At 54.6% G+C, this 136797-nt stretch overlaps 12 protein-coding genes across 13 annotated transcripts in view; 11 read left to right on the top strand and 1 right to left on the bottom strand.

Moving 5' to 3' along the window:
- The window catches only part of LOC137456312 (fatty acid-binding protein, liver-like), a 4020-nt gene extending 3035 nt beyond the window's left edge, over window positions 1–985 (top strand). The window contains exons 3-4 of the mRNA XM_068167636.1: window positions 289–381; window positions 869–985. Coding sequence (XP_068023737.1) covers window positions 289–381; window positions 869–919 — 144 coding nt within the window. The 3' untranslated portion in view covers window positions 920–985. The remainder of the gene's footprint in view (window positions 1–288; window positions 382–868) is intronic.
- A 6949-nt stretch (window positions 986–7934) lies between these two features.
- Window positions 7935–8346, top strand: LOC137456300 (feather beta keratin-like). Its single transcript, XM_068167623.1, has one exon. The coding sequence runs from the start codon at window positions 7956–7958 to the stop codon at window positions 8271–8273; it is 318 nt and encodes a 105-aa protein (XP_068023724.1). The 5' UTR covers window positions 7935–7955; the 3' UTR covers window positions 8274–8346.
- Window positions 8347–11629: 3283 nt separating this feature from the next.
- LOC137456298 (feather beta keratin-like) lies at window positions 11630–12041 on the top strand. Its single transcript, XM_068167621.1, has one exon. The coding sequence runs from the start codon at window positions 11651–11653 to the stop codon at window positions 11966–11968; it is 318 nt and encodes a 105-aa protein (XP_068023722.1). The 5' UTR covers window positions 11630–11650; the 3' UTR covers window positions 11969–12041.
- A 3283-nt stretch (window positions 12042–15324) lies between these two features.
- Window positions 15325–15736, top strand: LOC137456297 (feather beta keratin-like). Its single transcript, XM_068167620.1, has one exon. It carries the CDS (start codon window positions 15346–15348, stop codon window positions 15661–15663), a length of 318 nt encoding a protein of 105 aa, XP_068023721.1. The 5' UTR covers window positions 15325–15345; the 3' UTR covers window positions 15664–15736.
- Window positions 15737–19019: 3283 nt separating this feature from the next.
- Window positions 19020–19431, top strand: LOC137456299 (feather beta keratin-like). The gene has a single exon (XM_068167622.1). The coding sequence runs from the start codon at window positions 19041–19043 to the stop codon at window positions 19356–19358; it is 318 nt and encodes a 105-aa protein (XP_068023723.1). The 5' UTR covers window positions 19020–19040; the 3' UTR covers window positions 19359–19431.
- Window positions 19432–22701: 3270 nt separating this feature from the next.
- On the top strand, window positions 22702–23113 carry LOC137456311 (feather beta keratin-like). The gene has a single exon (XM_068167635.1). The coding sequence runs from the start codon at window positions 22723–22725 to the stop codon at window positions 23038–23040; it is 318 nt and encodes a 105-aa protein (XP_068023736.1). The 5' UTR covers window positions 22702–22722; the 3' UTR covers window positions 23041–23113.
- A 3270-nt stretch (window positions 23114–26383) lies between these two features.
- LOC137456296 (feather beta keratin-like) lies at window positions 26384–26795 on the top strand. Its single transcript, XM_068167619.1, has one exon. The coding sequence runs from the start codon at window positions 26405–26407 to the stop codon at window positions 26720–26722; it is 318 nt and encodes a 105-aa protein (XP_068023720.1). The 5' UTR covers window positions 26384–26404; the 3' UTR covers window positions 26723–26795.
- Window positions 26796–30075: 3280 nt separating this feature from the next.
- Window positions 30076–30487, top strand: LOC137456295 (feather beta keratin-like). The gene has a single exon (XM_068167617.1). The coding sequence runs from the start codon at window positions 30097–30099 to the stop codon at window positions 30412–30414; it is 318 nt and encodes a 105-aa protein (XP_068023718.1). The 5' UTR covers window positions 30076–30096; the 3' UTR covers window positions 30415–30487.
- Window positions 30488–33778: 3291 nt separating this feature from the next.
- Window positions 33779–34096, top strand: LOC137456329 (feather beta keratin-like). The gene has a single exon (XM_068167662.1). It carries the CDS (start codon window positions 33779–33781, stop codon window positions 34094–34096), a length of 318 nt encoding a protein of 105 aa, XP_068023763.1.
- A 22351-nt stretch (window positions 34097–56447) lies between these two features.
- On the top strand, window positions 56448–60338 carry LOC137456324 (fatty acid-binding protein, liver-like). The gene is made up of 4 exons (XM_068167655.1): window positions 56448–56561; window positions 58697–58869; window positions 60021–60113; window positions 60222–60338. The coding sequence occupies exons 1-4, from the start codon at window positions 56495–56497 to the stop codon at window positions 60270–60272; spliced, it is 384 nt and encodes a 127-aa protein (XP_068023756.1). The 5' UTR covers window positions 56448–56494; the 3' UTR covers window positions 60273–60338.
- Window positions 60339–76179: 15841 nt separating this feature from the next.
- Window positions 76180–80994, top strand: LOC137456319 (fatty acid-binding protein, liver-like). The gene is made up of 4 exons (XM_068167647.1): window positions 76180–76288; window positions 78210–78382; window positions 79341–79433; window positions 80878–80994. Exons 1-4 carry the CDS (start codon window positions 76222–76224, stop codon window positions 80926–80928), a joined length of 384 nt encoding a protein of 127 aa, XP_068023748.1. The 5' UTR covers window positions 76180–76221; the 3' UTR covers window positions 80929–80994.
- A 2631-nt stretch (window positions 80995–83625) lies between these two features.
- On the bottom strand, window positions 83626–124264 carry SMYD1 (SET and MYND domain containing 1). 2 transcript variants are annotated; one of them, XM_068167629.1, is made up of 10 exons: window positions 123866–124264; window positions 115157–115333; window positions 113762–113975; window positions 109688–109818; window positions 107137–107175; window positions 101984–102176; window positions 95677–95769; window positions 95359–95522; window positions 93340–93508; window positions 83626–84008 (listed from the first exon to the last, which is right to left on the bottom strand). In XM_068167629.1, the coding sequence occupies exons 1-10, from the start codon at window positions 124000–124002 to the stop codon at window positions 83850–83852; spliced, it is 1476 nt and encodes a 491-aa protein (XP_068023730.1). In that variant the 5' UTR covers window positions 124003–124264; the 3' UTR covers window positions 83626–83849. The 2 variants fall into 2 exon arrangements, with proteins under 2 accessions (XP_068023730.1, XP_068023731.1); XM_068167630.1 differs by lacking the exon at window positions 107137–107175.
- Between the last annotated feature and the right edge of the window lie 12533 nt (window positions 124265–136797).

The raw sequence follows: 136797 nt of genomic DNA, 5'->3' as shown, positions 1-136797 counted from the left end.
GCCAGCATGCCCTGGGCCAACTGTGGGGGCCCTGCAGTCCTCTTGCAGCAGGCATGCAGCTGCTCTTGGTCTGGGTGCTGCATGAGGAGCTGCCCCAGAGAGCAGGAGGGCTGCACAGAGGGAGCAGCAGTGCCAGGGGAAGAGCCTTCCTTCTTCTCCTCCAAAATGTTCCAGACATCTTGCAGGGGGAGTGGCAACAACTCAGTACAGAAGAGGAAGGAAGGACACAATCTGGGGGGTGAGATGCTCTCCAGCAGTAACAGCAATGCCTCTGTCCTCTCCCACCAGGCTGTTTTTAATCTGGAAGGGGACAACAAACTGGTGGGAAACATTAAAGGGATGAAGTATGTCAACGAGCTCAATGGAAACATCATGACCAGTGTAAGTGTAGAAGGGAAGAGCATGGGGGAATGGTGCAGGCAGCTGCATCCAGGAGACTGGCCTTAGAAAGCCTGCAGAGGTGCTGTGGATCTTTGGGAGGTGTGGGAGATGAGGCCATGCCTTCAGACAGGCTCTCAGCCAAGGCTGGTCACTCAGCCAGGCTCTGAAAGCAGTTTTTCATTATAGTCAGGTCCCCAGAATGCACTTCCAAAGCCCAGCAGGCTTTACTGATCAGATCCTCAGGTAAGGAGGGCACATTCGCAGCCACCCAGAGCTGTAGCTGTGTGTCTGGGCCTGGCACTTGTAAAGAAGACATCAGCAGACTGCTCCTTCCTGCTTGCTTTGAGGTACTCATGAAGAAATCCAAAGCTTCACTGATTGAGTTCACAGGAGATAGGGTGGGGAGCAGTGCTGCTTTGGTTTGCATGTCAGACCCTGTCTGGAGCCAAGTATCATGAAAAGCTAATCCCCTCCATTTCTCATTCAGGTAGCCACCATGGGCGACATTACCTACAAGAGGGTCATGAAGAGAATCTAGAAGCTGTGCACACAGCAGCCACCTCTCTGTGTAAAATGTGTCCATTAAAGTCAACTTTGTACTAAAGGCCTCCTCCTTGCCATCCGCCTCTGTCCCCTTGCTCCAAGGAGATGCAGGGCTGGGCACATTCCTGCAAGCCCTGCCAGAGCCTGGGCAATGAGCTGAGCAAGGGCTGTGCTGCTGCTGGGGAATGGAACTGAGCTAGGCTGCAGCCTTGCAGCCATTGAGTCACCTTCTGGGATGTGCTCCATGCTGCTGAGCACTCTTCCAGAGCCTCCTTCCACCCTGGGGAGCGGTGCCAGCATCCTGCCAGGCACGTGCCAGTGGTCATGTAGCCACAGCTGACCTGGCTGGGTGGCTGCAGTGGGCAGGGCAAGGGCTCTGTTCCCTTTGCTTTCACACGTGGCCAACATGAGCACAGGGCAGGGCTCAAAGATTGCCACAGCAGATGGGCACCCCAAGGACAAACAGCAGGGCTTAGCTCAACAACACCTGCAAAGCAGATGCTGGGCTATAGTGGACTCAGATCTGCAGAAACATGGAAGCCAATCGAAGACCTGTCCACAGAGAAACCTTACCAAGGGAATTCCTTCCTTACTTGTTGATTCCAGAATCCTTTGAAAGTGAACCTAGCTGTTCTGCAGCCTTGTCATCTGCTACTAAAGCAGGAGTCCCTTACTGTGATTGAGAGATGGAACAAAGCTTGATACAAGCAAAGTGTCTAATTTATTGTACAAAGTCTTTTCTTTATGTATGCTAACCTAATCAAAGCAACTTGTGATTGGTTATTAGATATGTCCGTGCAACAGTTACAGACTCATGATTGGCTGCTGAGAAAATGCCAGGGAACACACATCCTTTGGCAAGGCTCAGACAGGTGTTAGACAAAAGACAAACACACACACATCTCCTATCTAGCTTCAGACAGAAGACAAAAGACTCTGTTGCAGTGTTTACCAGCTCCTATTTTCAGGTCCTTGTGTAACTTCCCTCAGTCACAGTGGCTGTTGGTAATCAGCTTTTTCCTCTCTACACAGCTGCAGTTTGTTCCCAGGGTTTGTGGCTGACAAGAGCTAAAACATTTCCTTCTATCAGCTGAGCATTGCTTGAGGTTCTACTCCCTAAATTCAGTTCTTCATTTCCCCCTTTCTGTTGCATGACAAGAACCTTCTTAAGAGAACAAGCAAGCAAGCATTGTAAGCATTGCAATATACAAGGTAACAGGCCAATGGCATCCTGGCCTGCATCAGGAACAGTGTGGCCAGCGGGAGCAGGGAGGTCATTCTGACCCTGTACACTGCACTGGTTAGGCCACACCTCGAGTACTGTGTCCAGTTCTGGGTCCCTCAGTTTAGGAAGGAGGTTGACTTGCTGGAAGGTGTCCAGAGAAGGGCAACAAAGCTGGGGAGGGGCTTGGAACACAGCCCTGTGAGGAGAGGCTGAGGGAGCTGGAGTTGCTTAGGCTGGAGAAGAGGAGGCTCAGGGGAGACCTCATTGCTCTCTACAACTCCCTGAAGGGAGGCTGTAGACAGGCAGAGGTTGGTTTCTTCTCCCAGGCAGGCAACCAGCACCAGAAAAAGAGGACACAGTCTCAAACTGCACCAGGGGAGGTTTAGGCTGGAGGTTAGGAAGAAGTTCTATACAGGGAGAGTGATTGCCCATTGGAATGGGCTGCCCAGGGAGGTGGTGGAGTCACCATCATTGGAAGTGTTCAGGAGGAGACTTGATGGGGTGCTTGGTTGCATGGTTTACTTGGTTGGGTGGTGTTGGATGATAGGTTGGACACGATGATCTTGAAGGTCTCTTTCAACCTGGTTTATTCTATTATTCTAAAATTAACAAAAAGAGTAAAGCAACAAAAGCATAAATGACTGTTTTGAGAAGGCTATGAAGGCAGCCAGAAAGCTCCCAGCTACCAAGCAATACATCTAACCAATCCCAACTTTTATCTTCACAATATGTTGAAACTCCTTCGTCAAGGATCTGGATACTATGATGGATAGACTTAGAGTGGTCAGGAAGACTCTTACAACACATACCATCAAAATCCTCCCAACCATCTCCTGGCGCTAAAAGCAAACAATCAATCGCTGCACTATTCTGTGGCGTGGTGTGACAAACACTGTCGCCATCTAATGAAAGACCTAGGAGTTGCATTATTCTGGTTTGGAAGCCAACAACCAATTTTATCTAAGGTTGATAAGGCCTTTGCAACAGCAACCCACAGTACCAAAGCAGAAGTTGTAAAACGCTGGCTAAAAGACCAAAAATCGATGTTACCATCCCATCAGGGGTAAGTGCATGGGTGCTTGTGAGAGACTAAAAGTTGGCTCTCCTGGTGTGACTCAACAAAGATAAAATCTCTTGCTGCTTGCCCAGACAATATGTGTTGGGCAGAGCCACTGGAAGGAAGGTGCAAAGATCATGTAGGAATCCTGTCTACCAATCCTGGATGCAAATCATTTTGTGATTGCATCATGATAACACTGGACTGCAGCTGGCCTACAACAATGGCCCAAGGACCCAGCCATCAGGCCTTCAGGACAAGATCATTTTCCAGCCATCAGATACCCCAGGAAGGGAGGATAGTGAGACAATGGATTCACCACCTGCTTCCTGATATGTAAGGAGTATGAGGGCAGGCAGATGGAGAAGGAGGAGGCAGAGGCCTCCCCCCTCCATTCAGACCCCCGCCCAAACACACAGCAATACACAGAAAGATTTCCTGGGGAACGATACCTGGATATTTACCTAAGGATGATTTCCTGGCCCCTGAATTCCTGAGGGACAATACTTGGATACATACCTAAGGACTAAAAACTGTATAAAAGACTTGAGCAACTACTGGCTTGACAGAAGAAAAAACGCAGGAGAAAAACAGAGATGAAGGAAAACACAGGAGAAGGAGCATGCCGCTGAGAAGGAAAAGCCTGGGACAATGCTGCTCCGGAGAAAAGAGGCCGTGGAGCCTGGAAGAAGCAGACTGAACTCTCTCCCCGTGTCCTAAGTTCCGCCTGCTGCAACTCATGGAGCTGAAGAGGCTGCCCAGAGGACCACCTCTCTTCTACAGCCAAAGCCTCAGCACCCTTTCTCTACAGATCCAACATCTCCTGCAGCACCTTTCCTCCACAGACTCAAACTGTCTTGTGGGGGGTGAGAGGTGTGGTAATATATTTCCTTTCCTCTTCTCTCCCTATTCTCTCTCTCCCTCTCTATTTTCTCCCTCTCCCCTTCTTATTTCCGCTTTATTTATGTAATAAATAGTCTAGCTGTTGATATTTTGGCCTCGTTTGTGCCTCTCATTTCACAACATGGGAATATTCAAAAGAACTGAGTCTCTTTCCCTCTCCGGACCAAGACAGGGCTCTGCTTCACCCTATGAGGACAGCGCTGTTGATGACAATCGGTGTTGCAGAATAGAAGATGTATTAGGGGTTAATACCGAAAGCCACCCAAGGCTACATGGGCTCCCTTTTATATGGCAGGGAACTGCAGCCCAGGCTCTGTCTCCACAGATAAAAAACATGCCTCCTGGTAGTTGTTAATGAATATTGCTTGACTTGGAAACATTAGGTGTTGTAGAGTTACACCACAAACTAGCATTAAAAAAAAAAAAATAATTATTAGGAGAAACATCCCAGGCCCTGGATTGATCTTTAGCCCTGCAATTAAAATAGAAACAGAAGTCTATTTTCACAGATCCTAAAAGTTGAAGCTCCTGCAGCTCTAAATTAGCGCCTGGGAGGTGGGGGGGTCCATAAATCCCACCTGTCTGTTAAATTTCTAGGATGCATAATGTAATGGGTTGGGGCAGACCCCCTCCCCACCATGGGCAGAAATAACGACTCAGACAAACTGATTGCAAAAACTGGTGGAGAGTTTCAATGAAAAAAAAACCAAAAAAAAACCCAACAATGAAAGGTTTACAGAGAACCACAAGCACCGTGACAAAGAGAGAGAGATTCCAAAACATACCCAAGAACGTCCCATCCCCAACTGGGGGTACACCCAAAACCCCCCCAGGGCTCTTTCTCCCCCCCAACCCAGCCTGGGGCCTGGGCAGGCCCAAGGGAGGCAGCTCAGCCATTTTACCTGGGCAGAAGCAGGGGACGAAAGAGGAAGTGAAGATCCCGTGCTGATGTTTTATAGGGGAGCAGGGCATTATGGGAAACAGAATACCTGGTTTCCTGTGACCACCCCCTGGGCTGGGCCCACCCCTTGGGACCTCCCAGGTGTGGTCTGTGCAGTGGCATCCAGGCCAGCACCCAGCCTAAACCACCACACATAATTATTTGAGAAAGAGCTGAGGGGCCTGGCCACTTACCCAGAGGTGGTCCTACTAGACAAGTAGATAAAGGGTTCTCAGGAGAAGCTGTAGCCAGGCACAAGGTGTCTCGGCCAGTTACATTAGCAAGTGTAACCCATGCATTAGTTTTTGGTCAGGGAGGGGGATACAAGGATTCTAAGCCCTACTCCAAGTGTCATGAAACAAACAAAACAGACAAACATTTTCAACATTTCCAGAGGATTGATCAGAAATCTGCAGCTCGCTGTCTCGCTGTGTCCATTACTCCTTTTCAGCTTCCTCATCTGGAGATGACAAAGGCGCTCAAAAAGGTCAAATGTTCTTGGCTGGAATCCACCAAGAGCCTCTTTCTGTGGAAACATAAGCATAGCCTCTGCCCCATGCTACTAAAGGGTATGGGCCTAAAATCTTACTTGTTTCAGGATCACAGATGTATCATAGTCATAGTATCAGTCAGGGTTGGAAGGGACCACAAGGATCATTTAGTTCCAACCCCCCTGCCATGGGCAGGGACACCCCACACTAGATCAGCCTGGCCACAGCCTCATCCAGCCTGGGCTTAAACACCTCCAGGGACAGGGCCCCAACCACCTCCCTGGACAACCCATTCCAGGCCTTCACCACTCTCATGGGGAAGAACTTCCTCCTCACCTCCAGCCTGAATCTCCCCACCTCCAGCTTCATTCCATTCCCCCTAGTCCTATCACTCCCTGAGATCCTGAGAAGCCCTTCCCCAGCCTTCCTGTAGGCCCCCTTCAGATACTGGAAGGCCACAATGAGGTCGCCTCGGAGCCTTCTCTTCTCCAGACTGAACAGCCCCAACTCCTTCACTCTGTCCTCACAGGAGAGGTGCTCCAGCCCTCTGTTCATCCTCCTGGCCCTTCTCTGGACACCTTCCAGCACCTCCACATCCCTCTTGTAATAGGGGCTCCAGAACTGGATGCTGTATTCCATCAGATCAGCACCAGATGAGCACCAGTGCTTTCTCATATACTTACAGAGATGAATTAGTACTAACATGTCTAACAATAGGAGGGTTATAATCTAATAAAGAACAATTAAAAAAATAAAAAGCATACAGAGCTTTCTGCAATCTTGCTTCCGGACTTGCATTCCCCATTCCCCTGCTTCAGCATTTGCTGAGAACACTCAGAAGGTGACTGACCAGGGGGGAATGAGGAATACCTGTGGTGTGAACAATTCCCCAAGAGTTAAAAACTTATTTAAATGCAGCACAAATGTATGCTGCAGCATTATATATTTTTATCTGAGCAGGAACGCCCAATGTGGCAAAGGACCATAAAAAGTGACTGCATGTGTCTAGTAACTTTTCTCCTCTATGACAAAAGTCACACAGGGCTCCAGAAAAGATATTCATAGAGGAGTGAATGTATTTAAGGTAACCAAATTCAGAAAAATATCTACCATCCATTAGCCAAAACTACAAACTCTGAAGTCCTCTTGGGTTAACTACACTGGAAACAAAAGGAAAGTAATGTACCTGACAATCAGGACGTACAGCTATAATGTAAGCAGCCCATCCACCCCACACCCATGGCCTGCTACGACCGCTGCCGCCCCGGCGGACCCTCCCCACTGGCCAACAGCTGCAACGAGCCCTGCGTCAGGCAGTGCCAGGACTCCCGCGTCTTCATCCAGCCTTCCCCCGTGCTGGTCACCCTGCCAGGACCCATCCTCACCTCCTTCCCCCAGAGCACCGCCGTCGGATCCTCCTCAGGGGCTGCCCTGGGCACCGAGCTCAATGCTGTGCAGAAGCAGGAGCAATCCTACTTGGCTTTGCCCTCTCTCATTTTCTCCCTTCAGGAGCTCATAAAGCCCTTGGAGTACTCCTGGGTTCCCTGCTTTGGCATCCACAGGTCAAGAACTCTTCCCTTGAGGAGTTCCAGCCCAAGCTCTCTGTGCAGCCAGCCTGCCCTATCCCAATGCCTTCTCATTCTCCAGGAAGTGGTCAAGAAGCCTGTGCACATGGCACTTTGGGATCTGCTTTAATGCCCGTGGTGGGGCTAGCTCAATGGTTGCACTTGATGCTCTTAGAGGTCCTTTCCAATCCAAACAATTCTCTGATTCTGGGACTCGATGACCTGCTGCTGAGCCACCCAGAGGTCCTGCTTGAAGAATGTCTGCTCATGCCTGCTCATCCTGGACTCCTGTGCCCTTCAGGACGGCCTCCCAAGATCCTTTGTCAAGCAGGTTACTAAACAAGGCCAAGTGTGTCCTCTGCAACTCCAGGGTGGCAGAGCTGCTGACCTCACTGCTTACTCCTCTCAGAACAGAAGGCTCCACCATTGAGGAACCGCTGTGCCCAAGACGGCCTCCAGGCGCCAGCTCACACCCAGCTCCTTCTTTGCCCACAAACAACAGGGCCAGAGGAGCCGTTGCAGGGCTGCCAGGAAATGAGACCCCCGGCCACAAGGCACCCACAAACCACAGCACCCCAGTGCCACGCCGTGACCTCACTGCTGACACCCCACCTCTGCTGGGCTGGGCTCACCTCTGCTGACAGCCCTGCCAGCATAAAGCCGGCCCAGCGCCTCTCTCCCTCACAGACGCCTCCTGACGCCTTCTCCTGCGCTCTGCTCCCTCCACCAGGTCAGCCTCCAGCCCCTCACCCTCCTTCTCCTGCCCCACTGGCCATCTCTCTCACACCCCCGAGCCCCTGCGCTCCCTCCACACCCTCTCTCTCTTCCAGGAACCCTCCACCCCACACCCATGGCCTGCTACGACCGCTGCCGCCCCTGCGGACCCACCCCGCTGGCCAACAGCTGCAACGAGCCCTGCGTCAGGCAGTGCCAGGACTCCCGCGTCTTCATCCAGCCTTCCCCCGTGCTGGTCACCCTGCCAGGACCCATCCTCACCTCCTTCCCCCAGAGCACCGCCGTCGGATCCTCCTCAGGGGCTGCCCTGGGCACCGAGCTCAACGCCCAGGGAGTGCCCATCTCCTCCGGCGCCTTCGGCAACGGCTACGGCTACGGCTTGGCTGGCCTGGGCTATGGCTGTGGCGCCGCAAGAGGCTCCTACCCCTGCTGAGGGCCCTGCACACCAACCCTGACACCACACGCAGCCTGCAACAGCTCCTGCAACACAAGCCCCTGGCCTCATGCTCGCCCTGCTTGCCCCTCACACCGCCTCCCTTCCTGTGCCTTGCTGCTCCTGCCTCTGCCCTCTGCTTTGCCCTCAATAAACTTCTCCTGCAGACCAGACCCACATGCCTCCTCTGAATTTCTTCTCAAGGCCATCCTCACCTGGCCTTTGCAGTCGGTCATAAAGGTCCACAAGAGCTCTCCTCACAAATATGCCACCAGCAACACCTCACAGCGGCACCTTGGGAGGGTTTGGATTGTGACGCAGCCCCAGCAGTGCTTCACACAAAGGCTCCAACACCACAACATTCCTCTGCGATGCCTCTGGCCAAGTCCCACCACAGGCTGCCCAGCTGACCACCAGCCTTGCTGTCGAACCCTCACTTGGTGTAGTGCTGGGTTCTTCTTGGACCATCTGCCTGGCCGCTGTCCCCATTCCACCCAGGTGGCTGTCCCCCGGCCATGCTCTTACCTTCCTATGGCATCCTCAACTCGTCCCCTGGAGAGCAGCCTCAGGACACCACCTCCTCTTCACTGCAGGCTCTGGACTAGCATCCCCCTAACTGCAAGGTCCCTAGACCACCTCTGAGGGGTCTGCAAGCAACCGTCTCTCTGATCTGAGGTCACACAGAAAGCTCCCTCTGGGAGGTCAGCTGCCTGCTGAGTGTGGGCTCCCTGAGGTCCTGAGGACCAGAAGCAAGAGCAGGCCCTTGGCCCTGCTTGGCTGGGCTGGTGAGGCTCCTGTGGGGCGGCGTGGCCAAGAAGGTGGCAGTTTGGGCACATTCCCCTCTGCTACCCTTTTACCTCTCTGCCTTCTCAGCCTGGCCACTTAAACCTTGACCTCTGGCCACTGAAGATCTTTGCTTGCCCCCCACTTGCTTCTCACCAAGGCAAAGGACCTAGAGATGTTGGTCAATATCCAGCAGGAGATCAGCCAGCTTGTGCCCAGGTTGCCAAGGCAGCCTCCAGCCTCCTGGCTTGGATCAGCAAGAGTGTGAGCAGCAGGACCAGGACAGTGACCATGCTCCCACACTGTGGGGCACTGTGGAGGCCACACCTCCCATCCTGTGTTCCCTTTTCAGGCCACTCACTCCCAGGACGACATTGAGGTGCTGCAGCAGGTTCAGAGAAGGGCAATGAAGCTGGTGAGGGGTTTGGAGCACAGGTCTGGAGAGGAGCAGCTGGGGGACCTGGGCTTCTTCAGCCTGGAAAACAGGAGGCTGAGGGAAGAAGACCTTTGGAGTGTGTGCAAATCTCAGAAAGGAGGTTGGAGACTGGTAGAGGTTGGTCTCTTCTCCCAAGGAACAAGGCATAGGGCAAGAGCAAATGGCCTCAATTTGCACCAGGGGAGCTTTCAGTTGGATATGAGGAAGAATTTCTTAATGGAAAGGCTTGGCGAGCCCTGGAGCAGGCTGTCCAGGGCTGGAGGGATGGAGAAGCTGTGCAGATGTGCTGCTAAGGGACTTGTTTTAGTGGTGGCCTTGGCACCACGAGGATGCTTCTTCTCAATGCTTCTCAGCAGCAAGCAACCATGCTGTTGGCCAGGTGAGTGGGAGAGACAGCTCTCCCTGGGCTTGCCTTTAAGGGCATGCCCATATCTCCATGCCACAGCAAGCCCTGGCTGCTCCCAGCACATCTCAACACACTTCAACACCATGTTTGACAAGGAGATGGCAGCACTCTTGCATCACAGGCTCACTTGAGATGGAAACCTCCATCAAAATAACCCAGCCCAGGCTTTAACCAACACTACCAATCCAACACCAAACCATGGCCCAAGGCACCACAGATAGAGCAGAGTTTTGGTGACCCTCATACCATTGCCATACCATTGTCATACCATTGCCATACCATTGCCAGCTTGGTCCCCAGGGCAGCGTCTGCAGCTCCCAGCTGTGAGCAGCCACTTTCTCCAGGAAGAGGCTACGGGGCACACTGGCCAAGAGCTTCCTAAAGCCCTGCTGAAAACCACCCAAAGCTTCTCCCTCATCCACCACGTGGGGCACTTGTTATGGAAGGAGATCTGCTCAGGCAGGCAGCACCTGCCTTTCAAAGCCCTTGCTGACTGGGCCTGATGGCCCAGTTCTCCACCATGTGCTGTGGGATGGCACTCAAGATCATCTGCTCCATCACCTTCCCTGGCACCAAACTCACACCAACAGCCCTGTAGCGTCCAACATTCTTGTTCTGGCTCTTTGGTACCAGGACTGCTGGGAAACAATGGAAGGAGTCTTGGAGAGCTCCTCCACCAGCTCACTCAGTAGCCTTGCCTGCCTCCATCCAGCCCCACAGACCTGGCTGTGTCTCACTGGTGCTCCTTACTGACCATTTCCCCTTGGAGAAGACAAAGGCACTTCTGCTGTGCAGAAGCAGGAGCAATCCTACTTGGCTTTGCCCTCTCTCATTTTCTCCCTTCAGGAGCTCATAAAGCCCTTGGAGTACTCCTGGGTTCCCTGCTTTGGCATCCACAGGTCAAGAACTCTTCCCTTGAGGAGTTCCAGCCCAAGCTCTCTGTGCAGCCAGCCTGCCCTATCCCAATGCCTTCTCATTCTCCAGGAAGTGGTCAAGAAGCCTGTGCACATGGCACTTTGGGATCTGCTTTAATGCCCGTGGTGGGGCTAGCTCAATGGTTGCACTTGATGCTCTTAGAGGTCCTTTCCAATCCAAACAATTCTCTGATTCTGGGACTCGATGACCTGCTGCTGAGCCACCCAGAGGTCCTGCTTGAAGAATGTCTGCTCATGCCTGCTCATCCTGGACTCCTGTGCCCTTCAGGACGGCCTCCCAAGATCCTTTGTCAAGCAGGTTACTAAACAAGGCCAAGTGTGTCCTCTGCAACTCCAGGGTGGCAGAGCTGCTGACCTCACTGCTTACTCCTCTCAGAACAGAAGGCTCCACCATTGAGGAACCGCTGTGCCCAAGACGGCCTCCAGGCGCCAGCTCACACCCAGCTCCTTCTTTGCCCACAAACAACAGGGCCAGAGGAGCCGTTGCAGGGCTGCCAGGAAATGAGACCCCCGGCCACAAGGCACCCACAAACCACAGCACCCCAGTGCCACGCCGTGACCTCACTGCTGACACCCCACCTCTGCTGGGCTGGGCTCACCTCTGCTGACAGCCCTGCCAGCATAAAGCCGGCCCAGCGCCTCTCTCCCTCACAGACGCCTCCTGACGCCTTCTCCTGCGCTCTGCTCCCTCCACCAGGTCAGCCTCCAGCCCCTCACCCTCCTTCTCCTGCCCCACTGGCCATCTCTCTCACACCCCCGAGCCCCTGCGCTCCCTCCACACCCTCTCTCTCTTCCAGGAACCCTCCACCCCACACCCATGGCCTGCTACGACCGCTGCCGCCCCTGCGGACCCACCCCGCTGGCCAACAGCTGCAACGAGCCCTGCGTCAGGCAGTGCCAGGACTCCCGCGTCTTCATCCAGCCTTCCCCCGTGCTGGTCACCCTGCCAGGACCCATCCTCACCTCCTTCCCCCAGAGCACCGCCGTCGGATCCTCCTCAGGGGCTGCCCTGGGCACCGAGCTCAACGCCCAGGGAGTGCCCATCTCCTCCGGCGCCTTCGGCAACGGCTACGGCTACGGCTTGGCTGGCCTGGGCTATGGCTGTGGCGCCGCAAGAGGCTCCTACCCCTGCTGAGGGCCCTGCACACCAACCCTGACACCACACGCAGCCTGCAACAGCTCCTGCAACACAAGCCCCTGGCCTCATGCTCGCCCTGCTTGCCCCTCACACCGCCTCCCTTCCTGTGCCTTGCTGCTCCTGCCTCTGCCCTCTGCTTTGCCCTCAATAAACTTCTCCTGCAGACCAGACCCACATGCCTCCTCTGAATTTCTTCTCAAGGCCATCCTCACCTGGCCTTTGCAGTCGGTCATAAAGGTCCACAAGAGCTCTCCTCACAAATATGCCACCAGCAACACCTCACAGCGGCACCTTGGGAGGGTTTGGATTGTGACGCAGCCCCAGCAGTGCTTCACACAAAGGCTCCAACACCACAACATTCCTCTGCGATGCCTCTGGCCAAGTCCCACCACAGGCTGCCCAGCTGACCACCAGCCTTGCTGTCGAACCCTCACTTGGTGTAGTGCTGGGTTCTTCTTGGACCATCTGCCTGGCCGCTGTCCCCATTCCACCCAGGTGGCTGTCCCCCGGCCATGCTCTTACCTTCCTATGGCATCCTCAACTCGTCCCCTGGAGAGCAGCCTCAGGACACCACCTCCTCTTCACTGCAGGCTCTGGACTAGCATCCCCCTAACTGCAAGGTCCCTAGACCACCTCTGAGGGGTCTGCAAGCAACCGTCTCTCTGATCTGAGGTCACACAGAAAGCTCCCTCTGGGAGGTCAGCTGCCTGCTGAGTGTGGGCTCCCTGAGGTCCTGAGGACCAGAAGCAAGAGCAGGCCCTTGGCCCTGCTTGGCTGGGCTGGTGAGGCTCCTGTGGGGCGGCGTGGCCAAGAAGGTGGCAGTTTGGGCACATTCCCCTCTGCTACCCTTTTACCTCTCTGCCTTCTCAGCCTGGCCACTTAAACCTTGACCTCTGGCCACTGAAGATCTTTGCTGGCCCCCCACTTGCTTCTCACCAAGGCAAAGGACCTAGAGATGTTGGTCAATATCCAGCAGGAGATCAGCCAGCTTGTGCCCAGGTTGCCAAGGCAGCCTCCAGCCTCCTGGCTTGGATCAGCAAGAGTGTGAGCAGCAGGACCAGGACAGTGACCATGCTCCCACACTGTGGGGCACTGTGGAGGCCACACCTCCCATCCTGTGTTCCCTTTTCAGGCCACTCACTCCCAGGACGACATTGAGGTGCTGCAGCAGGTTCAGAGAAGGGCAATGAAGCTGGTGAGGGGTTTGGAGCACAGGTCTGGAGAGGAGCAGCTGGGGGACCTGGGCTTCTTCAGCCTGGAAAACAGGAGGCTGAGGGAAGAAGACCTTTGGAGTGTGTGCAAATCTCAGAAAGGAGGTTGGAGACTGGTAGAGGTTGGTCTCTTCTCCCAAGGAACAAGGCATAGGGCAAGAGCAAATGGCCTCAATTTGCACCAGGGGAGCTTTCAGTTGGATATGAGGAAGAATTTCTTAATGGAAAGGCTTGGCGAGCCCTGGAGCAGGCTGTCCAGGGCTGGAGGGATGGAGAAGCTGTGCAGATGTGCTGCTAAGGGACTTGTTTTAGTGGTGGCCTTGGCACCACGAGGATGCTTCTTCTCAATGCTTCTCAGCAGCAAGCAACCATGCTGTTGGCCAGGTGAGTGGGAGAGACAGCTCTCCCTGGGCTTGCCTTTAAGGGCATGCCCATATCTCCATGCCACAGCAAGCCCTGGCTGCTCCCAGCACATCTCAACACACTTCAACACCATGTTTGACAAGGAGATGGCAGCACTCTTGCATCACAGGCTCACTTGAGATGGAAACCTCCATCAAAATAACCCAGCCCAGGCTTTAACCAACACTACCAATCCAACACCAAACCATGGCCCAAGGCACCACAGATAGAGCAGAGTTTTGGTGACCCTCATACCATTGCCATACCATTGTCATACCATTGCCATACCATTGCCAGCTTGGTCCCCAGGGCAGCGTCTGCAGCTCCCAGCTGTGAGCAGCCACTTTCTCCAGGAAGAGGCTACGGGGCACACTGGCCAAGAGCTTCCTAAAGCCCTGCTGAAAACCACCCAAAGCTTCTCCCTCATCCACCACGTGGGGCACTTGTTATGGAAGGAGATCTGCTCAGGCAGGCAGCACCTGCCTTTCAAAGCCCTTGCTGACTGGGCCTGATGGCCCAGTTCTCCACCATGTGCTGTGGGATGGCACTCAAGATCATCTGCTCCATCACCTTCCCTGGCACCAAACTCACACCAACAGCCCTGTAGCGTCCAACATTCTTGTTCTGGCTCTTTGGTACCAGGACTGCTGGGAAACAATGGAAGGAGTCTTGGAGAGCTCCTCCACCAGCTCCCTCAGTAGCCTTGCCTGCCTCCATCCAGCCCCACAGACCTGGCTGTGTCTCACTGGTGCTCCTTACTGACCATTTCCCCTTGGAGAAGACAAAGGCACTTCTGCTGTGCAGAAGCAGGAGCAATCCTACTTGGCTTTGCCCTCTCTCATTGTCTCCCTTCAGAAGCTCACAAAGCCCTTGGAGTACTCCTGGGTTCCCTGCTTTGGCATCCACAGGTCAAGAACTCTTCCCTTGAGGAGTTCCAGCCCAAGCTCTCTGTGCAGCCAGCCTGCCCTATCCCAATGCCTTCTCATTCTCCAGGAAGTGGTCAAGAAGCCTGTGCACATGGCACTTTGGGATCTGCTTTAATGCCCGTGGTGGGGCTAGCTCAATGGTTGCACTTGATGCTCTTAGAGGTCCTTTCCAATCCAAACAATTCTCTGATTCTGGGACTCGATGACCTGCTGCTGAGCCACCCAGAGGTCCTGCTTGAAGAATGTCTGCTCATGCCTGCTCATCCTGGACTCCTGTGCCCTTCAGGACGGCCTCCCAAGATCCTTTGTCAAGCAGGTTACTAAACAAGGCCAAGTGTGTCCTCTGCAACTCCAGGGTGGCAGAGCTGCTGACCTCACTGCTTACTCCTCTCAGAACAGAAGGCTCCACCATTGAGGAACCGCTGTGCCCAAGACGGCCTCCAGGCGCCAGCTCACACTCAGCTCCTTCTTTGCCCACAAACAACAGGGCCAGAGGAGCCGTTGCAGGGCTGCCAGGAAATGAGACCCCCGGCCACAAGGCACCCACAAACCACAGCACCCCAGTGCCACGCCGTGACCTCACTGCTGACACCCCACCTCTGCTGGGCTGGGCTCACCTCTGCTGACAGCCCTGCCAGCATAAAGCCGGCCCAGCGCCTCTCTCCCTCACAGACGCCTCCTGACGCCTTCTCCTGCGCTCTGCTCCCTCCACCAGGTCAGCCTCCAGCCCCTCACCCTCCTTCTCCTGCCCCACTGGCCATCTCTCTCACACCCCCGAGCCCCTGCGCTCCCTCCACACCCTCTCTCTCTTCCAGGAACCCTCCACCCCACACCCATGGCCTGCTACGACCGCTGCCGCCCCTGCGGACCCACCCCGCTGGCCAACAGCTGCAACGAGCCCTGCGTCAGGCAGTGCCAGGACTCCCGCGTCTTCATCCAGCCTTCCCCCGTGCTGGTCACCCTGCCAGGACCCATCCTCACCTCCTTCCCCCAGAGCACCGCCGTCGGATCCTCCTCAGGGGCTGCCCTGGGCACCGAGCTCAACGCCCAGGGAGTGCCCATCTCCTCCGGCGCCTTCGGCAACGGCTACGGCTACGGCTTGGCTGGCCTGGGCTATGGCTGTGGCGCCGCAAGAGGCTCCTACCCCTGCTGAGGGCCCTGCACACCAACCCTGACACCACACGCAGCCTGCAACAGCTCCTGCAACACAAGCCCCTGGCCTCATGCTCGCCCTGCTTGCCCCTCACACCGCCTCCCTTCCTGTGCCTTGCTGCTCCTGCCTCTGCCCTCTGCTTTGCCCTCAATAAACTTCTCCTGCAGACCAGACCCACATGCCTCCTCTGAATTTCTTCTCAAGGCCATCCTCACCTGGCCTTTGCAGTCGGTCATAAAGGTCCACAAGAGCTCTCCTCACAAATATGCCACCAGCAACACCTCACAGCGGCACCTTGGGAGGGTTTGGATTGTGACGCAGCCCCAGCAGTGCTTCACACAAAGGCTCCAACACCACAACATTCCTCTGCGATGCCTCTGGCCAAGTCCCACCACAGGCTGCCCAGCTGACCACCAGCCTTGCTGTCGAACCCTCACTTGGTGTAGTGCTGGGTTCTTCTTGGACCATCTGCCTGGCCGCTGTCCCCATTCCACCCAGGTGGCTGTCCCCCGGCCATGCTCTTACCTTCCTATGGCATCCTCAACTCGTCCCCTGGAGAGCAGCCTCAGGACACCACCTCCTCTTCACTGCAGGCTCTGGACTAGCATCCCCCTAACTGCAAGGTCCCTAGACCACCTCTGAGGGGTCTGCAAGCAACCGTCTCTCTGATCTGAGGTCACACAGAAAGCTCCCTCTGGGAGGTCAGCTGCCTGCTGAGTGTGGGCTCCCTGAGGTCCTGAGGACCAGAAGCAAGAGCAGGCCCTTGGCCCTGCTTGGCTGGGCTGGTGAGGCTCCTGTGGGGCGGCGTGGCCAAGAAGGTGGCAGTTTGGGCACATTCCCCTCTGCTACCCTTTTACCTCTCTGCCTTCTCAGCCTGGCCACTTAAACCTTGACCTCTGGCCACTGAAGATCTTTGCTTGCCCCCCACTTGCTTCTCACCAAGGCAAAGGACCTAGAGATGTTGGTCAATATCCAGCAGGAGATCAGCCAGCTTGTGCCCAGGTTGCCAAGGCAGCCTCCAGCCTCCTGGCTTGGATCAGCAAGAGTGTGAGCAGCAGGACCAGGACAGTGACCATGCTCCCACACTGTGGGGCACTGTGGAGGCCACACCTCCCATCCTGTGTTCCCTTTTCAGGCCACTCACTCCCAGGACGACATTGAGGTGCTGCAGCAGGTTCAGAGAAGGGCAATGAAGCTGGTGAGGGGTTTGGAGCACAGGTCTGGAGAGGAGCAGCTGGGGGACCTGGGCTTCTTCAGCCTGGAAAACAGGAGGCTGAGGGAAGAAGACCTTTGGAGTGTGTGCAAATCTCAGAAAGGAGGTTGGAGACTGGTAGAGGTTGGTCTCTTCTCCCAAGGAACAAGGCATAGGGCAAGAGCAAATGGCCTCAATTTGCACCAGGGGAGCTTTCAGTTGGATATGAGGAAGAATTTCTTAATGGAAAGGCTTGGCGAGCCCTGGAGCAGGCTGTCCAGGGCTGGAGGGATGGAGAAGCTGTGCAGATGTGCTGCTAAGGGACTTGTTTTAGTGGTGGCCTTGGCACCAAGAGGATGCTTCTTCTCAATGCTTCTCAGCAGCAAGCAACCATGCTGTTGGCCAGGTGAGTGGGAGAGACAGCTCTCCCTGGGCTTGCCTTTAAGGGCATGCCCATATCTCCATGCCACAGCAAGCCCTGGCTGCTCCCAGCACATCTCAACACACTTCAACACCATGTTTGACAAGGAGATGGCAGCACTCTTGCATCACAGGCTCACTTGAGATGGAAACCTCCATCAAAATAACCCAGCCCAGGCTTTAACCAACACTACCAATCCAACACCAAACCATGGCCCAAGGCACCACAGATAGAGCAGAGTTTTGGTGACCCTCATACCATTGCCATACCATTGTCATACCATTGCCATACCATTGCCAGCTTGGTCCCCAGGGCAGCGTCTGCAGCTCCCAGCTGTGAGCAGCCACTTTCTCCAGGAAGAGGCTACGGGGCACACTGGCCAAGAGCTTCCTAAAGCCCTGCTGAAAACCACCCAAAGCTTCTCCCTCATCCACCACGTGGGGCACTTGTTATGGAAGGAGATCTGCTCAGGCAGGCAGCACCTGCCTTTCAAAGCCCTTGCTGACTGGGCCTGATGGCCCAGTTCTCCACCATGTGCTGTGGGATGGCACTCAAGATCATCTGCTCCATCACCTTCCCTGGCACCAAACTCACACCAACAGCCCTGTAGCGTCCAACATTCTTGTTCTGGCTCTTTGGTACCAGGACTGCTGGGAAACAATGGAAGGAGTCTTGGAGAGCTCCTCCACCAGCTCCCTCAGTAGCCTTGCCTGCCTCCATCCAGCCCCACAGACCTGGCTGTGTCTCACTGGTGCTCCTTACTGACCATTTCCCCTTGGAGAAGACAAAGGCACTTCTGCTGTGCAGAAGCAGGAGCAATCCTACTTGGCTTTGCCCTCTCTCATTTTCTCCCTTCAGGAGCTCATAAAGCCCTTGGAGTACTCCTGGGTTCCCTGCTTTGGCATCCACAGGTCAAGAACTCTTCCCTTGAGGAGTTCCAGCCCAAGCTCTCTGTGCAGCCAGCCTGCCCTATCCCAATGCCTTCTCATTCTCCAGGAAGTGGTCAAGAAGCCTGTGCACATGGTACTTTGGGATCTGCTTTAATGCCCGTGGTGGGGCTAGCTCAATGGTTGCACTTGATGCTCCTAGAGGTCCTTTCCAATCCAAACAATTCTCTGATTCTGGGACTCGATGACCTGCTGCTGAGCCACCCAGAGGTCCTGCTTGAAGAATGTCTGCTCATGCCTGCTCATCCTGGACTCCTGTGCCCTTCAGGACGGCCTCCCAAGATCCTTTGTCAAGCAGGTTACTAAACAAGGCCAAGTGTGTCCTCTGCAACTCCAGGGTGGCAGAGCTGCTGACCTCACTGCTTACTCCTCTCAGAACAGAAGGCTCCACCATTGAGGAACCGCTGTGCCCAAGACGGCCTCCAGGCGCCAGCTCACACCCAGCTCCTTCTTTGCCCACAAACAACAGGGCCAGAGGAGCCGTTGCAGGGCTGCCAGGAAATGAGACCCCTGGCCACAAGGCACCCACAAACCACAGCACCCCAGTGCCACGCCGTGACCTCACTGCTGACACCCCACCTCTGCTGGGCTGGGCTCACCTCTGCTGACAGCCCTGCCAGCATAAAGCCGGCCCAGCGCCTCTCTCCCTCACAGACGCCTCCTGACGCCTTCTCCTGCGCTCTGCTCCCTCCACCAGGTCAGCCTCCAGCCCCTCACCCTCCTTCTCCTGCCCCAGTGGCCATCTCTCTCACACCCCCGAGCCCCTGCGCTCCCTCCACACCCTCTCTCTCTTCCAGGGACCCTCCACCCCACACCCATGGCCTGCTACGACCGCTGCCGCCCCTGCGGACCCACCCCGCTGGCCAACAGCTGCAACGAGCCCTGCGTCAGGCAGTGCCAGGACTCCCGCGTCTTCATCCAGCCTTCCCCCGTGCTGGTCACCCTGCCAGGACCCATCCTCACCTCCTTCCCCCAGAGCACCGCCGTCGGATCCTCCTCAGGGGCTGCCCTGGGCACCGAGCTCAACGCCCAGGGAGTGCCCATCTCCTCCGGCGCCTTCGGCAACGGCTACGGCTACGGCTTGGCTGGCCTGGGCTATGGCTGTGGCGCCGCAAGAGGCTCCTACCCCTGCTGAGGGCCCTGCACACCAACCCTGACACCACACGCAGCCTGCAACAGCTCCTGCAACACAAGCCCCTGGCCTCATGCTCGCCCTGCTTGCCCCTCACACCGCCTCCCTTCCTGTGCCTTGCTGCTCCTGCCTCTGCCCTCTGCTTTGCCCTCAATAAACTTCTCCTGCAGACCAGACCCACATGCCTCCTCTGAATTTCTTCTCAAGGCCATCCTCACCTGGCCTTTGCAGTCGGTCATAAAGGTCCACAGCAGCTCTCCTCACAAATATGCCACCAGCAACACCTCACAGCGGCACCTTGGGAGGGTTTGGATTGTGACGCAGCCCCAGCAGTGCTTCACACAAAGGCTCCAACACCACAACATTCCTCTGTGATGCCTCTGGCCAAGTCCCACCACAGGCTGCCCAGCTGACCACCAGCCTTGCTGTCGAACCCTCACTTGGTGTAGTGCTGGGTTCTTCTTGGACCATCTGCCTGGCCGCTGTCCCCATTCCACCCAGGTGGCTGTCCCCCGGCCATGCTCTTACCTTCCTATGGCATCCTCAACTCGTCCCCTGGAGAGCAGCCTCAGGACACCACCTCCTCTTCACTGCAGGCTCTGGACTAGCATCCCCCTAACTGCAAGGTCCCTAGACCACCTCTGAGGGGTCTGCAAGCAACCGTCTCTCTGATCTGAGGTCACACAGAAAGCTCCCTCTGGGAGGTCAGCTGCCTGCTGAGTGTGGGCTCCCTGAGGTCCTGAGGACCAGAAGCAAGAGCAGGCCCTTGGCCCTGCTTGGCTGGGCTGGTGAGGCTCCTGTGGGGCGGCGTGGCCAAGAAGGTGGCAGTTTGGGCACATTCCCCTCTGCTACCCTTTTACCTCTCTGCCTTCTCAGCCTGGCCACTTAAACCTTGACCTCTGGCCACTGAAGATCTTTGCTGGCCCCCCACTTGCTTCTCACCAAGGCAAAGGACCTAGAGATGTTGGTCAATATCCAGCAGGAGATCAGCCAGCTTGTGCCCAGGTTGCCAAGGCAGCCTCCAGCCTCCTGGCTTGGATCAGCAAGAGTGTGAGCAGCAGGACCAGGACAGTGACCATGCTCCCACACTGTGGAGGCCACACCTCCCATCCTGTGTTCCCTTTTCAGGCCACTCACTCCCAGGACGACATTGAGGTGCTGCAGCAGGTTCAGAGAAGGGCAATGAAGCTGGTGAGGGGTTTGGAGCACAGGTCTGGAGAGGAGCAGCTGGGGGACCTGGGCTTCTTCAGCCTGGAAAACAGGAGGCTGAGGGAAGACCTGTGGAGTGTGTGCAAATCTCAGAAAGGAGGTTGGAGACTGGTAGAGGTTGGTCTCTTCTCCCAAGGAACAAGGCATAGGGCAAGAGCAAATGGCCTCAATTTGCACCAGGGGAGCTTTCAGTTGGATATGAGGAAGAATTTCTTAATGGAAAGGCTTGGCGAGCCCTGGAGCAGGCTGTCCAGGGCTGGAGGGATGGAGAAGCTGTGCAGATGTGCTGCTAAGGGACTTGTTTTAGTGGTGGCCTTGGCACCACGAGGATGCTTCTTCTCAATGCTTCTCAGCAGCAAGCAACCATGCTGTTGGCCAGGTGAGTGGGAGAGACAGCTCTCCCTGGGCTTGCCTTTAAGGGCATGCCCATATCTCCATGCCACAGCAAGCCCTGGCTGCTCCCAGCACATCTCAACACACTTCAACACCATGTTTGACAAGGAGATGGCAGCACTCTTGCATCACAGGCTCACTTGAGATGGAAACCTCCATCAAAATAACCCAGCCCAGGCTTTAACCAACACTACCAATCCAACACCAAACCATGGCCCAAGGCACCACAGATAGAGCAGAGTTTTGGTGACCCTCATACCATTGTCATACCATTGTCATACCATTGCCATACCATTGCCAGCTTGGTCCCCAGGGCAGCGTCTGCAGCTCCCAGCTGTGAGCAGCCACTTTCTCCAGGAAGAGCCTGTGGGGCACACTGGCCAAGAGCTTCCTAAAGCCCTGCTGAAAACCACCCAAAGCTTCTCCCTCATCCACCACGTGGGGCACTTGTTATGGAAGGAGATCTGCTCAGGCAGGCAGCACCTGCCTTTCAAAGCCCTTGCTGACTGGGCCTGATGGCCCAGTTCTCCACCATGTGCTGTGGGATGGCACTCAAGATCATCTGCTCCATCACCTTCCCTGGCACCAAACTCACACCAACAGCCCTGTAGCGTCCAACATTCTTGTTCTGGCTCTTTGGTACCAGGACTGCTGGGAAACAATGGAAGGAGTCTTGGAGAGCTCCTCCACCAGCTCACTCAGTAGCCTTGCCTGCCTCCATCCAGCCCCACAGACCTGGCTGTGTCTCACTGGTGCTCCTTACTGACCATTTCCCCTTGGAGAAGACAAAGGCACTTCTGCTGTGCAGAAGCAGGAGCAATCCTACTTGGCTTTGCCCTCTCTCATTTTCTCCCTTCAGGAGCTCATAAAGCCCTTGGAGTACTCCTGGGTTCCCTGCTTTGGCATCCACAGGTCAAGAACTCTTCCCTTGAGGAGTTCCAGCCCAAGCTCTCTGTGCAGCCAGCCTGCCCTATCCCAATGCCTTCTCATTCTCCAGGAAGTGGTCAAGAAGCCTGTGCACATGGTACTTTGGGATCTGCTTTAATGCCCATGGTGGGGCTAGCTCAATGGTTGCACTTGATGCTCTTAGAGGTCCTTTCCAATCCAAACAATTCTCTGATTCTGGGACTCGATGACCTGCTGCTGAGCCACCCAGAGGTCCTGCTTGAAGAATGTCTGCTCATGCCTGCTCATCCTGGACTCCTGTGCCCTTCAGGACGGCCTCCCAAGATCCTTTGTCAAGCAGGTTACCAAACAAGGCCAAGTGTGTCCTCTGCAACTCCAGGGTGGCAGAGCTGCTGACCTCACTGCTTACTCCTCTCAGAACAGAAGGCTCCACCATTGAGGAACCGCTGTGCCCAAGACGGCCTCCAGGCGCCAGCTCACACCCAGCTCCTTCTTTGCCCACAAACAACAGGGCCAGAGGAGCCGTTGCAGGGCTGCCAGGAAATGAGACCCCCGGCCACAAGGCACCCACAGACCACAGCACCCCAGTGCCACGCCGTGACCTCACTGCTGACACCCCACCTCTGCCGGGCTGGGCTCACCTCTGCTGACAGCCCTGCCAGCATAAAGCCGGCCCAGCGCCTCTCTCCCTCACAGACGCCTCCTGACGCCTTCTCCTGCGCTCTGCTCCCTCCACCAGGTCAGCCTCCAGCCCCTCACCCTCCTTCTCCTGCCCCAGTGGCCATCTCTCTCACACCCCCGAGCCCCTGCGCTCCCTCCACACCCTCTCTCTCTTCCAGGGACCCTCCACCCCACACCCATGGCCTGCTACGACCGCTGCCGCCCCTGCGGACCCACCCCGCTGGCCAACAGCTGCAACGAGCCCTGCGTCAGGCAGTGCCAGGACTCCCGCGTCTTCATCCAGCCTTCCCCCGTGCTGGTCACCCTGCCAGGACCCATCCTCACCTCCTTCCCCCAGAGCACCGCCGTCGGATCCTCCTCAGGGACTGCCCTGGGCACCGAGCTCAATGCCCAGGGAGTGCCCATCTCCTCCGGCGCCTTCGGCAACGGCTACGGCTACGGCTTGGCTGGCCTGGGCTATGGCTGTGGCGCCGCAAGAGGCTCCTACCCCTGCTGAGGGCCCTGCACACCAACCCTGACACCACACGCAGCCTGCAACAGCTCCTGCAACACAAGCCCCTGGCCTCATGCTCGCCCTGCTTGCCCCTCACACCGCCTCCCTTCCTGTGCCTTGCTGCTCCTGCCTCTGCCCTCTGCTTTGCCCTCAATAAACTTCTCCTGCAGACCAGACCCACATGCCTCCTCTGAATTTCTTCTCAAGGCCATCCTCACCTGGCCTTTGCAGTCGGTCATAAAGGTCCACAAGAGCTCTCCTCACAAATATGCCACCAGCAACACCTCACAGCGGCACCTTGGGAGGGTTTGGATTGTGACGCAGCCCCAGCAGTGCTTCACACAAAGGCTCCAACACCACAACATTCCTCTGTGATGCCTCTGGCCAAGTCCCACCACAGGCTGCCCAGCTGACCACCAGCCTTGCTGTCGAACCCTCACTTGGTGTAGTGCTGGGTTCTTCTTGGACCATCTGCCTGGCCGCTGTCCCCATTCCACCCAGGTGGCTGTCCCCCGGCCATGCTCTTACCTTCCTATGGCATCCTCAACTCGTCCCCTGGAGAGCAGCCTCAGGACACCACCTCCTCTTCACTGCAGGCTCTGGACTAGCATCCCCCTAACTGCAAGGTCCCTAGACCACCTCTGAGGGGTCTGCAAGCAACCGTCTCTCTGATCTGAGGTCACACAGAAAGCTCCCTCTGGGAGGTCAGCTGCCTGCTGAGTGTGGGCTCCCTGAGGTCCTGAGGACCAGAAGCAAGAGCAGGCCCTTGGCCCTGCTTGGCTGGGCTGGTGAGGCTCCTGTGGGGCGGCGTGGCCAAGAAGGTGGCAGTTTGGGCACATTCCCCTCTGCTACCCTTTTACCTCTCTGCCTTCTCAGCCTGGCCACTTAAACCTTGACCTCTGGCCACTGAAGATCTTTGCTGGCCCCCCACTTGCTTCTCACCAAGGCAAAGGACCTAGAGATGTTGGTCAATATCCAGCAGGAGATCAGCCAGCTTGTGCCCAGGTTGCCAAGGCAGCCTCCAGCCTCCTGGCTTGGATCAGCAAGAGTGTGAGCAGCAGGACCAGGACAGTGACCATGCTCCCACACTGTGGAGGCCACACCTCCCATCCTGTGTTCCCTTTTCAGGCCACTCACTCCCAGGACGACATTGAGGTGCTGCAGCAGGTTCAGAGAAGGGCAATGAAGCTGGTGAGGGGTTTGGAGCACAGGTCTGGAGAGGAGCAGCTGGGGGACCTGGGCTTCTTCAGCCTGGAAAACAGGAGGCTGAGGGAAGACCTTTGGAGTGTGTGCAAATCTCAGAAAGGAGGTTGGAGACTGGTAGAGGTTGGTCTCTTCTCCCAAGGAACAAGGCATAGGGCAAGAGCAAATGGCCTCAATTTGCACCAGGGGAGCTTTCAGTTGGATATGAGGAAGAATTTCTTAATGGAAAGGCTTGGCGAGCCCTGGAGCAGGCTGTCCAGGGCTGGAGGGATGGAGAAGCTGTGCAGATGTGCTGCTAAGGGACTTGTTTTAGTGGTGGCCTTGGCACCACGAGGATGCTTCTTCTCAATGCTTCTCAGCAGCAAGCAACCATGCTGTTGGCCAGGTGAGTGGGAGAGACAGCTCTCCCTGGGCTTGCCTTTAAGGGCATGCCCATATCTCCATGCCACAGCAAGCCCTGGCTGCTCCCAGCACATCTCAACACACTTCAACACCATGTTTGACAAGGAGATGGCAGCACTCTTGCATCACAGGCTCACTTGAGATGGAAACCTCCATCAAAATAACCCAGCCCAGGCTTTAACCAACACTACCAATCCAACACCAAACCATGGCCCAAGGCACCACAGATAGAGCAGAGTTTTGGTGACCCTCATACCATTGTCATACCATTGTCATACCATTGCCATACCATTGCCAGCTTGGTCCCCAGGGCAGCGTCTGCAGCTCCCAGCTGTGAGCAGCCACTTTCTCCAGGAAGAGCCTGTGGGGCACACTGGCCAAGAGCTTCCTAAAGCCCTGCTGAAAACCACCCAAAGCTTCTCCCTCATCCACCACGTGGGGCACTTGTTATGGAAGGAGATCTGCTCAGGCAGGCAGCACCTGCCTTTCAAAGCCCTTGCTGACTGGGCCTGATGGCCCAGTTCTCCACCATGTGCTGTGGGATGGCACTCACGATCATCTGCTCCATCACCTTCCCTGGCACCAAACTCACACCAACAGCCCTGTAGCGTCCAACATTCTTGTTCTGGCTCTTTGGTACCAGGACTGCTGGGAAACAATGGAAGGAGTCTTGGAGAGCTCCTCCACCAGCTCACTCAGTAGCCTTGCCTGCCTCCATCCAGCCCCACAGACCTGGCTGTGTCTCACTGGTGCTCCTTACTGACCATTTCCCCTTGGAGAAGACAAAGGCACTTCTGCTGTGCAGAAGCAGGAGCAATCCTACTTGGCTTTGCCCTCTCTCATTTTCTCCCTTCAGGAGCTCATAAAGCCCTTGGAGTACTCCTGGGTTCCCTGCTTTGGCATCCACAGGTCAAGAACTCTTCCCTTGAGGAGTTCCAGCCCAAGCTCTCTGTGCAGCCAGCCTGCCCTATCCCAATGCCTTCTCATTCTCCAGGAAGTGGTCAAGAAGCCTGTGCACATGGTACTTTGGGATCTGCTTTAATGCCCATGGTGGGGCTAGCTCAATGGTTGCACTTGATGCTCCTAGAGGTCCTTTCCAATCCAAACAATTCTCTGATTCTGGGACTCGATGACCTGCTGCTGAGCCACCCAGAGGTCCTGCTTGAAGAATGTCTGCTCATGCCTGCTCATCCTGGACTCCTGTGCCCTTCAGGACGGCCTCCCAAGATCCTTTGTCAAGCAGGTTACTAAACAAGGCCAAGTGTGTCCTCTGCAACTCCAGGGTGGCAGAGCTGCTGACCTCACTGCTTACTCCTCTCAGAACAGAAGGCTCCACCATTGAGGAACCGCTGTGCCCAAGACGGCCTCCAGGCGCCAGCTCACACCCAGCTCCTTCTTTGCCCACAAACAACAGGGCCAGAGGAGCCGTTGCAGGGCTGCCAGGAAATGAGACCCCTGGCCACAAGGCACCCACAAACCACAGCACCCCAGTGCCACGCCGTGACCTCACTGCTGACACCCCACCTCTGCTGGGCTGGGCTCACCTCTGCTGACAGCCCTGCCAGCATAAAGCCGGCCCAGCGCCTCTCTCCCTCACAGACGCCTCCTGACGCCTTCTCCTGCGCTCTGCTCCCTCCACCAGGTCAGCCTCCAGCCCCTCACCCTCCTTCTCCTGCCCCAGTGGCCATCTCTCTCACACCCCCGAGCCCCTGCGCTCCCTCCACACCCTCTCTCTCTTCCAGGGACCCTCCACCCCACACCCATGGCCTGCTACGACCGCTGCCGCCCCTGCGGACCCACCCCGCTGGCCAACAGCTGCAACGAGCCCTGCGTCAGGCAGTGCCAGGACTCCCGCGTCTTCATCCAGCCTTCCCCCGTGCTGGTCACCCTGCCAGGACCCATCCTCACCTCCTTCCCCCAGAGCACCGCCGTCGGATCCTCCTCAGGGGCTGCCCTGGGCACCGAGCTCAACGCCCAGGGAGTGCCCATCTCCTCCGGCGCCTTCGGCAACGGCTACGGCTACGGCTTGGCTGGCCTGGGCTATGGCTGTGGCGCCGCAAGAGGCTCCTACCCCTGCTGAGGGCCCTGCACACCAACCCTGACACCACACGCAGCCTGCAACAGCTCCTGCAACACAAGCCCCTGGCCTCATGCTCGCCCTGCTTGCCCCTCACACCGCCTCCCTTCCTGTGCCTTGCTGCTCCTGCCTCTGCCCTCTGCTTTGCCCTCAATAAACTTCTCCTGCAGACCAGACCCACATGCCTCCTCTGAATTTCTTCTCAAGGCCATCCTCACCTGGCCTTTGCAGTCGGTCATAAAGGTCCACAGCAGCTCTCCTCACAAATATGCCACCAGCAACACCTCACAGCGGCACCTTGGGAGGGTTTGGATTGTGACGCAGCCCCAGCAGTGCTTCACACAAAGGCTCCAACACCACAACATTCCTCTGTGATGCCTCTGGCCAAGTCCCACCACAGGCTGCCCAGCTGACCACCAGCCTTGCTGTCGAACCCTCACTTGGTGTAGTGCTGGGTTCTTCTTGGACCATCTGCCTGGCCGCTGTCCCCATTCCACCCAGGTGGCTGTCCCCCGGCCATGCTCTTACCTTCCTATGGCATCCTCAACTCGTCCCCTGGAGAGCAGCCTCAGGACACCACCTCCTCTTCACTGCAGGCTCTGGACTAGCATCCCCCTAACTGCAAGGTCCCTAGACCACCTCTGAGGGGTCTGCAAGCAACCGTCTCTCTGATCTGAGGTCACACAGAAAGCTCCCTCTGGGAGGTCAGCTGCCTGCTGAGTGTGGGCTCCCTGAGGTCCTGAGGACCAGAAGCAAGAGCAGGCCCTTGGCCCTGCTTGGCTGGGCTGGTGAGGCTCCTGTGGGGCGGCGTGGCCAAGAAGGTGGCAGTTTGGGCACATTCCCCTCTGCTACCCTTTTACCTCTCTGCCTTCTCAGCCTGGCCACTTAAACCTTGACCTCTGGCCACTGAAGATCTTTGCTGGCCCCCCACTTGCTTCTCACCAAGGCAAAGGACCTAGAGATGTTGGTCAATATCCAGCAGGAGATCAGCCAGCTTGTGCCCAGGTTGCCAAGGCAGCCTCCAGCCTCCTGGCTTGGATCAGCAAGAGTGTGAGCAGCAGGACCAGGACAGTGACCATGCTCCCACACTGTGGGGCACTGTGGAGGCCACACCTCCCATCCTGTGTTCCCTTTTCAGGCCACTCACTCCCAGGACGACATTGAGGTGCTGCAGCAGGTTCAGAGAAGGGCAATGAAGCTGGTGAGGGGTTTGGAGCACAGGTCTGGAGAGGAGCAGCTGGGGGACCTGGGCTTCTTCAGCCTGGAAAACAGGAGGCTGAGGGAAGACCTTTGGAGTGTGTGCAAATCTCAGAAAGGAGGTTGGAGACTGGTAGAGGTTGGTCTCTTCTCCCAAGGAACAAGGCATAGGGCAAGAGCAAATGGCCTCAATTTGCACCAGGGGAGCTTTCAGTTGGATATGAGGAAGAATTTCTTAATGGAAAGGCTTGGCGAGCCCTGGAGCAGGCTGTCCAGGGCTGGAGGGATGGAGAAGCTGTGCAGATGTGCTGCTAAGGGACTTGTTTTAGTGGTGGCCTTGGCACCACGAGGATGCTTCTTCTCAATGCTTCTCAGCAGCAAGCAACCATGCTGTTGGCCAGGTGAGTGGGAGAGACAGCTCTCCCTGGGCTTGCCTTTAAGGGCATGCCCATATCTCCATGCCACAGCAAGCCCTGGCTGCTCCCAGCACATCTCAACACACTTCAACACCATGTTTGACAAGGAGATGGCAGCACTCTTGCATCACAGGCTCACTTGAGATGGAAACCTCCATCAAAATAACCCAGCCCAGGCTTTAACCAACACTACCAATCCAACACCAAACCATGGCCCAAGGCACCACAGATAGAGCAGAGTTTTGGTGACCCTCATACCATTGTCATACCATTGTCATACCATTGCCATACCATTGCCAGCTTGGTCCCCAGGGCAGCGTCTGCAGCTCCCAGCTGTGAGCAGCCACTTTCTCCAGGAAGAGCCTGTGGGGCACACTGGCCAAGAGCTTCCTAAAGCCCTGCTGAAAACCACCCAAAGCTTCTCCCTCATCCACCACGTGGGGCACTTGTTATGGAAGGAGATCTGCTCAGGCAGGCAGCACCTGCCTTTCAAAGCCCTTGCTGACTGGGCCTGATGGCCCAGTTCTCCACCATGTGCTGTGGGATGGCACTCAAGATCATCTGCTCCATCACCTTCCCTGGCACCAAACTCACACCAACAGCCCTGTAGCGTCCAACATTCTTGTTCTGGCTCTTTGGTACCAGGACTGCTGGGAAACAATGGAAGGAGTCTTGGAGAGCTCCTCCACCAGCTCACTCAGTAGCCTTGCCTGCCTCCATCCAGCCCCACAGACCTGGCTGTGTCTCACTGGTGCTCCTTACTGACCATTTCCCCTTGGAGAAGACAAAGGCACTTCTGCTGTGCAGAAGCAGGAGCAATCCTACTTGGCTTTGCCCTCTCTCATTTTCTCCCTTCAGGAGCTCATAAAGCCCTTGGAGTACTCCTGGGTTCCCTGCTTTGGCATCCACAGGTCAAGAACTCTTCCCTTGAGGAGTTCCAGCCCAAGCTCTCTGTGCAGCCAGCCTGCCCTATCCCAATGCCTTCTCATTCTCCAGGAAGTGGTCAAGAAGCCTGTGCACATGGTACTTTGGGATCTGCTTTAATGCCCATGGTGGGGCTAGCTCAATGGTTGCACTTGATGCTCTTAGAGGTCCTTTCCAATCCAAACAATTCTCTGATTCTGGGACTCGATGACCTGCTGCTGAGCCACCCAGAGGTCCTGCTTGAAGAATGTCTGCTCATGCCTGCTCATCCTGGACTCCTGTGCCCTTCAGGACGGCCTCCCAAGATCCTTTGTCAAGCAGGTTACTAAACAAGGCCAAGTGTGTCCTCTGCAACTCCAGGGTGGCAGAGCTGCTGACCTCACTGCTTACTCCTCTCAGAACAGAAGGCTCCACCATTGAGGAACCGCTGTGCCCAAGACGGCCTCCAGGCGCCAGCTCACACCCAGCTCCTTCTTTGCCCACAAACAACAGGGCCAGAGGAGCCGTTGCAGGGCCGCCAGGAAATGAGACCCCCGGCCACAAGGCACCCACAAACCACAGCACCCCAGTGCCACGCCATGACCTCACTGCTGACACCCCACCTCTGCTGGGCTGGGCTCACCTCTGCTGACAGCCCTGCCAGCATAAAGCCGGCCCAGCGCCTCTCTCCCTCACAGACGCCTCCTGACGCCTTCTCCTGCGCTCTGCTCCCTCCACCAGGTCAGCCTCCAGCCCCTCACCCTCCTTCTCCTGCCCCAGTGGCCATCTCTCTCACACCCCCGAGCCCCTGCGCTCCCTCCACACCCTCTCTCTCTTCCAGGGACCCTCCACCCCACACCCATGGCCTGCTACGACCGCTGCCGCCCCTGCGGACCCACCCCGCTGGCCAACAGCTGCAACGAGCCCTGCGTCAGGCAGTGCCAGGACTCCCGCGTCTTCATCCAGCCTTCCCCCGTGCTGGTCACCCTGCCAGGACCCATCCTCACCTCCTTCCCCCAGAGCACCGCCGTCGGATCCTCCTCAGGGGCTGCCCTGGGCACCGAGCTCAATGCCCAGGGAGTGCCCATCTCCTCCGGCGCCTTCGGCAACGGCTACGGCTACGGCTTGGCTGGCCTGGGCTATGGCTGTGGCGCCGCAAGAGGCTCCTACCCCTGCTGAGGGCCCTGCACACCAACCCTGACACCACACGCAGCCTGCAACAGCTCCTGCAACACAAGCCCCTGGCCTCATGCTCGCCCTGCTTGCCCCTCACACCGCCTCCCTTCCTGTGCCTTGCTGCTCCTGCCTCTGCCCTCTGCTTTGCCCTCAATAAACTTCTCCTGCAGACCAGACCCACATGCCTCCTCTGAATTTCTTCTCAAGGCCATCCTCACCTGGCCTTTGCAGTCGGTCATAAAGGTCCACAAGAGCTCTCCTCACAAATATGCCACCAGCAACACCTCACAGCGGCACCTTGGGAGGGTTTGGATTGTGACACAGCCCCAGCAGTGCTTCACACAAAGGCTCCAACACCACAACATTCCTCTGTGATGCCTCTGGCCAAGTCCCACCACAGGCTGCCCAGCTGACCACCAGCCTTGCTGTCGAACCCTCACTTGGTGTAGTGCTGGGTTCTTCTTGGACCATCTGCCTGGCCGCTGTCCCCATTCCACCCAGGTGGCTGTCCCCCGGCCATGCTCTTACCTTCCTATGGCATCCTCAACTCGTCCCCTGGAGAGCAGCCTCAGGACACCACCTCCTCTTCACTGCAGGCTCTGGACTAGCATCCCCCTAACTGCAAGGTCCCTAGACCACCTCTGAGGGGTCTGCAAGCAACCGTCTCTCTGATCTGAGGTCACACAGAAAGCTCCCTCTGGGAGGTCAGCTGCCTGCTGAGTGTGGGCTCCCTGAGGTCCTGAGGACCAGAAGCAAGAGCAGGCCCTTGGCCCTGCTTGGCTGGGCTGGTGAGGCTCCTGTGGGGCGGCGTGGCCAAGAAGGTGGCAGTTTGGGCACATTCCCCTCTGCTACCCTTTTACCTCTCTGCCTTCTCAGCCTGGCCACTTAAACCTTGACCTCTGGCCACTGAAGATCTTTGCTGGCCCCCCACTTGCTTCTCACCAAGGCAAAGGACCTAGAGATGTTGGTCAATATCCAGCAGGAGATCAGCCAGCTTGTGCCCAGGTTGCCAAGGCAGCCTCCAGCCTCCTGGCTTGGATCAGCAAGAGTGTGAGCAGCAGGACCAGGACAGTGACCATGCTCCCACACTGTGGAGGCCACACCTCCCATCCTGTGTTCCCTTTTCAGGCCACTCACTCCCAGGACGACATTGAGGTGCTGCAGCAGGTTCAGAGAAGGGCAATGAAGCTGGTGAGGGGTTTGGAGCACAGGTCTGGAGAGGAGCAGCTGGGGGACCTGGGCTTCTTCAGCCTGGAAAACAGGAGGCTGAGGGAAGACCTGTGGAGTGTGTGCAAATCTCAGAAAGGAGGTTGGAGACTGGTAGAGGTTGGTCTCTTCTCCCAAGGAACAAGGCATAGGGCAAGAGCAAATGGCCTCAATTTGCACCAGGGGAGCTTTCAGTTGGATATGAGGAAGAATTTCTTAATGGAAAGGCTTGGCGAGCCCTGGAGCAGGCTGTCCAGGGCTGGAGGGATGGAGAAGCTGTGCAGATGTGCTGCTAAGGGACTTGTTTTAGTGGTGGCCTTGGCACCACGAGGATGCTTCTTCTCAATGCTTCTCAGCAGCAAGCAACCATGCTGTTGGCCAGGTGAGTGGGAGAGACAGCTCTCCCTGGGCTTGCCTTTAAGGGCATGCCCATATCTCCATGCCACAGCAAGCCCTGGCTGCTCCCAGCACATCTCAACACACTTCAACACCATGTTTGACAAGGAGATGGCAGCACTCTTGCATCACAGGCTCACTTGAGATGGAAACCTCCATCAAAATAACCCAGCCCAGGCTTTAACCAACACTACCAATCCAACACCAAACCATGGCCCAAGGCACCACAGATAGAGCAGAGTTTTGGTGACCCTCATACCATTGTCATACCATTGTCATACCATTGCCATACCATTGCCAGCTTGGTCCCCAGGGCAGCGTCTGCAGCTCCCAGCTGTGAGCAGCCACTTTCTCCAGGAAGAGCCTGTGGGGCACACTGGCCAAGAGCTTCCTAAAGCCCTGCTGAAAACCACCCAAAGCTTCTCCCTCATCCACCACGTGGGGCACTTGTTATGGAAGGAGATCTGCTCAGGCAGGCAGCACCTGCCTTTCAAAGCCCTTGCTGACTGGGCCTGATGGCCCAGTTCTCCACCATGTGCTGTGGGATGGCACTCAAGATCATCTGCTCCATCACCTTCCCTGGCACCAAACTCACACCAACAGCCCTGTAGCGTCCAACATTCTTGTTCTGGCTCTTTGGTACCAGGACTGCTGGGAAACAATGGAAGGAGTCTTGGAGAGCTCCTCCACCAGCTCACTCAGTAGCCTTGCCTGCCTCCATCCAGCCCCACAGACCTGGCTGTGTCTCACTGGTGCTCCTTACTGACCATTTCCCCTTGGAGAAGACAAAGGCACTTCTGCTGTGCAGAAGCAGGAGCAATCCTACTTGGCTTTGCCCTCTCTCATTTTCTCCCTTCAGGAGCTCATAAAGCCCTTGGAGTACTCCTGGGTTCCCTGCTTTGGCATCCACAGGTCAAGAACTCTTCCCTTGAGGAGTTCCAGCCCAAGCTCTCTGTGCAGCCAGCCTGCCCTATCCCAATGCCTTCTCATTCTCCAGGAAGTGGTCAAGAAGCCTGTGCACATGGTACTTTGGGATCTGCTTTAATGCCCATGGTGGGGCTAGCTCAATGGTTGCACTTGATGCTCTTAGAGGTCCTTTCCAATCCAAACAATTCTCTGATTCTGGGACTCGATGACCTGCTGCTGAGCCACCCAGAGGTCCTGCTTGAAGAATGTCTGCTCATGCCTGCTCATCCTGGACTCCTGTGCCCTTCAGGACGGCCTCCCAAGATCCTTTGTCAAGCAGGTTACCAAACAAGGCCAAGTGTGTCCTCTGCAACTCCAGGGTGGCAGAGCTGCTGACCTCACTGCTTACTCCTCTCAGAACAGAAGGCTCCACCATTGAGGAACCGCTGTGCCCAAGACGGCCTCCAGGCGCCAGCTCACACCCAGCTCCTTCTTTGCCCACAAACAACAGGGCCAGAGGAGCCGTTGCAGGGCTGCCAGGAAATGAGACCCCCGGCCACAAGGCACCCACAGACCACAGCACCCCAGTGCCACGCCGTGACCTCACTGCTGACACCCCACCTCTGCCGGGCTGGGCTCACCTCTGCTGACAGCCCTGCCAGCATAAAGCCGGCCCAGCGCCTCTCTCCCTCACAGACGCCTCCTGACGCCTTCTCCTGCGCTCTGCTCCCTCCACCAGGTCAGCCTCCAGCCCCTCACCCTCCTTCTCCTGCCCCACTGGCCATCTCTCTCACACCCCCGAGCCCCTGCGCTCCCTCCACACCCTCTCTCTCTTCCAGGGACCCTCCACCCCACACCCATGGCCTGCTACGACCGCTGCCGCCCCTGCGGACCCACCCCGCTGGCCAACAGCTGCAACGAGCCCTGCGTCAGGCAGTGCCAGGACTCCCGCGTCTTCATCCAGCCTTCCCCCGTGCTGGTCACCCTGCCAGGACCCATCCTCACCTCCTTCCCCCAGAGCACCGCCGTCGGATCCTCCTCAGGGGCTGCCCTGGGCACCGAGCTCAACGCCCAGGGAGTGCCCATCTCCTCCGGCGCCTTCGGCAACGGCTACGGCTACGGCTTGGCTGGCCTGGGCTATGGCTGTGGCGCCGCAAGAGGCTCCTACCCCTGCTGAGGGCCCTGCACACCAACCCTGACACCACACGCAGCCTGCAACAGCTCCTGCAACACAAGCCCCTGGCCTCATGCTCGCCCTGCTTGTCCCTCACACCGCCTCCCTTCCTGTGCCTTGCTGCTCCTGCCTCTGCCCTCTGCTTTGCCCTCAATAAACTTCTCCTGCAGACCAGACCCACATGCCTCCTCTGAATTTCTTCTCAAGGCCATCCTCACCTGGCCTTTGCAGTCGGTCATAAAGGTCCACAAGAGCTCTCCTCACAAATATGCCACCAGCAACACCTCACAGCGGCACCTTGGGAGGGTTTGGATTGTGACGCAGCCCCAGCAGTGCTTCACACAAAGGCTCCAACACCACAACATTCCTCTGTGATGCCTCTGGCCAAGTCCCACCACAGGCTGCCCAGCTGACCACCAGCCTTGCTGTCGAACCCTCACTTGGTGTAGTGCTGGGTTCTTCTTGGACCATCTGCCTGGCCGCTGTCCCCATTCCACCCAGGTGGCTGTCCCCCGGCCATGCTCTTACCTTCCTATGGCATCCTCAACTCGTCCCCTGGAGAGCAGCCTCAGGACACCACCTCCTCTTCACTGCAGGCTCTGGACTAGCATCCCCCTAACTGCAAGGTCCCTAGACCACCTCTGAGGGGTCTGCAAGCAACCGTCTCTCTGATCTGAGGTCACACAGAAAGCTCCCTCTGGGAGGTCAGCTGCCTGCTGAGTGTGGGCTCCCTGAGGTCCTGAGGACCAGAAGCAAGAGCAGGCCCTTGGCCCTGCTTGGCTGGGCTGGTGAGGCTCCTGTGGGGCAGCGTGGCCAAGAAGGTGGCAGTTTGGGCACATTCCCCTCTGCTACCCTTTTACCTCTCTGCCTTCTCAGCCTGGCCACTTAAACCTTGACCTCTGGCCACTGAAGATCTTTGCTGGCCCCCCACTTGCTTCTCACCAAGGCAAAGGACCTAGAGATGTTGGTCAATATCCAGCAGGAGATCAGCCAGCTTGTGCCCAGGTTGCCAAGGCAGCCTCCAGCCTCCTGGCTTGGATCAGCAAGAGTGTGAGCAGCAGGACCAGGACAGTGACCATGCTCCCACACTGTGGAGGCCACACCTCCCATCCTGTGTTCCCTTTTCAGGCCACTCACTCCCAGGACGACATTGAGGTGCTGCAGCAGGTTCAGAGAAGGGCAATGAAGCTGGTGAGGGGTTTGGAGCACAGGTCTGGAGAGGAGCAGCTGGGGGACCTGGGCTTCTTCAGCCTGGAAAACAGGAGGCTGAGGGAAGACCTTTGGAGTGTGTGCAAATCTCAGAAAGGAGGTTGGAGACTGGTAGAGGTTGGTCTCTTCTCCCAAGGAACAAGGCATAGGGCAAGAGCAAATGGCCTCAATTTGCACCAGGGGAGCTTTCAGTTGGATATGAGGAAGAATTTCTTAATGGAAAGGCTTGGCGAGCCCTGGAGCAGGCTGTCCAGGGCTGGAGGGATGGAGAAGCTGTGCAGATGTGCTGCTAAGGGACTTGTTTTAGTGGTGGCCTTGGCACCACGAGGATGCTTCTTCTCAATGCTTCTCAGCAGCAAGCAACCATGCTGTTGGCCAGGTGAGTGGGAGAGACAGCTCTCCCTGGGCTTGCCTTTAAGGGCATGCCCATATCTCCATGCCACAGCAAGCCCTGGCTGCTCCCAGCACATCTCAACACACTTCAACACCATGTTTGACAAGGAGATGGCAGCACTCTTGCATCACAGGCTCACTTGAGATGGAAACCTCCATCAAAATAACCCAGCCCAGGCTTTAACCAACACTACCAATCCAACACCAAACCATGGCTTGACGCAGCACCCCTCCTCACACCGACTCCTTTTCTGTGCCTTGCTGCTCCTGCCACTGCCCTCTGCTTTGACCTCAATGAACTTCTCCTGCAGACCAGACCCACATGCCTCCTCTGCCTTTCTTCTCCCAGGCCTCTGCCAGCCTGACAGGGGTAAACATCTGACCTCAAAAGGCAGTGGGGGTGGGTTTGATAAGGGCCAGAAGACCTCTCTTTGAAACAATAGACCCAACCAGAACACTGTAGAGTAGCACTAGGAGACTTCCAGAATGCAACGCAAACCATTCTCATGGCCAAATTCAGGCTTGGACACACCAAGGCGCTTCTGCCCACACCTCACCCACCCTCTCTCCCTGGCACCACACTCCTGAAGCACAGTTGGAAATGTCCCTCAGTAGAACTGAGTCCAACCTTTAACCAACAGTCCCAATCCAACTCCAAACTATTGCCCTAAGCACCACAGATATAACAGAGCTTTGGTGACCCTCATACCATTGTCCTTAGCCATCGATCCCCCATGGCCAGAGCCCTCTTTAGAACATTCCTACCCTCAAGCACATCCGTCTGCCTGTGGCTCATGGTGTCATCTGCAAGCTTCTTGAGTGTGCCCTCCATCCCCTTACCCTCATCCAGTATAAAAGATACTAAAGAGAACAGGCCCAGGGGAGCCCTGCAGAACAGCACAGCTGAGCTGCACCCAACTGGATTGGCCTCCATCCACCCCCACTGTATGGGCACAGCCATGCTGCCAGTTTGCTGCCAGTCTGCAGCTCCTAGCTGTGAGCAGCCACTTTCTCCAGAAGCAGCCTGTGGGGCTGTGGTGGTTTAGGCTGGGTGCTGGCCCGGATGCCACTGCACAGAACACACCTGGGATGTCCCTACGGGTGGGTCCAGCCCAGGGGGTGGTCACAGGCAGGTATGCAATCCCATAATGCCCTGCTCCCCTATAAAATGCCCATGCGGGGTCTTCACTTCCTCTTTCGTCCCCAGCTGCAGCCTAGGTAAAATGGTATGAGCCACCTCCCTTGGGCCTGCCCAGGCCCAAGGCTGGGTTGGGGGGGGGGGGCGGAAAGAGCCCTGGGGGGGTTTGGGTGCACCCCCAGGTGGGGATGGGATGTTCTTGGGCATGTTCTGGGATCTCTCTCTTTGTCACGGTGCTTGTGGTTCTCTGTAAAGCTTTCATTGGTGTTTGCTTTTAAATTGTTTTCCTATTTAAACTTTCCATCACTTTTCCAATCCCTTTGTCTGAGTTGTTGTTTCTGCCCTGTGGTGGGGAGGGGGTTTGCCCCAACCCATTACAGGGGCACACTGGCAAAATGGTGTGCCTGTGTGAAGCCCCAAAACAGATAGTTTTCGAGAAATAATGGGTTAAAACATAGAATGTGGAGCATTTGAAGAAAGCATAAACCAGATAGAGCAATAAATCGGCTAAGGCATGGAACACTGTGACAGAAAAAGGAGATAGGGAATAGAAACTGATAAGAGCTGTTGGACTAAGCATGATTCAGAGCCAACAAGGTCAAACTGACCCTAAGAGCCTTGTCAAGCCAGGGGAACCAAGCCAGGTACACCGGGAATTGACCAAATTAGGAAAGGAGTTCAAAAGTTTAAGGAGGAAGACTCATCAGGAGACCCCTGCCCATGATGAAGGCCACCGGAATGACCACCAAGAAGATCCTCAAAAGAGATGTCCCCGCCCACGCTCCGCCTACACCACGCCTCATATGAATATGCATGCAAAGATATGATTATGTATATGATCTGATGTAATACTACATCCAAAACTGTATAAAAGGCATGCTTTTGTTACGGGAAAGGCAGAAATCCATTTAGTGATTTCTCCAACGCGTTGCCAATAAAAATACCTCCTGTCTATCTGACTTAAACTGAGACTCTTAGGCAGTTATTCTCGCCTTTTGGGGCAAAATTTGGCATCATGTGCATGGTGTGCATCCATGCAGCCTCAGGCCATGGCTGGAAGCAGTCAGCACTGGGCTTGGGATAGGTTCATGCAGTTTCTGAGAGGCTCAGCATGCTGTTTCTTGGAGGGGTGGAAAAGCAGTTACAGCCTGATTGTTCTGACTTGCTCACCCCAGGGGTGGAAACATGCCACTGAGTAGATGTGGATGGAAATAAAGGTTTGGTTGAGAAGTTGTGAGGCTCTTCCAGGTGACCAGGATGTCCAACAAGTCCATGAAGAGCTTGCCCTGCAAAAGAATGAATTCTGCATCGCTGGGAGGCTCCATCAGATGAGGGGGAAGGACTGGAATGGACTGATACCTGAGCCTGAGTGAGAGACTGTGTAGAAAGACACCCAAATGAAGACACGGACTTTGCTAGACATGTCATCAGAACAGTTTTCAATCTGATGATATGTTTTGGGTGCAGTGATTATGGTATGAAATAAGGGGTGACGTGTGGCAGTTTGGGCTGGGTGCCTCCTGCTGCTGCCACACAAGATATACCTCTGGTGCCCCGAGTGTTCAGCCCAGTAAGTGGACACAGGAAGCTGTGTATTTCATTCCCATAATGTCCTTCTCCCTGTATATCTATCTGCAAAGTCTCTCGCTTCCTCTTCCTTCCCTTGCTTCTCCCACGGAAGATGCTCCCTATCTGGTAATGGAGGGGGAGTTATCTCAAGGCCTCTTGGGCCTGGCTAGGCCTAATGCCAGGAGGAAAGGGGGGAAAGGCAATCTCAGATCTGTCCAGCTGAGATTAGCCTAACAGTGGACGGGGGGGAAGAAAGAGCCCTGGGGATTTTGGGTGTACCCTCAGGTAGGGAGAAGGGGAGTGCTGGGAGGCTTCTGGGTATGTTTTGGGGTCTCATTTGTCACTGTGCTTGTAGCTCTCTGTAAAACACTCACTGCTTTTCCATTTAAACTTCCCATCGCTTCTGCAATCCTTTTGTCTGAATCTCATTTTTTTTTGGCCCCAGTGAGAGGCAAGAGAGGATCTGCCTCAACCTGGGGCAGCCATGAAGGCAGAAAAACTAGTTTGACTCAAGGCCCTAACTAAGGTTACCCACACATTGTTACTGTCCCATGGTGTCAGTTGAGAAGGGTGGCACTCAATGAGCAGATGACTCAATGTCGTGGTCATTATTACAGAAAGTATTGCAAGCTTCATCATGCTTTGATGTCAGGACTCTTGTGTTGCTTCTTCAGGAGGGCTGGTAAGGGCTGGTCAAACACTTTGTGCTGGGATCCACCTGGGTCCTGAGTCTGTTAAAACACAAGCATAACCCTTTCCCCACCTTAGGAAGTCATAAGGGCCTTCCTATCTACCATCATGCAGAGACCTAATGTAGACCTTGGCTTCCTGGGGACTTGTAAGATCCTCGGGCTGCAGTGAAGCAAAAATGAGAATAAATTATTGGTGTTTCTGCCTCTGTGAGAGGAAGAAAGTTTAATACTTCTAATGCATTCCTGAGCCTGTTCTGAGGAGTTTCCCCAATCATTCCCCCTCTTTGTCCTTCTGATAATTCTTTCACTGTGTGGTGAGAGCATTCCACAATTGCTTGACCTGTGGGGGAACGCAGGGTGCCAGTCAAATGTGTCATCCCCCACTGTGTTAAACAGTGTTGGGTTGCTGAGAAACATCTGCAGGACCATTGGCAGAGTTGGCAGTGTGAGGAGTTCCCAACACAGCAAATGCCAAAAGCCAATGCCTGATACCATCCCTGCTTTTTGCTCCTGTATGCACTGTGGCCCAGAGTGCTCCTGAGCAGTATCAAGAGGAGCATGAGTGCATTGCAGTCAACCAGATGCTGTGATGTGAGTGGCAGCTGTTTGCCATAACTGTAGAGCTTGTAGCCCACGTGGGTTGGTCCCTGTTGGAGCGGAGGAGGCAAAGGCCTGACAGTCTGGGCAGGCAGGAACAACTTGTTTGCCTGTGTCCATGAGAGGGCAAATTGTTTTCTCAGTGCCTCTAATGAAAAAACTCATGAGACAACCTGGCTTGAGATAAACCCTGAGGTGTAGGAGAGAGGTGCACAGGAAATGTAAGTGCACCTGCAAGTGCATTTCCCTCTGGGATAAACGCTGGCAGACTTGCATGGCTCCTGCCATGCATGACATAAAGAGGATGTTCTCGATATGTCAAAAGACTCCACAAGCTTTTAAACAGGAAAAACAATTGCTCCCTTGCAGTGTGATCAGGCCAGGGTGTCTCTGATCTTGGAATCACATTAGCAACATATTGTGAGTCATTAACTACATTTACAGGAGATCTTTCCCATTTCAAAAAAGCCTGAATCACAGCATAGAGCTCCACAATTTGTGGTGAGCCTTGAATTGAAAAAATGCTTTGTTTCCACTCTTCGTGTTCCTGCCAGGCTGTGGCAGCCTTGCCTGATTGTCCAGACCCTCAGTAAGCACTGTTGGGCTTTCCAGCGGTGCTGAGTGGCACAGTGGCTTGGACACTAGCACAATGTCCCTGCAAAAACTCAGCAATTTATGAGCGGGAAAGTGTATATTATTTTTTCCTGGAAAGCCTTCCAAGGAAAACCTTAAAGGTAAACTATCAGCCTGACACCAATCCAAATCATCTGCAGCTATGGGAATACAAATTGTGGATGCTTCTTGTCCAGACATTTTTTTTGTCACAGGATCACAGTATCACCAAGGTTGGAAGAGACCTCAAAGATGACCGAAGACCTCATGAATAGACCACAGCACCAAGTGCCACGTCCAATCCCCACTTGAACCCCTCCAGGGACAATGACTCCACCACCCCCCTGGGCAGCACATTCCAATGACGAATGACTCTCTCCATGAAGAACTTTCTCCTCACCTCCAGCCTAAACTTCCTGTAAAGGGGTTGGGGGCAGACCCCCTGCCCACCAAACCATCCTCTGCTACCAAGAATGTGCTGGGTTGAGGCAGCCCCCTTCCCCACCACTAGCAACAATAGACACTCAGACAAACGGATTGCAAAAGTGATGGAAAGTTTAAATAGAAAGCAGAGAACTTTTACAGAAAGCCAAAAGCGCAGTGACAAAGAAAGATCCCAAAACAGACCCAGAGAGATCCCATCCCCACCTGAGGGTACACCCAAGACCCCCAGGGCTCCTTCTTCCCCCTCCCACTGCTAGGCTAGTCTCAACTGGCCAGATCTGAGACTGCCCATCCCCCCATGGCCTTGGGCCTAGCCAGGCCCAAAGCCAGGAGACATCTCCCCCAGTTATCGGCTGACGGAGGAGGAAGAAAAGAGAGCGTGCTAGACTCCGCACTGAATCTTATAGTGGTGCAAAGGATTGTGGTAGGAAATACTACATAATTTCCTGCGTCCACCCCTCTGGGCTGGACTTCTGGACACAGGAAATAAACATTGCAGGGGGGCACCCAGCTCAAACTGCAACACTTCCCCTGGTGCAGCTTGAGACTGTGTCCTCTTGTTCTGGTGCTGGTTGCCTGAGAGAAGAGATCAACTTCCTCCTGGCTACAACCACCCTTCAGGTAGTTGTAGACAGCAATGAGGTCTCCCCTGAGCCTCCTTTTCTCCTGGCTAAACAATCTCAGCTCTTCCAGCCTCTCCTCATAGGGCTTGTGCTCAAGGCCTCTCACCAGCCTCATTGCCCTTCTCTGGACACGTTCAAGTGTCTATTCTTAATGCAGGGCAGGATGCCATTGGCCTTCTTGGCCACCTGGGCACACTGCTGGCTCATGTTCAGGCAGCTGTCAATCAGCACCCCCAGATCCCGTTCTGTTTGGCAGTTCTCCATCCACTCTGACCCCAGCCTGTAGCTCTGCATGGGGTTGTTGAGGCCAAACTGCAGCACGTGGCTCTTGGATTTGTCGAATGTTGAATTTTGGCCTCTGCCCATCTGTCCAGTCGGTCGAGGTCCCTCTGCAGAGCCCTTCAGCCCTCGAACTGACCAACATCTGCACCTAACTTGGTGTCATCTGCACATTTGCTGATGACTGTCTCAATGCCCTCATCCAGATCATCAATGAAGATGTTAAAGAGCACAGGGCCCAGCACTGATCCCTGAGGGACACCACTGGTGCCTGGCTGCCAGCTGGATGTGGCACCATTCACCACCACTCTCTGGGCTTGGCCTTCAGCCAGTTCCTAACCCAGCACAGAGTGCTGCTGTCCAAGGCAGGGGCTGACAGCTTGGCCAGGAGTTTGCTGTGGGGGATGGTGTCAAAGGCCTTGCTGAAGTCCAGGTAGACCACATCCACAGCCTGCCCCACATCCACCAGACGGGTCACCTGATCATAGAAGGAGATCAGGTTGGAGAGGCAGCACCTGCCCCTCCTAAATCCATGTTGGCTGGACCTGAGCCCTTGGCCATCCTTCAGGTGCGCAGTTATTGCCCCCAGGATAATCTGCTCCATTACTTTCCCTGGCACTGAGCTCAGGCTGCCAGGCCTGGAGTTTCCAGGTTCCTCCATCTGACCCTTCTTGTGGATGGGGACCACATTGGCCAGTTTCAGTCATCTGGGACCTCACCTGTGAGCCAGGACTGGAGGAAAATGATGGAGAGCGGCTTGGCAGCTCATCTGCCAGCGCTCTCAGCACCCTAGGATGGATCCCATCCGGTCCCATGGATTTGTGAGTGTCCAAGTGGCTCAGCAGCTCCCGAACTAATTCCTCATGGATTTCCGGGGCACTACACTGCTCCCCGACCCCATCGCCCAGCTCCGGAGGCCACTCGTCCTGAACTCCTCCTGCCTTGCTGTTAAACATTGAGGCAAAGAAGGTGTTCAGGACCTCAGCCTTTTCGTAATATCATAGTATCATAGAATCAGTCAGGGTTGGATGGGACCACAAGGATCATCTAGTTCCAACCCCGCTGCCATGGGCAGGGACACCCCACACTAGATCAGCCTGGCCAGAGCCTCAGCCAGCCTAGGCTTAAACACCTCCAGGGACAGGGCCCCAGCCACCTCCCTGGACAACCCATTCCAGGGCTTCACCACTCTCATGCTGGAGAACTTCCTCCTCACATCTAGCCTGAATCTCCCCACCTCCAGCTTCATTCCATTCCCCCTAGTCCTATCACTACCTGAGGTCTTGAGAAGTCCCTCCCCAGCCTTCTTGTAGCCCCCTTCAGATACTGGAAGGCCACAATGAGGTCGCTTCGGAGCCTTCTCTTCTCCAGACTGAACAGCCCCAACTCCTTCAGTCTGTCCTCACAGGAGACGTGCTCCAGCCCTCTGCTCATCCTCCTGGCCCTTCTCTGGACACCTTCCAGTACCTCCAGATCTCTCTTGTAATAGGGGCTCCAGAACTGGACCCAGAGCTCCAGCTGTGGTTTCATCAGAGCTGAGTAGAGGGGGAGAATTACCTCCCTTGACCTGCTGGCCACACTTCTCCTGATACAGCCCAGGATCTGATTGGCTTTCTGGGCTGCAAGTGCACACTGAGAGCTCCTGGTGAGCTTTTTGTCCACCAGCACCCCCAAGCCTCTCTCCTCAGGGCTGCTTTCCAGCCAGTCCCTGCCCAGCCTGGATTTGTGCCTGGGATTGCCTCGACCCAGATGCAGGACCCTGCACTTGGTCTTGTTGAACTTCATGAGGTTGGCTTGTGCCCACCTCTCCAGCCTGTCCAGGTCCCTCTGGATGGCCTCACTTCCCTCCAGTGTGTCTGCTGCACCACACAGCTTGGTGTCATCAGCAAACTTGCTGAGGGCGCACTCAATGCCACTGTCCATGGCACCCACAAAGATGTTGAACAAGCCTGGTCCCAAGACTGACCCCTGAGGGACTCTGCTTGTCCCTGGCCTCCACTGGGACATGGACCCATTGACAGCCACTCTTTGGGTGCGGCCATCAAGCCAGTTCCTTATCCATCTAATGGTCACCCATCAAACCCATGTGTCACCAGTTTGGAGACCAGGATATGGTGTGGGACAGTGTCGAAGACTGTGCTCAGGTCCAGCCAAACGACATCAGTTGCTCACCCCTCATCTATTGATGTTGTCACCTGTTCATAGAAGGCCACCAGGTTAGTCAGGCAGGATTTGCCCTTGGTGAAGCCATGCTGACTGCTCCAAATCACCTCTTCACTATTCTTCTGAGTCTGTAGTGCCTCCAGGAGGATCTGCTCCATGATCTTTCCTCATCTTCAGTCACAGTGTTCCCCTCCAGGTCCAATAAGGAGTGAAGTTTCTTCTTGCCCTTCTTTTTAGTGTTAATATATTTGTAAAAATGCTTTTTGTTATCTGTAACCTTTTCTTATTTGTGACATTCTTTTACAGCCTTTCATGAGAACATCTGATAGCATCTGAATTTTAGTATCAATGGTCTTTTTGGGTTGATTTGGTAAAAAAATCCATTCCAGGATAATTAAAGGGTCACTTAGGGATGATATCCACTGGCCTACAAGTCCATAAGCTTGGCAAAGAGTCACAAAAACAAATAACAGAATAGGATGATCTGTGTGTTGCCTGTGAGCTTTCCTTTGTGTCAAAGCACTTTCAATTTTGGAAACAGCCTGCTCAGGAGTCAACTGCCGGGGTGATAACAAAGCATTGCCATGCTTCAACAATTCAAACAGTGGAGCAAGTTCAGTGTGACTAATCCCTAAGCACAGGTGTATGCAATTCATTGTCCCTAGCAATTTCTGCAAATCATTCAAGTTTTTTACAGTCATTTGAAATATAATTTTCTGTGGTTCAACGGTTTGATCTAGAATTTTCCAACCTAGATAATTCCAGAGAGGAATTGTTTGAACTTTGTCTGAGGCCATTTTAAGCCCTCTTTTGTGTAAAGCTTCTCGTGTTTGCAGAGCTATTTGTTGTATCTAATTTTTATTCAAAACTGCGACAAGCCTGGAGAAGAGGAGGTTCAGGGGAGACCTCATTGCCCTCTACAACTACCTGAAGGAGGTTGTAGTCAGGAGGGGGTTGGTCTCTTCTCCCAGGCAACCAGAACCAGAACAAGAGGACACAGTCTCAAGCTGTGCCAGGGCAAGTTTAGTGAGGAGAAAGCTCTTCACAGAGAGAGTCATTTGCCATTGGAATGTGCTGCCCATGGAGGTGGTGGCGTCACCATCCCTGGAGGTGTTCAAGAAGGGATTGGATGTGGCACTTGGTACCATGGTCTAGTAGTCATGAGGTCTGTGGTGAGAGGTTGGACTTGATGATCTTCGAGGTCTTTTCCAACCTTGTTGACTCTATGATTCTATGATTCTAAGTATATCATCCATGTAATGCAAGCAAAACCAACCTGGAAACAATTTTCTTATTTCACAGAGAGATTCAGCTATAAGTGTTTGAACAAATACTTGGACTGTTTTTCATTCCCTGGGGCAAGACTTCCCATTGGAATCTCTGTAAAGGTTCTGATTGATTGATGGAAAGAACAGAAAAGGCAAATTTGTGTCTGTCTTCTGGATCAAGAAAAATAGTGAAAAAACAATCCTTTAAATCTATAACTATAATGTCCCAACCCTTAGGTATCACGGTAGGTGAAGGCATTTCTGGTTGTAAAGGTTCCACACCTTCTGTGATTTCATTTATCTTTCAAAGGTCTTTGCCAGTGTCCATTTTTCTTTTTAATTACAAAAACTGGGGTGTTCCAAGGATTGGTTGAGGGTACAATATGTCCCTGTGGTAGTTGTTCCTGTACCAGTTCTTTCAGAGCATGGGTCTTTTCCTCAGTAAGGGGCCACTGATCGACCCACACTGGTGTTTCTGTAAGCCAATTGAACTTTGGTGCTGTAACAGAAGAGACTCTTGATTCAGTGACCCCTATAAAAAAGAGGTGGTGCTGACAGTAATATTCCAGTTTGATAGAACATCTTGGCCCCACAGATTTATAGGTGCTGTGGAGACATATGGGGGAGTGGTGGCAGTCTGCACTTCTGGACTCACAATTTGGATATACACAGCACTTTGCTGTGCCACTGCTGCTCCTCCACTACCAGCAAGTGTGTCTGAAGTTTTCACCCAAGGCCAGGAACTCGGCCAAGTCCTTTGCTGAAATAACAGTCACATCAGCTCCTGTGCCTATCGTACCACAAATTTGAACTTTGGAAGGTTTTGCATCTTTAAGTAGAAGTTGGCAGGTTAACAGAGGCTTCTTAGCAGTTAAAGTCTGAGTCCAGTATATTCAGGTTGTCCTGTAGATCCAAAGCCATCTGTTCCTCTCCTTTTTCCTCCTATGTTGCTTACATGATTTTCAAAAGGCAAAATTTGGGCTACAACACTTCCTGAAGGAAGAAAGACAGGAGGGGATGGAGTCCACACTGAGGCTTCTATTTGACCTTCAAAATCAGAGTCTATAACACCAGGTTGTACAAATAGTCCTTGTAAGGTAGCACTTGAATGCTCCATTAATAAGGCGCCAAGTCCTTCCCCTATAGGACCGCAGGCACTTAGCGGCACCTTGTGGACAGTGTGATCTCATACTGTAGCTGAGGCTGTTGTGGAGACATCCAGTCCAGCACTTCCCTCCATGGCTGGGAGGAAAGAGTTAATGGTCATTTGAGGGCAGCATTTTGTGTCATCGCAGTCCCCTCCCTGCACTCTGCTGCATTTCCCTTCTGAGATGGTAAAGGATTGCTGTAGGTATCACATTTAGAACAACACTGGTGAGAAAGATGATTTCCCTTCTTACATTTAAAACAGAAAGTATTTTGCTGAGAATCAAGAGGCTTTTGTTTCATTGGACACAGTCACTTAACATGTGCCCTTTGTCCGCAATTAAAACATGTTGGAGAGAGTTTAAGAGCAGCGGCAAACTCTCCCACCATCGTGGAAGCCACTGTAACAGCCAGAGCTTGTAGATCTGTTGCTATAGAATTCGTTTTCTGACATGCCTCAATCATTTCTACAGTAGTAGGAAGGGAATCAGCATTTTCTTACACTCAGTATTGGCATTCTCAAACACCAGCCTTGGAGTAGAGCACCTCTCGCATCCTCATTCTCGGCTTGCTTGTCTATCAAATCTGTTAACCTCTCTGTGAACTGCAAAAAGGTTTCTGACAGGCCTTGTTTAATAGATGTAAATGGTACAGTGGGCTTTGTCAAATCACGAACATGTCATAACGCTTGCTCTGCAAGTTGTTTGCTGTGATTGAGAATATGTCGGTGCCAGCCCACTTGAACATGAGGATCTGTATGCGGTACCAAGCCCAATAGTTGAGCATTGGTGACATTATATACAGGATCTCCCTGTGGCCCCTGTGCATTTTCAGCTGCTGCTCTCTGGCATAGCATCTGCCATGTTGCATCAAAACCAGCTAGCTACATCGGTGTTAAAATTACTCTGATAATCACAGTGATATCGAATGGTGGCCCCAAAGCAGTTTTTAAAAGACTCTGAGTGTAAGGCAAACTCAGACATTCTTCAGCAACTGTTTTTTCTTAAATTGCCCATTAGTGGCCACACCACAGGCTCAAATGTGGTATCACCCTGTGCACTCATAAACACAGGAAAGGTTAAGAAATTTTCTCTGCTTTCCTCCATAGTGTATTGTTTGATTTTTCTCCAGGTCTCTATAGGATCACATGTTGGCTCTGACTGCATAGTAGCTATGGGGGTGGGTGAAAGTGCATCAGCATTAGAAGCTAGCAGCCGAGGGGCAGAGGGCTGCAGTTGGGGCAGCAGCAGCAGTGGTGGCAGCATTTGCAGCAGTTGGGGCAGCGGCAGCAGTGGTGGCAGCATTTGCAGCAGTTGGGGCAGCGGCAGCAGTGGTGGCAGCATTTGCAGCAGTTGGGGCAGCATTTGCAGCAGTTGGGGCAGCGGCAGCAGTGGTGGCAGCATTTGCAGCAGTTGGGGCAGTGGCAGCAGTGGTGGCAGCATTTGCAGCAGTTGGGGCAGCGGCAGCAGTGGTGGCAGCATTTGCAGCAGTTGGGGCAGTGCAGCAGTGGTGGCAGCATTTGCAGCAGTTGGGGCAGCAGCAGCAGTGGTGGCAGCATTTGCAGCAGTTGGGGCAGTGCAGCAGTGGTGGCAGCATTTGCAGCAGTTGGGGCAGTGCAGCAGTGGTGGCAGCATTTGCACCAGTTGGGGCAGTGCAGCAGTGGTGGCAGCATTTGCAGCAGTTGGGGCAGCAGCAGCAGTGGTGGCAGCATTTGCAGCAGTTGGGGCAGAGGCAGCAGTGGTGGCAGCATTTGCAGCAGTTGGGGCAGTGGCAGCAGTGGTGGCAGCATTTGCAGCAGTTGGGGCAGTGCAGCAGTGGTGGCAGCATTTGCAGCAGTTGGGGCAGCAGCAGCAGTGGTGGCAGCATTTGCAGCAGTTGGGGCAGTGCAGCAGTGGTGGCAGCATTTGCAGCAGTTGGGGCAGCAGCAGCAGTGGTGGCAGCATTTGCAGCAGTTGGGGCAGTGGCAGCAGTTGGGGCAGTGGCAGCAGTGGTGGCAGCATTTGCAGCCGTTGGGGCAGTGCAGCAGTGGTGGCAGCATTTGCAGCAGTTGGGGCAGCAGCAGCAGTGGTGGCAGCATTTGCAGCAGTTGGGGCAGTGGCAGCAGTGGTGGCAGCATTTGCAGCAGTTGGGGCAGTGCAGCAGTGGTGGCAGCATTTGCAGCAGTTGGGGCAGCAGCAGCAGTGGTGGCAGCATTTGCAGCAGTTGGGGCAGTGGCAGCAGTGGTGGCAGCATTTGCAGCAGTTGGGGCAGCAGCAGCAGTGGTGGCAGCATTTGCAGCAATTGGGGCAGCAGCAGCAGTGGTGGCAGCATTTGCAGCAGTTGGGGCAGTGCAGCAGTGGTGGCAGCATTTGCAGCAGTTGGGGCAGTGCAGCAGTGGTGGCAGCATTTGCAGCAGTTGGGGCAGCAGCAGCAGTGGTGGCAGCGTTTGCAGCAGTTGGGGCAGTGCAGCAGTGGTGGCAGCATTTGCAGCAGTTGGGGCAGTGCAGCAGTGGTGGCAGCATTTGCAGCAGTTGGGGCAGCGGCAGCAGTGGTGGCAGCATTTGTAGCAGTTGGGGCAGCGGCAGCAGTGGGGTTGGAGGTGGGGTATGAAGAAGAGATTTGTTCTGGTGTGTCACGGTCCGGAGACATTAGATGTCTCGGTCCAGAGACACAGTTCTTTTAAATATTCCCGTGTTGTGAAATTAAAGGCACAAACGAGGCCAAAGTATCAACAGCTAGACTATTTATTACATAAATAAAGTGGACATAAGAAAGGAAGAGGGAGAAAATAGAGAAAGTGGACATAAGAAGGGAAAGGGAGAAAAGAGAGAGAGAGAGAGGGACGAGAGATAGAAGAGGAAAGGAATTATATTACCACACCCCTCATCCCCCCCAAGATAAAGTCTGTGGAGGAAAGGTGCTGCAGGAGATGTTGGGTTTGTAGAGACACCGTGGTGAGGCTTTTGCTGGAGAACAGCTGTGGTCCTCTGGGGAGATGTTGGGTTGATACAGGAACGGTGCTGAGGATTTGGCTGGAGCTGTGGTCCTCCGGGCAGCTTCTTTTCTCCGGAGCAACATTGTCCCGGCTTCTCAGCGGCCTGGCCCGTCTCCTGTGTTTTCCTTCATCTCCGTTTTTCTCCCCGTTTTTCTCCTCTGTTTGTCTCCTCTGTTTCTCTCTACAAACCAGCAGTTGCTCAAGTCTTTTATACAGTTTTTTAGTCCTCAGGTATGTAGTCAAATATTGTCCCTCAGGAATTCCAGTGGCAGGAAATCTGTGTGTTTGGGCAAGACCCTGGCTGGAGGAGGGGGGAATCTCCGTCTACCCTGTCTCCATCCAGACAAGTCCTCCCACATTCCTTTACACAGGTGGTGGAAACCATCGTATCACCCTGCCCAAGGTACTTGATGGGGGGAAACAACCTTGCCCGGAAAGCGTGATGGCTGGGTCCTTGGGTCCATTGTTGTAGTCCCGTGTTATCACGATGCAATCACAAGCTGATTTGCATCCAGGATTGGTGGACAGGATTCTTTCCACCTTCTTTCCAGTGGCTCTGCTATCACTTTATCTTTGTTGACTCATATAGAGAGAGACAAACTTATTAGACTCTCACATGGTGAAATGGTGTTAATTACTGCTGTAGCAGCTTTATCATTCTCTGTTAATTGCAACGTAGAAAGTTTCTTTTCATCATACATTATAGCTCTTTTTTCTCAAGATCTGAGTAAAAACTCTGACTACAGCTCTTTCCTCTCTAGACACATGAGTCCCCATTTTGTGCTTGTCAAGAAAGTAAACAACCCCCTTTTTGTAATTACCCCAACTGCTCACCTCTGCCCCCTTTGTCTCAATTATTTTGTTTCAGTTTCTTCTTTTTCCCAGAGGTACTATTAATTTATTGTCTAGACATTTAGCTTCCTCTCCATGATTTCTGTAAGCTAAGCTGCGGTAAGTCACTGGCTGCTTCTCCCAGTGGAATACAGCCTCTAGCGAGGCCCACGAGGACCAACAACTTTGAGGCCACCATTTAATGACGTTGGTGAGCATGATCTCCACAGGCTGAGTAAAGCCAAGTAGCTGTGTCACAGTTACCATATGTAGTAACCCTGGGTGCACATTGGGGTCACCATTTGGTAACACAGGGTCACCACAAGCACAGCTTCCAAGCCAAGATGTTTCCAAGCGAAGATGTCTATTGCATTACACAGCTAAGTTACACACCCTTTTTGAAAGAAGAGTTGTCATAGCCTAATTGGCTATTTTCTACTGGCATGTGTTTAAGCAAAGCATACAATAGGTTAAAATCAGCAAAACAAGCTTTTCAACACATCCAACCAAATTCTGCCTGGGTTTTTTGGTTACAAAATGTTTACATTCTTTTCTCAGAAAAGACAAAGCATAGCTTTCTGTAACTCGAGCAAAGGCAAATCTCCCCCTACAACATTGCTCGCCTTAGGTTACCTATCTGTCCAATGGCATTATTTAGACCTTATAATTCTTTTCCTTTTTACATCCAATGGTAGTTAATTTACATTCTATCACTTTCTATTCAAGATCTGTGCCTAAAATTACCACAGACCAATTTGGTGAAAATATGAAAAAGGGGGATGGTCAGTCCTCTGCTCTTCTCTTCAGGAAAGTGCAGGAGCTGCGGAGTGGCAGAGCCAGAGGTGGCAATTCCAGAGGGGTAGCTGCCACTACCTCATTTTCCCAGAATAACTCTTACTGCTCCAACAGTGATTCTGACACTAACGCTGGGCACTGTGTCAACTGTACATATAAATGTAATCCCCATCATTAGGGGTGCCCTGCCTCCTGCCAGGGGGAGGAGAGGGATAAAGGTGGTAACAGAGTCTCTGGGGGTGTGTACCTTCAGTGGCCTGGCACTTCAGAATTTCAGAAGTACAGGGCCTTGGTTGACACAGGAGCTCAGTGCACCATAATACCATCAAATTATCAAGAGACAGAGCCTATAACTATTCTGGGAATCACTGGTGGATCTCAAGACTTGACTAAGATGGAGGTTGACACAGGTTTAACTGGAGAAGAGTGGTAGAAGCATCCTGTAGTGACAGGACCTGACGCACCTTGTATTTTGGGAATTGATTTTCCAAGAGAATGACATTTCAAAGACCCTAAGGGTTACAAATGGGCTTTTGGAGTAGCATCTGTAGAAATAGATGGAGGAAAATTGAGGTTGTCTATTAGACCTGAGCTTTCTGATGAATCTGCAGTTCTGGGACAACATGAGATAGAGGATGTGAAACTGCCTGTTCCTTCTCAAACTGTGCATCACAGGCAATACAGAACCAACTGTAACTGTTTGGTGCCTATACACAACTTGATTCACCAATTGGAAGATCAGAAGGTCATCAGCAAAAATCATTCCCCTTTGAGCAGTCCCATCTGGCCTGTGCGAAAGCCAAATGGAAACTGACAGTTGACTTCCATGCCCTGAACTCCACTCATGAGTGCAGCAGTGCCAGACGTGATGGAACTCCAGTGTGAGCTGGAACCCAAGGAGGCCAAATGGTTATGCCACCATAGACATTGCTAATACTTTCTTCTCTGCTCCCATAGCAGAGGAATGCAGGCCTCAGTTTGCTTTCACCTGGAGAGGAATCCAGTACACTTTTAATCATTTGCCCCAGGGGTGGAAACACAGTTCAACAATTTGTCACGTACTGACCAGGTAAAGTGAGAAGTGGTCCATGCCTTGGGTTTGTGACCTGTTCAAACTGGTCCAGACATTAAGAGCATTCCATATATGGCTGTGAGTGACAGTGGTCCAACTGGGTGCTTATGGCAGAGAGCTCCAGGTGATACACGTGGACATCCACTTGGTTTCTGGAGTTGTGGCTGCACAGGCTCAGAGGTAAATTATCTCCAACTGAGAATGAGGTATTAGCTGCCTATGAAGGAGTGAAAACAGCTTCTGAAGAAACTGAAACTGAGTCTCAACTTCTTTTAGCTCCCAGATTACCAGGTTTGAACTGGATGTTCAAAGAAAGAGATATTGACCATTGGAATGGGCTGCCCAGGGAGGTGGTGGGGGCAGCATCCCTGGACGTATTTAAGAAATGACTGGATGAGGCACTTGGTGCCATGGTCTAATTGATTAGTTAGGGTTGGGTGATCAGTTGGACTTGATGAACTTGGAGGTCTCTTCCAACCTGGCTGATTCTGTGAAGGTAAAGGTTCTTCACCACACCATGCCACAGATGCTACATGGTCCAAGTGGATGGCTTTGATAACACAGAGAGCTCGAGTGGGAAATCTAGAAAGACCTGGTGTAATGGGTTGGGGCAGAACCCCCCCCCACCATGTGCAGAAATAATGACTCAGACAAACAGATTGCAAAAGTGATGGAAAGTTTAAATAGAGAACAGTGAGTGCGTGCAGAGAACTAGAAACACAGTGACAAGAGAGACCCCAAAACAGTCCCAGAAAGATCCCATCCCCACCTGAGGGTGCACCCAAAACCCCCAGGGCTCCTCCTTCCCCCCCTCCCTCCCCAACTGCTAGGCTAGTCTCAGCTGGCCAGATCTGAGACTGCCCATCCCCCCATGGCCTTGAGCCTAATCAGGCCCATGGCTGGGAGATCTCTCCCCCAGTTACCGGGTGTCGGAGAGGAAAGGAAAGAGGAAGTGCCAGACCCCGCCGTAAAATTTATAGTGGTGCAAGGGATCATGGTAGGAAATACATAATTTCCTGTGTCCACCCACTGGGATGGACTTCTGGACACAGGAAACACCCCTATAGCAGAGGGCACCCAGCCCAAACTACAACAGGAGCTACTCCTTATTTCATACCATAATCCCTACACCCAAACACATCATCCAATCAGAAAACTTCTGATGACATATCCAGCGAAGTCCATATCTTCCATCTGGGTGTCCACCCAAACAATCTCTCATTCAGGCTCAAGTGTCTATCCATTCCAGTTCTTCTTCTTTCATCCAATGGAACCTCCCAGCGATGCAGAGTTCACTCTCCTGCAGTGCAAGTCCTCCAAGGATTTGTTGGACATCCTGGTCACCTGGAAAAGCCTCACGACTTCTCAGCCAAGCCTTTATTCTCACCTATGTTCACCCGGCGGTATATTCTCCACCATTGGGGCAGTCCAGTCGAAACAATCCAACCCACGACTGCCTTTTTCAATCTTTTTCAATCTATCCAGGGTGCCGCAACCAACCACTTCCATCCGCGGTCCAGAACTGCATGTCCAAGGCACTCCGCCCCCCCACTAGGCGTACTGAGGCATGACAGCATCTGGCTGCACACCCCACCCCGGAAAGGGAAGGGATGCACCACAGCCCACTGAAAAGAAGGGAGGTGGAACCAGGCACTCTGCACCATTTTCGGAGCTTATCCAAAAATCAGGGAAAGAGATTGGAGCCGGCCCTACCGCAGCCCGAGTGCATGGCCGGGGCTACCGCCGCTGCTTCTCCGAGCTCACAGCCGGGCCCGCCGCCACCACCACTCAGCATACAGTAGGGTTCCGGCCACCTCTACTGCCACGGCACAGAATCAAAATCACCTCCACCGCTCGGACACTCAAATGGCTTCTCCAGCGAAAGCCATACACGCGTTCTCAGAGCCCTTGAAAACGGCTTTCCAGCTGGAGTCCTTATTGGCCCCCCAGGGTTTCGGGAGCTGGCTCACCTGCTCGCAGCGGCTGGCTCTATCCCCACAGTGAGAACGGACCTGACTCTGATCTGTTCGCCACTGGCCCTCCCCCACTTCGCTCCCTGCCGTGGAGGAAGGGCAGGTTCCACGTTCTCAAGTGGTACTCTGATGTCAATGGTCGAGAACCACCCCTGCTTGAAACAGCAGGAGGGGCTCTGTACCACCGGCCGCGCAAGGGATCATGGTAGGAAATACATAATTTCCTGTGTCCGTCCACTGGGCTGGACTTCTGGACACAGGAAACACCCCCGTAGCAGAGGTCACCCAGCCCAAACTACAACAGGCGAGTTGCCTGCTCACATGCCTGCTACTCGTGATCATTATGTCAGCTGAGGCAAATTTAAAACCCAGCCAGGGCTGGCGCAGACTCATATTGAGCAGCAGCTGCTGCGCTCTCGTTGTTGTTGCTCTCGCTGCTGCATGCTCACTGCTGTGGTCTCGCTGCTGCGCTCTTGCTGCTGTGCTCTTCCTGCTGCACTCTCACTGCTGTGCTCTCGCTGTTGTGCTCTCGCTGCTGCATGCTCACTGCTGTGGTCTCGCTGCTGCGCTCTTGCTGCTGTGCTCTCCCTGCTACACTCTTGCTGCTGCACTCTCATTGTTGCACTCTCCCTGCTGCGCTCTTGCTGTTGTTCTCTCCCTGCTGTGCTCTCGCTGTTGTGCTCTCCCTGCTGCGTGCTCGCTGCTGTGCTCTCCCTGCTGCGCTCTCCCTGCTGCACTCTCCCTGCTGCACTCTCCCTGGCTGCAGCCCCACGCCCCCACACTTTTTTTTTTTCTTAATTTTTGTCCAGTGGGTCAGTGGCCAGGGACAGGGATGGTTGCACCTCACAGCAAAGCTGCCTTCAAAAGATCAGTGTCAACCCAGACTGGGGACAAACATAAGCAGGTAGGTGTCCAGGTACCTGCCTGCAGAGAGTGCTGGAGCCTGGCACTTGGAATGGAGGGCAGTGGGGACAACACCTGCAGTAGGTGTGAGCAGATCGACTATCTGCTTAACCTGGTGGCCAAACTGAAGGAGGAAGTTGCTAGACTTAGAACTCTAAGGGAATGTAGAAGGGAGTTGAACTTGAGTAACCAGGCTCTGCAGGTTCCCCTAGCAGAGGCAAGTGACCCAAAAAGCAGTGGGGAATGGACACAGGTCACTCTTAAAAGACATAAAGTAAAACTTCCTTGCCTCCCCTCACCTTCCACAATACCCTTGGAAAACAAGTATGGGGCACTGGAAGTTGAGGGTGAGTGATTCTGATGCCAGAGGAAGAACCATTTGAGGTTTTGCCTAAGTCAAAACAGCCTATGGCAAAACAGCCTAAGGTTAAACAGCCTTCCCCCAGCATCAGGACTTGTTCCCTCAAAAAAAAAGAGGAGGGTAATTGTTATTGGTGATTCCCTCCTGAGGGGAACAGAGGGCCATGGTGGCACTGAAGGTCATGACGCGGCAGAGCTGACCATGGCACCATCCAGGCAAGCGTCCCCCAGGGACCAAACCTTGTCTGGTTGGATCAGAGAGAACAGCAGCTGCCAGTAGTAATCTTCAGGTTAAGTGTCCCACGTCCTGTGCTGTGGGGCCAGGGGGTCACAGGAGCCTGGGACTTGGAACCAAAGCCCCTCCCATATTTCACAGTCGTGTTATGTAACTCCTCACCCTACTGCTCATCTACACAGCCTGCTCAGGGGGTTGTATGCTCCCTGCCCAGCAATAGCCTTCCCTGTCTTCATCTGCCTCAGGTCCATTAGCAGTCAAGCAAGAGCCTGAAGCTCCTTTGCAGTCAGTTCAGGTTTGTCAACACAATCAATACATTTGCATCCCTGCTCTGTTTCATACACAAAGGGACCTACAGATACATGTTATCCCCTACTCTTATCGTGGACCTGGGAGCTTCTGATCAAACACCAAGCCTTCCCAGATACCCCCAGGCAGCTGAGCACAAACACCAATTATTCCCAGCTGGGTATTGCTAATCAAACTGCAATTGATTCTTCCCTGCTCCATGGGGAAGAGGGGAGAAGACAGAAGAGACATACAAAAAGCACGTGGCCACTATGCATTTAGAAAGGAAGAGAAAGAGAAGAGAAGGAAAAATTTTTCATGGCAAGAGTGGTCAGGGACTGGAATGTGCTGCCCAGGGAGCTGGTGGAGTCCCCAAGCCTGGATGTGTTCAAAGGTGGTTCGGATGAGGTGCTTGAGGATATGGTTTAGTGGTGAACCAAATGTTTCTGTGATTCTGTGATATTTTTATTCATTCCAGCCTCCTCTTTTATTAATAACCTGCAGCAGTGCTTCAGCCTGGGAGCTGCTTAGGGCATTTGGCTCTCTCCTCTGATAATTAATCTATCTGCACACTTATGTTGCTGTCAGCTTTTCATGGATGCCACGTTGCTCCCTCCATAAAATGGGCTGTTGAGATCTTCATTGCCACTACCTCTCCTGCGGCAAATAAAGGCCTGCACAATTGGACCCTGACCAATTTGATGTTAATGTTTTAACAGACCCATAAAATAATTACATCACTTTATCTCTGCCCAGCCATGGGGCATTATAAAGCAAGGCTCTGCTGCCCAGCACAGCACCTTCTCTTGGCACAGGGAGCACAGGGAGCCCTGCACCATGAGCTTCACTGGCAAGTATGAGCTCCAGTCCCAGGAGAACTTTGAGCCTTTCATGAAAGCCCTTGGTAAGTGCCTGCATGTGCCCTGTGCATGCATCTGCCCTCTGCCTGCATGTGCCCTCTGCCTGCATCTGCCTTCTGCCTGATCTGCAATCTGCCTGCATCTGACCTGTGCTGCTTTGCCTCCACAGTCCCCAGTGCTCCCTGGAAGCTGAGCTGTGCTGCTGCTCCAGGCTGAAAAGCTCTCCCAGTTTCTCTGCCCCTGGTCTCTTACAATCCTTGCAGGATTTCAACTGCATGTGCATGGAGATGTGATCTCAAAGCAGATGAGAGAGCCTCTCTGATGGTGGCTGAAGTTCAGGAGAGGCTGGGTGAGATTTTGTGGCCTGCAGGAAGCTGGTCCCAGCAGGCTCTGCAGCTGACATGCAGTGACAGCAGGGACAAGCAGGGGCAGCAGTGACAGCAGGGACAAGCAGTGACAGCAGTGACAGAAGTGTCAAGCAGTGACAAGCAGAGACAAGCAGTGACAAGCAGTTATAGCAGGAACAGCAGAGACAAGCCAGCTGACAAGCAGGGACAGAAGTGACAAGCAGTAACAGCAGTGATAGCAGTGACAAGCAGTGAGAAGCAGGGACAGCAGTGATAGCGGGGAAAGCAGTGACAAGCAGGGATAGCAGGGACAGCAGTGATAGCAGGGACAGCAGTGAGAAGCAGGGACAGCAGTGATTGCGGGGAAAGCAGTGACAAGCAGGGATAGCAGGGACAGCAGTGATAGCAGGGACAGCAGTGAGAAGCAGGGACAGCAGTGTCAAGCAGTGACAGCAGTGAGAAGCAGGGACAAGCAGTGACAGCAGTGTCAAGCAGGGACAGCAGTGTCAAGCAGGGACAGCAGTGACAGCAGTGTCAAGCAGGGACAGCAGTGTCAAGCAGTGGCAGCAGTGTCAAGCAGTGACAGCAGTGAGAAGGCAGCTGACATGCACGTCACAAGCTGTGGTAGCTGTAGGCTGTACCTTTCAAGTGGTAGAATGGAAATCACTCTCTTGGGTGTGCAAAGGAAACTGATGCTAGTTCTCAACAATCCATTGGAGAGAGAGAGATCTACCAGAAGAAGCAGTTTGCTCAACTTTCTCTCTCTCTTGGTTTCCTCCCTCTGGCACACACTAACTTTGTGCTTCTGCTGGCTTCTGCTGACCTTGGCTGCATTCTTTTGGCTAAGTCTAACAAAATCACTCTCTGCTCTTTTCTCCTGTGCCTTTGTGTCCAGGGGGGTAAGGGGAAACAGGGAGTGGAGAAGCTGTCAGCTGCCCTGGGTTTTGGCCAGGGGGGTTCTTGTGCTCTCACACATTGTAGATCCCTGTAGATATTCTCATCCTGTCTCTTTTGTGCAGGTTTGTTGCATTCCATTGCAGATGGTAGTTTTGCTTGTAAATACAGCTTGCATTTGCTTCCAGCTGGGCTGGGATGGCAAATTTAATATTGGGGAGGCATTTTCAAGCCACCACACAAGCCAGCAGCACCTTGGTGGCTTGGGGCAGCTGTGGATCTGCTCTGTCAGGCTGCGAGGTTTAAGGGTGAGCAGGAGCTCCCTCAGCTCAGCATGGTGCTGCTCAGTGCTGCTGCCAGGCCCTGAATTCCCCCAGCCAGCAGCAAAGTGCTCAGGGTTGCTCCAATGCACTGCCAGCAGTGTCCCTGCCAGGCAGCTGCTCCTCTGGGGATTCAGGAGGCTTTGTGCTGCCCCTACACGGCTCTCAGCCAGAGGGGCTCCCCCTGCCAAGTCAGCTTCAGCCTTTGGGAGAAGATTTTGGTGACCTGCTTCTGAGGGACCCTAAATCTCACAAAACACCTTCTGGTTCCCTCCTTCTGCATCAGGTTGTTGCATTTTCTCTGCTGGCCCCTCATGGAAGGAAGGACAAGTGGGGGGTTAGTTTCTCTCTGGTGCTCAGCCAGGGGGTGCCTGCCCTGCTGCCAGCCTGAGAGTGGGCCAAGGGAGATGCCCAGTTCCCACACAAAACCCAGGGTGGTAACATTGGGTCTCCTGCCTCCCCAGCAGGCTCAGGGCCATGTGGTCCTTGGGGAGCCATCAGTACTCTAAAGCTTTTCCACATGGCAATAGAAACCCTCCCAGCTGCAGGTCCCCAAATGCCACCACATTAATTTGGCATCACCAATGGCTCCAACAAACAACTCTTGTTCCTGGGCAGGACTTCCTGATGACCAGATCCAGAAGGGCAAGGACATCAAGAGCACCTCAGATATTGTGCAGGATGGGAACAAGTTCAAGTTTACTGTGACCATTGGCTCCAAGGTGATGACAAATGAGTTTACCCTCGGGGAGGAGTTTGAATTTACCATGCCAACAGGAGAGAAAGCCAAGGTGAGTCACCAGCTCCTCCTCTGCCGGGGTTGGGGGAGCTCAAGGACATTAAGTTGCATTTCCAGCCATCTCTGCACTTGGGAACAGGGACTGACCAGAGCAGAGGTGTTAGAGCTGACAGAGGGAAGGGCCCTGGGCAGTTCCCCAGCCTAGCTCTGTCTCTCACGGTCTGCATGCAGGACTTGATGTGATGGGAAGAGACTCAGCACTGAGACCAAGTCTGCAGGTGTGGCAGCCTCTGCCCTGCTGCCTGCAGGCCCTCAGCTCTCTTAGGAACACTTTCTGGAAAGGAATATGTATGGAGATGGACAGACAGAGGGACAGACCTGGGGCTTGCTGGGTTCCAGATCTGAGTCATTTCAATGAGCAGTGACAGGTGCTCTCAGGGAGCTGCTTCTGTCTGTAGCCCTTGGAGATGTGCACCTCCTGGGGCAGGAGACTCAGCAGTTGTTCCTGTCCCCTTGAGAGCTTTCCACCATCACCGACTTTATGAAAGTGCCTTAAACTCTTCCTCACCTTGACCAAGACATCCTGTAGCTCCATGCTGTTGCTCAGCTTCTTGTCACCTCAGCCCAAAGGAGGCTGCTGTAGCAGTGTGCAGTAGTTGGGTGGTGAGGCGGAGCCAGCATGCCCTGGGCCAACTGTGGGGGCCCTGCAGTCCTCTTGCAGCAGGCATGCAGCTGCTCGTGGTCTGGGTGCTGCATGAGGAGCTGCCCCAGAGAGCAGGAGGGCTGCACAGAGGGAGCAGCAGTGCCACGGGGAAGAGCCTTCCTTCTTCTCCTCCAAAATTCTTGTGTTGCTGTGATGTCTAAGGATGCCAAGGATCGCTGCTCTAGCATCAAACAGTGTGGGAGAAGTGAATGAGTCTGAATGGTAAGGAGAGAGGTAGGTGCAGTGGCAAAGTCACAGCCCTGCAGATGTCAAAGGAAGTATCCCCACCCTCTCTGTGCTGCAGCCAGGACCAGCACAACCCTGTCTCCTCACCCTCCCTCTTCACCCTCCAAGCAACAGCGGATTCACCAGAGGAGAAACTTACTCCAGAGTGTTTGCAGGGGGCATGGTAACAACTCTGTGCAGAAGAGGAAGGACACAGTCTAGGGCATGAGAGGTTCTCCTGCAATAACATCAATGCCTGTGTCCTCTCCTACCAGACTGTTGTTCAGATGGAGGGGAACAACAAGCTGGTGGCAACTGTGAAAGGGATCAAGTATGTCAGCGAACTCAATGGAGACGTCATGACCAGTGTAAGAGCATGGGGAATGGTGCAGTGACCAGCGCTGCTTTCGTTTGCATGTCAGACCCTGTCCACACCAAGCACCATGAAAAGCTAACCCCCTCCATTTCTCATTCAGGTTGTCACCATGGGTGACCTCACCTTCAAGAGGGTCATGAAGAGAATCTAGAAGCTGTGCACACAGCAGCCACCTCTCTGTGTAAAATGTGTCCATTAAAGTCAACTTTGTACTAAAGGCCTCCTCCTTGCCATCCACTTCTGTCCCCTTGCTCCAAGGAGATGCAGGGCTGGGCACGTTCCTGCAAGCCCTGCCAGAGCCTGGGCAATGAGCTGAGCCAGGGCTGTGCTGCTGCTGGGGAATGGAACTGGGCTAGGCTGCAGCCTTGCAGCCATTGAGTCACCTTCTGGGATGTGCTCCATGCTGCTGAGCACTCTTCCAGAGCCTCCTTCCACCCTGGGGAGCGGTGCCAGCATCCTGCCAGGCATGTGCCAGTGGTCATGTAGCCACAGCTGCCCTGGCTGGGTTGCTGCAGTGGTGTCCCAGTTTCAGGACAGGCAGATCCTCTCTTGCCTCCAAAGGGGGGGCAAAAAAATGAATAACATTCACACAAATGGATTGCAGAAGTGATGGACGTTTAAATGGAAAAGTAGTAAGTGTTTTACAGAGAGCTTTACAGAGAGCTACAAGCACAGTGACAAAAGAAACCCAAAGCACACAGAGTCCCTTACAGCATACCCAGAAGCCTCCTAGTCCTTCACTTCTCCCCACCTGAGGATATACTCAACCCCCCCAGGGCTCTTTCTTCACCTCTCACTGGTAGGCTGGCCTCAAGAGTGGCCAGGTCTGAGACCACCGCTCCCCCTTCTCCTCCAGATGTTAGGTCTAGCCAGGCATAAGAGGCCTTGAGATAACCATTCCCAGATGGGGAGCATCTCTCCCAGGAGCAAGGAGGGAAGGAAGAGGAAGTGAGAGACTTTGCAGATGGATTTGTAGGGTGCAGGACATAATGGGTATGAAATACATACATTCCTGTCTCCACCCACTGGGCTGAACAATCGGGATGCAGGAGGTGTATCTTGTGTGGCAGCAGCAGGGGGCACCCTGCCTAAACTGCCACAAGTGGGCAGGGCAAGGGCTCTGTTCCCTTTGCTTTCACACGTGGCCAACATGAGCACAGGGCAGGGCTAAAGGATGATTTAGGGGGGACTGAAGGAAGCCTCAGTGATCCTACCTGGAAAGCTGCCTTGGGGAAGGCAGCAGCATGGGGGGAGTTCAGGTGTCTCAGCCATCATCTTCACCCTCACACCTCTGCAATAGGCTCCAGCCCCACACGCTCTGGACACTCCATCCCCATCTCCTCCCCATCCCTTCCCACCAGCAGGAGGCCCTACACAGTCCTCAGGTGCCCTCTGTGTGTTCCCCCCCAAACCATGGCTGACAACTGCTAAGCTGGGCCTGCACAGCTCTGCCAGGGGGAAGGAGAGCGTTTTTCTCCTGGCAGGAGAAGGGCACTGGCTGCTCACAGTGTAGGGACAGAAGGAGCACCAAGGTCACCTCCCAGGCTGTTGCTTGCTGCTGAAGGCTGTGTGCAGATGTGGCTTTCTGCTGCACAGAGGAGAGGAAACTTCTCTTAGCTGCCTTTCCAAGGCCTGTGCTGGGATGACAACTGGGAATGATCACTGGGAGATGGGTCCCGGGCTGGTGTGAGGCACCTAGCAGGGATGATGTCCTTACAAATGCTCAAAGCTGATGTTAGGGAAACAAGACAAGGCCTTTCCCACCTCCTCCTGCATCCCCATCACGTGCCACCAATTTGTCCTCAGGTTCAGCTCTCCGCTGACTCCTCTCTCCTCAGGGGAGGCTCTCCTCTGACAGGTCAGCATTGATCCTCTTGCTGAGAACTGACCAATGTGGATTGCCACAGCAGATGGGCACCCCAAGGACAAACAGCAGGGCTTAGCTCAACAGCACCTACAAAGCAGATGCTGGGTTACAGTGGACTCAGTTCTGCAGAAACATGGAAGCCAATCGAAGACCTGTCCACAGAGAAACCTTACCAAAGGAATTCCTTCCTTACTTGTTGATTCCAGACTCCTTTGCAAGTGGACCTAGCTGTCTTGCAGCCTTGTTGCCTACTGCTAAAGCAGGAGCCCCTGTGTCACAGCATCTTCCCAAACCAACTCATTATTGGTTCAGTTTCTCCTCTGATATAATCTTTTTTCCATTCCTGATTTCCTGCCTGGGTGCATTAGCTGACTGTATATCATCATCTTCATCCTGATGTCTCCCAGGGCTCCCTGCTAGAAATCCCTGTTGGATCACATTATGTTCAGAATCACCTTCCTTGGTTCCTGATCTCTGGGAATCCTTACCCTGTTTTGTATCTCCATCACCTATTGGTGGCTTCACTAATTCAGCAAGATCTTTAAGACAAACTTTCTTTTTCTCCTCATCATTTTGATCACTATCACCTTTCTCACCTTTCTTGGCTTTCTTGACTGGACTACAACAAAGGGCACAGCCAAAGTCGGCAAAGCCATCAGAAGCCAGAGCTAGTATCTGTCTGAGCAAAGGAGTCAGAAAAAAAAAAGAGTGAATGTTAGTTTACATTACCAACCTTATGTTAGGCTGGGGAGACACTGGAACAGGCTGCCCAGGGATGGGGTTGAAGCTCTCTCTCCCTAGAGACATTCAGGATCAGCCTGGCTGTGTCCCTGGGCAGCCTACTCTAGCTGGAGATGTCCTTGCTGCCTGCACTGGGCTAGGACAAGATTCCCTTGGAGGCTCCCTTCCAACCCACTGCAGTCTGTGACTCTGTGAATGAAATCCTTTCCTGCTTAGTTCCCACTGCAGCAGAGCTTAACCTGTCTCAGTGCAGTTTCCTATCACCAGTACCTTGTACCTAAGGCCAACCTGGCTGCTGACTGCTTCCCTGTACATGGCAGAAGCTGAGCCTCCATTTCCATATCTCCATTTCCACCTACTTAGGAGGGAAAGAATAGGCCCTGGCGCATGCTTATCTCGGTGCTCCTAGCTCAAGGGCAAGGGTTGAATCAACTCACAGGCAGGTCCAAAGGATTCCCCTACAGTGTTGATGTGTCATACCTAGAGTCAAGGCCAAGCTGTGGGTGGGAAATGCCCTCTGTACCTGCTCTGTGTGATGGATTGAAATTACACCCCAAAATAAAATTGCCAGACCAGCTCAATGAAAGCAAACAAAGCTGTATGTGCAAGCAGAACTACAGTCTAGAAATAGGGAATGCACTGAATATGTACCACATAGACAATATTTGCATGAATTTACAATTTATAAACAATGCAAGAACCCCCCTGGACAAAACCAGGGGGTTACCAACAGCTTCTCCCTCCCTGCTCCCATCCCCCATCCTATAGAAGGCAGAGAGAGAGAAGAGCAGAGAGTAGCTTGTTAGTACTTAGCCACAAAAAGAAATGCAGCCAAGGTTAGCAACAGCCAAGGAAAAGCTACCAGCTGGTATCAGCTGGAGTGTGGGAGCCAAAAAGAACAAGTTGCTGTACAACTAACTCTATGTTAGACCAATGGGATTAGTTAGACCTTATTATTTTTCTTTGGCATCCAATTGTAATTTGTTTACATTCTACCACTTTTCTACTCAGGATTGGTGGAAAATTTCCTAGGCACAGCCTAAAATTGCCACAATCCACTCCTTCTGCATACCTCCATTGTTTGCTGATGCTGTCCATCTTATCTAAAATAGTATCTACAATAATGAGTAGTGAAGTCCATATTTTCAGTTCATCCTACATTCCAGATACCTCAGATTTAGATGATTCAAAAATTCAAAAAACAGGAAATAGGAAAACAGTTTTATCTTTTCACATATGAGATGAAGACAAGAACAGGGTCTACCAGGTGACTCCAGTCTCTCAGGGTCTCTCCTCATGGATTCTGCCTTTGGGCCTAATGTTGTACCTGAAGCAAAAACTCCTAACAGCTTGTACTGAAGAGCTGAGTAAGTTTCCAACCCTCCAGTGTTTGCCTCTACCATAGTCAGCACATATTGCTTACCAGATGGAGAATGAGATACAGTGATGTAGTCTATCTGCCAAGCCTCACCATATTTGTACTTGGACCATCTGTCACAGTATCACAGTATCACCAAGGTTGGAAGAGACCTCAAAGATCACCGAGTCCAACCTGTCACCACAGACCTCATGACTAGACCATGGCACCAAGTGCCACATCCAATCCCCTCTTGAACACCTCCAGGGATGGGGACTCCACCACCTCCCTGGGCAGCACATTCCAATGACGAATGACTCTCTCTGTGAAGAACTTCCTCTTCACCTTGAGCCTCAACTTCCCCTGGTGCAGCTTGAGACTGTGTCCCCTTGTTCTGGTGCTGGTTGCTAGAGAGAAGAGACCAACCCCTTCCTGGCTACAACCACCTTTCAGGTAGTTGTAGGGAGCAATGAGGTCACCCCTGAGCCTTCTTTTCTCCACCATACCACAAAGGCTTAATTCACTTTGCCTGCTTAATAGCAGCACAAATGTCACAGTCATGGATGACTTGTGTGATAGCATCCATGGAAATGTCTATGGATCTGTCACGAGCCCATTGGTATGTTGCATCTCTGCCTTGATGTCCTGATGAATCATGAGCCCACAGAGCTAAGAATATCTCACCTCAGTGTTTCCAGTCGAGATCAAGATTAGAGTCCATGTCTACTTGAGAAACTCTTGCAGCTAGATCTGCCTGATGGTTGTGTTGCTGTTCCTCAGTAGCTTTGCTCTTAGGAATGTGAGCATCAATGTGTCTCACTTTCACTGGAATTCTCTCGATTCGATCAGCAATGTCTTGCCACAGGTCAGCTGCCCAAATGGGTTTTCCTTTCCTCTGCCAACCACTCTTCTTCCAGTTCTTTAGCCAACCCCATAGAGCATTGGCTACCATCCATGAGTCGGTGTAGAGATAAAGCTTTGGCCATCTCTCACATTCAGCTATGTCGAGAGCTAGCTGGACAGCTTTTACCTCTGCGAACTGACTGGATTCTCCTTCTCCATCCTTCACCTCTGCAACTCGGCGTGTTGGACTCCACACTGCAGACTTTCACCTTCGCTTGTTTCCAACGAGATGACAGGAACCATCTGTGAACAAAGCATATTTCTTTTCATCATCAGAAAGGTCATTGTAAGGAGGAGCTTCCTCAGCACGAGTTACTTTCTCCTCTGGAGGTTTAGCACAGTTGGTACCTTCAGGCCAACTTGAGATCACCTCCACTAGACCAGGCCTTTCAAGATTCCCCATTCGAGCTCTCTGTGTTATCAGAGCCATCCACTTAGACTATGTTGAGTCTGTGGCATGATGTGGTGTGGAACCTTTGCCTGTGAACATCCAATTCAAAACTGGTAATCTGGGAGCTAAGAGAAGTTGTGACTCAGTTCCAATTACTTCAGAAGCTGCTTTTAATCCTTCATAGGCAGCTAAAATTTCCTTCTCTGTTGGAGTATAATTTGCCTCTGAACCTCTGTAACCTTGACTCCAGAAACCAAGAGGTCGTCCACGTGTCTCACCTGGAGCTTTTTGCCACAAGCACCAGGTTGGACCATTGTCACTTGCAGCCGTGTACAAAATGTTCTTCATGTCTGGACCATCTCGGAAAGGTCCCAGACCCATTGCTTGAACTACCTCTTGCTTTATCTGGTCAAAGGTTACTTGTTGTTCAGGTCCCCAGTGGAAACTGTTTCTCTTTCGAGTCACATCATACAGAGGTTTCACAATCTGACTGTATCCAGGAATGTGCAGTCTCCAAAATCCCACTATCCCCAAGAAACATAAGGTTTCTTGCTTGTTTGTGGGACTTGCCATGGTAGAGACTCTATTTACCACATCCACTGGAATGTGTCAGCGTCCATCCTGCCACCGCACTCCCAGAAACTGCATCTCTGTGGTAGGTCCTTTCACCTTGTCTCGCTTGATGGCAAAACCTGCATTCAGAAGAATGTCAATGATTTTGTTACCTTTCTCGAAGACTTCCTCAGCAGTTTTACCCCAGATGATGATATCATCGATGAACTGGATGTGTTCTGGAGCACCGCCTTTCTCCAGAGCATCGTGGATCACTGCATGACAGATGCTTGAGCTGTGGATCCAGCCCATTGGCAGTCTGTTGGAAGTGTACTGGATTCCTCTCCAGGTGAAAGCAAACTGAGGCCTGCATTCCTCTGCTATGGGAATAGAGAAGAAAGCATTAGTAATGTCTATGGTAGCATACCATTTGGCCTCTTTGGATTCCAGCTCATACTGTAGTTCCATCATGTCTGGCACTGCTGCACTCATAGGTGGAGTTACTTTGTTGACTGCACAGAAGTCAACTGTCAGACACCAGTCTCCATTTGGCTCTCACATAGGCCATGTTGGACTGTTGAGAGGTGCATGAGTTTTGCTGATGATCTTCTGACCTTCCAATTGACAATGATGCCTGCGCTGAGGCTACAGGGAAAGCTCCTGGGACCGCTGCCTTTACCGGCACAGTCAGGGTTGCAGCCACCACCAGCACAGCCACTGCTGCCTGAGCAGGGCTAGTTGCTGCCAGCGCTGTGGTCACCACAGCCAGCACAGGGGCTCACAACCACCACCACCCCCCCCCACTGGCTCGGTGCCAGCTCTGCCGCGGTGTTTGCTGTGGTTCCCATTAATTCCTACCTGCCTGCTACTGCCTGCTACTGCCTGTTGCTGCAGCTTCTCCTGTCTCTGTGTCTTCCCCGCTACTGAAATCACTTGCATTAGAGCCAGACCTCTGATGTCTCCTTCTCTGTTTTAAAACAAAGCAATCAGTTGCATGTCTCTCAGCAGAATCCTATTAGTAGACCTATTATTACCACCCCCCAAAGCAACAAATCCAAGGCAGTACTCACCCAACCTCTTTAACTTGTATTTAAACCAAAGGAAGAGTTTGTACACTATGTCCCTGCCAACTCGGTCAACTAGTGCAGAAACAAACCATAAACACCACACTTACGACGGAGTACAGCAAATGCCTCAAAACCCAAAACAGCTTCATTTTGGCTTCCTTAATCTGAGCAGGAATTAATCAATCAAGCAATACCCCACGTTAAATAGGTGCAAATTAATTTTGGAACGTGGTGGGTTCACGATTCCCCCCCAACATTACATTTGCCAGACCAGCTCAGCTGGAAGCAAATGAAAGTTTTATTTACAAGCAAAACTACAATCTACAATGGAATGCAAGGAATAGGTACAAAATATACAATATTCACAATATTTACAGCACAGTTCAGCACAAGGACCCCGCTGGTTAAAGACCAGGGAAAGCTACTAGCTTCTCCCTCTCTGCCTCCCCTTTACCTGTACAAAAAGAGGGACAAGAGAAAGGAGCAGAGGGAAGTTAGACTTTGCCAAAACAATGCAGCCAAGGTCAAGCAGAAGCAAGTTAGTATCTCTCCCAGAACAAAGAAGCAAGAAAAGTGAAAGAAATTGGCATGGGAACTAAATCTTATGGTAACTCTCTCTCCAATGGATTGTTTAGAATTATCCTTATTTTCCATTTTACATCCAATAGCAATTTATTTACATTTTACTGCTTTCTGTTCAAGATCTGTGACAAAATTTTTAAAGGCATAGACTAAAACTACCACATCATGCTAGAGCAGGCTGCCCAAGGACACAGCCAGGCTGACCTTCAATGTCTCCAGGGACAGAGCCTCAACCCCAGCCCTGGGCAGCCTGTGCCAGTGTCTCCCCAGCCTCACTGTGCAAAACTCCCTCCTCATATCCAACCTAACTCTGCTCTGCTTCAGTTTCAAACCACTGCCCCTGGGCCTATCCCCACAGCCCCTTCTGAACAGTCCCTCCCCAGCCTGCCTGCAGCTCCCCTGCAGATATTGACCTGCAGCTCTGAGGTCTCCCTGGAGCCTCCTCTTCTCCAGCCTGAATAGCCTCAACTCTCAGCCATTTCACTAGAAAGCTGACTCGGGACTGGCACTCGGGACCAAGGACCTCGGGAAGCAAGGTACTTCACTCTGCTTTCCTTTTCAGGCTTTGAGGAGCAGCAGGACCCCAGCAGTCACCAAGCAGAGAGCGAGCTCTGGCACAGCCATCATCTCGCCTGCCTAGCCAAGATCATGATGTCAGCCACGGGACATTCAAACCGCACCCAAGGCTGGCACGGGCTGGCACTGCGTGCCAGAGCTGCTGCTGCCCGCTGGATTGCAGCCAGTGGCACTGCCGCCACACTCATTGGATTCTTTATTCTTCCAGTGGGTCAGTGGCCAGGGACAGGGATGGTTGCACCTCACAGCAAAGCTGCCTTCAAAACATCAGTGTTGACCCAGTCTGGGGTCGAACATAAGCAGGTAGGCGTCCAGGTACCTGCCTGCAGAGAGTGCTGGAGCCTGGCACTTGGAATGGAGGGCAGTGAGGACAACACCTGCAATAGTTGTGAGCAGATCGACTATCTGCTTAACCTAGTGGCCCAACTGAAGGAGGAAGTTGCTAGACTTAGGACTGTAAGGGAATGTAGAAGGGAGTTGAACTTGAATAACCAGGCTCTGCAGGCTCCCCTAGCAGAGGCAAGTGACCCAAAAAGCAGTGGGGAATGGACACAGGTCGCTCTTAGGAGATGTAAAGAAAAACCTCCTTGCCTCCCCTCACCTTCCCAGCTCCCCTTGGAAAACAAATATGGGGCACTGGAAGTTGAGGGTGAGGTGATTCTGCTGACAGAGGACACACCATCTGAGGTGGTGCCTAAGGCAAAATGGCCTAAAGCTAAACAGCCTGCACCCAGCACAAGGACTTGTTCCCTCAAAAAAAAGAGGAGGGTAATTGTTATTGGTGATTCCCTCCTGAGGGGAACAGAGAGCCCCACATGTCAGCCGGATCCTTCCCACAGGGATGCCTGCTCCCTCCCTGGGGCCAGGTGTGGGATGTTACCAGAAGGCTGCTGGAGAGCAGCCAGGCAGAGAGGGACCTGGGGGTGCTGGTTGATGGTAGGCTGAACATGAGCCTGCAGTGTGCCCAGGTGGCCAGGAGGGCCAATGGCATCCTGGCCTGCATCAGGAACAGTGTGGCCAGCAGGAGCAGGGAAGTCATTGTGCCCTGTACACTGCACTGGTTAGGCCACACCTCGAGTACTGTGTCCAGTTTTGCGTCCCTCAGTTTAGGAAGGAGGTTGACTTGCTGGAGCGTGTCCAGAGAAGGGCAACAAAGTTGGTGAGGGGCTTGGAACACAGCCCTGTGAGGAGAGACTGAGGGAGCTGGGGCTGCTTAGCCTGGAGAAGAGGAGGCTCAGGGGTGACCTTATTGCTCTCTACAACTACCTGAAGGGGGGTTGTAGACAGGCAGAGGTTAGTCTCCTCTCCCAGGCAGCCAGCACCAGAACAAGAGGACACAGTCTCAGGCTGCACCAGGGGAGGTTCAGGCTGGGGGTCAGGAGGAAGTTTTACACAGAGAGAGTGATTGCCCATTGGAATGGGCTGCCCGCGGAGGTGTTGGAATCGCCATCGCTGGAGGTGTTCAGGAGGAGACTTGACAGGGTGCTTGGTGCCATGGGTTAGTTGATTAGGTGGTGTTGGATGATAGGTTGGACAAAATGATCTTGAAGGTCTCTTCCAACCTGGTCTATTCTATTCTATTCTATTCTATTCTATTCTATTCTATTCTATTCTATTCTATTCTATTCTATTCTGGTACAGCCCTCTGATTACTATCCCTTAATAGTTATGCAGTTAGGGAATGATGATGTTGCAACCAGAGCTCCCAAGGCAATCAAAAAGGACTTCAAGACCCTGGGAAAACTGGTTGAGGGGTCAGGGCACAGGTGATTTTTTCATCAATACCCTTAGTTGCAGGAAGCAATACTGAAAGGAACAGGACAGCAACTATAATCAATAAGTGGCCTAGAGGCTGGTGCCACCAAAAGAATTTTGGGGTTTTTGATCTTGGGGAACTTTCTATGGCACCAGGTCAGCTGGCAACAGATGGAGTACATCTATCCCAGAGGAGGGGAAAGATCCTAGCACATGAGAACAGCCTATCCCCCAGAGGGAAAAGGGTTCTGGAAAGGGAGTTGGCAGGTCTCATTGACAGGGCTTTAAACTGGAAGGGGGAAGGGGATGAAACCAGTCCCCCCAGACAAGAGTGTGAGGGAGGTAAGCTGAAGCAAGGGGTGAAACCAGCAGCCGAGCATGCAGCACGGGTAACAAACAAGAGGAGCTGGAAGCCTTGCTGCAGCAGGAAAGTTATGATGTAGTTGCCATCACAGAGATATGGTGGGATGACTCACATGACTGGAGTGCTGCAATTGACGGCTACAGGCTCTTCAGGAGAGACAGGCTGGATTAGGAAGTGGATGGAGGCTGAGCCCAGAGAATGGTGGTGAATGGTGCCACTGCTGACTGGCAGCCAGGCACTAGTGGTGTCCCCCAAGGATCAGTGCTGGGGCCCATCATGTTCAATATCTTTATTGATGATCTGGAGGAGAGGATTGAGTCCATCATCAGTAAGTTTGCAGATGACAGCAATCTAGGGGCAGGAGTTGATCTGTTGGGAGCGCATCAGACCCTAAATGGGAAGGTCGTGAGTTCAAGCCTGCAGTGGGCAGTAGTGTCCTCCCTACTCTAGTCATGAGGTCTGTGGCGACAGGTTGGACTTGATGATTTTTGAGGTCTCTTCCAACCTCAGGAATACTGAAATCTAAGTGCCACATTGGCCACAACAACCCCATGCAGTGCTACAGGTTGGGGTCAGAGTAGCTGAGAGCAGCCAGGCAGAAAGGGACCTGGGGGTACTGGGTGATAGCAGCTGAACATGAGCCAGCAGTGTGCCCAGAGGGCCAAGAAGGCCAATGGCATCCTGGCCTGCATCAGGAACAGTGTGGCCAGCAGGAGCAGGGAAGTCATTGTGCCCTGTGCTCAGCACTAGTTAGGCCTCACATGGGACTTGGTGATCTCAAAGGTATCTTCCAACCTGGTTAATTCCATTCTTTCTATTCTATTCTATTCTATTCTATTCTATTCTATTCTATTCTATTCTATTCTATTCTACTTCAGCCCACTCCCTTGGAATCAAGATGTGGTCTGTTGCCTCCTGTATTTCAAGCCCTAAAGGTCTTGTCATGATGGAACAGTTCCCTGATTCATACCATTGGGTGTATGAGGAACAGGTGTGTAGGGAAAAGAGAACTGGAACCTGTTAGAGCAGTGGGGATGAATAAATTGTGATAAATCTGTGTGCTGCGTATTGATATAAGGCAGAGGTTCTCCAGCCCTCTGACCATCTTTGTGGCCTCCTCTGTACACTCTCCAGTGGGTTCATGCACTTTGTGTGCTGGGGGCTCCAGCTGGACACAGCCCTGCAGGTGAGGTCTCCCCAGAGCAGAGCAGAGGGGCAGGATCCTCTCTCTCCAGCTCTGGCCACACTACTTTGGATGCAGCCCAGGCTGCACAGCAGCAGCAGCTCCAAGGGACACCATAAGCTGTCACCACTTCTCCCCTCCCAGAGGTGTTCTTGAGGGGGTCAAGTCCCAAATTCCCCTCTTTCCCCCTCCCCCTTACAGGGTTTTGGGTGAAAAGGGTGCAAAAAGGGGACAAAGAAGGCATCTGCATGGACCCAGGTTTACTCACCTGGGCTGTTCCCCATGACAGGTGAATAAGTTCTGCACAAGTTTCTAAGCTCAGGATGCAATAGGCTGAGCTTTCCTGCCTTTGCTTGTTTGCCATTAGCCACCTTGATTCCAGAGTTATTAAACAATGTCAGTAGATGAGGGATGAGCAACTGACATCCTTGACCTGGACCTGAGCAGAGCCTTCCACACTGTCCCACACCACACCCTGGGCTCCAAGCTGGTGAAATGTGGGTTCCATGGATGGGCCCCTGGGTGGATGGAGAACTCCCTTAATGTCTGCACCCAGAGAATGGCTGTCCATGGTTCCATGTCCAGGTGGAGGCCAGGGACAAGTGGAGTCCCTCAGGGATCAGCACTGGGACCAGGCTTGTTTAACATCTCTGTTGGTGCCACGGACAGTGGCACTGAGGCTCCCTCAGCACCAAGCTGTGTGGTGTGGCTGACACCCTGGAGGGAAGAGATCCATGCAGAGGAACCAGGACAGGCTGCAGAGCTGGGCTCAAGCCAACCTCTTGAGGTTTAACAAGGCCAAGGGTAAGGTCCTGCAGCTGGGTCAGGGCAATCCCAGGCACCAATACAGGCTGGGCAGGGACTGGCTGGAGAGCGGCCCTGAAGAAAAGGCCTTGGGGGTGGTGGGGGAGGAGAAGCTCAGCAGGAGTTTGAAGCCTGTATTGGAAATTCTTAGGTCTGAGCTTGAATCATTCAATTGCCTGCATGTGTAGAAGGTAAGACCCACAACCCAATCACAGAACCTGTGAATATACTTTGTCAGTAAGTGGTGGCGGTGTCTGAAGCTACCACTGCCAGGAAATGGTAAATATAAAATAGACAAAAATACTCATTTTATCACACAGCCACAGAGCCTTTGCAGTGCACAAAGAGCTTCTGCCAGAGGAGAGGTTTTGCAGCACGGGGTGGGGAAAAGCAGTTTACCTGCCAGGCAGCTTCTCATCTATGGCTGTGCAGGACAGCAGCTTGCAGCAGGAACAAGCTACTTGTTTATGACTTCACCTCATTCTGCATAGAATCACAGAATTTTGAAGGTTGGAAGGGACCTCAAGGATCATCCAGTTCCAATGCTCCTGCCATGGAAATAAAGGTGCTGGGATCTGCAGTTTCCCCCAGATCTGTAGCAGATTATCAAGTCTATAGAAATCTATAGAAGATCATCAAGTCCAACTGATAACCCAACCCTAACTAATCAGGTAGACCCTGGCACAAAGTGCCAGGTTGGACATGTGTGTTGCAACACCGGCAGGCACACCCAGAGCGATTGCTGGCCGGCACAGCTCTGCACGGAGGCCCTTTGGAGTTCCCAGATCTTTCCATGGCTCTTGGTGATTCCAGACTGCTGTGATCAGAGTTGTGTCCTCTGCTCTTTCCAGTAGAGCCCATTCTGCTACGGGGTGGCATGTGGATCTGGAGATACTACAGTGGCACAGGACATTCTTGCAGGGCACACTTGCTGCTTCTTGGCATGCAGACTGGCAGAACTCTCTGCCAGTTCAAAATGGGATTCCTCCATCACGTGGTCTGAGTAGTTCAGGTCTGGAAACATTCAAACTGCTTGAGAATGTGGTGCCTGTGCTCTACTTCTGTAGCATCTTCATCAGAGCTGGAGTCCATTGCCAGAGAGTATTTCCCTGATTTGAAATTCACAGCTTTTTCCTGTGTTTTGCCTTTTGACTCCTGGTGAGACCCCACCTGGAATATTGCATCCAGCTCTGGGCTCCCCAGCTCAGGAGGGACAGGGATCTGCTGGAGGGAGTCCAAGGGAGGGCTGCAAGGATGCTGAAGGGACTGCAGCACTGCCTGGGGAGGAGAGGCTGAGAGCCCTGGGGCTGTTTAGTCTGGAGAGGAGAAGGCTGAGAGGGATCTGATCAATGTCTATCAATAGCTGAGGGGTGGGGGTCAAGAGGGAGGGGACAGGGACAGGCTCTACTCATTTGCACCCTGGGATAGGCCAAGGGGCAATGGATGGAAACCACAGCACAGGAGGTTCCACCTCTACATGAGGAGGAATTTCTGCACTGTGAAGGTCACAGAGCCCTGGAACAGGCCACCCAGAGAGGTTGTGGAGTCTCTTCTGTGGAACCTTTGCAGCCCTGTCTGGATGTGTTCCTGTGTGACCTGTGCTGGATTCTATGCTCCTGCTCTGGCAGGGGGGACTTGATGACCTTTGGAGGTCCCTTCCAACCCCTAACATCCTGTGAGCCTGTGAGCAGACAGGTTTATTTCACATGGCTTATTTTTCGGGTGGCAGCTTGCAGGCTGGCTCACCTCGCAACAGGCTGCTGCTGTGTTCAGTACTGTTGGATCAGAACTCTCTTTTTCCAGCAAAACACGTGTTCTGCACAGCGTGGAGGAGCTTGGGGCTTCCTCTTCTAAGCTTCAGTTTGTGCTGCTAGCTGTAGAAAATTTCCCTTGCTTCCTGTAGCTTGTGGTGGGCAACCCTTTTTCTTCCTGCCGGGCAGTCAGTCCAGGTCAGGCTCTGAGACTCAGGCTGCCGACGCCGTTTGGCAGCTTTTTGCCTGCTTCAGTCACGGTGCTGCCTTCCACAGTTCGGGTGAGTTTTGCTTGCTGGCTGAGTTCCTCACAGATGCTCAGGCCAGTGTTGCTGTGCCTTGGAGGTTTCTCTCCACTCTGGGGTAAGCAGGTCTCGGGCTCTGGCATGTAACTCTCAGAGCTTTGTTTGGCCCACAGGCTATGGCTGCTGTCTTTATTCAGGTGCTCTGGGCCCTTCTCGGACGGACAGGGTTTCCCTCCCCATGTGTGGTGCCTGGAACAGCTGCTTTAAAGTTTGTTACTTTAAAGCTCTCCCTGCATGGTCCTGGTTCTGGTCACCTGTAAAGGGGAAGAGTCATCAGCAAGAAGCCAGCAGCGGCAGGTTGTGCTGTGAAACCCTCAGCCAGGGCTTTCCTTGGTTACCAAATCACCAAGGCTCCGGCTCAGTGCCCTTTCACCTTTTAATTCTTTTTCCAAATAAAGAATCCTTTCATCATAGGACTGAGCCTTTTCCTTGTAATACTGAGTCTTTTCCTCATAGCTTTTAAATTGACTTGCTGCTGACCCTGTGCAGGCAGCCACAGTCACAACGTGGTCGCCGCCTGGCTGGGTAGAGCTTTCAGCCAGTTTCTCAATAATGCCATTTGGATTTTTGCAGTTTTCTTTTGCCCATTCCAAACCTGAGGCTGTAATTCCACAATGGATATTGTAAGGGTATCCCACCACTGACTACCCTGCTCGCTGTGCCACTCATGTAATAAAATATTTCCTGGCAGTGGTACCTTCAGACACTGCCATAACTTATGGACAAACTCTTTTCACAGGTCAGGTGATTGGCTCATGGCTGTTTCCTTCCACAGGTCTAAGAATTTCCAATACAGCAATTCAAACTGGAAATAAAGGTTCTGTGGTCTGTGATTTTCCCACAAATGGGATTCTGTAGCAGGTGAGCCTGGGACTCACAGCTTACTCCTTTGTCCAGTACCATCCCAGATGCTGTGGCTATAATTCAAGTGGGTCCTGGCTCAGAGAGTGCTAAGAGCCTCTCTCCTCTCATGCCCAGTTCTGGTGAGAACACTGCAAGTGTTCTGTTCAGTTCTGGGCACCTCATAATATAAGAGAGATGTGGAGGTGGTGGAGTCAGGGCAGAGGAGGGCAAGGAAGCTGGGAAGGGCCTGAAGAATAAATCTGATGAGGAGCAACTGAAGGAGCTGGGGATGGTTAGTGTGAAGAAGAGAAGTCTGAGGAGAGACCTCACTGCTCTCTACAGCTCCCTGAAAGGAGGCTGTGGAGAGGTTGGTGCTGGTCTCTTCTCACAGATAATTAGTGACACAACAAGAAGCAATGGCCTCAAGCTGTGACTGGGCAGGTTTACACTGCACAGCAGGAGATATTTTTCATGGCAAGAGTGGTCAGGGACTGGAATGTGCTGCCCAGGGAGGTGGTGGAGTCCCCAAGCCTGGATGTGTTCAAAGGTGGTTCAGATGTGGTGCTTGCTATGGTTTAGGGTGACCCTTGTAGAGTAGGGTTCTGGGTTGGACTTGGTGATCCTGAGGGTCTCTTCCAACCTGAAACATTTCTGTGATTCTGTGATATTTTTATTCATTCCAGCCTCCTCTTTTATTAATAACCTGCAGCAGTGCTTCAGCCTGGGAGCTGCTTAGGGCATTTGGCTCTCTCCTCTGATAATTAATCTATCTGCACTCTTATGTTGCTGTCAGCTTTTCATGGATGCCACGTTGCTCCCTCCATAAAATGGGCTGTTGAGATCTTCATTGCCACTACCTCTCCTGCTGCAAATCAAGGCCTGCACAATGCAGAGCCATTTATCTCTGGACCCTGACCAATTTGATGTTAATGTTTTAACAGACCCATAAAATAATTACATCACTTTATCTCTGCCCAGCCATGGGGCATTATAAAGCAAGGCTCTGCTGCCCAGCACAGCACCTTCTCTTGGCACAGGGAGAACAGCAAGCCCTGCACCATGAGCTTCACTGGCAAGTATGAGCTCCAGTCCCAGGAGAACTTTGAGCCTTTCATGAAAGCCATTGGTAAGTGCCTGCATGTGCCCTCTGCCTGCATCTGCCATCTGCCTGATCTGCCATCTGCCTGCATCTGACCTGTGCTGCTTTGCCTCCACAGTCCCCAGTGCTCCCTGGCAGCTCAGCTGTGCTGCTGCTCCAGGCTGAAAAGCTCTCCCAGTTTCTCAGCCCCTGGTCTCTTGCAATCCTTGCAGGATTTGAACTGCATGTGCATGGAGATGTGATCTCAAAGCAGATGAGAGAGCCTCTCTGATGGTGGCTGGAGTTCACGAGAGGCTGGGTGAGATTTTGTGGCCTGCAGGAAGCTGGTCCCAGCAGGCTCTGCAGCTGAAAACAGTGATGGCAGGGACAAGAAGGGACAGCAGTGATAGCAGGGACAGCAGTGATAGCAGGGACAAGCAGTGACATCAGTGACAGCAGTGACAGCAGTGACAAGCAGTGACAGCAGTGACAGCAGTGTCAAGCAGGGACAGCAGTGACATCAGTGACAGCAGTGACAAGCAGTGACATCAGTGACAGCAGGGACAGCAGTGACAGCAGTGAGAAACTGTGTCAAGCAGTGAGAGCAGGGGCAGCAGTGTCAAGCAGGGACAGCAGTGACAGCAGTGTCAAGCAGTGACAGCAGTGTCAAGCAGGGACAGCAGTGACAGCAGTGTCAAGCAGTGACAGCAGTGTCAAGCAGGGACAGCAGTGAGAAGGCAGCTGACATGCACGTCACAAGCTGTGGTAGCTGTAGGCTGTACCTTTCAAGTGGTAGAATGGAAATCAATCTCTCTTGGGTGTGCAAAGGAAACTGATGCTAGTTCTCAACAATCCATTGGAGAGAGAGAAATCTACCAGAAGAAGCAGTTTGCTCAACTTCCTCTCTCTCTCTTGGTTTCCTCCCTCTGGCACACACTAACTTTGTGCTTCTGCTGGCTTCTGCTGACCTTGGCTGCATTCTTTTGGCTAAGTCTAACAAAATCACTCTCTGCTCTTTTCTCCTGTGCCTTTGTGTCCAGGGGGGTAAGGGGAAACAGGGAGTGGAGAAGCTGTCAGCTGCCCTGGGTTTTGGCCAGGGGGTTCTTGTGCTCTCACACATTGCAGATCCCTGTAGATATTCTCATCCTGTATCTTTTGTGCAGGTTTGTTGCATTCCATTGCAGATGGTAGTTTTGCTTGTAAATACAGCTTGCATTTGCTTCCAGCTGGGCTGGGATGGCAAATTTAATATTGGGGAGGCATTTTCAAGCCACCACACAAGCCAGCAGCACCTTGGTGGCTTGGGGCAGCTGTGGATCTGCTCTGTCAGGCTGCGAGGTTTAAGGGTGAGCAGGAGCTCCCTCAGCTCAGCATGGTGCTGCTCAGTGCTGCTGCCAGGCCCTGAATTCCCCCAGCCAGCAGCAAAGTGCTCAGGGTTGCTCCAATGCATTGCCAGCAGTGTCCCTGCCAGGCAGCTGCTCCTCTGGGGATGCAGGAGGCTTTGTACTGCACAGCTCTCAGCCAGAGGGGCTCCCCCTGCCAAGTCAGCTTCAGCCTTTGGGAGAAGATTTTGGTGACCTGCTTCTGAGGGACCTTAAATCTCACAAAACACTTCCTGGTTCCCTCCTTCTGCCTCAGGTTGTTGCATTTTCTCTGCTGGCCCCTCACAGAAGGAAGGACAAGTGGGGGGTTAGTTTCTCTCTGGTGCTTAGCCAGGGATGCCTGCCCTGCTGCCAGCCTGAGAGTGGGCCAAGGGAGATGCCCAGTTCCCACACAAAACCCAGGGTGGTTGCATTGGGTCTCCTGCCTCCCCAGCAGGCTCAGGGCCATGTGGTCCCTGGGGAGCCATCAGTACTCTAAAGCTTTTCCACATGGCAATAGGAACCCTCCCAGCTGCAGGTCCCCAAATGCCACCACATTAATTTGGCATCACCAATGGCTCCAACAAACAACTCTTGTTCCTGGGCAGGACTTCCTGATGACCAGATCCAGAAGGGCAAGGACATCAAGAGCACCTCAGAGATTGTGCAGGATGGGAAGAAGTTCAAGTTTACTGTGACCACTGGCTCCAAGGTTATAACAAATGAGTTTACCCTCGGGGAGGAGTTTGAGTTTACATTGCCAACAGGACAGAAAGCCAAGGTGAGTCACCAGCTCCTCCTCTGCCAGGTTTGGGGGAGCTCAAGGACATTAAGTTGCATTTCCAGCCATCTCTGCACTTGAGCACAGGGACTGACCAGAGCAGAGGTGTTAGAGCTGACAGAGGGAAGGGCCCTGGGCAGTTCCCCAGCCTAGCTCTGTCTCTCACAGTCTGCATGCAGGACTTGATGTGATGGGAAGAGACTAAGCACTGAGACCAAGACTGCAGGAGTGGCAGCCTCTGCCCTGCTGCCTGCAGGCCCTCAGCTCTTTTAGGAACACTTTCTGGAAAGGAGAGTCCATTCTGGAGTCCATTCTGACCCTTGAGACTGGGTCAGCTCCTGTTCCTGGACACAGCTTCCAATGGTTCAGAAAATGCCAGGACAGCAGCACCAGCAGCAGCAAACTGCCTACAGCCCTGCCTCAGGAGAAGCTGCCACTGCAGGAACCTTTGTGAGCAGGAAGGATGAACAGAGAAATGCTCCAGTGAGCCCCAGCAGCTCTGTCACCATTTCCAGCATCACTCAAGTCCCTGAGCAGAAGCTGTGGGAAGAGTTTTGCCCACTGTAAATCAGCAGCTGCAGGGCAGAGGAAGAAGTCTGAGAGATGGACGGACAGAGGAACAGACCTGGAGGCTGCTGTAGCAGTGTGCAGCAGTTGGGTGGTGAGGAGGAGCCAGCATGCCCTGGGCCAACTGTGGGGGTCCTGCAGTCCTCTTGCAGCAGGCATGCAGCTGCTCTTGGTCTGGGTGCTGCATGAGGAGCTGCCCCAGAGACCAGGAAGGCTGCACAGAGGGAGCAGCAGTGCCAGGGGAAGAGCCTTCCTTCTTCTCCTCCAAAATGCTCCAGACAGCTTGCAGGGGGAGTGGCAACAACTCAGTACAGAAGAGGAAGGAAGGACACAATCTGGGGGTGAGATGCTCTCCAGCAGTAACAGCAATGCCTCTGTCCTATCCCACCAGGCTGTTTTTAATCTGGAAGGGGACAACAAACTGGTGGGAACCATGCAAGGGATGACGTATGTCAACGAGCTCAATGGAGACATCATGACCAGTGTAAGTGTAGATGGGAAGAGCATGGGGGAATGGTGCAGGCAGCTGCATCCAGGGGACTGGCCTTAGAAAGCCTGCAGAGGTGCTGTGGATCTTTGGGAGGTGTGGGAGATGAGGCCATGCCTTCAGACAGGCTCTCAGCCAAGGCTGGTCACTCAGCCAGGCTCTGAAAGCAGTTTTTCATTATAGTCAGGTCCCCAGAATGCTCTTCCAAAGCCCAGCAGGCTTTACTGATCAGATCCTCAGGTAAGGAGGGCACATTCTCAGCCACCCAGAGCTGTAGCTGTGTGTCTGGTGTGTTCAGTGCTGGGGCCCATCCTGTTCAATATCTTTATTGATGATCTAGATGAGGGGATTGAGTCCATCAGCAGTAAGTTTGCACAGGACACCAAACTGGGGGCAGGAGTTGATCTGTTAGAGGGTAGAGAGGCTCTTCAGAGGGACCTTGCCAGGCTGGACAGACGGGCAGAGGCCAAGGGCAGGAGACTGAACACATCCCAGTGCCAGGTTCTACACATTGGCCACAACAACCCCAGGCAGTGCTACAGGCTGGGGTCAGAGTGGCTGAGAGCAGCCAGGCAGAAAGGGACCTGGGGGTAGTGGTCAATAGTAGGCTGAACATGAGCCAGCAGTGTGCCCAGGCGGCCAAGAAAGCCAAAGGCATCCTGGCCTGCATCAGGAACAGTATGGCCAGCAGGAGCAGGGAGGTCATTCTGCCCTGTGCTCTGCACTGGTTAGGCCACACCTTGAGTCCTGTGCCCAGTTCTGGGCTCCTCAGGTTAGGAAAGATGTTGAGCTGCTGGAAGGTGTCCAGAGAAGGGCAACAAAGCTGGGGAGGGGTCTGGAGCACAGCCCTGTGAGGAGAGACTGAGGGAGCTGGGGTTGCTTAGCCTGGAGAAGAGGAGGCTCAGGGGAGACCTTCTTGCTCTCTGCAACTACCTGAAGGGAGGTTGTAGCCAGGTGGGGGTTGGTCTCTTCTCCCAGGCAGGGAACCAGCACCAGAACAAGAGGACACAGTCTCAGGCTGTGCCATGGGAGGTTTAGGCTGGAGGGGAGGAGAAAGTTCTTCCCAGCAAGAGAGATTGGCCATTGGGATGTGCTGCCCAGGGAGGTGGTGGAGTCACCACAACTGGAGGTGTTTGAGAGGAGCCTGGATGAGGCCCTTGGTGCCATGGTTGAGTTGATTAGATGGTGTTGGGTGATAGGTTTGACTTGATGATCTCTGAGGTCTTTTCTAACCTGGTTGATTCTATGGTTCTATGATTCTGGGCCTGGCACTTGTAAAGAAGACATCAGCAGACTGCTCCCTCCTGCTTGCTTTGAGGCACTCATGAAGAAATCCAAAGCTTCACTAATTGAGTTCACAGGAGATAGGGTGGGGAGCAGTGCTGCTTTGGTTTGCATGTCAGACCCTGTCTGGAGCTAACCCTCTCCATTTGTCTTTCAGGTTGTTACCATGGGTGACATCGCCTACAAGAGGGTCAATAAGAGAATCTAGAAGCTGTGCACACAGCAGCCACCTCTCTGTGTAAAATGTGTCCATTAAAGTCAACTTTGTACTAAAGGCCTCCTCCTTGCCATCCGCTTCTGTCCCCTTGCTCCAAGGAGATGCAGGGCTGGGCACGTTCCTGCAAGCCCTGCCAGAGCCTGGGCAATGAGCTGAGCAAGGGCTGTGCTGCTGCTGGGGAATGGAACTGGGCTAGGCTGCAGCCTTGCAGCCATTGAGTCACCTTCTGGAATGTGCTCCATGCTGCTGAGCACTCTTCCAGAGCCTCCTTCCACCCTGGGGAGCGGTGCCAGCATCCTGCCAGGCACGTGCCAGTGGTCATGTAGCCACAGCTGCCCTGGCTGGGTGGATGCAGTGGGCAGGGCAAGGGCTCTGTTCCCTTTGCTTTCACACATGGCCAACATGAGCACAGGGCAGGGCTAAAGGATGATTTAGGGGGGGCTGAAGGAAGCCTCAGTGATCCTACCTGGAAAGCTGCCTTGGGGAAGGCAGCAGCATGGGGGGAGTTCAGGTGTCTCAGCCATCATCTTCACCCTCACACCTCTGCAATAGGCTCCAGCCCCACACGCTCTGGACACTCCATCCCCATCTCCTCCCCATCCCTTCCCACCAGCAGGAGGCCCTACACAGTCCTCGAGTGCCCTCTGTGTGTTCCCCCCCAAACCATGGCTGACAACTGCTAAGCTGGGCCTGCACAGCTCTGCCAGGGGGAAGGAGAGTTTTTTTCTCCTGACAGGAGAAGGGCACTGGCTGCTCACAGTGTAGGGACAGAAGGAGCACCAAGGTCACCTCCCAGGCTGTTGCTTGCTGCTGAAGGCTGTGTGCAGATGTGGCTTTCTGCTGCACAGAGGAGAGGAAACTTCTCTTAGCTGCCTTTCCAAGGCCTGTGCTGGGATGACAACTGGGAATGATCACTGGGAGATGGGTCCCGGGCTTGTGTGAGGCACCTAGCAGGGATGATGTCCTTACAAATGCTCAAAGCTGATGAGGATGTTAGGGAAGCAAGACAAGGCCTTTCCCACCTCCTCCTGCATCCCCAGCACGTGCCACCAATTTGTCCTCAGGTTCAGCTCTCCACTGACTCCTCTCTCCTCAGGGGAGGCTCTCCTCTGACAGGTCAGCATTGATCCTCTTGCTGAGAACTGACCAATGTGGATTGCCACAGCAGATGGGCACCCCAAGGACAAACAGCAGGGCTTAGCTCAACAGCACCTACAAAGCAGATGCTGGGCTACAGTGGACTCAGATCTGCAGAAACGTCAACAAAATCTCTGAGTAAATGCAAAGAGGAAAAGCTGATCCTGCTTTCTTGCTCTTCTGCTGGGGAGCAGGTGTGGGAGTCTTAAACAAACCTTCTCTTCATCTCCTGGCTGCCACTGAAGGTCTGGTGCAGAGAAGTTGGACTTCACAGAGTGCAAAGCCCTGGTTCTATCTAGACCTCCAAGCACTGCCTTGAGATGTTCCCTCAGTTCTCTCTGCTGCCCACTGGCAGCTCACTCATGGGCCTTCACTTTTTAGCTCTGTAAAACTGATTGAACCCCTGCCCAAGCTGAGAGGCAGGTGCTGAAAGGCACCCCAGCCCCCAGCTCACCCTGAAGGTGATCAAAGGTGACCTTTCCTCCCTGGAAACCATTTGTGCAGGCAGAGCAATCCACACAGCCAGAGCAACTGGCTTTTGGCACGGACTCCTCAGAGGCACCTGCTGCAATCACTGCAGCCATTTCCTGGGTTGTAACTAAGGAGTCTCCTTCACTCTGATTAATTTATCCTCATGGAGGAAACCCACCAAGTGCCACTTGCAAATTGCTGGCATCAGGATGTTGCCCCTTGTGGTGGGTTAATGCCCATCCTGAGAACAGGGGGGAGGGCTCAGAGTGCTTTGCCCTTTCTGCAGGGCGTTTGCTCCCCCACCCCACCCACCCCAGGAAACTGAGTCTGTTCCACTCCCCGCTCCCTGCCCAGCTAGGGTATAGAAGGGATGACATTAGCCATTAGCTCTGCTTTTTGGCTCCTGCCTCTCCTGGATGAGAGCTACTGCAGCTGCCTTCCTGTTCCTCTGCCACGTGGTCAGGCCTGATCCTTCTCCCTGCTGCCTCTGCGCCTCTTCAGAGAGAGACTGGTTTTGTATTCTTGGTTTTTTTTCCCCTCCCATCCATGTTCCTTGCCCTTGTGAGCCTTACTTGTTATTGTTATATATATATATATATATATTGCTTAAGGAAAACTCTTTACCTCTCTACTTCCAGGCCAACTCCAAATTATTGTTTGGTGGATTTGCTCCTTCCCTTTCCTTTTTTTTCCTCTCTATTGGGAGGGAGGAGGGGGGGAGCGGGGAAGAGATTCTCAGCCTTGCCCCCATCTGAGATCTTAACTCCCAGTTAAGGCTCAAACCACTACACCCCTGCAGCATTAGGTGCAGAAGCATCTTGCAGCATCAGAAACACCAGCCCTGGCTCTTGCTCAGGCTCCACTCAATGCCCACAGGCATATCTAACTCTTTTTGGAACCAGCTTCCCACTCCTACCATCCCTTGGTCAAACACCCATGGACATCACAGTGAAGCAATGATGGCAGCACGAGAAAGTGATGGGGAAACAAAAACCACTCAGGAAAGAATCAGTTCCAATGTAACTGAGACCTCAGGGGCAGGGCTGGTGTGGAGAGAACAGAAATGGTTTTCCAACAGGCTTTCTGGCTTTGGTTTTTAATGCTAGTGGTGGAAAAAAAAAAAAGATGTTGTTTCTGCCAGGATCTCTTCTGCTTTGCAGGCCCAGCAGAGCTCTCAGGACTCTCTCCTAGCAGGTCCATGCTGTCAGTCTGGTGCCACTGGAAACAAGAGTTGAGGATAGGTCCCAGCATTCCTAACGCTGGGAACACGATCCCACAGGCATGGATTTGGGTCAAGCCAGGCTTCATTCCTTCTTGTGGAAGAGGCTTGGTGAGGTCTCATTGCTGGGTTCAGGCATGACTGTGATCTTCTGGTTTTTGAGGGCAGCTTCCCTCATCTTGTAGTACATGAACTCGTTCTGCTGGAACATGCGCAGCTCCATCTCCGTCTGGACACGCATGACCTGCAGGGCACAGCAGGGCACAGCCTGTGAGGCAGAGCACCTCTGGGGGAGCAAACAAGGGGCACTGTCCTAGGCCATGGCATGGCATGCAGCTGGCCCTAGATGACCCCTCAGCAGGACAGAGGTATGCAGATACTTTCTCCAACCTGGTTGCCTGTGAACTGTGAAGGTGAAGAGGCCCTTCCTGCACTCACCTCTCCCACAGGCTGCTGGGGAGCCTCATTCCGCCACACCTGACACAGGTCCTGGAGGTGATGCCACGCAGAGACAGGTACAGAGGGCATTTCCCACCCACAGCTTGGCCTTCACCCTCCTCTGCAGGAGGAGGCAGAGCAGAGGAGAACGATGCTCAGCCCCTTTTCAGCCATGACACAGCTGCACCTCCTGCATCCCAGGACTGGCCAGGAGCACTCACCCCCAGAGCTGCACTCCAGCAGAGGCTCAGGAGCCTTTGGACCTGCCTGTGAGTTGATTGAAACCCTTGGCCTTGAGCTGTGAGTTGATTGAAAACCTTGGCACAGAGATAAGCAACTGCCAGTGTCCATTCTTTGCCTCCTCAGTAGGTGGGAAGGGAGATATGGAAATGGAGGTGCTGAGTTCAGCCTCTGCCATCCACAGGGAAGCAGTCAGCAGCCAGGTTGGCCTTAGGTACAAGGTACTGGTGATAGGAAACTGCACTGAGACAGGTTAAGCTCTGCTGCAGTGGGGACTAAGCAGGAAAGGATTTCATTCACAGTCACAGACTGCAGTGGGTTGGAAGGGAGCCTCCAAGGGCATCTTGGCCAAGCCCCCTGCAGGCAGCAAGAGCAGGCTGCCCAGGGACACATCCACGCTGATCCTGAATGTCTCTAGGGACAGAGCCTCAACCCCATCCCTGGGCAGCCTGTTCCAGTGTCTCCCCAGCCTCACTGTGCAGAACTTCCTCCTCATGTCCAACCTAACTCTGCCCTGCTCCACTTTCAAACCATTACCACTCAGCCTATCCCCACAGCCCCTTCTGAACAGTCCCTCCCCAGCCTGCCTTTATGGTCTCATGCACTTTTTGTTGTTAATAAAGGAGAGTTCTTTAAAGCCAACAACTCAGGTGAGTTACAGCAATGGCAGATCCCCCCTGTGGCTGTAGAGAGTCCATCAAAGATGAGCAGCTGAAATCCCTGGAGCCTGCAGCTCTCAGCCCTAAGCTAGGCAATACAGCTGCCAGTCCCCATGCAGCTTAGAGGGACTGAGGGTGGGGGGAGAATAGGAATGGACACCAGTATAGAAAACCGGTTGGTCAAGTGGGAGCATCCATCACATGTCGAGTCAGCACAGTCAGGCTGTGATGCCATCCACCCCAGAGAGCCACTGGGCTGTGTGAAGAGTGGGAAACTCTGGCTTTGGGCACAGCAGTGCCAAAGAAGATTTAGGAGCTGTGACCGTTTGAGGCTGTCCCCTTAAGGAAGGGGACATTGGGGCTGAATGTTTATAAACGAAAGACAGATCTAAACTAATTTCATTGGTAGATTGGGAGAAAGCACCTTTGAACTTGAGAGTACAGCAGAGTGTTCTGGGCAGTCCAGCACTTCTTTTTCTTCCTTGCGGCAGCTTGCAGCTTTCTGGGCTTTCGGCCAGGCTGACCTTGAAACTGATAAACTGCAAGGCCTGTATTAACTGCTTTCCAATTAACAACTGCTCCTTTTTTCTCTCTCTAACCCTCTCTGGGGAAAAGGGGAGAGAAGGGGGATACAGGGGTGGGGAGCCCTCCTCATCAGAGGAGGGAAATCTCATTTCTGTGTCACTTTCTTGTATATTTCTGTATATATTGTAAATACTGTAAATTCTGTATATATTTCCCTGCGTTCCCTAAACTGCTTTGTAAATACAGCACATTCCTCTTGCTAATCTGGCTGTGCCTTTTTTTTTCCTTTCAATTTTCTTCCCTTTACTTACGGGGGGGAGAAGGCCCGGCCTTTCCCCCAACCCTATGACATTTTTTCTTGGTGCCCAACGTGGGGCAGATAATTAGCTTGATTTATTGCTTTATTGTTTTATTGGTTTAGTGTTTTATAGCCGGATTAGCAAACATGAAGGTACTGTGGGTTTTAGAACACTTTTTTTTTTTCAATTTTTGGGGCTCTGGTTTACAGATATTGTTTGGGTTTGATTCTGGATTACCTGGGTAAATATTTGGTGCGGACAATTTATCTGTGGTTTATGTATAGAGTTAGATGATGGTATGGAAAATGTGTTGATTTCTTATGGCCGGCGAGATATAGAAATGTGACCTCTAGCACTCTCCCAATTGAGATAAAAGGCTTTAAGACTCCGCCGGAGGAGAGAGTAACTTTAGGTGATGGCTGGGATCCAAAGGTGATTTATTTTATGGGTGTAATTCTGCTGCTGGTGATAATTATCGTGTATCTTCTGATTTCTCTGCGGCGGGAGAGGAAGATATCCAGAGTGTGTTTTGTTATTAAAACTAGATCAAAGAGAAAACGCCGTGGCTCTGGGTCAGTCCCAGAGACATCTAGTGATGAGGAGTGTGGAGAATCTGTGTCAGTTAAAAAGAGGGCTAAAAGTTAATTGGTAAAGCAGCCCTGAACAACTTTGCCACTGATTTTGGCAAGCTGCCAGGGGCGGCGGCAGGTATCAACATGGCACCTACTCCTTCTCCTCCTCCTTCTTCTTCTCCGTCAGCCATTAACAGAGCAACATCAGTTCTGCCCACTCTCTCGGTGGGACCAGAAGTCACTGCCCCAGCAGCTGATTTATCTCAGGACCTGTCAGCTTCTATTAAGGTGGCTGTAAATTCAAACACAGCTCCAGTTAAGGTGGCTGTTTTAAAGACTAGAAGTGGAAAGACCAAAGCTGATGGAGAAGAAGAGCAGGAGACTGATCCTGGTGAGGGGCCCTCTACTAGGAAAGATCCTGCTGAGGAAGAAGAAAAGATTTGTTTTAAAGATCTAGCTGACCTAGTGAGAGCAAAGCAGGATAGAGATGCAGCTAGGAAAGGAGCTGGCAAAGGTGGTTCTCAGCTTAAAGAGATCCTTGAGAAAATGGCAACAGGATTATTAGGACAACAAGTTGAGGGAGAAGAAGAAGATGATATTTTAGAATGTTCCTCGCCGCGTGAGGAATTGCGAAATGTCTGTAAAGATTACACCAGGGCAGATAAGGAGCCAGTTCTAGCTTGGCTTAGTAGGTGTTATGATACAGGTGCTCCAGCTCTAACAGTTGGAGACAAGTCAGCAGCTCAGTTAGGAACTCTCTCAAGGGACAATGGAATAGATAGACATCTAGGCAGGGTTCTCGGTAAGGTTAATCTGTGGATACGCCTTTTAATGGCGGTTGCCCTGAGATACCCTTCCCAAGATGATCTTCCATGGAATCCTAAACCCTGGACTACCATAGATGAGGGAATTAAGCGCTTGAGAGAATTTGCTGTTAGAGAGATACTCTATGGTGAACATGAAACTCTGAATCCTGATGACGTTCCTGTGGGTATTGGTCTTGCTAAAAAGATCATCAAACTTGCTCCTTCTAATTATGCAAACATTCTGGCAAGCAGAATTGTGTCAAGAAATTATGGTGGAGCTTCTCCTACGGTTGGCCAATTCAGTGATCAAATGAGACAATTGGAGGATAGCATGACACGTGTTTCTTTGGTTTCAGCCATTGAAACTCTGTCTGGAAAAATTGAGAGTTGCATGAAGGGTCTGAAAGATTCCATATACCAATTGGCACAGAAGGATAATTCTAATTCTTCCTCCAGGTGGATACAAGTTTCATCTGTGAGGAATAGACGTCCTCCAAGGAGGTTATTCCAAAACAGATAAAATCAAAACAGACCACCAAGGCAATCACGTAGGACTATTTGGATAACTCTGCGTGATCAGTTTGGTGAGAACATGAACCGCTGGGATGGCCAACCAACTTCTAATCTTTTCAGGAGACTGAGAGAACTGCAAAGTGGCAGAACCCAAGGTAACAATACCAGAAGGGTAGCTGTTACTTCCACAGTTCCCCAGAACAACTCTAGTAGCTCCAATAGTGGCTCCAGTTATAACATGCAAAGCTATAACACTGCACACTGTGCGCAATGCACATGTGGGCATGTTCCCCATAACTAGGGGTGCCCTGCCTTCCGCCAGAGGGAGGAGAGGGATAACAGAGATAACAGCATCTATTGGGATGTGTACATCCAGTGGCCTGGCACTTCACAATTTCGGAAGTACAGGGCCTTGGTTGACACAGGAGCTCAGTGCATCATAATACCATCAAATTACCAGGGATCAGAGTCTATAACTATTCTGGGAGTCACTGGTGGATCTCAAGAGTTAAGTAAGGTAGAGGTTAATATAAGTCTAACTGGTAAACAATGGAGGAAGCATACAGTTGTGACCGGACCTGATGCACCTTGTATTTTGGGAATTGATTTTCTGAGAGAAGGGCATTTCAAAGACCCTAGAGGTTACAAATGGGCTTTTGGAGTAGCTTCTATAGAAACTGACGGACAAAAACTGAAGCTGTCTCTTAGACCTGAGCTTTCTGATGAATCTGCAGTTGTGGGACAACACAAGATACAGGACATTAAATTGCCGGTTGCTTCTCAGACTGTGCATCACAGACAATACAGAACCAACCGTGACTCTTTGTTGCCCATTCAGAATCTGATTCGGCAGTTGGAGAGTCAGAAAGTCGTCAGCAAAACTCATTCACCTTTCAACAGTCCAGTGTGGCCTGTGCGGAAGCAGAATGGAGACTGGCGTCTGACAGTCGACTACTGAGCCCTAAATGAAGTGACACCACCTATGAGTGCAGCAGTGCCAGACATGATGGAGCTACAGTATGAGCTGGAATCCAAAGAGGCCAAATGGTATGCTACCATAGACATTGCTAATGCATTTTTCTCTATTCCCATAGCAGAGGAATGCAGGCCTCAGTTTGCCTTCACCTGGAGAGGAATCCAGTACACTTCCAACAGACTGCCAATGGGCTGGATCCACAGCTCAAGCATCTGTCATGCAGTGATCCACGATGCTCTGGAGAAAGGAGGTGCTCCAGAACACATCCAGTTCATCGATGATATCATTGTCTGGGGTAAAACTGCTGAGGAAGTCTTCGAGAAAGGTAACAAAATCATTGACATTCTGCTGAATGCAGGTTTTGCCATCAAGCGAGACAAGGTGAAAGGACCTACCACAGAGATTCAGTTTCTGGGAGTGCGATGGCAGGATGGACACCGACACATTCCAGTGGATGTGGTAAATAGAGTGTCTACCATGGCAAATCCCACAAACAAGCAAGAGACCCTATGTTTCTTGGGGATAGTGGGATTCTGGAGACTGCACATTCCTGGATACAGTCAGATTGTGAAACCTCTGTATGATGTGACTCGAAAGAGAAACAGTTTCCACTGGGGAGCTGAACAACAAGTAACCTTTGACCAGATAAAGCAAGAGGTAGTTCAAGCAATGGGTCTGGGACCTGTCTGAGATGGTCCAGACATGAAGAACATTTCGTACACGGCTGCAAGTGACAATGGACCAACCTGGTGCTTGTGGCAAAGAGCTCCAGGTGAGACACGTGGACGACCTCTTGGTTTCTGGAGTCGAGGTTACAGAGGTTCAGAGGCTAATTATACTCCAACAGAGAAGGAAATTTTAGCTGCCTATGAAGGATTAAAAGCAGCTTCTGAAGTAATTGGAACTGAGTCACAACTTCTCTTAGCTCCCAGATTACCAGTTTTGAATTGGATGTTCACAGGCAAAGGCTTCACACCACATCATGCCACAGACTCAACATGGTCTAAGTGGACGACTCTGATAACACAGAGAGCTCGAATGGGAAATCTTGAAAGACCTGGTCTAGTGGAGGTGATCTCAAGTTGGCCTGAAGGTACCAAGTGTGCTAAACCTCCAGAGGAGAAAGTGACTCATGCTGAGGAAGCTCCTCCTTACAATGACCTTTCTGATGATGAAAAGAAATATGCTTTATTCACAGATGGTTCCTGTCGTCTTGTTGGAAACAAGCGAAGGTGGAAGTCTGCAGTGTGGAGTCCAACACGCCGAGTTGCAGAGGCGAAGGATGGAGAAGGAGAATCCAGTCAGTTCGCAGAGGTAAAAGCTGTCCAGCTAGCTCTCGACGTGGCTGAACGTGAGAGATGGCCAAAGCTTTATCTCTACACCGACTCATGGATGGTAGCCAATGCTCTATGGGGTTGGCTAAAGAACTGGAAGAAGAGTGGTTGGCAGAGGAAAGGAAAACCCATTTGGGCAGCAGACCTGTGGCAGGACATTGCTGATCGAATCGAGAGAATTCCAGTGAAAGTGAGACACATTGATGCTCACATTCCTAAGAGCAAAGCTACTGAGGAACAGCAACACAACCATCAGGCAGATCTAGCTGCAAGAGTTTCTCAAGCAGACATGGACTCTAATCTTGATCTCAACTGGAAACACCAAGGTGAGATATTCGCTCAGTGGGCTCATGATTCGTCAGGACATCAAGGCAGAGATGCAACATACCAATGGGCTCGTGACAGATCCATAGACATTTCCATGGATGCTATCACACAAGTCATCCATGACTGTGACATTTGTGCTGCTATTAAGCAGGCAAAACGACTTAAGCACTTGTGGTATGGTGACAGATGGTCCAAGTACAAGTATGGTGAAGCTTGGCAGATTGATTACATCACTCTACCACGTTCTCGTTCTGGTAAGCAATACGTGCTTACTATGGTAGAGGCAAACACTGGATGGTTGGAAACTTATCCAGTTCCACATGCAACTGCACGCAACACCATTCTCGGTCTGGAGAGACAGATCCTGTGGAGACACGGAACTCCAGAGAGGATTGAGTCAGACAACGGAACTCATTTCAAGAACAACCTTGTAAAGAACTGGGCAAAAGAGCACGGTATTGAGTGGATATTCCATATTCCTTACTATGCACCAGCTGCAGGGAAGATTGAAGGCTACAACGGTTTGTTGAAGACCACTCTTAAAGCCATGGGGGGTGGATCTTTGAAAAACTGGGAAAAACATTTAGCACAAGCAACCTGGCTGGTAAATAGTAGAGGTTCAGTGAATCGAGCTGGACCTGCACATTCAGATTTGCTACAGAAAGTGGAAGGTGATAGAGTTCCTGTTGTTAGAGAAAAGAATCTGTTAGGTAAAACTGTTTGAGTATTTTTTCCCTCAGGAGAGGCTAAGCCTGTCCGAGGGGTGGTTTCAGTTGAAGGTCTGGGTCACACTTACTGGGTAATGCAAGAGAATAGTGAAATTCAGTGTATTCCACAAAGAAACTTAACTTTAGCTGAAAGAGGTTAATTTCAAACTGTTGTACAGCTACATCATGTCCAAAGGAAGAATCAATGAGGAATCTACGGTGCACAAACCCTGAGAACCCTGAGGCCCCTGAGTCAACTAAGAAACCCTGAGAATCCCTGTTTCCCTTTTCTTCGCTTCCTTGGCGAAGAAACGAACTGTTTTCCATTTTTCTCATTTTCTGATTTTCTTGGACTTTTGAATCATCTACATCTGAGCATAGCTGGAATGGACTAAGAACTTTACTCATGAACTGTAAGTGTCATCTTGGATTGGATGGACAGTATGAACAGCCAATGAAATTCTTTAGAAGGGGTGGACTGTGACCGTTTGAGGCTGTCCCTTTAAGGAAGGAGACATTGGGGCTGAATGTTTATAAATGAAAGACAGATCTAAACTAATTTCATTGGTAGATTGGGAGAAAGCACCTTTTGAACTGGGAGTACAGCAGAGTGTTCTGGGCAGTCCAGCACTTCTTTTTCTTCCTTGCGGCAGCTTGCAGCTTTCTGGGCTTTCGGCCAGGCTGACCTTGAAACTGATAAACTGCAAGGCCTGTATTAACTGCTTTCCAATTAACAACTGCTCCTTTTTTCTCTCTCTTTCTAACCCTCTCTGGGGAAAAGGGGAGAGAAGGGGGATACAGGGGTGGGGAGCCCTCCTCATCAGAGGAGGGAAATCTCATTTCTGTGTCACTCTGTTGTATATTTCTGTATATATTGTAAATACTGTAAATTCTGTATATATTTCCCTGTGTTCCCTAAACTGCTTTGTAAATACAGCACATTCCTTTTGCTAATCCGGCTGTGCATTTTTTTTTCCTTCCAATTTTCTTCCCTTTACTTACAGGGGGGGGAGAAGGCCTGGCCTTTCCCCCAACCCTACGACAGGAGCTCAGAGGCCATTTGTAATGGTGCAGGAGAAAAGCTGTTCCTGCAGTCAGTGGCCCCATGTGGTGTTCCCCAGGGCAGGGTACTGGGACCAGCTCTAACATCTTCATCAGAGAGCTGGGTGAGGGGATTGAGGCAGTTTGCAGGTGACACCAGTTTGGGTGGCAGTGGTGATCTGCTGGAGGGTAGGGAGGCTCTGCAGAGGGACCTGGCCAGGCTGGATCCATGGGGTGAGGTCAGTGGCATAAGGTTCAACAAGGCCAAGTGCTGGGTCCTGCACCTGGGTCACAACAACCCCAAGCAACACTCCAGACTTGGGGCAAGCAGCCCAGTGGAAAAGGATCTGGGGGTGCTGGTTGACAGCTGCTGAACATGAGCCAGAGGGTGCCCAGGGAGCCAAGAAGGCCACCAGCATCCTGGCCTGGATCAAGAGCAGTGTGGCCAGCAGGAGTAGGGGCATGATGGTGCCCCTCTACCAGGCACTGGTGAGGCCACAGCTTGAGCTCTGGGTTCAGTTCTGGGCACCACAGTATGGGAAAGGCATTGAGGTGCTGGAGGGTGTCCAGAGAAGAGCAGTGAGGCTGGGGAGGGGGTTGGAGGCTGTCATACAAGAAGCAGCTGAGGGAGCTGGGGGTGTTTAGTGTGGCAAAGAGGAGGCTGAGGGAGACCTCATTGCTCTCTGCAGCTCCCTGAGAGGAGGCTGCATTGAGGTGGGGGTTGGGCTCTGCTCCCTAGGCTCAGGTGAGAGAACGAGGGGAAGTATGCCACTTCACATGGCCACTTCCCCTCCCTTGTGCCAGGGAAGGCTTAGGTTGGAGTGCAGGAAAATTTTCTTTGCTGCAGAGTGGTCAGGGACTGGCAGAGGCTGCCCAGGGAGGTGGTGGAGTCCCATGCCTGGAGGTGTTCAAGAAGCTGTAGCTGTGGTGCTTCAGGATATGGTTTAGGGGTCCTGGTATTTGGGTTATGGTTGGACTCAATGACCTTAGAGGTCTTTTCCACCCCCAATGACTCTGTGATCCCTAGGGAATGCCTCAGCACCAGCAGCAAGCAGTCAGTGCTCCATACCTCCCTCAGTTCTTACAGAGCAGTTTGAAGCAGACAGACTGCAGAGACAAGACAGGAGGTGGCACCTACCTCCAGATCCTTGGTGATGGGGTGGGAAGGTCCATGGGTGATGAGGAGGATGGCGTAGGCTTTGCAGATGAGCCCATGCCCTGCTTCGATGAGCCCGGCGTGCCAGTGCGTCACCCCCGCCCGCATCAGCGCCATGCCCAGCTGGGCGTTGTTGGGGTGATAGATTTTCCTGGGGAAACAGTGGAGAATTGCAGCTCAGGAGAGCTCTTTGCCAGTGGGGTGATGTGTTTGGCAGGGAGCAGATTGTTCACTCCAGAGGCTGCTGTGTTCGGTGCACTGAAGCAGGCAGCCCAGCTCAGCCAGGGGCAGGCATGAGTGGCACAAAGCCGGGAGCAGGGCACAAGCTGTCGTGAGACAAGGTGAGCACCCTGTGAGCAGGGACAGCTGGGCACCTGGGCTGGAGAATGCCAAGCTCTGTCATGCCATGTTATTTTAGCACATCTGACCCTGCAGCCCAGATGGCACCAACTTAGCTTCAGACATTCAGTGCCTAAATTGAGGCTGCAACAGCCACTGCTGTCTTAGTCAGAGGGAGCAGAGAAACAGGCTCCAGAAGCTCCAGAAATGTTCATCTCTGCCCCGGGAGACACATCCCTACCTCTGGGGACTCAGATCACTCTCCTATGGTCAGTACCCAAGGTGGGAAAAATGAAACCTGGCCTTTATATCTTATTTCAGAACTGAGGCAGAGTTAGAGGCTGCTTGGACTTACCCAAACCCTGCTTTGAAGGGTTTGCTTGGCACCTGGAGCTGGCAGCCCTTAAAGCAAGGAGGTACTGCATCCCTCCTCCTGGACTGGAAAACAGAGGGACAGAGAGGGCAGGCAATGCCCTCTGTCATTCAGCTAGCTGAGTGCCAGGGCTGGGATGGGAAGGGGCTTGTCAGGCCTGCAAGCCAGGGAGGTGACTCTCTCACCCCTCTGAAAAAGGACAAAATATCCCAGGCCTTTTGGGGTGAAATTGGCCAAAAAAAGACAAGCAATGTGCTCAGCAGGGAGCTAAATGAGATGGTGAAATGGGATTTTCTCTCTTCTCCAGGGTTTTCACTGCCTTGCAATAATGATTTGTTTCTTTTGAATGCTCAGTAAAACCTGCAGTAAAACCTCAGCAATACTGAAGTGCTTCAGCTTGGCTCTGAGCTTTGCCCAGCATCTGTGTGAACTAAGCCTGAATTCATTTCTGCTCACTGAGCTTCTGCCACAGACCTTGTGTTACTTACCCAGACAAAAATCTATGGATTAATCAGGAGTGAGGGGAGCTGGGGCTTGGAGCTGGGAGCAGAGGAGCCTGAGGGCTGCCCTCAGTGCTGGGATAAAGATGTGCAGGGCTGGAGCCAGGCTCTGCTCAGGGATGGCCAAGGACAGCACAAGGGGCACTGGGGGCAAGCTGGAGCAGAGGAGCTGCCAAGGGAACAGGAGGGAAAACTTTGTCCCTGGGAGGGTGCTGGAGCCTGGAGCAGGCTGCCCAGAGAGGTTGTGGAGTCTCCTGCTCTGGAGCCTTTCCAGCCCCACCTGGATGTGTTCTGGGTGCCCTGCCCTGGGTGCCCTGCTCTGGCAGGGGGTTGGGCTGGGTGAGCTCTGGAGGTCCCTTCCAACCCCTCCCATTCTGTGGTTCTCTGCTCTCTTGAGCAGGAGCCATTTGCCATGGTTTACTCTGCACCTTTTCAACAACTCTTTACTCTGCAACTTCTCCTGCCTGCAGGGTAGAGTGGAACAGGACATCTCCTGTGAGGGCAGCCTCTCTGTCCTGCACCTAGGATGGGTCTTGCTACTAGGGCAGCCCTAAGATGCTGCTGAGACAGAACAAAAAAGCTAATGAAAGATGTACCCAACCAGTTTGTCTGTTACTGACAAGATGTTTGGGAGCTCTTGTGCATCCCAGAAGGGGTCCCTCTCTGTCTGGTGATACAACCAGGTCCCAGTCTGAATGCCAGCACTGATGGGAGCAAATGGGTTCCTGTAGCACACTGCCTGGCATTGCATAACCACAGAGAGCTGCCAGAAACAAGGCACAGACATACAGGTAGCCATCCACCATCCTCTTGGCGTAGTCAGCTGCTTCCTCAAACATCTGGAGGTAGGAGAGCACCTCAGAGGCAATGCTGAGGATCTTCAGGAGGTAGATGTTGGTGTCCCCCAGCACTGCCTCCTGTTTCTTCAGGCACTCCCGGCACAGCTTCACGACCTGCACCGGAGGAAGCAAGGAGAGGGAGAGCAAAGTCAGCCCCAAGCAGAGAGAGTTATTCAGCTGACAGAAGTGGGAGGTTGTTTGATCCTCCCAGCACCAGTGCAGAGGGGGTCAGGCCCTGCTGTCCCTGGCAGTGCTGCAAAGGGCTCACCTCGTGGTACAGTCCTTCCATCCTGGCCTTGTTGATCTTCTCCAGCGTGTCCTTGGAGAGCTGCACCACCTCCTTCACTGCTTCTGCAGAAGGCTGGGGACAATGTCAGGGAAACCAGTGAGGAAAAGGCAGTGCCTGGCACATGCCCAAACACCCTGGCTGAAGGGATGCTGGTTCCAGAGTCTGGGAACCCAGACCAGCTCAGTGGGCTGCTTCCCACACCGCCTGCTGGTCCTACATCCCAGAGCGCCTCTCAGACCTGCCCAAGGCTGGGCTGGAAAGGTCTCCACCACCAAGCTGGGAGCTGAAGCTCCTGCTGACTTCAGCAAGAGTGGTGCTGCCCAGGGTGGTGGCCAGGTACATCTGGCATAGAGAACTTGGTTCCTCAACTCTTCTCCCCACTTCCCTCCACCAGAAAAGGGTCAGAACTGGCCCTGCAGCTGGGAGTTCTCACAAGATTCCAAGGAGCCTGTGAAAGCCACAGGCAGGTATGTGTCAGCTGCTCCCAGTGCAGCTGCTTGGGAGAAACACAGAATACAGAATTGACCAGCTTGGAAAAGACCTTAGAGATCATCAAGTCCAACCTAACACCATCTAATCAACTAAACCATGGCACCAAGTGCCACATCCAGGCTCTTCCTAAACACCTCCAGGGATGTGGACTCCACCACCTCCCTGGGCAGCACATCCCAATGGCCAATCACTCTTGCTGGGAAGAACTTTCTCCTCACCTCCAGCCTAAACATCCCCTGGCACAGCTGGAGACTGTGTCCTCTTGTTCTGGTGCTGGTTCCCTGCCTGGGAGAAGAGACCAACCCCCACCTGGCTACAACCTCCCTTCAGGGAGTTGGAGAGAGCAATGAGGTCTCCCCTGAGCCTCCTCTTCTCCAGGCTAAGCAACCCCAGCTCCCTCAGCCTCTCCTCACAGGGCTGTGCTCCAGACCCCTCCCCAGCTTTGTTGCTCTTCTCTGGACACCTTCCAGCAGCTCAATATCTTTCCTAACCTGAGGAGCCCAGAACTGGACACAGGACTCAAGGTGTGGCCTAACCAGTGCTGAGCACAGGGCACAATGACTTCCCTGCTCCTGCTGGCCACACTGTTCCTGATGCAGGCCAGGATGCCCTTGGCCTTCTTGGCCCCCTGGGCACACTGCTGGCTCATGTTCAGCTGCTGTCACCCAGTATCCCCAGGTCCCTCTCTGCCTGGCTGCTCTCAGCCACTCTGACCCCAGTCTGTAGCACTGCCTGGGGTTGTTGTGGCCAATGTGCAGCACCTGGCACTTGGATGTGTTCAATCTCCTGCCCTTGGCCTCTGCCCATCTGCCCAGCCTGTCCAGGTCCCTCTGCAGAGCCTCTCTACCCTCCAGCAGATCAACTCCTGCCCCCAGCTTGGTGTCACCTGCAAATTTACTGATGATGGACTCCATGCCCTCATCCAGATCATCAGTGAAGATATTGAACAGGCTGGGGCCCAGCACTGATCCCTGGGGCACACCACTGGTGCCTGGCTGCCAGCTGGCTGTGGCACCATTCACCACCACTCTCTTGGCTCAGCCTCCAGCCAGTTCCTAACCCAGCTCAGAGAGCTGCTGTCCCAGCCAGGGGCTGACAGCTTGGCCAGGAGTTTGCTGTGGGGGATGGTGTCAAAGGCCTTGCTGAAGTCCAGGCAGACCACATCCACAGCCTGCCCCACATCCCCCAGGCAGTCACCTGGGCATGGAAGGAGATCAGGTTGGTCAGGCAGGACCTGCCCTTCCTGAATCCATGCTGGCTGGGCCTGAGCCCTTGGCTCTTGAGTGAGGGCTGGGTGCAGTGAGGCTCAGGAAGGTCACCACACTTCCTCCTTCTGAACCAGGCTCTCCTTAGCTCCAGACACCATAAGCTGATCAGCCTCAGATTTCAGCTGCACCCAGAGAGTGCAGTGTGGTTTCTCACACACCTCAGAGGAGTTTGGATCTCACCATGCATTTGAAGATGTGGTTCACATCTGCCTGGGCAAGCACTGCCTAGCTGCCTGCTCTTCCTTCATGCAGTGCTGAAGCACAGCCCTGTGATACCCAGCCCCATCCTTCACCTCCTGCTGCTCTGAGCCTTTGAAACTTGCATTCCAAACCATTCCATGTGGCATGACTTTCCCTCCTGGAAACCTGGCATCTGACATCAGCCCACCAGCACAGGACTCCAGGAGCTTGTAGGAGAGCCTGCTCTGGAGACATGCCATAGGGAGCAGCCATGAGCCCAGGGCCTCTGGGTGTGGATCAGCAGAAACTCAACCTTGCTGTGAAGGACACAATGAGTGGAGCCAGGGCTGCAGAACTGTCCCAGTGTCTCTTCCCATGTCTGGTCAAGCAGACTTCTGGTAAGACTGAAGGAGAGGATGGAGCCATCCAGAGGGACCTGTGCAGGCTGGAGAGTGGCTGAGGAGAACCTCATGAGGTTCAATAAGGCACAGTGCAAGGTCCTGCACCTAGATCAGGGCAATCCTCAATACCAATCCAGGCTGGGGGTGATGAGACTGAGAGCAGCCCTGCAGAGAAGGCCTTGGGGGTGCTGGGGGGGAGAAGCTGGACAGGAGCCAGCAATGGGCACTGGCAGCACAGGAGGCCAAGGGCAGCCTGGGCTGCATCCAAAGCAGTGTGGCCAGAGCTGGAGAGAGAGGATCCTGCCCCTCTGCTCTGCTCTGGGGAGACCTCACCTGCAGGGCTGGGGCCAGATATGGGACCCCAGCACAAGAGGGAGAAAGGAAGGAAGTGAACTTCAGTTAGAACACTTTAGGTTGGAAGGGACCTTCAGAGGTCAGCTAGTCCATCCCCTGCAGTCAGCAGGGACACCTTCAGCTGTGTCACATCGTGTCCCTGACCTGGCATGCCTCCAGGGCTGGGGCATCCACCACCTCTGGGCACCCTGGCCCAGGGTCTCCCCACCCACAGCACCAAAAATTAATTCCTTCTATACAGTCTACATCTCTCCTCTTCCAGTTTAAAACCATCACCCCTTCCTCTGCCACCACAGGCCCTGTCTCAGCCTGGCCCCAGCTCTCTTAGAGGTCCCTTGAAGTACTGAGAAGCCACAGGTAAGGTCTCCCAGAATCCTTCTCTCCTCCAGGCTGAACAATTCCAGCTCCCTCACCCTGTGCTCACAGAAGAGAAGTTCTAGCCCTCTGATGGTTTCTGTAGTTCTACCCTTTGCCCTTGTGGCCTGTGCTCCAGGTGGGACACCACACACCCAGCCCCAGTAGCATGCAGGAGCCAGGAGGAGAAGCCAGGAGAGATCAGCACAGCCACAGGACTCCCAGAATAGGGACTTCCACAGCACCTTTCTCTAATCAAAACCCACTCTCGCCTCTCCCAAGAGCCCAAAGCTTGCTGCCAATATAAACAGAGAGAGTTTTGGCAGGGGTGAAGGGCAGGAGGTGAGAGCCATGGCTGAGCAGGCAGGCTGAGCCTCTGCTGGGCAGTGCAGAGCTTTCCATAGAATCATAGAAACATAGAATGGGTTGGGTAGGAAGGGACCTGAAAGTTCCTCTACTCCAACCCCTGCCCTGGGCAGGGACACCTCCCACCAGCACAGGCTGCTCAAGGCCTCATCCAGCCTGGCTTTGAACACCTCCAGGGAGGAGGCATCCACAGCCTCCCTGGGCAGCCTGTGCCAGAGTCTCCTCACCCTCACTGCCAAGAATCTCTTCCTCATCTCCAGTCTCAATCTCTCCTCTCCCAGCTCCAATCCATTGTTCCTCATCCTGACACTCCCAGCCCTTGTCCAGAGTCCCTTCCCAGCTCTCCTGGAGCCTTTCAGCTACTGGAAGGCTGCTCTGAGGTCTCCCTGGAGCCTTCTCCAGGCTGAAGAACTCCAACTCTCCCAGCCTGGCCCCACAGGGGAGGTTCTGCAGCCTCTGATCATCTCTGTGGTCTCCTCTGGAGCCTCTCCAGCAGCTCCAGGTTCTTCTTGTGCTGGGGGCCCAGAGCTGGAGGCAGTGCTGCAGGTGGGGGCTGAGCAGAGCAGAGCAGAGGGGCAGAATCCCCTCCCTGTGCTGCTGCTCTCCCTGCTCTGGCTGCAGCTCAGCACTCAGCTGGCTCTGGGCTGCCAGGGACCAGTGCTGGCTCCTGGGGACTTTGTCACCACCTGACTCCCCCAAGGCCTTCTCCTGCAGCCTGCTCTGGAGCCACTCCTCACCCAGCCTGGATTTGTGCTGGGGATTGCCCTGACCCAGATGCAGGACCTTGCCCTTGGCCTTGTTGTACTTCATGAGGTTGGCTTGGGCTCAGCTCTGCAGCCTGCCCAGGTCCCTCTGGAGGGATCCCTTCCCTCCAGCTGTCAGCCACACCACACAGCTTGGTGTCATCCACAGACTTGCTGAGGGTACCTCCATCCCAGTGTTCATGTCACTGGCAAAGATGTTAACCAGCAGTGGTCCCAGCACAGAGCCCTGAGGGACATCACTTGTCACTGCTCTCCATTTGGACACTGAGCCACTGACTGTCACCCTCTGAATGCAGCCCTCCAGCCAATTCCTCATGCAGGCAGTGACCAAGAGCTCCTGTAGGACAGTGTCAAAGGCTTTACACAATGTAGGGGAGCCAAGAGTCAGCTGTGGATGTAAACAAGGAGAACTTTGCTGCTGGCTGGCAGGGGTGAAGGGCAGGAGGTCAGAGTGGTGGCCAAGCAGACAAGCTGAGCATCTGCTGGGTGTTGGCAGAGCTTTTCCATGCAGCTGTGAGAGGGCCTGAGCTCAGCACATGGCATGGGCACCAGCCTGATCCACAGGTGAGCTCAGGCTGCACACCATGGCTGTGCTTGGAGGGCAGTTGGAGCATCTGAAGTCATGCACCTGGCACAGCTGCAGGCTGCTCCTGCACAGGCACTTCACACCCAAAGGTGCAGGTCTGGCCCACAGTGTGCCACAGAGCATCACAGAAGTCCTTCTCAAGGACAGCCTCAGACTCAGCTATCCCCAGACTACATGAGACAAGTCACAGGAGGAGGCCACCAAGATGATCAGAGGGCTGCAGAACCTCCCCTGTGAGGACAGGCTGAGAGTGTTGGGGCTGTTCAGCCTGGAGAAGGCTCCAGGGAGACCTTAGTAGTACCTGAAAGCCTCCAGGAGAGCTGGGGAGGGACTTTTGGCAATGGCTGGGAGTGCCAGGCTGAGGAACAATGGCTTTGGGCTGGGAGAGGGGAGATTGAGACTGGAGATGAGGAAGAAACTCTTGGCAGTGAGGGTGGTGAGACTCTGGCACAGGCTGCCCAGGGAGGCTGTGGCTGCCTCCTGCCTGGAGGTGTTGAAGGCCAGGCAGGATGAGGCCTTGAGCACTTCTAGTTGAGAGGTGTCTCTGCCCATGGCAGGGAGGGTTGGAGTAGATGGTCCCTGAGGTAACCCCCAACCTGAGCCCTTGCAGGATGCTGTGATGGTCCATGTGCTACAGACCATGCAGCACAGGTCAGTCCTGTCACCAAGGACCTCACCCAGGCTGGTTGGGGTTGGAAGGGACCTCTGCAGGTAATCTAATCCAACCTCCCTGCTAATGCAGGTTTGCCTTTAGCAGGTTGCCCAGGACCACATCCAGATGGGTTTAGAATGTCTCCAGAGCAGACTCCATCACCTCTCTGGGCAGCCTGCTCCAGGGCTCCAGCAGCCTCACACCAGAGCAGCTTTTCCTCATGTTCAGACAGAACCTGAACACATTCACCTGCAACACATCTTCCTTTCTGCTATCCAAAACTTTTGACTCCCTTTCAGTTCCCAAGCCCACCAGTCTGAACAGCAGCACCTGGCTCAGCTCTAGACCACATTTGCCAGTACTTTCCCATTCTGCCTGGTGATGAACTTTTAGGTTGGAGTCCAAGGCAACTTCTGTGGGCTTTTTGAAATCAAAACCTGCCCTTGTGTTGCCTAACAGGGATTAAACATAAGGGAAAACTTTGTCACTGTGAGGGTGACAAAACACTGGAGCAGGCTGCCCAGAGAGGCAGTGGAGTCTCCTGCTCTGGAGACATCCCAACCCTCCCTGGATGTGTTCTGTGTGCCCTGCCCTGGGTGCCCTGCTCTGGCAGGGGGTTGGACTGGATGAGCTCTGCAGGTCCCTTCCAACCCCTAGCATTCTGTGCTTCTGTGATCCTGTCAGCTGGCCTTGCAAGGTGGGCTGAGGTCTCATGTGTTACAGGGCACTGGGCAGGCTTCTGCCAAACCCTGACTGCTTCTGTTGAGTGTCCCTCAGCTGAGGAGCCACCCTCACTGAGACACACACAGAGGCCCTGATGGGGGAGACACAGCCACCTTTGGTTTTGGACACTGCAGGACATCCCGTACCTTGCTTTCCCCTGCCTTCACTGCCAGCATCAGGTCATCCTTGATGTGTTTCTGGCAGTGCTCACAGGTGCAGTCGAAGTAGTACTGCTTCTTCAGCTGCCGGCGCCGCTCCTCGCTCAGGCTTAGGAAGTCCACGTAGGAAACATTCAGCTCCTCCCCTGCAGAGATCTTGCTCAGGGCCCTCAACTCGATCCTGGGAGCAAAGGAGACAAGAGGTGGGCTTGGAGAAGCAGCAGCAGCAAAGGTGCAGCCATAGAGCCGCGGTCAGGGACAAAGCCTGGGGGCTGCCCTGGCTGGCGGAGCTGAGCCTCTGCCCTGAGCTACTGCTGAGGCTCTAAAGGAGGCAATGTGCAGACTGCCAGCTGAGCACAGGGTAACACCATGGCCACACCAGCTTCTCCTGCCCCTCTGTGCCCCCCTGGCAAGGATACTTATGGGTCACAACTACCACCAGATTACAGCTCCACTACTTTACCCAGGTGGGGGCTGCACCTAGACATAAACTGTTTTATGTGCAGGGGATTTCAGCAGAGGAAAGCTCTGGGATCAGGGCTACCCCAGAAGCCTTGCACAATGCTGACCTCGACCTCTCTGGGGCTTTTTTTAGGTACTGCTTTGCATGCTACCCACCCACCCCTGGCTAAGCTCTGAGCCATCTGCTTTCAGTATCATTTTCACTGTGAAAAGTGAAGGCACATTCCCCCTGGTTGCTGGGCAGGAGATGCCCTCAGCCTGTTCATGAAGGCCTAGAAACAGCTCTCTGGGACCTGTCTGCTTGTTCTGTAGCCCTCTGGTTCTGATATTGCTAATATTAACCTAAAGCAAACTGCAGGTCCCTGTTGCTAAACCACAATCCCCAGCACATGCTGAACAGCAGGCTTTTGGACAGCCAGGTCCCTGCCTTTCTGGCATGGCCTTCCCTGCAAGGGGTCTTCAAATAACACTCAGAACTATTCCCTTGATGTTTCACTTCAGCTCCCAGTTACCCTGAGCCATCTCCCAGTTACCCTGGGCCATCTCCCTGCTACCCTGGGCCATCTCCAAGCTAACCTGACCCATCTCCCAGCTACCCTGACCCATCTCCCTGATACCATGGGCCATCTCCCAGCTACCCTGGGCCATCTCGCTGCTGCCCTGAGCCATCTCCCTGCTGCCCTGGGCCATCTTCCCATTGCATAGGCTGAAGGAAAACAACTGGCTGAAGAACTTGGCCAGAGAAGGCAAAAGTTCCATCAAACACCAGCTGTGAGGTGATGTTTCTCTGCCCACCTACCCCCACCTGCCAGTGACTCTGCTCATGGTTAGAATTCATTCCCTCGCCTGAGACCTCTGACCGTGGGCTCTGGCTCAGAGCAGTTGGTTGGTTAAGCACAGGTCTGCAGGAAGCCAAAGGCACTTGTCAGCACAGTGGGGCTAGTCCTTCAGTCTGAGCCCCCACCCTGCTGTCCTTGTCACCCTGCTGTCCTTGTCACCTGCTGCCCTTGTCACCCTGCTGCCCTTGTCACCCGGCTGTCCTTGTCACCTGCTGCCCTTGTCACCCTGCTGTCCTTGTCATCCGCTGCCCTTGTCACCTTGCTGTCCTTGTCACCCTGCTGTCCTTGTCATCCGCTGCCCTTGTCACCCTGCTGTCCTTGTCATCCGCTGCCCTTGTCACCCGGCTGTCCTTGTCACCTGCTGCCCTTGTCACCCTGCTGTCCTTGTCACCTGCTGCCCTTGTCACCTTGCTGTCCTTGTCACCCTGCTGTCCTTGTCACCCGGCTGTCCTTGTCACCCTGCTGCCCTTGTCACCCGGCTGTCCTTGTCACCTGCTGCCCTTGTCACCCTGCTGTCCTTGTCATCCGCTGCCCTTGTCACCCTGCTGTCCTTGTCACCTTGCTGTCCTTGTCACCCGCTGTCCTTGTCATCCGCTGCCCTTGTCACCCTGCTGTCCTTGTCACCTTGCTGTCCTTGTCACCTTGCTGCCCTTGTCACCCGGCTGTCCTTGTCACCTGCTGCCCTTGTCACCCTGCTGTCCTTGTCATCCGCTGCCCTTGTCACCTTGCTGTCCTTGTCACCTTGCTGTCCTTGTCACCCTGCTGTCCTTGTCATCCGCTGCCCTTGTCACCCTGCTGTCCTTGTCACCTTGCTGTCCTTGTCACCCTGCTGTCCTTGTCATCCGCTGCCCTTGTCACCCTGCTGTCCTTGTCACCTTGCTGTCCTTGTCACCCGCTGTCCTTGTCACCCTGCTGCCCTTGTTACCCGTTGCCCTTGTCACCCGTTGCCCTTGTCAACCGCTGCCCTTGTCACCCGCTGCCCTTGTCACCCTGCTGTCCTTGTCACCCTGCTGTCCTTGTCACCCGTTGCCCTTGTCACCCTGCTGTCCTTGTCACCTTGCTGTCCTTGTCACCTTGCTGCCCTTGTCACCCTGCTGTCCTTGTCACCTTGCTGTCCTTGTCACCTTGCTGCCCTTGTCACCCTGCTGTCCTTGTCACCTTGCTGCCCTTGTCACCCTGCTGCCCTTGTCACCTTGCTGCCCTTGTCACCCGTTGCCCTTGTCACCCGGCTGTCCTTGTCACCCTGCTGCCCTTGTTACCTGTTGCCCTTGTCACCCGTTGCCCTTGTCACCCTGCTGCCCTTGTCACCCGGCTGTCCTTGTCACCCGCTGCCCTTGTCACCCTGCTGTCCTTGTCATCCGCTGCCCTTGTCACCTTGCTGTCCTTGTCACCCTGCTGTCCTTGTCACCCTGCTGTCCTTGTCACCCGCTGTCCTTGTCACCCTGCTGTCATTGTCATCCGCTGCCCTTGTCACCCTGCTGTCCTTGTCACCTTGCTGTCCTTGTCACCCGCTGTCCTTGTCACCCGCTGTCCTTGTCACCCTGCTGCCCTTGTCACCTTGATGCCCTTATCACCTTGCTGTCCTTGTCACACTGCTGTCCTTGTCACCCTGCTGTCCTTGTCACCCTGCTGCCCTTGTCACCCTGCAGTCCTTGTCACCTGCTGCCCTTGTCACCCTGCTGCCCTTGTCACCCTGCTGTCCTTGTCACCTTGCTGCCCTTGTCACCTTGATGCCCTTGTCACCTTGCTGTCCTTGTCACCTTGCTGTCCTTGTCACCCTGCTGCCCTTGTCACTCACTGTCCTTGTCACGTGCTGTCCTTGTCACCTTGCTGCCCTTGTCACCCTGCTGTCCTTGTCATGCCACTGTCCTTGTCACCCTGCTGCCCTTGTCACCTTGCTGCCCTTGTCACCCTGCTGTCCTTGTCATGCCACTGTCCCTGTCACCCTGCTGTCCTTGTCACCTTGCTGCCCTTGTCACCCTGCTGTCCTTGTCATGCCACTGTCCTTGTCACCCTGCTGCCTTTGTCACCTTGCTGTCCTTGTCACCCTGCTGTCCTTGTCATCTTGATGCCCTTGTCCCCCTGCTGCCCTTGTCCCCCTGCTGCCCTTGTCACCCCGCTGCCCTTGTCACCCCCGCTGCCCTTGTCACCCTGCTGCCTGCTATCTCACTGCTGGGGCTCCCTGACCACAAGCAGCCTGCCTGGATGGCTCTGCTGAGCTCAGCAGCATGGTTGCTGTACACACCTGCTACAAGGTGGGCCTGGGGGCACCTCCTGGCTCCCACCTGAACACAGTGGGTTTAGGATGGACCTATTGATGGGCTGACCAGAGGCACAGGTGGCATAGAACCCCAAGGCCTCAGGAGGTGCACTTAACAATAAGCCTTAGGAGAAGGACAAGACTTTGTGTGTGTGAATCCACTCCTGCAGGCATTCTAACTCCACTGGAACTCCTACCATGAGCTTAGCACCAAGGCACAGCTCAGAGCCTTTCATCTGTGCTAAAGCTGCTGTGGAAGCTATTGTCCAGGGCTGGCCTTGACCATCCCTGGGTGTTACACAACATCAGCAGCACGTTGCATACAGAACTGATCACTGCACATGCCATGGGCACAAAGGGCAGCTGTTAGTTGTGGTACAGCCACGGGGAAGTGCCAGTCAAGAGAGGGTGCAAGCCTCACTCCAGGAGAGTGTGCCTGGAAAGAGCACTTCCCTTAGGAATGGTTGACACAGAGACATTCCTGTTCACACTTCACAGGATCTTTGTTAGAGTCATGCAGCCACAGAAGCAAACCCAAGCCTCTGACTCTTCTGATGCCCCTGATAGCCTAAGCACCACAGGTATATTTTAAGCACCCAGGCCTTGTGTGGAGGGGATTGCTGGGGATAAGCCTGGGAACACATGGCATAGCTCAAATGCTGTACTTAAAGAGACACTGCCAGCTGCCAGCTTCTTTCCCCATTGTCTGCCCCAGCACCCAGGACTTTGAAAGACACAGAGCCCAACAGCTCAGAACTCAACCTGCCCCAAAATAGCAACTCTTCTCAGAACTGAAGCTCCTTTGTCCCCTTTAATAGTTCTGTCTGTAATGCACCCAGGAAGTGCCAGTGGTGAAGAGGAGCACCTCACATCTGACCTGTGCTTGCTTGAAATGAACATCTGAAGACAAGAGAGTCCCTTTAACAGGGCTGGCTGTAGCACACCAAGCACAGTCAGCTGTGCAGAGAGCTGGGGGGTTAGCATCTGTTTGCATGATTTCTGCCTTTGGATCAGGCAGCAGTGGCATCATGAAAAGGTAAAACATTCATCAGGTGTTATGATTACAAAGAGGATGAAACCTCCAGCTCCTGTGCTGCTGCTGGAGGCACTCAGCAGGCAGGGCTGGTGGCAGAGGAGAGTCAGCTCTTTAGTATGTCAGTAACACACTCATTGCTCATCCCCCTACGACCATGGGGTTTATTTTGGGCTGTCTAAGATTAGCAAGACCTTGTTGTGACTTTCATGCTCTTGCCATAATCAGGGGAGGAGAAATGAGATGTGGAAAGGGGAAATACTGACAGGGAGGAAGCCAAAGGAGAGGGTGGGAAGGCAGAGAAGGGCTTGGCTGAGGGGAGACAGTCAGAGGATTACAACTACTGATTTAAGGTGCTACACAGTGCAGAGTTAAGTGAGGGTTGGGTTTAGTGGGGCTTTAGACAGGGGAGGAGGAGAACTTTGGCAAAGGGGGAAAGTGAATGTTTCTGCAACCAGAGGAAGCCCCTTGGGCTGTTTTTCCATTAAACAAGGGGCATGAGGGGAAGAGGGCAAGGGGGAGAAGGATGCTTTCAAGACCAACCCACCTCATCTGTGTGTGGAACATTGACCTTACAGCCTCATGACTGAAAGACAAAACAAACATCTGCAGTTTACACAGGTAGCAGTACAACAACAAACAGATGGGCACAGGGGCAGGGCAGCAGGACATGGTCCTGCTGGGAGGCAAGGGGGTTCCCTCTGCCTGTCTCCTGTGTGAGAGCTTTGCTTTGGCTGTGCAGCTGCCATCAAACACAGCCTGGGATGGACATCAGCTTGGATATCAGCAACAAGGGCTCTGCTCTCTGGATGGGTCCTCAAGTCCAACACTCTGCCTCCGGGGCTGGTAGGGAGCATAGTCCCCACAACAGAGGCTCACCAGCAGGTTTCCACAGCAAGAGAAGAAACCTCCCCAGACTTTTATCAGGCCAATAACCAGCTGCTCAGGGGCAAAGTCAGGGGCAGGATACATGTGGGAGGTTCGAGCTGCTGCCAGGCAACAACAAAATGCCCTTCCTCTACTTACCACCCACAAACTCAGACTTGAGGGGTGCTATCACTGCTGGTTACCTTCTCCACTTCCCAGGCTGGCTGGGGAGGCTTTCCTTCATTCCACCATAGATCTGATGCAGAGCAATTGAACAGCAGAGCACAGCCCCCAGTCTGACTTTGGGTCAGCCCCTGCTGCTCTCCAAGGTAATCACTCTAAAGCAGCTTCGTTTTCTCTTTGCTCCTTATCAGTTGCTTGACAAACACTGGCACAGCTTATCAGGCAAACCCAGCAGGGGTAACTGGAGGCCTCAAGCACTGTGTTAGTTACAGAAGGGGAGAGAACTGGGGTGCCTTACACCACTAAAGTTTGGTGAGTATGAAAAATGGAGATGAAATACTGTGGCTGTGCAGTGTGGGGCGAGCAGCTTCCCAGCTAATGTCTTGCACATGATGCAACTTGCAGGATCAGCAGCAGTTTCCACCTCTTAAGACCAAGAGGCTGGGAGGGCAGAGCATGCCCCACACTGCAGAGGGCAGAGCATCCCCCACACTGCAGAGGGCAGAGCATCCCCCACACTGCAGAGGGCAAAGCATCCACACTGCAGAGGGCAAAGCATCCACACTGCAGAGGGCAGAGCATCCCCCACACTGCAGAGGGCAGAGCATGCCCCACACTGCAGAGGGCAGAGCATGCCCCACACTGCAGAGGGCAGAGCATCCCCCACACTGCAGAGGGCAGAGCATCCACACTGCAGAGGTCAGAGCATCCCCCACACTGCAGAGGGCAGAGCATCCCCCACACTGCAGAGGGCAGAGCATCCACACTGCAGAGGGCAGAGCATGCCCCACACTGCAGAGGGCAGAGCATGCCCCACACTGCAGAGGGCAGAGCATCCACACTGCAGAGGGCAGAGCATCCACACTGCAGAGGGCAGAGCATCCCCCACACTGCAGAGGGCAGAGCATGCCCCACACTGCAGAGGGCAGAGCATCCCCCACACTGCAGAGGGCAGAGCATCCACACTGCAGAGGGCAGAGCATCCCCCACACTGCAGAGGGCACAGCATACCCCACACTGCAGAGGGCAGAGCATCCACACTGCAGAGGGCAGAGCATCCACACTGCTGGCTGGTTGCAGCAGTCTCCACTCCCTCTGCTGCTGAAGCATCCCTGCACTTCCTGCTTCATCTCTTTCTACCCCAAGTGTCCTGCAGAAGTTTTCTTTTATCATAGATTATCACAGAAGGTTAGAGGTTGGAAGGGACCTGCAGAGCTCACCCAGCCCAACCCCTGCCAGAGCAGGGCACCCAGGGCAGGGCACACAGAACACATCCAGGGGGGGCTGGAAAGGCTCCAGAGCAGGAGACTCCACAACCTCTCTGGGCAGCCTGCTCCAGGCCTCCAGCACCCTCACACCAGAGAAGTTTCTCCTCATGTTGAGGTGGAACCTCCTGGTTTCCAGCTTGTCCCTGTTGTGCCTTGTCCTGTCCCTGGGCACCAGTTCTTACAGGACTTGGCTGGGAATGGGCAATGCCCAGTGGCTTAGGCCATCACCTGCCTGGGTTTGTAGGTGACAGGCCAAATTGTGACTAAGGGTCACTCAGCATCTAGTGGAGCTGGCACTCCCTGAGAGGAGCTGTGCCAGGGTGGTCACAAAGACATCAGCAGAGGGCAATCCACAGCTGAATGCAAGCTGTGCTTGTGGAAAGCCTTTGGGCTGTGGAGTTGGTGCAATGGTTATGAACTGTGACTGTTCCTAGGCTGTGTACCAAAAGGCATGCCTGGGAGGGGTGATGCAGGCAGCTGCTTAGACCTTTATCCACATGCCCTGAGCCTGCTTTCAAAACTCACAGAAAACAGGAAACAACTCCTTGTTGGTGCAGCAGGTTTGGGGTCAGAGTTTGAGTGTTTGTTTAGTGCACCAAGTAATAGTTTTTGAAACAAGAACAATGAGAGAGGACACAGTTCCTCTTCAGAAAGAGTCCTGACACTTGTGTTCTGAGCTAGAGAAGGAAAGAAGAGTGAGCAGGTTTCTGGGCAGGGATCTGGAAGCGTGGGGGTAGCAGAGGCTGCTGAGCTGCCTGTTTGGATGCATCCTTCACTCACTTGCCGTTGTTGAAGATGACAGTGCAGTTGGGCCAGCAGTCGTGGTTAGCCTGGCACAGGTTGGGGAAGATTCCCACACCAACAGCCTGCAGTCCTCTCTGGTCACTGAGGGTAAAGCCATTGCAGCTGATCTAGTCCCAAAACACAGACAGAAAGAAGCATTAGAGGAGAAAAAAGCTGCACTCAGTTGCCACTGATGCTCCAGAAGCAGCATCTCCACAAGCTCTAGGGAGACAGAGCTGCCTGCCAGAGCATACAATCACAGATGGTGAGGCTAGGAAGGCACCTCAGAAGATCCTCCAGTCCAACCCCCTGCCAGAGCAGGATCACCTGGAATAAATCACATAGGATCACAGTGTCCAGGCAGCTTTTGAATGGCTGCAGAGAAGGAGACTCCACAACCCCTCTGGGCAGCCTGCTCCAGGGCTCAGCACCCTCACAGTTTTTCCTTATGTTTGCATGGAACCTCCTGGGCTCCATTTTGTGCCCATTGTCCCTGGTCCTGTCACTGGGCACCACTGAGAAGAGCCTGGCTCCATCCTCCTGACACTGCCCTTTAGCTGTTTAGAAGCATTGATGAGAACCCCTCCCAAGCTGCTCCTCCCCAGGCTAAAGAGCCCCAGGTCTCCCAGGCTCTCCTTGCAAGGCAGATGTTCCAGTCCCCTCAGCAGCCTGGTGGCTCTCTCCTGGACTCCCTCCAGCAGTTCCTTGTCCTTCTTGAACTGGGAGCCCAGAACTGGACCCAGTACTGTAGATGAGTATAGACGACGGAGATCGGAGTCAGTCCAGCTGACCAACATGGCCGAGTGTTGTTCCTGTGTTGCTCCAGTATAGGGCGAGTGTAGCACAGGAAAGTAAAGCAAAGGAGAAGGGAAAGGAAAGGCAGAAGTGCCTAGCAAGGGAACTTCTACAACTCATATAACCTCGGAGAGCCTCACTGGCATGGCTTCATTGGCTCCCCACGAGTGACCACACATCTACTGTTACAGATTACTGGTCACACTACTAATGACACGCGAGGTTGTTGATGCAGGTGCATGTCCTGTTGTTCCCAGATAACCTTCTGTGCTTATACCCACCAGTGCCCTGTTTTAGTTACATGCTGCAGGCACAGCACTGTTCTGCTACACTGCTAGCTGGCTCTGCACTTAGGCTGAGCATGGCCTACCACCATGTCAGGCTCTAGGCCTGCACTGCCGGATTGCTCACACTGCTCGTCGCTGGCATTGCCACAGACGAGGCCTCACTAGGACAGAGCAGAGGGGGAGAAGAACCTCCCTCAGCTTGCTGGGCACACTCTTCTTGGTGGGCCCCAGGGGCCATTGGTCTCCCTGTCCACAAGGTCTCACTGCTGGCTCATGTTGGCCTGTAGTCCCCCAGGGCTGCTTTCCCCTGTACTAACACATGGGGATGTTGATCCCCAGGGGCAGTACTCTAGACTTGCCCTTGCTGAGGGCAGCTCTCCAGCCTGACCATTGCAGAAGGTCATTGCAGAAACAAGAACTGTAGCTGGGATACGACAGCAGAAGAGAAGCAATGCAGGGTGTGCTGATCGACAGCCACCTGAATATGAGCCAGCAGTGTGCCCAGGTGGCCAGGAGGGCCAATAGCATCCTGGCCTGCATTAGGAATAGTGTGACCAGCAGGAGCAGGGAGGTCATTCTGCCCTGTGCTCAGCACTGCTCAGGCCACACCTTGAGTCCTGTGTCCAGTTCTGGGCCCCTCAGTTTAAGAAGGACATTGAAACACTTGAAGGTGTCCAGAGAAGGGCAACAAGGCTGGGGAGAGGCCTTGAGCACAGCCCTGTGAGGAGAGGCTGAGGGAGCTGGGGTTGCTTAGCCTGGAGAAGAGGAGGCTCAGGGGTGACCTCATTGCTCTCTACAACTACCTGAAGGGTGGTTGTAGCCAGGAAGGGGTTGGCCTCTTCTCCCAGGCAACCAGCACCAGAACAAGGGGACACAGTCTCAAGCTGTGCCAGGGGAGGTTTAGACTCGAGGTGAGGAGGAAGTTCTTCACCGAGCGAGTCGTTCGGCATTGGAATGTGCTGCCCAGGGAGGTGGTGGAGTCATCGACCCTGGAGGCATTCAAGGGGAGATTGGACGTGGCACTTGGTGCCATGGTCTAGTCATGGGGTCTGTGTTGATAGGTTGGACTCGATGATCCTCGAGGTCCTTTCCAACCTGGGTGATACTGTGATACTGTGACTCATGCAGACAGAGCAAGCAGAGCTGAGGAAACACTGCACAACAGCTGCTGCTAATATTCACCTGGGATGGCTGAAATAAATCTGGGTTGACCAGGGATTGGTTTGCTTATATTTGTTTCCTGCAAACAATTCAGAAGATGGTCACAGGACAGTGAATTGGAGGCAATCCAAGCAGAGCATAGGCAGAAAGCAAAGTTCCTGCAGGTGCAGCTTGAGAGCTGCATTCAGCCTGCTCACCTTTGCTGGATGGTCCCAGCTGATAAAAATCAGTTACTGCAAGCTGTTAGGAGTCCCAGACAGTGCCCAGGGTGACTGCTTTTGCAGGACAGGACCAAGCCTGGATTCTGAGTTCCTCTCTGGTACATTATTCCCACATAGGAGCAGAGCAGGTTGTAGTTCCAAACATAACCAAAGGAAATATTTACAAAGGGGAAATGCAGTTGGACATACCAAAGGAGAATTAAAAGACAGCTGCTCATTAGCTCACTCTGTTAATAGTTTTGGTTCTTTTCTTAACTGGCTCTGTACTTTGTCTGTACTCCCTTACTTCTGCATGGACAAACCATGCCAGTCACTAGAACACAGGTCTCTGCACCCACTGGACTGGATTGTCTTTGGGGGGTGGGTGTCCCAGGATGCTCTGTCCCTTCTCTGCTCCAGGGCTGGCAAAGCAAACTTCTCCACCACATCAGCTGCAGCAGATTGTGCATCTGCCCTCAGCTCCCCCTGGCCCCTAGGGCAGTGCTGCTGGCTGAGGGAGTACTGCAGCCTGGGATGGACTGCCCTGTAGCAGGGCTGGGGGCCTGGAGCAGCTCAGCCTCAGCTGGCTCCTGGAATTTCCTTCTCTACTGAGAACAAAATGTGTGGTTAATGAGAAAGCAATGGCTGTTATCAAACCTGGTTTGTGTACTTGACCTGGGTTTATATTCTATCTACATGTTAAACCTGTATTTATAATACACATGTAAAAATTGAGTGCACATGAGAGGATCACCAGTCATGCATTGACTAACCAGTTCTGATCCACCCAGATGTAATACACAAATCCTTCTATATATGTTCTGGTGTCCCCAGCACAAGAAGGTCATGGAACTGTTGGAGAGGGGCCAGAGGAGGCCATGAAGATGATCAGAGGGCTGCAGACCCTCCCCTATGAGAACAGGCTGGGAATGTTGGGGCTGTTCAGCCTGGAGAAGAGAAGGCTCCAGAGAGCCCTCAGAGCAGCTTTCCAGTACCTGAAGGGCTCCAGGAGAGCTGGGGAGGGACTTTTGACAACAGCTGGGAGTGACAGAATGAGAGACACTGGCTTTGGGCTGGAAGAGGAGAGATTGAGCCTGGAGATGAGGAAGAAATTCTTGTCAGTGAGGGTGGTGAGACTCTGGCACAGGCTGCCCAGGGAGGCTGTGGCTGCCTCCTGCCTGGGGGTGTTCAAGGCCAGGCTGGATGAGGCCTTGAGCAGGCTGTGCTGGTGGGAGGTGTCCCTGCCCATGGCAGGGGGTTGGAACTGGATGCTCTTGAAGGTCCCTTCCAACCCAAACCATTCCAGGAATCTAGGAATGCTCACTGAAAACCACATTTCAGCTGATTTTCTCATCTCTGCCAGAGGCAGAGAGAGGCCCAGTGAGACCTGGCTAACAGTGCAGCACCCATGGCCCAGAGAGCCTCTTGCTGCATGTTTAGCCAGGTAACAGGTTCCAGGCCTCGCCCTTGCCCTGCCTCAGTTCCCAGTGCCTGCACAGAAGCTCTGCTCAAGCTGCTTGGGCAGCTGTGGCCTCCCCCATGCTCAGCTCAGCCTGGTTGGCGATTGCCTCCAGGAAGCTGGCACTGAGATCAGCCCCCTCCCCATTCCCTCCCACACCCCAGCATACCACTCCAAATATGTGGGAGATGAACTGGATGCCAAACTGCTGGCTCTGGGGTGGCCAGAACTCCAGGAAGCTCTCCACATCCACACGCAGCTCCTTCTTCTCCTCCTCGCTGAAGCTCTCCACATGGTTCTGCAGGTCGTCGATGGAGACCAGGCAGCCCTCTGCCAGCCCACTGCCTTCCCTCTCCACCCTCCAGAGGATGCGAGCAGCCAGCCTGGGCAGCACAGAGCCCGAGGTGTCAGCCCCTCCACTGCCCATCCCAGCCAGACTGGGCAGCACAGAGCCCAGCTCTCAGCCCCTCCACTGCCCATGGCAGCCTGGGCAGCACAGAGCCCAGCTCCCAGCCCCTCCACTGCCATGGCAGCCAGCCTGGGCAGCACAGAGCCCGAGGTGTCAGCCCCTCCACCACCCATGGCAGCCAGCCTGGGCAGCACAGAGCCCGAGGTGTCAGCCCCTCCACCACCCATGGCAGCCAGCCTGGGCAGCACAGAGCCCGAGGTGTCAGCCCCTCCACTGCCCATGGCAGCCAGCCTGGGCAGCACAGAGCCCAGCTCTCAGCCCCTCCACCACCCATGGCAGCCAGCCTGGGCAGCACAGAGCCCGAGGTGTCAGCCCCTCCACTGCCCATGGCAGCCAGCCTGGGCAGCACAGAGCCCGAGGTGTCAGCCCCTCCACTGCCCATCCCAGCCAGCCTGGGCAGCACAGAGCCCAAGGTGCAAGCCCCTCCACCACCCATGGCAGCCAGCCTGGGCAGCACAGAGCCCGAGGTGTCAGCACCTCCACCGCCCATGGCAGGGCGAGGGACAGAGGGAGCATCAGCACTCATTTCATGGGTGGGAAATGTGTGCAGACAGACAGACTGAGACAGGATCAGCTCCAGACAGCCGAGGGCTGGCCACCATCCCTGGGCTTCAGAGGGAAAGGGAGATGCAGGGGTTTGTCCTGGCAATGAAGCTCTCATCTGGAGAAGCCCTAGGGAGCCCTAGCTCCCCAGCCTGCAGCCCTTCCCTTTCCCTGAAGATTGCTCTCTTTTCTCACGATGGAGCTAGGCCACGAACCCAACATATCCTGTAGACAGAGTGGAGAAGAGACCACCTCCTCTGCTGCTTTTCTACCTACTTCCCATTTTCCTGCACCTCCTAAACCCCCCTGGGCAGGCTGGCCTCATCACATTCAGCTGCAGCAAAGTGTTTGTGTTCCCACACCAGACAAAGTGCAAAAGCAGAAGCCCTGCACACCCTGCACGACCTCCAGCTCCCCATTCCCTCAGCTCAGGGATGCTCCCGCTCTTTCCCAAACCATATCCCACCTCCAACCACCCAAACCAGGTCCGCTGGGGCTTCCTCCCCGCTGCCCCGCCCGGCATGCAGGGGCCGTGCCCGGCGCAGCTCTCACCGGACGTTCTCGGGGGGAGCCTTGCCGTGCCGCTTGAGGGCGGCGCACTCCTGCTTGTGCTCCAGCCAGGCTGCCCGCTGGCAGGTCCGATCGCAGTAGTGAGCGAACTTGCACTGGCCGCAGCGGTGCAGCCTCTCCTGCCGCTTGAAGCAGGTGTGGCAGATGACATGGGTGAGGCTAAAAGGAGAGAAGCAGCCTTGGCTTGTACCTGAGTGAAGGGCCAGCCCCACACACAGTCACAGAGCACATCCAGCTGGAAGAGACCTCCAAGCTCACCCAGCCCAAGCCTCCAACCCAGCACTGCAGGCTCAGCACCAAGCCATGGCCCTAAGCACCACAGGCTGCTGGCACACCCCCAGGGATGGGCACTGCAGCACTGCCCTGGGCAGCCTCTGCCAAGCTCTGAGATCCCTTCCAGGGCAGAAAGATTTCCTGAACTCCAGCCTGAGCCTCCCCTGGGGCAGCTGGGATCCATTGCCTCTGCTCCTGTCCCTTGCCACCAAGGAGCAGAGGCTGTGCTCCCTCCTCACTCCAACCTCCCTGCAGGGAGCTGCAGAGAGCAAGGAGGTCTCCCTCAGCCTCCTCTTCTCCAGCCTCAACACCCCCAGCTCCCTCAGCCCTCCTCTAGCCCAGGGGCTCCAGGCCCTTCTCCAGCCTCACTGCCCTGCTCTGGACAGGCTCCAGCCCCTCAATGTCCTCCCTGCAGGGAGGGCCCAGAGCTGAGCACAGCACTCCAGGTGTGGCCTCCCCAGTGCTGAGCACAGGGGGGTGGTCACCTCCTGTCCCTGCTGCCCACCCTGCTTCTGACCCAAGCCAGGAGGCCATTGGCTCTCTTGGCCCCCTGGGCACTGCTGGCTCCTGCTCAGTGACTGCCAACCAACACCCCCAGCTCCCTCTCTGAGTTGCAGCTTTCCAACCACACATCCCCAGGTCTGTAGCTCCCCATGGGGTTGTTGTGGCCCAGGTGAAGGTTCTGCCAGCTTTGTGCCCCAGGGCCCCACACCTCCCCAGAAGACAGACCCCTCAAGATTCTTTGGGAAGGCAAAGCAAAGCCCCAACCAGCTTAATGCCCCTGCAGTGCCCAGAGCTGCTGCTCTTCCCTTTGGCTGTGTCAGGACAAATCGTTTCAAGGAGGACAGCAATAAGACATTGATCAGCTCTCAGCCCTCCTGTCTGCAGCTCCTCCTCAGCACCCCTGCTGCTAACAGGACTTTCAGTGTGTTTGCTTTCCCTGTCTGGCCTGTGCTGAAATCCCAACCACCCACTTGGCCAGGCAGAGTGCAGGTGCCTAAGGAGTTTGGGACTCAGGTGAGCACAAAGAAGAATGTGAAGGCAAAGAGCCAGCCTGAGAGCTTCACCTGCCTGCCAAGGCTCTGAATTAGGCTGAAGTGTCCCCTCCACAAGCACTGTTCCTGGGTCTTACAGGGACAAGATCACAAAATGGAGCAGCAACCACCAGGTCCTTAGGCACACACATTCTGGGGGGGAGAGATGTACCCCGGCAAAGCAGAGGTGTGCCATCATGAAGATCAGAGTGGGAAGCCCTGGTTTTGAGCTTCCATGGATTACAAACCAGCTTTGCCCCTCACTCCTTCACACCACGGGGCCAAAGGCAGAGCTGCACTGGCTGCACTGCACTTGGCAGTTGTGCCGTGGTGCTGCAGATCATGTGAGCAAACCAAGGAAGCTGCCTCCTTCAGGGTGGCTCTTCCCATCACAGAGTGCTTCCTGCCTTCTCCTCCTTCCCTCAGCCACAGCAGGAGTCTCCTGGCAGCTCACCCTCAGGAGACAGCAGCCCAGAGCCCAGCCCAGGTGGGCTTGGGGCCCTCCTTGTGGCAGGGGTTGCAGGCAGACAGGTGCCATGGGCAGGTGAAGGGCTGCAGGGTCAGCGGTTTGGAACACGACAGTGAGCAGTGTGGGAGGAAGCTGGGGCGAGGCAAGGCAAGCACCGGGGCTGGGGCAGCAGGGAGGTGTGCTGGGACAGCAGGGAGGCAGTGCCAGGGCAGCAGGGAGGCTGTGCCAGGGCAGCAGGGAGGCAGTGCCGGGGCAGCAGGGAGGCTGTGCCAGGGCAGCAGGGAGGCAGTGCCGGGGCAGCAGGGAGGCTGTGCCGGGGAAGCAGGGAGGCAGTGCCGGGGCAGCAGGGAGGCAGTGCCAGGGCAGCAGGGAGGCAGTGCAGGGGCAGCAGGGAGGCTGTGCAGGGGCAGCAGGGAGGCAGTGCAGGGGCAGCAGGGAGGCTGTGCCGGGGCAGCAGGGAGGCAGTGCCAGGGCAGCAGGGAGGCAGAGCCAGGGCAGCAGGGAGGCAGTGCTGGGGCAGCAGGGAGGCAGAGCCAGGGCAGCAGGGAGGCAGTGCCAGGGCAGCAGGGAGGCAGTGCTGGGGCAGCAGGGAGGCAGAGCCAGGGCAGCAGGGAGGCAGTGCCAGGGCAGCAGGGAGGCAGTGCTGGGGCAGCAGGGAGGCAGAGCCAGGGCAGCAGGGAGGCAGTGCCAGGGCAGCAGGGAGGCAGTGCTGGGGCAGCAGGGAGGCAGAGCCAGGGCAGCAGGGAGGCAGTGCCGGGGCAGCAGGGAGGCAGTGCCAGGGCAGCAGGGAGGCAGAGCCAGGGCAGCAGGCAGCTGCAAGGGGCTGCAGCCAGCTCCTAGGAGTCAAGTGAGAGAGCTGGGGAGAAATGCGAGGCTGTGCTCTGTCAGCTGTCAGGTCAGCGGGGAGAGAGGGGCAAGGGAAACTGCACTCCTTGTAAGGCAAAAGAGAGGCAGAGGGCTGAGAAAAGCCACACGGCAGGGCCGGGCCGGGCCAGGAAGCACCGGGAGGCACCGCGCCTGGGGCTCCCTCCTGCTCCTGCCTGGGGCTCCCTCCTGCTCCTGCCTGGGGCTCCCTCCTGCTCCTGCCTGGGGCTCCCTCCTGCTCCTGCCTGGGGCTCCCTCCTGCTCCTGCCTGGGGCTCCCTCCTGCACCTGCACACACCGCGGGCAACCAGGAGGTGAGGAGGCAGTCAGTTTCCCTGCAAGGAGTGAGGAGTCGGAGGGGAATACTGAGGTTCAACAAGGCAAAGTGCAAGGTCCTGCTCCGGGGCTGGCACAACCCTTGGTACCAATCAAGGCTGGGGGAAGATGAGATTGAGAGCAGCCCTGCAGAGAAGGACTTGAGGGTGTCTGTGGAGGAGAAGCTGGACAGGAGCCACCAAGATGGTCAGAGGCTGGAGAACCTCTGCTATGGGCACAGGCTGGGAGAGCTGGGGCTGTGCAGCCTGGAGAAGAGAAGGCTCCAGGGAGACCTCAGAGCTGCAGGTCAATATCTGCAGGGGAGCTGCAGGCAGGCTGGGGAGGGACTGAGCAGAAGGGGCTGTGGGGTAGGCCCAGGGGCAGTGGTTTGAACCTGGAGCAGGGCCTGAGGTTGGACCTGAGGAGGAAGTTCTGCACAGGGAGGCTGGGGAGACACTGGCACAGGCTGCCCAGGGCTGGGCTTGAGGCTCTGTCCCTGGAGCCATTGAAGCTCAGCCTGGCTGTGTCCCTGGGCAGCCTGCTCTAGCTGGAGCTGTCCCTGCTGCCTGCAGGGCTTGGCCAAGCTGCCCTTGGAGGCTCCCTTCCAGCCCACTGCAATCTGTGCAGCTGTGAAACAGTGCAGCAAAGCCCAGCTCCTCAGAGGCTGGTCTCCCCCCAGCTCCTCAGAGGCTGGTCTCCCCCAGCTCCTCAGAGTTGGTCTCCCCCCAGCTCCTCAGAGGCTGGTCTCCCCCCAGCTCCTCAGAGGTTAGTGTCCCCCAGCTCCTCAGAGGCTGGTCTCCCCCAGCTCCTCAGAGTTTGTTCTCCCCCCAGCTCCTCAGAGGCTGGTCTCCCCCAGCTCCTCAGAGTTTGTTCTCCCCCCAGCTCCTCAGAGGCTGGTCTCCCCCCAGCTCTGAGCACAGGAAAATACTGCAATGTTAGCTTTGCATTTTGCTGCTCACTGCAGAAGATCTCCAGAGTAACTCAGCCTGGTGGAGCTTCCTGCCAGCCCTGCAAGGCCTCATTGCTCCTGAGGTGCAGGCACACAGGAGACACAGGTCTGCCTGAGGACCTGCTCAGGTGGTGGTGGAAGTGCAGACACAGCCACTGACCCTCGGTGCCCCGGGTGACTCCAGGCAGTCTCACAACCTCCTGCTGCCCTAGAGGCACTCAGAGATGAGTGCCCCACATGGGGCAGCAGCATGGGGCTCTGACACCACCTGTCCTGCAGAAAGACAACACCAAGGACACCAAAAGCCTCCCCTCACCCCCTCTGCAACAGCTCAGGCGCCCCAAGGAAGCAGCCTGAGGCCAAACCCCAGCCTCCCAGCCTGTGGAAAGCACTCACCTACAAAAGCCCTCCCTGTCTGGCCTAGAGAGTGTCAGCAGGTCCCACAAGGGCTCCAGGTGGCCCAGATGGAGCTGCCTGCCCCTGTACAGGGAGCTGCCCTTGCCCAGGTGGTCAGGATGCTGCATGGCCTTCCCCTGGAGGTTGCTGGGGAGACACCTGGCACCTATCCAGGAGCTCTGAAGGTCTGAACTCCTACAGCCCCCTGCTCTAACATGGGGCCAGTACAGCTGCTCTCTGCTGTGCCTGTGTCCACCATAGCTCTGGGGTGATCTCTGGCCACTCCTTCACTGCCATCTTCCACACATAGTGAGAGCTACTTTTATTCACCCTGCCTCAGTGCAGGATCTCCATTAGCACAGTGATGCCACCAAAGCTCTGCCAGGTCAGGGATTTAGGACTGACCTGGAGGGGAGATGCCACTTCAGGACTCACTAAATTACTTTCTTGGGAGCCTCAGGTTTCCTTGGCTTCCAAGCATCTACTGAGCTGAGCTCTGGGGCTCATGAGCTCTGCTGTGACCTAGGTGAGAAGCATGACTACAACTGATCCTGGATGCCGTCACAAAGGCAGTGGTTCAATGTGCCAGCCAACAAATGCAGAAGGTGACAGAGCACTGTCAGCTAAACCCTGGCTCCTGCAAGCACAGCTCTCAGTGTAAGCAGGAGCAGCAAACAGCTCTTGTGACTGCCTGGCTTGCATCCAGATTCATTAAGATCTGTTGTTAGACCTGCCAGGATGGAGGGCTTAGCACTGCCACAGGAAGTGCATCAATCTCATCTCTGGGACACACATAGCCCAGACATCATCTGCCAACAATCTCCCATGCAGCACCCTCAGGACCTTGTTCAGTGCTCAGGTGAGATGGCTGCAAAGGGCCAGAGCAGGATTCACAGAATCACAGAATGTTAGAGGGTGGAAGGGACCTCAGGAGATCATCCAGGCCAACCCCTGCCAGAGCAGGGCACCCAGGGCAGGGCACACAGAACACATCCAGGTGGGGCTGGAAAGGCTCCAGAGCAGGAGACTCCACAACCTCTCTGGGCAGCCTGCTCCAGGCTCCAGCAGCCTCACACCAGAGAAGTTTCTCCTCCTGTTGAGGTGGAACCTCCTGGCTTCCAGCTTGTCCCTGTTGGCCCTTGTGCTGTCCCTGGGCATTGAGTATTACTGAACAGACAGTGGGGATGGGGAGAAGCTCACAAACTGTTTAACCTGAGTTTATTCCATTTGGTACATCACAGGTGACCTAACTCACACCTAAGTCCTGCTCCATATTGGCTAGCTGGGAATCTCTGCCCTCAACATCCTACAGAGGACAGCATAAGAACAGGCCAAGATGGAGGCAAAGTCCACTTGGCTATGAAAGCCAAGGCTCTAACACTACATTAAACACAAGAGCCTGAGGAAGGGCATCTTCTCTTGCAGCAGAGAGAGGGAAAGGAAGGTACTCAACAGCTGGCATCAACTGAGTATACCTGTAGTAGTGAATTATTAGCATGAGAACAGTTTTGCTCCTTTAGAAAGGGAGCTGGAGGTAAGCACCTAAGCACAAAGGACAGCTCTAACATCTTCATCAGAGAGCTGGGTGAGGGGATTGAGGCAGTTTGCAGGTGTCACCAGGCTGGGTGGCAGTGGTGATCTGCTGGAGGGTAGGGAGGCTCTGCAGAGGGACCTGGCCAGGCTGGATCCATGGGGTGAGGTCAGTGGGATGAGGTTCAACAAGGCCCAGTGCTGGGTCCTGCACTTGGGTCACAACAACCCCAAGCAACACTCCAGACTTGGGGCAGAGTGAATGGAAAGCAGCCCAGTGGAAAAGGATCTGGGGGTGCTGGTTGACAGCTGCTGAACATGAGCCAGAGGGTGCCCAGGGGGCCAAGAAGGCCACCAGCATCCTGGCCTGGATCAAGAGCAGTGTGGCCAGCAGGAGTAGGGGCATGATGGTGCCCCTGTACCAGGCACAGGTGAGGCCACAGCTTGAGCTCTGGGTTCAGTTCTGGGCACCAGAGTATGGGAAAGACATTGAGGTGCTGGAGGGTGTCCAGAGAAGAGCAGTGAGGCTGGGGAGGGGGTTGGAGGCTGTCATACAAGAAGCAGCTGAGGGAGCTGGGGGTGTTTAGTGTGGCAAAGAGGAGGCTGAGGGAGACCTCATTGCTCTCTGCAGCTCCCTGTGAGCACAGGCTGAGGGAGCTTGGGGCTCTTGAGCTTGGAGCAGAGCAGCCTGAGGGCTGCCCTCAGTGCTGGGGATAAAGATGTGCAGGGCTGGAGCCAGGCTCTGCTCAGGGATGGCCAAGGACAGCACAAGGGGCACTGGGGGCAAGCTGGAGCAGAGGAGGTGCCAGGGGAACAGGAGGGGAAACTTTGTCCCTGGGAGGGTGCTGGAGCCTGGAGCAGGCTGCCCAGAGAGGTTGTGGAGTCTCCTGCTCTGGAGCCTTTCCAGCCCCCCCTGGATGTGTTCTGTGTGCCCTGCCCTGGGTGCCCTGCTCTGGCTGGGGGTTGGCCTGGATGAGCTCTGGAGGTCCCTTCCAACCCCTAACATTCTGTGATTCCATGAGCAGCACTGATGAGATCCTCCCTCAGTCTTCTCTTCTCCAGGCTGAAAAGCTTCAAGCCCCTCAGCCTTTCTTCCTAACTGATGATCTTTGAGGGCTTTTCCAACCTTATTGATTCTATGATTCTATAAAAGATGTTCCAGTGCCCTAAACATCTTCAGAGGCCTTTGCTGTACCTCCCCAGCAGTTCCTTGTCCTTGAATTTGGGAGCCCAGAAATGGACTCAGAACTCCAGATGTGGCCTCACCAGAGGGGGAGGAGAACCTCCCTCCACCTGCTGGCCACACTCTTACTGATGCCCCCAGGATGCCCTTGGCCTTCTTGGCCACAGGAGCACCTTGCTGGCTCATGGCCATCCTGTTGTCCAGCAGCATTCCCAAGTCTTTTCCCACAGAGCTGCTTCCCAGCAGGTCTCCCCTCGCCTGCAGTGCTGCAGGGTTGTCCCTCCCCACGGGAGGGTAGGACAGAAATTGTCTTATCTTTCAGGATGATTCACTGAGTTGAAGGGCAGAAGTGGGCTCCTATCAGCCACACCACTGAATGGTTTTCCTCTCTGAAACAGCAGCAGGAAGACAAATTCCTTTGCCCCAGAATTCAGTTCCTGGCTACACCAGTGGGGCTACAGCAGCATAGCAACACTGGCACAGGCTGCCCAGGGAGGCTGTAGCTGCCTGCTCCCTGGAGGTGTCCAAGGCCAGGCTGGATGAGGCCTTGAGCAGTCTGTGCTGGTGGCAGGGGGTTGGAACAGGATGAGCTTTGAGGTCCCTTCCAAGCCAAGCCATAAATCTCTGTGTGAAAATGTAAATCTAGTCTGATGCAGGAGTGAAAGCAGAAGCTCACCTACAGTGAGCTCAGCTGGCTATGAATACAAAGCCTCTTGAACAGAAGCACTGTCCCTGGCAGACCCCCACTGGCTGCCAGCAGAGAGGGATGACACTGCATGGTGCAGCTGGGAGGAGGCACTCCTGAGTGCAGGAGGCTGGAACCCACTGCACTGAATCAGAGACTCACAGAGTCATTAAGCTAGGAAAATGCCTTTAAGATCATCGAGTCCAACTGCAACCCAGCTACCATGGCCACTAAACCTTGTCCTGAAGCACCACAGCTACGGTCTCCGGAACACCTCCAGCCATGGGGACTCCACCACCTCCCTGGGCAGCCTCTGCCAGGCCCTGACCACTCTGCAGCAAAGAAATTTTTCCTAATGGCCAATCAAAACCTTCCCTGGCACAGCTTCAGCCCCTTGCCTCTTGTTCTATCTCTGGTTACTTGGGAGCAGAGCCCAACCCCCACCTCACTGCAGCCTCCTCTCAGGGAGCTGCAGAGAGCAATGAGGTCTCCCTCAGCCTCCTCTTCTCCACACTAAACACCCCCAGCTCTCTCAGCTGCTCCTCATACCCTCCAACCCCCTCCCCAGCCTCACTGCTCTTCTCTGGACACCCTCCAGCACCTCACTGTCTCTCTTTCCACACACTATACACTGTGGCTTCACCAAAGCCAGGCTGAGATTGCTATCCCTCAACCACACCAACTCCTAGCAGTTCCCTGGAGCGCAGCATGGGTCTGACTTGTGCAGCACTGAGCACACCCAGCTGCTCCTAACAGCTGACAGCACCAAGCACCTTGCAAGGACACATCCTGGAAGCAGATTGCAGCATATGAAAGGTAAAAAGCTGACCTGAGCCCTGCAAACTGGATGTGTCTTTACTGAAGGACTTCTGACTCCCCTTCGTGCCCTTCCCTGACAGTGTCCAGGCACTTCCCAACTTCTCCCTGCCCAGCCAGGTGAAATTTTGCATCGAGATCGGTTTTGCTCTGTGTTTACAAAGTGCTTTTCTCTTACCTGTCAAAAACCACAGCTGCATAGGCTGGCTCTGCAAAGATGACATCCCCAGGCAGGAATTCCTTCTGGGCTTTCAAGCCCCTGCCTTTGCCTTCCGACGTGAACAGTTCGACCGACTCCATTCCCCCTTTGGTCATCCCAGGGACCCCGAGGCTTGGGAGGCGGTGAGCCAAGTGTCACTGTCACTCCTGTCAGCTTTGCCCTGCCCCAGGGCCTCGCTGATAAACGGCCTGGCCTGCCCCCACCCCCACCACACCGCTTCCCATAGAAGGGAAGGGAGAGAGCAGGAGAGGCAGGAGGCAAAGATCCCAGACCTGTGCCGGGGCTACTGCTTCACGAGGAACCCCCTGCGTGAAAGCCACCTTTGGAGTGGCTCCTCTCAGCCACAGCAGCTGTGTACATTCTGGCTGGGATTCATTTATACTCTCCCATTGGAGAGGGAAGGTTTTCCCTTTGCAGGGTATTTTTAGCAGTCACATGCTTCTGTCTCTCAGGAAGCAACAGCTGAGAGTGGGCCGGGAGGGCTGCTATGGATAGTTCTGACCCTTCCACTGTCATCTGGCTTTTTCCAGAAGTTAAACAATGCTGCTTTATTTTTACCCTCCAGGGATGGCCAGCGTGTTTAGAGGCAGGGATAACTGCAAAACACACACCCTGGGATGCTCAGCATCCTCCAGCATCACCAGAGCCTGGAAAAAGAGAGTCACCCCCTAAAGGCTGGCAGCTGTGGGTGCACAGAACGGCGTGGAGGGAGGTGGAAGGGCAGCAGCGGGTCGCTGTGGGCCGTAGAAGCAAGGACAGACTTGTACAGCCTGGGGTGCACTAAATCTCCTTGAAAGGGCACTGCACTTGGGAGCTCTCCCCACCTCCAGGGTTCAGTCATGGAAGAGGTAGGGGAATCTGAGCCACGTGAGTGAAAAGTAGGGTCCACCAGACAGACTAAAGCTGTGAGAAGCCAGGCTTTGCTCTTTGCTCCCAGCAGCCAGTACAGGTTTGGGGACACAAGCTGACAGGCTGCCCAGAGAGGCTGTGGAGCTCCAGAGTCATTCCCTATTCAAGGTGAAGCTGGACAGGACTCTGGGCAACCTGATCTAGTGGAGGATGTCCCTGCTGGGACTATTGGGTGAGCATTGAAGGTCCCTTCCAACCCAGTCCATTCTGTGATTCTGTGACTGGATGATCTGCAGAGGTCCCTTCCAGCCCTACCAGTCTGTGACTCTGCCATTCTGTGAGATACAAGGGCAGGCCTGCATGTATAGGAGTAAACCTTGCTGTGCCAGTCAAACCCAGTCCAGATCATTGTCCAGCATCCTTTTATCACTTCATAGCACTTCGTGGGGCTGGTTCCTGCTACCACTAGCAAAGCTGATGCCATTTCCTCCTGATGTCTAAGCACTGCACAGGTATCAATGCTTGCAAACCCTTTCACACACCTCTGTGTGCACACCCCCTGCCTGTTTGAACAGGGAAAGCAAGGTGCAGAGAAAGGAAGAGGCTCATTCCTCTCCATCCTTGGACTGCAACAGAAATGCTTTCCCTTGCCTAGGCAGTGGGAAGCCTCATTGTGCTCAAGACAGCCATAGAACTGCTCAGTGTCTTGTGCTGAAGCTTCTGGCAGTTCTCCTTGGCTGCATATGAAGTATGGTATGGGGTTCCAGCCCTAACAGCCCGGGCTGCAGCTTGCCTGTGTGTGCCAAGCAGAAACAACCCAGCTCCACAGCTCCATAAATTCAGGGTGACAGGCTGTGCATGTGGCTATGAGCAATCTGCCCCAAACGACTCTTCCACCTCTTGGGAGACAGGCCAGAGCTGACACAGAGCCATCAGCACAAACTTCCCAGCATTTACACTCTGCAGGGTAGGAAAACCACTGCTGGCAGTTAGCACCTGCAAGGGATTGCAGCTTTAGTTGCAGTGCTCTGCTGTCAGGATGCTGTTGTCTTGTCTGTTACCCATGCTTAGTTCTCCTGGCTGTGAGCACCTTCTGCATACATATATGGTCTTCATACAACATGACCCCCAAACCCCTCCCCAGCCTCACTGCTCTTCTCTGGACACCCTGAAGCACCTCAGTGTCTTTCCCATACTGTGGCACTCAGAACTGAACACGGTGCTCAAGCTGTGGCCTCACCAGAGCCAAGTACAGCAGCACAAGAAGAAGGCAAAGGCTCAGTACCTGCTGCTCTCAGCACATGGACACAGTCCAAGACAACACCTGGCACCACCACCTGGGCTTATGTGTTTCAAGAGCAGGGGTTAGTGTTAGCTCACCTTCAGCCACACCACGTCAGGCTTGCACTGGGCTGGGTGCAAGAGTACTGCAGCTTGTTATAACTCTCCCCCACACCAACCTACTGATTTATGGCTCTCAAATCATTCCTAGAGCTCACACTGCTCCTGGAGCACCAGGACCTCAGCTGAGGTCAGAGAAGATTGTGCTTGCAAGCCAGCCAGCTTCAGTTTGGAGGAGCTGATAGCTCTGGGGATAAATGTTGGGCTGGAGAGCCAAGTGGCCCTGTCAGGAGAGCACAGGCAGCCCTCTGCTGCCTTCTAAACATTTACACAAAGCACAATGTTGTCAAACTTAGTCACTGCAGCTTTGCACGGGAGGGCAAACAGTGCCCAGGTCAGCTCTGATTAGACAGAGGGGGTGAAAAAAGGAGGGGGAAAGCTAATTGTCCCAGGTGGGTGCCCCTCAGACTTGTCCTTTGTCATTCAGCTTCACAGGGTGAGGATGTGCCCTGCCTCTGGAACCCCCTTTTGGGGCAGTGAAGTGAGACCACTGGTGCTTCTGGGGGCCTGCAGTGGGGGGGAGGGGAGGCTGCCCTGGGGAGGGGAGGAGGGATGGGGTGGGGGAGGGGAGGCCTGGCTGGTGCAGCAGCTGGGGGCTCGGGGGGGCTCTGGGTGCAAGGGCCAGCGAGGAGCCATTCCCTGTGGGGAGCCTGCAGGCTGCAGCAGTCCCTAGGCAGTTACAGGAGCAGTCACCGGGCAAGCGCTGGGCACTGGGCTTGTGCTAGCAGCTGCTGGGCGGTCACCAGGTCTGAGGCCGTTACTGTAACTACCTGCGAGAGCAGAAGCACCTGCGAGGCAGGAGCTGTGACAGCGCTGGGAGCTAGCACTGGGAGCTAGCACTGGGAGCTAGCACTGGCAGTTAGCACTGGGAGCCAGCGCGGGGAGCCAGCACTGGGAGCCAGCACTGGGAGCTAGCACTGGCAGTTAGCACCGGGAGCCAGCACTGGGAGCTAGCACTGGGAGCCAGCACTGGGAGCCAGCACTGGCAGTTAGCACTGGGAGCTAGCACTGGGAGCTAGCACTGGGAGCTAGCACTGGCAGTTAGCACTGACAGTTAGCACCGGGAGCCAGCACTGGGAGCTAGCACTGACAGTTAGCACTGGGAGCTAGCACTGGCAGTTAGCACTGGGAGCTAGCACTGGCAGTTAGCACTGGGAGCCAGCACTGGCAGTTAGCACTGGGAGCCAGCACTGGGAGCCAGCACTGGGAGCCAGCACTGGGAGCTAGCACTGGCAGTTAGCACCGGGAGCCAGCACTGGGAGCTAGCACTGGGAGCCAGCACTGGGAGCCAGCACTGGCAGTTAGCACTGGGAGCTAGCACTGGGAGCTAGCACTGGGAGCTAGCACTGGCAGTTAGCACTGACAGTTAGCACCGGGAGCCAGCACTGGGAGCTAGCACTGACAGTTAGCACTGGGAGCTAGCACTGGCAGTTAGCACTGGGAGCTAGCACTGGCAGTTAGCACTGGGAGCCAGCACTGGCAGTTAGCACTGGCAGTTAGCACTGGGAGCCAGCACTGGCAGTTAGCACTGGCAGTTAGCACTGGGAGCCAGCACTGGCAGTTAGCACTGGGAGCCAGCACTGGGAGCCAGCACTGGGAGCTAGCACTGGGAGCCAGCACTGGGAGCCAGCACTGGCAGTTAGCACTGGGAGCTAGCACTGGGAGCCAGCACTGGGAGCCAGCACTGGCAGCTAGCACTGGGAGCCAGCACTGGGAGCTAGCACTGGCAGTTAGCACCGGGAGCCAGCACTGGGAGGCAGCACTGGGAGCTAGCACTGGCAGTTAGCACCGGGAGCCAGCACTGGGAGCTAGCACTGGGAGCTAGCACTGGGAGCCAGCACTGGGAGCCAGCACTGGCAGTTAGCACTGGGAGCCAGCACTGGGAGCTAGCACTGGCAGTTAGCACCGGGAGCCAGCACTGGGAGCTAGCACTGGGAGCCAGCACTGGGAGCCAGCACTGGCAGTTAGCACTGGGAGCTAGCACTGGGAGCCAGCACTGGGAGCTAGCACTGGCAGTTAGCACTGACAGTTAGCACCGGGAGCCAGCACTGGGAGCTAGCACTGACAGTTAGCACTGGGAGCTAGCACTGGCAGTTAGCACTGGGAGCCAGCACTGGCAGTTAGCACTGGCAGTTAGCACTGGGAGCCAGCACTGGCAGTTAGCACTGGGAGCCAGCACTGGCAGTTAGCACTGGCAGTTAGCACTGGGAGCCAGCACTGGCAGTTAGCACTGGGAGCCAGCACTGGGAGCCAGCACTGGGAGCTAGCACTGGGAGCCAGCACTGGGAGCCAGCACTGGCAGTTAGCACTGGGAGCTAGCACTGGGAGCCAGCACTGGGAGCCAGCACTGGCAGCTAGCACTGGGAGCCAGCACTGGGAGCTAGCACTGGCAGTTAGCACCGGGAGCCAGCACTGGGAGCCAGCACTGGGAGCTAGCACTGGCAGTTAGCACTGGGAGCCAGCACTGGGAGCTAGCACTGGGAGCCAGCACTGGCAGTTAGCACTGGGAGCCAGCACTGGGAGCCAGCACTGGGAGCTAGCACTGGCAGTTAGCACCGGGAGCCAGCACTGGGAGCTAGCACTGGGAGCCAGCACTGGGAGCCAGCACTGGGAGCTAGCACTGGGAGCCAGCACTGGGAGCTAGCACTGGGAGCTAGCACTGGCAGTTAGCACCGGGAGCCAGCACTGGGAGCCAGCACTGGGAGCTAGCACTGGGAGCTAGCACTGGCAGTTAGCACCGGGAGCCAGCACTGGGAGCCAGCACTGGGAGCTAGCACTGGGAGCTAGCACTGGGAGCCAGCACTGGGAGCTAGCACTGGGAGCTAGCACTGGGAGCCAGCACTGGGAGCCAGCACTGGGAGCCAGCACTGGGAGCTAGCACTGGGAGCCAGCACTGGGAGCCAGCACTGGGAGCCAGCACTGGGAGCTAGCACTGGGAGCTAGCACTGGCAGTTAGCACCGGGAGCCAGCACTGGGAGCCAGCACTGGGAGCTAGCACTGGGAGCTAGCACTGGCAGTTAGCACTGGGAGCCAGCACTGGGAGCTAGCACTGGCAGTTAGCACCGGGAGCCAGCACTGGGAGCCAGCACTGGGAGCTAGCACTGGGAGCTAGCACTGGCAGTTAGCACTGGGAGCCAGCACTGGGAGCTAGCACTGGCAGTTAGCACCGGGAGCCAGCACTGGGAGCCAGCACTGGGAGCTAGCACTGGGAGCTAGCACTGGCAGTTAGCACTGGGAGCTAGCACTGGCAGTTAGCACTGGCAGCTAGCACTGGCAGTTAGCACTGGGAGCCAGCACTGGGAGCTAGCACTGGGAGCTAGCACTGGGAGCCAGCACTGGGAGCTAGCACTGGGAGCTAGCACTGGCAGTTAGCACCGGGAGCCAGCACTGGGAGCCAGCACTGGGAGCTAGCACTGGGAGCTAGCACTGGCAGTTAGCACTGGGAGCCAGCACTGGGAGATAGCACTGGCAGTTAGCACCGGGAGCCAGCACTGGGAGCTAGCACTGGCAGTTAGCACTGGTAGCTAGCACTGGGAGCCAGCACTGGGAGCCAGCACTGGCAGTTAGCACTGGGAGCTAGCACTGGGAGCTAGCACTGGCAGTTAGCACTGGGAGCCAGCACTGGGAGCCAGCACTGGCAGTTAGCACTGGGAGCTAGCACTGGGAGCCAGCACTGGGAGCCAGCACTGGGAGCCAGCACTGGGAGCTAGCACTGGCAGTTAGCACTGGGAGCCAGCACTGGCAGTTAGCACTGGGAGCTAGCACTGGGAGCCAGCACTGGCAGTTAGCACTGGGAGCTAGCACTGGGAGCCAGCACTGGCAGTTAGCACTGGGAGCTAGCACTGGGAGCCAGCACTGGCAGTTAGCACTGGGAGCTAGCACTGGGAGCCAGCACTGGGAGCCAGCACTGGCAGTTAGCACTGGCAGTTAGCACTGGGAGCTAGCACTGGGAGCTAGCACTGGCAGTTAGCACTGGGAGCTAGCACTGGGAGCCAGCACTGGCAGTTAGCACTGACAGTTAGCACGGGGAGCTAGCACTGGGAGCCAGCACTGGGAGCCAGCACTGGGAGCTAGCACTGGGAGCTAGCACTGGCAGTTAGCACCGGGAGCCAGCACTGGGAGCCAGCACTGGGAGCTAGCACTGGGAGCTAGCATTGGCAGTTAGCACTGGGAGCTAGCACTGGCAGTTAGCACTGGCAGCTAGCACTGGCAGTTAGCACTGGGAGCCAGCACTGGGAGCTAGCACTGGGAGCTAGCACTGGGAGCTAGCACTGGGAGCCAGCACTGGGAGCTAGCACTGGGAGCTAGCACTGGCAGTTAGCACCGGGAGCCAGCACTGGGAGCCAGCACTGGGAGCTAGCACTGGGAGCTAGCACTGGCAGTTAGCACTGGGAGCCAGCACTGGGAGCTAGCACTGGCAGTTAGCACCGGGAGCCAGCACTGGGAGCTAGCACTGGCAGTTAGCACCGGGAGCCAGCACTGGGAGCCAGCACTGGGAGCCAGCACTGGCAGTTAGCACTGGCAGTTAGCACGGGGAGCTAGCACTGGGAGCCAGCACTGGGAGCCAGCACTGGGAGCTAGCACTGGGAGCTAGCACTGGGAGCCAGCACTGGGAGCTAGCACTGGCAGTTAGCACTGGGAGCCAGCACTGGCAGTTAGCACTGGGAGCCAGCACTGGCAGTTAGCACTGGGAGCCAGCACTGGGAGCCAGCACTGGGAGCTAGCACTGGGAGCTAGCACTGGGAGCCAGCACTGGCAGTTAGCACTGGGAGCTAGCACTGGCAGCTAGCACGGGGAGCTAGCACTGGGAGCCAGCACTGGGAGCTAGCACTGGGAGCTAGCACTGGCAGTTAGCACTGGGAGCCAGCACTGGGAGCTAGCACTGGCAGTTAGCACGGGGAGCTAGCACTGGGAGCCAGCACTGGGAGCCAGCACTGGGAGCCAGCACTGGGAGCTAGCACTGGGAGCTAGCACTGGGAGCCAGCACTGGGAGCTAGCACTGGCAGTTAGCACTGGGAGCCAGCACTGGCAGTTAGCACTGGGAGCCAGCACTGGCAGTTAGCACGGGGAGCTAGCACTGGGAGCCAGCACTGGGAGCCAGCACTGGGAGCTAGCACTGGGAGCTAGCACTGTTGGAGCTAGCACTGGGAGCCAGCACTGGGAGCCAGCACTGGGAGCTAGTACTGGGAGCTAGCACTGGGAGCTAGCACTGGGAGCCAGCACTGGCAGTTAGCACTGTTGTAGCTAGCACTGGGAGCTAGCACTGGCAGTTAGCACCGGGAGCCAGCACTGGGAGCTAGCACTGGGAGCCAGCACTGGGAGCCAGCACTGGCAGTTAGCACTGGGAGCTAGCACTGGGAGCCAGCACTGGGAGCTAGCACTGGCAGTTAGCACTGACAGTTAGCACCGGGAGCCAGCACTGGGAGCTAGCACTGACAGTTAGCACTGGGAGCTAGCACTGGCAGTTAGCACTGGGAGCCAGCACTGGCAGTTAGCACTGGCAGTTAGCACTGGGAGCCAGCACTGGCAGTTAGCACTGGGAGCCAGCACTGGCAGTTAGCACTGGCAGTTAGCACTGGGAGCCAGCACTGGCAGTTAGCACTGGGAGCCAGCACTGGGAGCCAGCACTGGGAGCTAGCACTGGGAGCCAGCACTGGGAGCCAGCACTGGCAGTTAGCACTGGGAGCTAGCACTGGGAGCCAGCACTGGGAGCCAGCACTGGCAGCTAGCACTGGGAGCCAGCACTGGGAGCTAGCACTGGCAGTTAGCACCGGGAGCCAGCACTGGGAGCCAGCACTGGGAGCTAGCACTGGCAGTTAGCACCGGGAGCCAGCACTGGGAGCTAGCACTGGGAGCCAGCACTGGCAGTTAGCACTGGGAGCCAGCACTGGGAGCCAGCACTGGGAGCTAGCACTGGCAGTTAGCACCGGGAGCCAGCACTGGGAGCTAGCACTGGGAGCCAGCACTGGGAGCCAGCACTGGGAGCTAGCACTGGGAGCCAGCACTGGGAGCTAGCACTGGGAGCTAGCACTGGCAGTTAGCACCGGGAGCCAGCACTGGGAGCCAGCACTGGGAGCTAGCACTGGGAGCTAGCACTGGCAGTTAGCACCGGGAGCCAGCACTGGGAGCCAGCACTGGGAGCTAGCACTGGGAGCTAGCACTGGCAGTTAGCACTGGGAGCCAGCACTGGGAGCTAGCACTGGCAGTTAGCACCGGGAGCCAGCACTGGGAGCCAGCACTGGGAGCTAGCACTGGGAGCTAGCACTGGCAGTTAGCACTGGGAGCCAGCACTGGGAGCTAGCACTGGCAGTTAGCACCGGGAGCCAGCACTGGGAGCCAGCACTGGGAGCTAGCACTGGGAGCTAGCACTGGCAGTTAGCACTGGGAGCTAGCACTGGCAGTTAGCACTGGCAGCTAGCACTGGCAGTTAGCACTGGGAGCCAGCACTGGGAGCTAGCACTGGGAGCTAGCACTGGGAGCTAGCACTGGGAGCCAGCACTGGGAGCTAGCACTGGGAGCTAGCACTGGCAGTTAGCACCGGGAGCCAGCACTGGGAGCCAGCACTGGGAGCTAGCACTGGGAGCTAGCACTGGCAGTTAGCACTGGGAGCCAGCACTGGGAGCTAGCACTGGCAGTTAGCACCGGGAGCCAGCACTGGGAGCTAGCACTGGCAGTTAGCACTGGTAGCTAGCACTGGGAGCCAGCACTGGGAGCCAGCACTGGCAGTTAGCACTGGGAGCTAGCACTGGGAGCTAGCACTGGCAGTTAGCACTGGGAGCCAGCACTGGGAGCCAGCACTGGCAGTTAGCACTGGGAGCTAGCACTGGGAGCCAGCACTGGGAGCCAGCACTGGGAGCCAGCACTGGGAGCTAGCACTGGCAGTTAGCACTGGGAGCCAGCACTGGCAGTTAGCACTGGGAGCTAGCACTGGGAGCCAGCACTGGCAGTTAGCACTGGGAGCTAGCACTGGGAGCCAGCACTGGCAGTTAGCACTGGGAGCTAGCACTGGGAGCCAGCACTGGGAGCCAGCACTGGCAGTTAGCACTGGCAGTTAGCACTGGGAGCTAGCACTGGGAGCTAGCACTGGCAGTTAGCACTGGGAGCTAGCACTGGGAGCCAGCACTGGCAGTTAGCACTGACAGTTAGCACGGGGAGCTAGCACTGGGAGCCAGCACTGGGAGCCAGCACTGGGAGCTAGCACTGGGAGCTAGCACTGGCAGTTAGCACCGGGAGCCAGCACTGGGAGCCAGCACTGGGAGCTAGCACTGGGAGCTAGCATTGGCAGTTAGCACTGGGAGCTAGCACTGGCAGTTAGCACTGGCAGCTAGCACTGGCAGTTAGCACTGGGAGCCAGCACTGGGAGCTAGCACTGGGAGCTAGCACTGGGAGCTAGCACTGGGAGCCAGCACTGGGAGCTAGCACTGGGAGCTAGCACTGGCAGTTAGCACCGGGAGCCAGCACTGGGAGCCAGCACTGGGAGCTAGCACTGGCAGTTAGCACTGGGAGCCAGCACTGGGAGCTAGCACTGGGAGCTAGCACTGGCAGTTAGCACCGGGAGCCAGCACTGGGAGCTAGCACTGGCAGTTAGCACCGGGAGCCAGCACTGGGAGCCAGCACTGGGAGCCAGCACTGGCAGTTAGCACTGGCAGTTAGCACGGGGAGCTAGCACTGGGAGCCAGCACTGGGAGCCAGCACTGGGAGCTAGCACTGGGAGCTAGCACTGGGAGCCAGCACTGGGAGCTAGCACTGGCAGTTAGCACTGGGAGCCAGCACTGGCAGTTAGCACTGGGAGCCAGCACTGGCAGTTAGCACTGGGAGCCAGCACTGGGAGCCAGCACTGGGAGCTAGCACTGGGAGCTAGCACTGGGAGCCAGCACTGGCAGTTAGCACTGGGAGCTAGCACTGGCAGCTAGCACGGGGAGCTAGCACTGGGAGCCAGCACTGGGAGCTAGCACTGGGAGCTAGCACTGGCAGTTAGCACTGGGAGCCAGCACTGGGAGCTAGCACTGGCAGTTAGCACGGGGAGCTAGCACTGGGAGCCAGCACTGGGAGCCAGCACTGGGAGCCAGCACTGGGAGCTAGCACTGGGAGCTAGCACTGGGAGCCAGCACTGGGAGCTAGCACTGGCAGTTAGCACTGGGAGCCAGCACTGGCAGTTAGCACTGGGAGCCAGCACTGGCAGTTAGCACGGGGAGCTAGCACTGGGAGCCAGCACTGGGAGCCAGCACTGGGAGCTAGCACTGGGAGCTAGCACTGTTGGAGCTAGCACTGGGAGCCAGCACTGGGAGCCAGCACTGGGAGCTAGTACTGGGAGCTAGCACTGGGAGCTAGCACTGGGAGCCAGCACTGGCAGTTAGCACTGTTGTAGCTAGCACTGGGAGCTAGCACTGGGAGCCAGCACTGGGAGCTAGCACTGGGAGCCAGCACTGGGAGCCAGCACTGTTGGAGCTAGCACTGGGAGCTAGCACTGGGAGCCAGCACTGGGAGCTAGCACTGTTGTAGCTAGCACTGGGAGCTAGCACTGGGAGCCAGCACTGGGAGCCAGCACTGTTGGAGCTAGCACTGGGAGCTAGCACTGGGAGCCAGCACTGTTGGAGCTAGCACTGGGAGCTAGCACTGGGAGCCAGCACTGGGAGCTAGCACTGGGAGCTAGCACTGGCAGTTAGCACTGGGAGCCAGCACTGGCAGTTAGCACTGGGAGCCAGCACTGGGAGCCAGCACTGGGAGCTAGCACTGGCAGTTAGCACTGGGAGCCAGCACTGGCAGTTAGCACTGGCAGTTAGCACTGGGAGCCAGCACTGGCAGTTAGCACTGGGAGCCAGCACTGGCAGTTAGCACTGGCAGTTAGCACTGGGAGCCAGCACTGGCAGTTAGCACTGGGAGCCAGCACTGGGAGCCAGCACTGGGAGCTAGCACTGGGAGCCAGCACTGGGAGCCAGCACTGGCAGTTAGCACTGGGAGCTAGCACTGGGAGCCAGCACTGGGAGCCAGCACTGGCAGCTAGCACTGGGAGCCAGCACTGGGAGCTAGCACTGGCAGTTAGCACCGGGAGCCAGCACTGGGAGCCAGCACTGGGAGCTAGCACTGGCAGTTAGCACCGGGAGCCAGCACTGGGAGCTAGCACTGGGAGCCAGCACTGGCAGTTAGCACTGGGAGCCAGCACTGGGAGCCAGCACTGGGAGCTAGCACTGGCAGTTAGCACCGGGAGCCAGCACTGGGAGCTAGCACTGGGAGCCAGCACTGGGAGCCAGCACTGGGAGCTAGCACTGGGAGCCAGCACTGGGAGCTAGCACTGGGAGCTAGCACTGGCAGTTAGCACCGGGAGCCAGCACTGGGAGCCAGCACTGGGAGCTAGCACTGGGAGCTAGCACTGGCAGTTAGCACCGGGAGCCAGCACTGGGAGCCAGCACTGGGAGCTAGCACTGGGAGCTAGCACTGGCAGTTAGCACTGGGAGCCAGCACTGGGAGCTAGCACTGGCAGTTAGCACCGGGAGCCAGCACTGGGAGCCAGCACTGGGAGCTAGCACTGGGAGCTAGCACTGGCAGTTAGCACTGGGAGCCAGCACTGGGAGCTAGCACTGGCAGTTAGCACTGGGAGCTAGCACTGGGAGCCAGCACTGGGAGCTAGCACTGGCAGTTAGCACTGGGAGCTAGCACTGGCAGTTAGCACTGGGAGCTAGCACTGGCAGTTAGCACTGGGAGCTAGCACTGGCAGTTAGCACTGGGAGCTAGCACTGGGAGCCAGCACTGGGAGCTAGCACTGGCAGTTAGCACTGGGAGCTAGCACTGGCAGTTAGCACTGGCAGCTAGCACTGGCAGTTAGCACTGGGAGCCAGCACTGGGAGCTAGCACTGGGAGCTAGCACTGGGAGCTAGCACTGGGAGCCAGCACTGGGAGCTAGCACTGGGAGCTAGCACTGGCAGTTAGCACCGGGAGCCAGCACTGGGAGCCAGCACTGGGAGCTAGCACTGGGAGCTAGCACTGGCAGTTAGCACTGGGAGCCAGCACTGGGAGCTAGCACTGGCAGTTAGCACCGGGAGCCAGCACTGGGAGCCAGCACTGGGAGCCAGCACTGGCAGTTAGCACTGGGAGCTAGCACTGGGAGCTAGCACTGGCAGTTAGCACTGGGAGCCAGCACTGGTAGCTAGCACTGGGAGCCAGCACTGGGAGCCAGCACTGGCAGTTAGCACTGGGAGCTAGCACTGGGAGCTAGCACTGGCAGTTAGCACTGGGATCCAGCACTGGGAGCCAGCACTGGCAGTTAGCACTGGGAGCTAGCACTGGGAGCCAGCACTGGGAGCTAGCACTGGCAGTTAGCACTGGGAGCCAGCACTGGCAGTTAGCACTGGGAGCTAGCACTGGGAGCCAGCACTGGCAGTTAGCACTGGGAGCTAGCACTGGGAGCCAGCACTGGGAGCCAGCACTGGCAGTTAGCACTGGCAGTTAGCACTGGGAGCTAGCACTGGGAGCTAGCACTGGCAGTTAGCACTGGGAGCTAGCACTGGGAGCCAGCACTGGCAGTTAGCACTGACAGTTAGCACGGGGAGCTAGCACTGGGAGCCAGCACTGGGAGCCAGCACTGGGAGCTAGCACTGGGAGCTAGCACTGGCAGTTAGCACCGGGAGCCAGCACTGGGAGCC

Source organism: Melanerpes formicivorus, unplaced genomic scaffold, assembly GCF_026170545.1.
Source record: "Melanerpes formicivorus ecotype bairdi unplaced genomic scaffold, bMelFor1.0.p_v2 SCAF_121, whole genome shotgun sequence".
Lineage (NCBI taxonomy): Eukaryota > Metazoa > Chordata > Aves > Piciformes > Picidae > Melanerpes > Melanerpes formicivorus.
This window is presented reverse-complemented; position numbering and strand designations above follow the sequence as displayed.

Coding starts and splice junctions, on each gene's coding strand:
- LOC137456324 (XM_068167655.1), top strand. CDS start 56,495: ATGAGCTTCACTGGCAAGTATGAGCTCCAGTCCCAGGAGAACTTTGAG. Junction 58,870..60,020: donor CAACAGGAGAGAAAGCCAAG/GTGAGTCACCAG, acceptor CTCTCCTACCAG/ACTGTTGTTCAGATGGAGGG. Junction 60,114..60,221: donor ATGGAGACGTCATGACCAGT/GTAAGAGCATGG, acceptor TTTCTCATTCAG/GTTGTCACCATGGGTGACCT.
- LOC137456319 (XM_068167647.1), top strand. CDS start 76,222: ATGAGCTTCACTGGCAAGTATGAGCTCCAGTCCCAGGAGAACTTTGAG. Junction 76,289..78,209: donor GCCTTTCATGAAAGCCATTG/GTAAGTGCCTGC, acceptor GTTCCTGGGCAG/GACTTCCTGATGACCAGATC. Junction 78,383..79,340: donor CAACAGGACAGAAAGCCAAG/GTGAGTCACCAG, acceptor CTATCCCACCAG/GCTGTTTTTAATCTGGAAGG.
- LOC137456329 (XM_068167662.1), top strand. CDS start 33,779: ATGGCCTGCTACGACCGCTGCCGCCCCTGCGGACCCACCCCGCTGGCC.
- LOC137456295 (XM_068167617.1), top strand. CDS start 30,097: ATGGCCTGCTACGACCGCTGCCGCCCCTGCGGACCCACCCCGCTGGCC.
- LOC137456297 (XM_068167620.1), top strand. CDS start 15,346: ATGGCCTGCTACGACCGCTGCCGCCCCTGCGGACCCACCCCGCTGGCC.
- SMYD1 (XM_068167629.1), bottom strand. CDS start 124,002: ATGACCAAAGGGGGAATGGAGTCGGTCGAACTGTTCACGTCGGAAGGC. Junction 109,819..113,761: donor TCTCCCACATATTTGGAGTG/GTATGCTGGGGT, acceptor TTTTGGGACTAG/ATCAGCTGCAATGGCTTTAC. Junction 93,509..95,358: donor AGGATGGTGGATGGCTACCT/GTATGTCTGTGC, acceptor CTGTTTCCCCAG/GAAAATCTATCACCCCAACA.
- LOC137456300 (XM_068167623.1), top strand. CDS start 7,956: ATGGCCTGCTACGACCGCTGCCGCCCCTGCGGACCCACCCCGCTGGCC.
- LOC137456298 (XM_068167621.1), top strand. CDS start 11,651: ATGGCCTGCTACGACCGCTGCCGCCCCTGCGGACCCACCCCGCTGGCC.
- LOC137456299 (XM_068167622.1), top strand. CDS start 19,041: ATGGCCTGCTACGACCGCTGCCGCCCCTGCGGACCCACCCCGCTGGCC.
- LOC137456296 (XM_068167619.1), top strand. CDS start 26,405: ATGGCCTGCTACGACCGCTGCCGCCCCTGCGGACCCACCCCGCTGGCC.
- LOC137456311 (XM_068167635.1), top strand. CDS start 22,723: ATGGCCTGCTACGACCGCTGCCGCCCCTGCGGACCCACCCCGCTGGCC.